The following is a 113192-nucleotide window of genomic DNA, read 5'->3' as shown; positions in this document are numbered from 1 at the left end:
AATGAAGCATTGTTAACTGTGGGCCAGCCTGTTGTGTGAATGAAGCACACTGGCCAATCAGATACCTTTGGAAAACCTGCAGGCAGCACATGAAGGCCTTTTCATTCTGTTACTCAGCAGCATCTGGCACTCAGAGGGAAATTCATATTATAGGAAAAAGAACTTTTTTTAGTCTGCCTCGATTTCTTTCAATTAGTTTCATGAACAATGCAGAATTCTAGAATTCTAAGAGAGAAAGAGAAAATATTCCCCCTATCTATTGTTCCTAAAGTCAGAAGTTTTACCTTCTAAACTTCTTCCAAGGATCATTTAAATATGTTCCAGAAACTAGAAACCTCCAAATATTTTAGCCTGTCTTTTTCAAAGGGGATTCCATTCCTCCATCACTCTAGTTTTTGTTTTCTAGCCTTTTGAGATATGGCCAGACAGTGCTGCAAGTATGGTTGGACTCCAGTTTTGCAAACCCCCTAGGAAAGAAACAGAAGAAATGGTGAATTGAAGACAGATAAAAGTGGAACTGATGACTTTGTTGGAATGAAGAGTCAGCAAGTAGACCAACTCTTCATTATTCCTTTCTGAACAAAGAGAGGAATTGAGATTGCCCATAAGTGGTCCACGGGAGTTGTTCCTTGCAAGGATGCTGCAAGAAAGCAATCCCCAACAGGTTTATAGCTCTGAGGAATTAAGGAATAATCATTTTTTTTCTCAACCTGCATTCAACACCTTCCAAAGGGTTAACATACAGTTGACTTAAAACTGTAATTGAGCCTGGCAATTATTATGGTCATAAGTTATGACAGATACAAAGTGGGTCACTACATGACTGAACTTGATTTGATGACTTTTTTGTGGATGACATTAAGTAAACACAGTGGTTGTTAAGCAAACCCATTGTTCGCTATGGACAGTTTTTCCCCCCAGAAACTAGAAATAAACACAGGTTTCTAGCAAAACTGTAATAAATTGTAGTTATGTGACCATGGAGCATTGCAGGATTCAAATATTTTATTAGTTTATCAAAATATAAATACAGAAATACAAAGAAAAATGAAGACAATGGGAAAATAAGGGAGGAAAAGGGGAAGAGAGAAAAGTGCAGGGTAAAGGAGAAAAAGAAAAGCATTGACTTCTGATTCCTTTTGATGCAGCAGAATAAGGTAGTAACCTTTTTTTTCCACCTTAAGCACAAAGTCCAGAAGTGGTTTCCAAGTAGAAACCGAAGTAATTATGTTTTTTTCTTTAATTAAAGCAGTCAATTTAGCCATCTCTGCTAAAATCTATCAACTTTTACAGCTATTTGTCCATTGTGGGAATCAAAGTATCTTTCCTTTTTTGTGCATAAAGTAATCTTGTTGCTGTCAACATATATAACATCAATTTTTTTCAAGTTTTTTATCTATTAATCCTAAAAGAAAATTCTTTAGTTTTATCTTTATATGTACTTTAAGAATCTTCTGAATTGAGATCAGAGGTGAAATCTACTTACCTCATAACTTCAATTGGTCACTAAGTAACTGATGATAAGTCAAGAACTATCTGTACTTCCTCTTCTAATCACTTTTGGAAATTGTTAACAGCTTTTCAGCTATTAGAAGCATTTAGATTCACAGGTTTTACAGCACTGGGAATAAAAGTGTTTCCCACAATTCTTGGTAAAATTTTTAAATACAAGTTTAAAAACATAAAAAAAATATTTTGGAATAAAGAGCAAAAGGATGGTTAGAGCTTTGATTTTGGAAAGTTACAAATGGTCCAATTGCATTTTAACTAAAGTTTTGGAATTAATTATAGTAATACTTTCCATGGAAAATGCTTTTGTTTTGAATTCTTTCAAAAAAACAGGATGAGACTTTGGAGGTTGGACACTAGAACGAACCAACAAGGAATTAAAGATTACAATTAAAGAAGAATTTGACTTGCTAATACAGAATGAAGGAAGATATTCTAACTTTAGAGATACTTTTGAACAATGGATCCAAAAATATAGAGCCAGTTTGGTATAGTGGATAAACTACTGGTCTAGTAACCAGGCAACTATGTTTTCCAGCCCCAGCTTAAACATTAAAGCTGGCTGGGTGACTTTGGGACAGTCACTGTCTCTCAGCCCAACCCACGGTGAGTTATTTATAAAAATAATAAAGGCAGGATAAAAAAATAAGAGTGCCTTCCTCTATAGAGAAACTATACCTAAAATAAGTTATGGAAGAAGGACAAGATAGACTGATCTGAAAGTGGATAAAATTACAGGCTACAAGAAAAAGTTGCTATATTGAACATACAAATGAAACCAGTTGATGTCTTAATAATTAAAAGGGGTATATAGGTAAACAAAAAGAGTGATAACATCCCTATATTGGATATAGAGGCTTCCAATTCTTGTTGGAAGAATTTTGTGAGAAGAGACAAAAATGAAAAGAAATCAAGCTCCAGGATTTGATCAAGGTTAAAATAGACATGTTATCACCTCTAGCAATCCTTAATTTGCTGTTCAGAACTGAACGACAAGGCTTTAAGGATCTGTTTACAGTCAAAACTGTGTTTTTTTTCTTTACTTTACTATATTTTTATTTTTTCTTTCTACTTTTCTTTCTATTTTTTCTATTTTTCTTTCTTTTTCTTCCTTTTTTACTTTGCATTAGTGGGTTTTTTTTATTGTAATACTTGATAAAATGGCTATAAAATGAGAATTTTTTTCAATGAAATAATAGTTATTTTTTTAAAGGTTTCAATTCCAATCTGCTTGATAACAGTACTTTAGAAGTTGTCTTTTGGTATGAATGTAAAATAACAACAACAACAACAACAACAGAGTTGGAAGGGACCTTGGATGTCTTCTAGTCCAACCCCCTGCCCAGGCAGGAAACCCTACACCATTTCAGACAAATGGTTATCCAACATTTAAAAATTTCCAGTATTGGAGCATTCACAACTTCTACAGGCAAGTTGTTCCACCGATTAATTGTTCTAAATGTCAGGAAATTTCTCTTTAGTTCTAAGTTGCTTCTTTCCTTGATTAGTTTCCACCCATTGCTTCTTGTTCTACCCTCACGTTAATACACACAATATACATAATAACACAGTTAATACACCACACAAGTACCCTCATTGATGCCTTTGAGAATTGGTGATTCTGGAAAGCTGCTGTATTCTGTGTTGCTTTTTTTTATTCATGTGGAAGTTTTCGTCTGCATAGCCCCAATTTCAGGCAATGGAATTATTAAAAGTTTTTCATTTTTTTCATTTATTTTATTTATTTATTTGTCAAACTCATATAAGATAACAGATATAAGTATAAACATGATTATGAATACAGGATAAGGATACGAATAAATGGAGACAGTAGAACAGGGATGGTAGGCACATTGGTGCGCTTATGCACGCCCCTTACAGACTTCTTAGGAATGGGGTGAGGTCAACAGTAGATCGTCTAAGGTTAAAGTTATGAGGGTTTGGGGAAGTAGTTCATTCCAGCCATTGACCACGCTGTTGCTGAAGTCGTATTTTCTGCAATCGAGTTTGGAGCAGTTTACCTTAAGTTTGTACCTATTGTGTGTATTATTACGGTTGAAGCTGAAATTTGCAATTTCATCCATTAAGTAGTAAGTAGTAATTTCATCCAGCAAGTAGGTGAGTCAAAAATTCATTATTGAGAACTGAAATTGTAGCATCTATTTAGGTGCTTTCTTTTCAGTTTTCTATACTGGATTGGAATGTATGAATATGGCACCATTGCTGCAAATGTTAATGAAATCCTCCATTATTTCAGTGTATACTCATTTCAACTGACTTCCCAAATTTGTTTAGAAATAACCACAGGTAGCATTGGCATTGTTACATTTAATTTAATGATGTGAAAATAGGAACATAGCCCATTTAAAAACCCGACTAGGATTGTTATGTTGCTAATGAAAGATACAATTGATTAACATCAAACAATGAATGTCTTTGAAGTTTCTTTCTAATGAATCACTTTTAGACAAAGAGCCATTATGTTTCTGATTAGTTTTCTGCTTTGCTTTCTTTCTGAGAGACAACATAAAAATGTTTTCCTTGGAAGAACCCAACAGACATCCTTACTGAGTTATGTTATAATGAAGTAGCCCATGCTATAGTGTTGGAAAATGTTGACAATATCTATGATTCACACATTCTGAGCCTCTGAGACAAATTAAAAGTTGGAATGCTATAAAGCTGCCTTATAGTACAGTGGCCTAATAACATTTGTCATGATATAACATTAATTTGATGCATAGCTCAAAATTGGGCAGAGAAGTACATTCCAAGAGCTGAGCTATGTACAAATAGCTTTTTCGATAATTTATATGCAGTACACTGAATTGTGCAAATCCAAGGGTTATTGTTCCAGAAGGTCCTATTATCCAATTACATGGTAGGCAGAAGATATGAATAACAGTTGGAAAACATTTAATTTTATCTCAACAGAGTATACAAATCTTCATATATCAGGAATGTTAAGGAAAAAGAAAAGACCATATGTCTTTTGTGGATCATAGTGAACCACATTTTTTGAATGCAGAAATTCTCAGCATAAGTTTAAATTATATTCAGGTGCTAATGAAAATTCTACAGAATCATGAAAGCAAATTCCCTTGTTCCATCCTATGCTCAGAAAAGAGGTGATATATTTGAGGAAAACTAAGCCTTTGCATTTAGATTATGAAAGAATATGAGGAATTGACTTGTATTAGATTTTTCTGGGTGGAGGAGATTCATTCCAGTGGCATGAGCTAGAGAGTCAGATGTATGCCATTGCTTCATTGATTGGTGTACATATACATTTAGAACCCTTAAAACGCAAATCAGGTTGGGAGTTTTCTAATAATAATAATCTCCGTTTATTGCAAGTTTTCTGTTGCCATATTTATTTAAACTCATATGCCCAGTGGTGTATGCAGGAACTTTTGTTAAAAATGAAGCTTTCATGCACACAATCAATATATATCCACAGCCAATGTATATCACAACAAAATTGGATTAGCCATTTTTAATTCCAAGAATAATCAGTTAAAATACATTGTTCCTTATAGTTTGATATAACACATATAGATTGCACATATGAAAAACAGCTCAGTTGGTATAATATAAACCAGCTTCAACTCCCAAAATTATGGGACTTGAAGTCCACACATCTTTAAGTTTCCAAGGCTGAAAAACATTGATGTAGATTATTATTCTGTTTCTAAAAGTCTTTGAATAAAATTTGAGAAATAGCACAGATTAGGGCCAAATATTGCCAAATAAAATAAGGAAAAAGTATTAGGAAGATGAGATAGAAATAGTATTGGTGGAGATGATGATTATGATTACCTTGTTTCAGGGGAAATGAAAATGGTGACTTTCACATCCTATCCACTATTTGAAATAGTGGATAGTAACTCTCAAACTATGAACTTTAAAAGAATAAAAATATCTTATGTGAATCACATAAACTGTCCAGGACAATAACTGATTTCAAACTTCTTTTACTTAAGGTGAACTCTAATAAAATCTACGCCACAACTTGTGACCAAATCCTTTTTAATTTTGTTCTAAAGCAATTTATTTGATTCTACTACACGATTGTATTAAATACATAATTTAATGTCAATCAGCACCATAGTACATCGGCAACTTTCACACTTCCTTTAATACATTTCTTTCACTTAATTCTCTAAGAATGAAATAGTTGTCAGAATTGCCAATCATCAGCAAAGCCAGACAGAAAAAATATTTTCATTAGTAAACACGTATCTATCTCTCATAGAATGTTTTTTTTCTCAGAAGTATTTCCTGACATAATTGCTTAAAATAAACATTTAAATTATTAGGATATGGTCAAAAGGAAAGAACTCAAGTTGTAGGCCAACACAATAACAAGGATTTCTAATGAGACAATACAGCTTAAATTTGATTGTTGCCACCAACAATCAAGTGAGGGAGTTATTGTTTTTTATTGTTTTAATATTGGGTTTTTTTTTCTTATAAGCAGTCTAGAATAGCTGAGAGTTAGTTAGATGACTATATATATATATTTAAATAAGTGTGTCTTGCAATCGATGGGAAAATTCTATGGGAAGATTGAAACTCACTGAAGCAGAATATTTTCCATAATGGAAAGCTGGAGAGAAGAAATAAAATATGACCTATTACTCTTCTCTTTTTATCCACTGTTATTAATGATCCAAACTACATTTTCAAAGGACAAAGAGAACTGAAGAGAACAAAAATATAACATCAGGAATGTAATGGCAGCATCGCAATCAATATACTGAAAAATTAGGATAATGCTAAATACTGCAACATCTTTACAAATAGAATAGAATAGAATAGATTTTTTTTATTGGCCAAGTGTGATTGGACACACAAGGAATTTCTCTTGGTGCATATGCTCTCAGTGTACATAAAAGAAAAGATATCTTCATCAAGGTACAACACTTACAACACTTAATGTTAGTCATAGGGTACAAATTTAACACTTAATGATACAACACATAATGATAGTCATAGGCTACAAATAAGCAATCAGGAAACAATATTAATATAAATCGTAAGGATACAAGCAACAAAGTTACAATCATAAGTGGAAGGAGATGGGTGATGGGAACAATGAGAAGATTAATAGTAGTGCAGATTTAGTAAATAGTTTGACAGTGTTGAGGGAATTATTTGTTTAGCAAATTGTGATAATTTGATACAAAAATGACTTAGAGATAGTGAATGGAGAGTAATCCTAATAATTATCAGGGATATGATAAGAATGTGAAATTCTATGAATAAAGTCCAGATTTCAGATTCCTTGTAATTAGAGATCATTACAGGTTTATAGCAGGGATGAAATGCTCCCGGTTCTCACCGGATCTCGTGATCCGGTAGCGATCTTGGCCGGTGGTTCGGCGATCCAATAGCGATGGCGAAGCCCGGGTGTCAAATGTAAAGGTCTGTGTGCGCATGTGATGCACGCGCGTGAGCGAAACAAATGTGTGCATGGGGCGTGTGCACTTTCGAACCAGTAAGGAAGGTAAGTAGATTTCACCCTTGGTTTATAGTCTCTTTTTAATAATTGCTGGTCTCCCAAATAAGTAAGTGAATAATGGTATTGGCAAATGGAGTGCTTTAAGCAGACAGCAGAGGCTGATTTTGATTCCCAGAGAACATCCTGATGCATTGTAGATACTTGAAATAACAAGGTACCTCCCCCTTCTCCTGCCTAGTCAGGCTACATGAGTTCACTGCCTAGCTTGCTAGGACCCTAATATCTCAAAGTGAAATTAAATTTGATGTTGGAGATTCTGATGAGTTGCTGTTTCACTAAAAGTAATCAAGAGTGAGAGGAGAATCTCTCCTCCCACAATTGCCCCTGGTAAATAACTGCAGTGTTAGTTCAGTTAGCCAGAGGGTAAGCCATTTGTTTCCTTTGACAGTTTGTATGTGAGAGAAACATACATACAGGATTAAATAATATTTCTCCATATGATTGCAGTCCAACTTGTCCTCAGGAATTGTTTAAAGGGAAGAAATATTAATGTAATGTATGTCAATATAACATCCATTGTTGCAGTTAATGAAAACTGTTTCAATCCAGACTGCACAGTTTTCCCCCCCTCAACTACTCCCAAGCTTGCCTGTGTATTAATTCACTATAGTGAATTACAAATTTGGGAATCATGCATTAACATTTTTGGGATCAAATTTTGAACGTTAATCAAGCATCATTTTAAGCAAAATCAGTAACAGACCCATTCATAACAATCTCAGGCAAGCTTGCATTGTTATTCAAAGAGATTTCCTATTTTCTATTCTCTAAAAATGCTATTATTGAAGATTTAAAATGTCTGTATATCTACCTATATCTATATTTACCATCTGCTCATTATCACACTGTATTGCTAGGTCTTTGCCAAGTTTATTAAAAAAACTACCAATGTAATTATATCTTGCCATAAACTGTATCAGGCTGCATGACCATTATGTGTGAGCATCTGGAGGCATAAGGAGGTAGTTGAACAGCAAATATTTTAATTTATATTTAAGTAATTTATATGTAAGTCAGTGCTGTAAAATATATGGAACATAAATATATTGGCATGTTAATATTTGTAGGACAATGGTTGTAGAAAAAAAAAATGAATATAGGGAAATAGCCCTCAATGCCAACTATCTATAGCCAATAAGACATTTTGCTTGGAAATAACAAATTATCTTTATTTAATCTGTTCAGTGAAAGCAACATGGAAAAACCTTAAAAGAAGAACAATTTTTTCATAGCTACCAACTCACCCATCAAGAAGCTCTCTTACTCTCTGAATTACCTAGAAATGCAAAAGTATATGGATATGCTAATAGATTTCAAACAAAATGCCTTATGTGGGTTTTATATATATATATATGAGAGAATTTGTTTCAAACATTTTTGTTTCCTCTTCAGCTGCTTCTGACATTGTGGTAATTGAAAAAAGACTATAATAAATCATTATTTCCCACCCCCACCCCAATAATATTCCAGGTTCATTGGAAAAAAAGCTAAAGGAACATGATGCTAAACATGTCAGGAACTGAAACACAAGAATGGCTTTTTTTAAACCATTTGTAAGAAACTATGTATGAACAGCTATGAACAGCTTCCTTTCCTTGCATTTTTCTCTCAATATTATGTGGGCAAATCTTTATATATGAAAATGAGACATTGTTTAATGAGGAGATTAGTCTGACATCTTTAAGTCAGATCAGCATATACTATTGTAGAATGCGTGGCTTCTTAAAGAAACCTGCATCATGAAAGATACTGCAAGTAATAGAGGACTACTGCAGAACACAAACACATACATAGCACAATGCTCTCTTACAAAAGCAGTACATTTCAAACCGTACAAGTATAATTTACAAGCTCATCAGTCTATTCCTATTCTGTACTAATACATGACAATTCCTTGTGACATGAGAAGGACAATTTATAAATCAAGCAGAAACATTTTAGATGACTTTTTCAACCAAACAAAGAAAGGAATTAAAACCTCATTTGCCGTGGACGTTTGCCTTTTTTAGGCTGACTCTTCAGTTCTTCTATCTCACCCCCCATCTTTTTAAACAAGAAGGTTGCTTTTACCTAGTAAGGATGAATTTTCTCCTGTCCATGATGATCTCTCTTAATTCCTGGAGCATCAGGAAAGCCCAAGGCTCTTGAAGGGGTTTCCTTCTTTTCTTTCTTTCTTTCTTTCTCTTTCTTTCTTTCTTTCTTTCTTTCTTTCTTTTTTCTTTCTTTCTTTTTTTACTATCCAGTCAATGTTAAGCAGGAAATTATTGCTAGATCATGATGACCAGGGAGAAATGAAAATTAATTCAAAATAGAAGAAAATGTGTTTAATTTTGCTGCTTCTTGCTCTTGCAATCTCTGTTTCCTTTTCTCATACAATTCCAGACAGTCTTTCAAAGTTCCAGTATGTGGAAGTGATTTTTGAATAATTGGGGGTGGAGGGGTGGGGTGGGGACAAAAAAAAAAGACCGCGGCAAAAATGACCTTCTGCTAATTGCTGGATTATCTAGTTCTTGTTAGATTGTATCAATTCAAGGATACTAAACTTAAAAAAAAACAGTCTCAACTACAAATTGGCAGAAAGTCTAAGGAAGCTGAGATTGTAAGATTTTCAGGTCCCTAATTTGCCTAACAGTTAAAAATCCCACATGGAAAACTATTGATGCATACACAATGTCATGATTGTAATCAATTATTTGAAATCAAATATGTGATGACATTTTAAAATTAATTTTCAATATAATACCATAGCAAATTCTTAGAGAAACACATTGTTATAACTAAAAGTCGTTGATCTTTGCTATCAAATGATGATGAGTATTCACAGTGAGGAGTTTGCATCAATGAAAAATGTTTCTGAGGTGATGTGTTATTTAATTGTGATGGCTCACCCACACATGCAAGTTACCATTTGATGGATTGTTAAGAAACACTAAGAAAAAATAAATAACAAAAAGCTGAGTGAGATGTATGCATGGGAACAGTAGATTTCTGGAAATTAGAAATTACATCTTCTGTTGTCCAAAATGTAAGTATTTGTTTATGTTATTTGCACTCTTTCTCTCATGTGTATTCATGCACATGTATTACATACAAAATGTGTTTCAAAGTAATATTCCAGGTTCATTGGAAAAAAAGCTAAAGGAACATGATGCTAAACATGTCAGGAACTGAAACACAAGAATGGCTTTTTTAAAACCATTTGTAAGAAACTATGTAGTTAAGAACAGCTTCCTTTCCTTGCATTTTTCTCTCAATATTATGTGGGCAAATCTTTATATATGAAAGTGAGACATTGTTTAATGAAGAGATTAGTCTGACATCTTTAAGTCAGATCAGCATATACTATTGTAGAATGCGTGGCTTCTTAAAGAAACCTGCATCATGAAAGATACTGCAAGTAATAGAGGACTACTGCAGAACACAAACACATACATAGCACAATGCTCTCTTACAAAAGCAGTACATTTCAGACCGTACAAGTATAATTTACAGGCTCATCAGTCTATTCCTATTCTGTACTAATACATGACAATTCCTTGTGACATGAGAAGGACAATTTATAAATCAAGCAGAAACATTTTAGATGACTTTTTCAACCAAACAAAGAAAGGAATTAAAACCTCATTTGCCGTGGACGTTTGCCTTTTTTAGGCTGACTCTTCAGTTCTTCTATCTCACCCCCCATCTTTTTAAACAAGAAGGTTGCTTTTACCTAGTAAGGATGAATTTTCTCCTGTCCATGATGATCTCTCTTAATTCCTGGAGCATCAGGAAAGCCCAAGGCTCTTGAAGGGGTTTCCTTTTTTTTCTTTTTTTTCTTTCTTTCTTTCTTTCTTTCTTTCTTTCTTTCTTTCTTTCTTTCTTTCTTTCTTTCTTTCTTTCTTTCTTTTTTTACTATCCAGTCAATGTTAAGCAGGAAATTATTGCTAGATCATGATGACCAGGGAGAAATGAAAATTAATTCAAAATAGAAGAAAATGTGTTTAATTTTGCTGCTTCTTGCTCTTGCAATCTCTGTTTCCTTTTCTCATACAATTCCAGACAGTCTTTCAAAGTTCCAGTATGTGGAAGTGATTTTTGAATAATTGCAGGATATAAATTCAAATAATAATAATAATAATAAAATAATAATTGCTGGATTATCTAGTTCTTGTTAGATTGTATCAATTCAAGGATACTAAACTTAAAAAAAAAACAGTCTCAACTACAAATTGGCAGAAAGTTTAAGGAAGCTGAGATTGTAAGATTTTCAGGTCCCTAATTTGCCTAACAGTTAAAAATCCCACATGGAAAACTATTGATGCATACACAACGTCATGATTGTAATCAATTATTTGAAATCAAATATGTGATGACATTTTAAAATTAATTTTCAATATAATACCATAGCAAATTCTTAGTGAAACACATTGTTATAACTAAAAGTCGTTGATCTTTGCTATCAAATGATGATGAGTATTCACAGTGAGGAGTTTGCATCAATGAAAAATGTTTCTGAGGTGATGTGTTATTTAATTGTGATGGCTCACCCACACATGCAAGTTACCATTTGATGGATTGTTAAGAAACACTAAGAAAAAATAAATAACAAAAAGCTGAGTGAGATGTATGCATGGGAACAGTAGATTTCTGGAAATTAAAAATTACATCTTCTGTTGTCCAAAATGTAAGTATTTGTTTATGTTATTTGCACTCTTTCTCTCATGTGTATTCATGCACATGTATTACATACAAAATGTGTTTCAAAGTAGTAGTCCTTGTAGGAAAACTCAAGAGTTCTGTATAATAATTTTTGAATGAGCTGTAGAACAGTATGAGAGAAAGTATTAAATTGTTGAAGCTACATAATATAACTTGCTTTACATATTTGTTTCATAATACCCTGATCTATTTCTTGCTTTGGGTGTTGGGGGGATATTAATTGCCCCATTTTCATCAGTGTCTACCACTGATATGAGACAAGGCTGGGATACAAAGAATGTTTCTTGCTAAAACCATGCTCAGATAAATTGGTATCCCTAGAAGCGGGATGTCCTGGTTCATCAAGAAATCTAAACTCAAGAAATTGGCCTAAATCAGTTAGCTTATTTGAGTCAGTCTGTGGGTCACATGACTATTTTACTCTGGGAAGCCAAGGTAATTCAGGAATAACCCATCCCCAGAAAGAAAGGCAGGTAGGTACAATTATTCCTGCTAACTATTTGGAATACCTTTCTTTATTGTAAATGGGGAATTCTGATGGGAGGCAATCAATGAAGCCAAGAAGATTGCTTTAGGTTATGAGCTAAAGTCTCACCCATAGTGGAAGGATGTGGAAATCTTGCTATAATGGGACTATTAAACCACTATATGAGAAATCACAAAAAAAATTGGCTCATAAAGTTTATAGCTTTTGTTTTCTATATACATATCCTCAGAATATTGGATATATAACAACTCTTAATAGAGAAAGCAATTATGGTATAATAAATATAACGGAGCTGGGAGGGGTTACTGCCTTGATAGGAATATAACAATGGAATGATACTTTTTTAAAAAGCAACTTCTAGAACAATATAACTGGAGAAGGAAATACACTGCATGCTAAAAATATTTATTCTTGCTCAGAAATCCAATAATTTGGCAATATCATAGAGACCATCAGAATTAATCTTGTATCTTCATTTCTTTCTTTCTTTCTCTCTCTCTCTCTCTCCCTCCCTCCCTCTCCTACTTCCACCTTAGCCATAAAAGTTGGGTGATTTTGGGTCAGTTTTTCTCCTCAGCCCAATTCACCTCACAAGGTTATTTTTGTGGGGAAAAAGGTAGAGGAAGGTATGCTGGATATGTTTACTGCCTTGAGTTATTTGTAAACAAGTAAGTAAGTGTTAACATCAGGTTTTGCCAGATTAACCATTAGAAAAATGAGCTGAACCTGAAAAATGCAAAATTCTTCATTTAAGAAACAAAGTCAAGTGCACAGGTACAGGGTAGTGGACACATGTTTCAGTAACTACAAAATAGTTCCAAGAAAGGATAATGCAATCTTAGACCATATCAAAAGTTCAAAATCATGAATTCATTCTGTGCTGTAAGATTCAGCAATGGATCATCCTTTTAGGCTTCATACTTTTCAGACTGACAGAAATTGGCCAGATAAGAACAGGGAGGATACTCATGATTAGAAACTAAGTCCTACTAAGAGAGATTGGAGGATTTAAAAATGTTTATCTTTCAAAAAGCTGAGGTTGATATGACTGCCCTCTTAACAACTCTAAGAAGATATCAGGGAGAAGCAGCCTAAGACCAAATTCCATTATTCAGAACTGCAGGACCCAAATTAACTAATTGCAAGAAGGCAGATTTTGATTGAATGTTAGGGGGAAAAATCCTAAATTAAGATATCTGATATCATTTAATTACCCAAAGGTGAGCTCCCTTTTGCTATATGGGTTTAAGTGAAGATAAAACAGCCATCAGTCATACGTGCTTTAATTTATATTCCTGCAAACTCAGGCCTTTTTAATGTACATCTTACTTTTGAACGCTTACAATGAGCAAGCCACCGTATTTGTGATGGGTGATGCCAGCTTAGGTAGAAATATATATTTTTGCCACAGTGACATAGTTTAGCTATCCTGTAATTTATGATTCTGCTTTGAACTCCATACTTTGAATTTCTATGCTTCTATTTCAATAGAAGCCTAAATCCAGTGGTGGGATTCAGCCAGTTTGCACCACTTCGGGAGAACCGGTTGTTATCTTTCTGAGCAGTTTGGCAAAATTTTGGAAGAAATCATTAGGGCAGAGAACCGGTTGTTAAATTACTTGAATCCCACCACTGCCTGAATCTAAATATACATCTCCATCCATGGAGAGTCTAGTATGCAGGGAGCAACAACTAGAAGTCTCAGAGTAGTAGTACAGTGTATGGAGTGTGGGTAACACAGTTAAGAAGGGAATTTGAGCATCAGCCATTTTGAATTGATATAAGCAGAATTAGCTGATACTTATGATTCTTTTATTCAAAGTTTATGGTTTCAGAAAGTTGAAGGCCCTGAATTTTCTGATTGTCCTTTGTTTCAGGTATTCATAAGAGTGATAGCTGAATTCAAGCTAGCTGGATGGGAAAGTCTCCTATCTCCAAATCTGTCATCTTACTTTCCTTGTTAATGGACTTTCATTTATTATGGATGAAGTTTAGGAGAATGTCTTCCATCTTCAATCAAAAAAGTTCTGGTAAGAATCTTTTAAGTGGCATTGATTAAATATGTGGAACAATCATTCAGATCATAAGAATAAATCACTTATCCTTATAAAACATTCTATAGTAATGATGTACTGAGATCTCACACACATTCGAAAGTCCGAAATGCTCAAATTCTAAAGCTCATTGCAGAACATCTAGGTTAAACTATTGCGTATCTACAGTTATCACAACAAGAAAACACATCTTTAGATATCATAAGGATATTGACACCCACAACAATCAAAGCTAGATGGATGAAATATGAGTAATCAATGAATTTTATGGGTCTATTTTGTTATTGCTGCAATTCTTATTTCTTATGGTATGGGCAATTGGGTGCTCAGAGACTCTGTGCAATCCCCACAGCAGTGTATTTGCAACTACCCAGCATTCCAAGTTGTATCACCAAAATTCAGTGGCAATGTGGCCAAATTTGGTGGAGGGGGGAGAGCTTGATTGTTTTAAAAAAAGACAAGAATGGAAATAGCTTTCCTCCCATTCCCATTTTGACTGCCCCTCCTCAACACACCCATTATGGCAAGATCATAGCATTACTAGATAGGCTCAAGGGGCTCTTTTGAAGGTCAGGAATCCAAACTTCAGTGCAAACCCTATCCTCCAAACATTGCCCACTTCTGGCATGGAACAACAGTGGAAAAAGACTTGGTTTAGGAAACAAATTGAAAAGCTTTATCCAAAAAATGGGCTCTTAATATACTACAGAGAATTCCAAGCTCAAATTTCCATTTGTAGTGTTTTGAGTTCAGACCTAACACCCAGCAATTTTATCTTGACTGCTTTGCCATAATGGAGAAGGGAAAGGCAAAATAAGGTCTTGTTTCCTAGTGAGGAAGATTCCGCTGACTATTGGCCCAATCCAATTTTAGGATTCATTTTCCTTTGATATTAAGTTGAAAGATACATGTGTTTACCAATGTTTCTGAACATAGAGAAAGAACAATATCCTGTGGCGTCATCTCCCTTGAGCCAGGAAAATACAACTGATAGCAAGGCCTGTCCTGTAAATTTCAACAGTCTAAAATGCAACCGGCTTGCTGTCAGACAGTCAAGTTCTAAGCTGATTAGGGATTTAAAAGTTAATACCAATCTAGAAATACAATCTGGAAATCTGTAATGATCTTTCATTACAGGAGGCATATTGTACTTGTTTTACACGGATCAGGAGGCCCAATGCTGTATTTTGCATCAAATGTAACATCTAGATGCTTTTCAAAAATAATACAGTGCTTTGTAATAGTCAAGATGGAACATGATCATAATATTAATAACCATCACCAACCTTGACTGACTTAGGAATGTGAACCAATTTAGGATCAAGAAGCACTTCTGAGGTTTTACATATTGCTCTTTATCCTAAAAGAAGTTGTAACTGTAGCAAATTCTTTTATACCCAAAGTGCACATCCACTACAGATCCATTGCATCTTCCATAATTCCCATTAGAGATTCCTCCCCACCTCCAAAAAAACAGCTTTCAGAAAAGATGCCACCAATGACTCCAAGGCACTTCACAGCAACTGATGACTTCATTCACTCAAACAGCACGCAGTGTAGCTAGTTAGCCAATGAGCTCTTCAGTATCTTCCCCCAAACCCTTGGAATAAGAATAACACAACAGTAAGGTAAACAACTTGCTGCCACTTTTTGATAATCAAGATCATTGCTTAGGGACCATCTCTTGCTGGTTATTTGAGGGACCATCTCTTGCTGGTTATATCCACCGGACCTGCAGGGATGCAAGGAATGTTGCGGGTCCCTAAGGAGGTACATCTGGTGGGACTAGAAGAAAGGCCTTATCCATGTGGCTCCCTCCCTTTGAAATATCATCCTTCAGAAATTAGACTGGCCCCCACTTTGGTACTCTTTTGTAAGACTTAGTTTTGCCAACAGGCATGGGCAACCAAGAGTGAGATGCAGAGGGGGGTTTCACATAATTTTACTACCGGTTCAGCCTTCTGCATATGCGCTTTGCTTGCGTACGCGGCTTGCAGCATGTGCGTGGCTTAGAAAATGTGGCTAAATAGGACGGCATAGCGTTGGGACGGGTAGTGGGTCCACCCACAGGTTGCCACTATCGGTTCGCGCGAAGCGTTCCAAACTGGCTGAATACCACCACTGGTGGGATGGAGCCAATCAAATGGCTTTTTTGACTCTGTATTGTCGCCAGGGGAGAGATGGTTATTGGTTTTTATTTTTTTCTATACTGTGTTTTTATTGCTTGTGAGTCGCTTAGAGTCACTGTGAGCAAATAGGTGGCTATATAAGTTCTCTAAATAAATAAATGAATAAATCTAGTTTTTTTTAAATTTGCATTTATATCCCGCCCTTCTCCGAAGACTCAGGGCGGCTTACACTATGTCAGGCAATAGTCTTTATCCATTTGTATACTATATACAAAGTTTCAGTAGCTACTTGTCTGCCTACTGATAGGGCAATCTCTAAACTAGTCCAGGGTTATGTTGCTACTGCTATATTCTATCTTCCCACCTGCTCCCATCAGTTTTCCATCTAGCAGGAATCAAAACTGCTTTTCAAAAGTACTGCCAGTTTTAGGGCCAATGATTCAGTAACCCTGTCATACTGAAATGTTCATTTGGATGTGCTAAGTAGTCTTTACCAGCAGCTGTCAGCTAACATTTGTTTCTTTTACTGTAAGTATAATGTTTTATAATTTTTTTCCTAGCGGTTAGCTGGCAATACAGTATGACTTTCGGTTTCACTGACAAAACTTTATATGATGATCAAAACATAACATTTTGGGGAGGATGGAGGAGAAGAACACGGACAAATCAGACAAATTGATTCTATTTTGCAGCTGCAAAGGAAGTGATAATGAAGCCTAAAGAGAAAGGTTTGCATAATGGAGAAATAAGACTATAGAAGCTGCACACCTCTAGAACAAAATCAAGATAAATTGATTGCTAGGGAGAATAAATCAAAGCTCAAGTTATATCGTATTGTGGCACAGGTGTTTTATTTTATTGTTTCACTGTTTTCATTGCTGTATGGTTGTTGTTTTGTTATTTATAGGTTTTATTGTTGTTTTATGAGCAGCCCAGAGTTGCTTGAAATAGGCAACCATATAAATCTTTAAATAAATAAATAATAAATAAATAAATCCTGACAGTGCAACAACAACAACAAAAAAACGTTGGATTCCACTAGGACCAAAATAATTAAAGCAGCAAGTTGCGAAAGTTAAAACAAGTGTCCATTCCAACTAAATGAGCAAGAGAATAAAACAAGCCAGGATGAAGTTCAGTGAACTCACTGCTCATAAATATTACATGATTGTATAGTCCAGCAAATTTTAATTAAGCACATGAAGAAAACGTATCTGAATCTTATGAAAAATATTAGCTAGTAGTCATTTTCTTTAATCAATAGTTAATGAAATATCTGTTTATTTACTCCATATGTTGATCAGACTTTGTTCAAGTTCAAGCTAACTTTCCAAATTAAGTGCTTTTACTGTAATGATGCTTTTAAACTCTTTTTCCACACTGGGCTGGATCCAGAAGTGTTTGCTGACAATGACATCAGTTGGTGTGACCTCATGTAAGATGTCATCTTGAGAACATGTATAAAACTGTGAAAGCTTAATTTCTACAAGAGACTCTACAACATGTCAGATATGTGGAAGCCATATTTCCATTTCACTTTTGTCACACAAAAATCTTGCAGTTAACAAAATGGCCTTTTACTGATATCTAAGGGTCTTCTGTTAAATATAGACACTTTTGAACCTAGTCAGGAAGCCTCATTTGTACTTAAAGCAGAGAAAGAACAAAATGATTACCTGATAAATTGTGCCATATGAAGTGTGAATCCTATATCATATGAACTCACCAAAGGAATATTAGAGGTAGATACTGGATATGGCCTTCCTCTTATAAAATTGTCATAAAAATGCATGGATTATGATTAGATAGAAGAAGAAAGGCTGATAAATAGACTATAAATTTGTGAAGGCAGATAGTTTATCTCTGAACATATTAGGTATTCTAAAATTCTGGGTGCTAATGATCCAAATAATTCATGGTATGGACAAAATGAAAACAGCAAAAGAACTACTATAATGGGCAAAAAATTGGAGAAGGTGACACCGTTAAAATGAATGAGAAAAAGAGGGCAATTTGTCAAGCTCAAAATAGCATACAACAATGTACTTGTCAGTTGTTTTCCTACAGGTCACCTCACCGTGAGCAATCAGGCAAGGTTAATGAGAGAGTGTGAAACACAACATTAAATAAAAACTGAGGTGCTTAAACAGTTGGAAAATATGCAAGACTATAGTGTAGTTTTGAGTACTCTTAGGAACATCAATTTACAATCTGATCTCCCAGGTCATTCATCAGGAAACATAAATGGTATGACAGTCTTAACAATTGTTTGCCATTTGCATTCTATACAGTAATTAGGTTTTCTTTGAACATACTCTTCAGGCAGCTGGGTTGAAAAATATGGTTGCTCAAAATGCATTCAATAGCGAATCAGTAAAACGATCTATGTGTGATAGGGAGAAAATGATGGTGAATCATCAGCCATAGATACACTCAGTCTCAGAGCATCTTTCTGTTCAGAGGAAAAAAAATAGTTCTATCCTCTCTTTGTCTCTGTAGCCCACAGACTCAGAGGTAAGGGCTACATTGCCGTTTCTTAAATCAATTTTTAAAATTTTATATATTCAAATCAAAGTAACCCAAATATGTTTCTCCAACACAATCTGTTTACAGAATTGGCTGTTCAGATATTTAGATGCAGAAACCAAAGGAACAATCCTCTTGTTTTCTACTTTTTAAGAAAGTATTTTTTTTCAAAAATGGGAAAAATGAAAACTTGGATAATATAGGTAGTCCTTGCTTAAAGACCTGTTTAGCAACTTGTTCGGGTTTTACCTTAATATTTATTTATTTATCAAATATATATAGTCACCATCTGGTACAGCATATATATATATATATATATATATATGTTTTCTGAGGTTTTCGCGGGTGTTTGTATGTAGATCTTTGGTTATTCGGGTTTTCTCCCGCGTAAAATTGGAAGTGTCTTGGCGACGTTTCGACGAAGTCTCATTCGTCATCTTCAGGCTTCAGCTTCGTGCTTCTGGGAGCAATGTGTGACTGCAGCTGTTTCTTCCTTTTTAACTGCTAGTGGGGGTTTGAACTGATTGGGTGGGAGCTTGGCTGTGCTCTGATTGGATGGGGGTTTTTTGTGCTCTGATTGGCTGGGGGTGTGTCCTGTTTGGGTGGGGGCTTGGTTGTGCTCAGATTAGTCTGAGTTGCAGGGGGATTTGAGCTGGTGAGCTGCACAGCTGTTGTCCGGCTTCGTGTTCGTGGTCATGCTACATCTTCGTAGTAGATGTCAGTCTGCTGCATGTATGGATTGGAGGGTTTTGAAATGGCTAATGTTGCAGCTGCGGTCTGGCTTCTGGTCCTTGGTCGTGCTTCCTGATCAGTGTGGGTTTGGGTCTGCTTTCTGGGTGGATGTGTGGTGGTGACATCCTGTGTGGACCTCGTGAGTGTGGGTCTGGTGTCATTCCTCGTGTTAGGGACTCGTTTGTCAATAAGGGCAGGTTTCCAAATGGCTGGTAGGCGGAGGTATCATCTCGTTTGTTCATGCTGTGTGGGCGTTTTCTATCTCGATGGCTTCTCTGATTATTCTGTTGTTAAAGTGTTCAGTTTTGGCGATAGTTCTGGTCTTTTAAAGTCAATATCGTGTCCTGTGGCTTTAAGGTGTTGGACCAGGAAGAAGTTGGTTCCTCTTTTGACTGAGTTCTTGTGTTCTTCAATGCGTGCACTTATTCTTCTGTTGGTTTGTCCAATGTATGTGGTGGGGCAGGCGGTGCATTCATATATATATATATATATATATATATATATATATATATATATATATATATATATATATATATATATATATATATATATATATATATATAGGTCTTTGGTTATTCGGGTTTTCTCCGTGTAAAATTGGAAGTGTCTTGGCGGCGTTTGGAGAAGTCTCATTCGTCATCTTCAGGCTTAAGGCTTCTAGATCACGAGCTGAAGACTCTGTTCAGAGGAGAAAACCCCACTCTAAGACCAGATATACACCCGTGAAAACCTCAGAAAACAAATATATATATATATATGTATATATATATATATATATATATATATATATATATATATATATATATATATATATATATATATATATATATATATATATATATATATATATATATGAGACTGTTTCCCCCCCACAGCTGTTTTATTATACGAAATTAATCTATTTATCACATATCTGTATCTATTTGACTATTTATCTTCTTATTTAATCTTATTTAATTTTTAACTATCTAATAATAATTTAAAACAGGGGTCTCCAACCTTGGCAACTTTAAGCCTGGTGGACTTCAACTCCCACAATTCTCTAGCCAGCAAAGCTGGCTGGGGGATTCTGGGAGTTGAAATCCACGTTGCCAAGATTGGAGACCCCTGATTTAAAGGATAGGGAATTTTCTAGCATTGTTCTTAAGAGGTATTTACTTGTATAATTAATCATATCTCAGAATTCAGAAGCCGGAGTCTTCCAGTCTCAGAATCCATCTGCCAGAAGATTTTAAGACTGGACTTGGTAGCTGAAACTCTTTTGATGTTGTCATAAAATACCAAGCAGGCAGCAGAGGCCAATAGCAGAAAGCTTCTGGGATCTTAGGGAAGAATAATTTATTAAAAGGAGAACTTCCATAGGAGGAACCACATGCAGTAACGAAGGTAATTATATTCGGTTTATTGTTTTTATGTGGGGTTTTATATTCTGTAAGCTGCCTTGAGTTACCATATGCAAATAGGTGGCAGTATAAATTCCCCAAGTAAATAAATAAATAAATAAATATTGGATTTGTTCCTGATTCAAAACTGCAAGCCCAGCTCATTATGAAGTCATAAGGTACCAGAGTGCCTCAGGAATTATACCGTATAATTTAAGCAATTTAAGTTATTCCCATTGTCTATGATTTCTGAAACAATAAATTTAGGCTACCATCCTTATTTGGAAAAATAGCCATGGTTATTCTTAAATACAATTCCAACAGGCTATTTCCTTTCAAAGTATGACGCATTATGCATGATGTAAAAAAAAAAAAGTAAGCTAAAGTAAGTTGGTACATGAAATAAAATATTGGTAAAAATAGATGAATGGAATTTGAATATGAGGGAGATTGCTGACATACAAAGGAGGGTGAATAACAAGAAACTCATCAGATTTAAGCCTGTAGTTCAGCTACCAGAAATGAGAGGTCAAAAGGAAACAATCCATCAATATTTTACATGTAAACCACCTAGAACTCCTTTGTGAGGGAGATGAGTGGTTTCTAAAGGAAAAGTTCTGTTAGTTTTTGTGGTGAATTACCCTATTTCTGCAAGGACCTATTGTCTAAGGAGCGCCCACATCTTCCACAATCCCTCTACATTTCCTTGGCCAGGATATAGCCTAGCAGGTGTGAGTAAGTGTGGTGTGCGTAATATTAAAGCAATTGTAATTAAAAGCATTTGTAGATTAACAGAGACTCTGTGTATGCCGTGCTCAGTGAGTGTAATAACCTAATAAAATTACTTTTATGTTTCTTTTCGGGTGCTCTACTTTCATTTCAATATTACAGATTAAGCAGATTTTTTTGATGTGCTTTTCTTGACATTTTCATGCCTTGCAACACAGGTACTAACCACTAACTGCATTTTGATCAGAATTTGTTTATCTGGAAATGTTTACAAATGATATTTTTTTCTTTAGTTTAGTTTAAATAGTTTAAAAATTACAAACTTTTTTTAAAGTAACCCCTTAAAAAGGATCAAAAAAATTCACCAAGCAAAGTCAATGGACTTTGTCCATTGTTACTTAACAACCAGGTTACTAACTTATCAACTGCAGCGATTCACTTAACAACTGAAAAGAAGGTTGTAAAATGGGGCAAAACTCACTTAACATATGTCTCACTTAACAACAGTGAGTTGTTGGGCTCAATTGTGGTCGTAAGTTGAGGACTACCTGTAATTCATTATATACTGACAGTGCAACAATTTTTTTTAAAAAAATCTGGAAAGTATTGCATGCATTACAGTGATTAAAAAAAATAGCCCATACCTATGCAATAGTGTAAATAGCAAATACACAATTCCATTTAACGTGAATTAATCTTGAGTTTTCTTTCTATCTCTCCCCTCCCAAATGAACATGCCTGAACAAGTTCTGGCAGAAGTATAAAATAAAAATAATAATGAACAACACTTTGCCAAACATTCCAGTGAGCTAGATTTACACCTATTATAATGTTTTCAGGCAGGTGCCTCTATCAATATCATAATGCCCATCATAGTATTAAGCTTCTTACTTCAGTTTTTTCATATATGGTAGAAAAGTTGTCTGAGATCCTGAAAGGCCATAAAATGATAAATGTTCAAACACTTTCAATAGATTCATGGCTAAATGGACCTGCTTAATTTGATTAAATCGATGTTTAATTAAGTCATTCATTCATGGCTTCGCATAATTTTAATTCTGGCCCCAAACAATTTTGCTAGCAGTACAGAATCAACTACTGTATTGTTTCCCTTATTATTATGACTTTCCATATTATGTCCGTATCAATCTACTGCATAGCTCTTTGTCATGGAATTGTAAGGTCTAAGAATCAGCAAATAATTAGATATTCCAGAGAAGCTAAAACGCCTAAAAACAGCATTTTTTGATTCTGTCCTATCTAGTGACCAAAATGATAAAGGTGTGTGTGTGTGAAAGAATAATAATAATAATAATAATAATAATAATAATAATAATAATAATAATAATAATAATTTGAATTTATATCCCGCCCTTCTCCGAAGACTCAGGGCGGCTTACAATGTGTTAAGCAATAGTCTTCATCCATTTGTATATTATATACAAAGTCAACTTATTGCCCCCAACAATCTGGGTCCTCATTTTACCTACCTTATAAAGGATGGAAGGCTGAGTCAACCTTGGAATCAATATTCACAACCATCAAAGTTTCTCAACTGAAAAATACAATCTTTGGACAAGTTGATTCATCAAAGAGTGATATTTAGGATATATTGGACACCCCAAAGAATGCATTTAAAAGAATTGGATTTTATATGCTGGAGGTATAAAGAATTTGAGGATTCATTGACCCATATGATATGATTATGTCACCATTGGTAACTTTTTGGGATAGTATATAAATGTATATAAACAGATTTATGGTACAATCTTTAAATGTTGAATGAGTTAATAAGTTAATAGCACTAGCAATAGTACTTAGACTTTCTAGCCCTCTTTAAGCAGTTTAAAAAGTCAGCATATTGCCTCCAACAACCTGGGTCCTCCTTTACCTACCTTGGAAGGATGGAAGACTGAGTCAACCTTGAGCCTGGTGAGATTCGAACTGCAGTCAGCAGAAGTAGCCCGCAGTACTGCATTCTAACCACTGCGCTACCTTGGCTCTAATATAATGTTAAACTATATGGACATTTGAATTTGACTTTCTACCAGGAATGGTAGAAACAATGGGGGTGGCTAAAATAATGAAATTGAGAAATTTAAAACTGGTATTATTCCAGATGTCAAAGAGTAGCTGTCAGAAATATGTGATCTCTTTGTTTTGGAAAAGACAACGTTTTCTCCTATTTATTACTAAATAGTATTTATTACTAGGGCAAAATTTTTGGTATTTTACAATAATATTTTATATGATCATTATTATATTAGTGTATTCATAAGTAAACCAGTAACTATTGGTAAATATAAAATAAATGGTAGATTTTTTCCCATTTCTTTTTCAGTTTGTATTATTAGTCTTTTGTTTAGACTCTATTTTTTTAAAAAAATTAACTATTTTGTGAATTATATATGCATAACATAAACAAACAATATGTACTAAGAGTCAAGGAATGTATGTATATATATGCATGAGATAATAGCTACAAAGTATTTCTTTACTATGTACTAATCAAAAGAGAACCCACACAAAACCTGACAGTATTCAATGTTTGTAGTACAACTGTTTTAATGGGAGGAACACTGCCAGTAATCTCAATGTTTGGGATTACCAGGTTTGCAAAGAAAATACAACTTGACAGTGTATACTGGAACAGTACTTACATTTAATTACAAGTGAGCCAGATATGTTGACAAGGAGAAAAAAATACATTAAAACCATTGTGTATGAATATTCATCACCAACATTTTGACTCTTTTAAGAATCCACATAACAGCATCATCTGCAATCTGTCTATTTATCAGAACATGCTATTTAAAATGTACGACTGAAACTAAAATGAAGAGGCAAAGTAAACACCAAACAGAAGCAGAATGGATATCAAGTTCATGGGAAGCCGGGAGTGGCAGTCCTTAAATGTAAGTACTACACTGAGTGTAGTGTTTGTTTTAAAATGTTGTTAAAGCCCTTGATTCCTAACTGAGGCAGTAATGATCTATTCTATCCATTCAAGACTTAGGCATCTTGCTATAAAGGCATACATGTCAGATGCTTCCTCTATAACTTTGGCTGTTGGCTTGCCTGCACCATGACCGGCTTTGGTGTCAACATGAATTAGTAACGGGTTGGTTTGTTTGGGGCTTCGACCTACAACATGTTGCAGAGAAGCTATGAACTTCAAGGAATGAAGAGGCACCACTCGGTCATCGTGATCAGCTGTAAGAAGTAGGACTGCAGGATATTGGACTCCATCACCTTCTGGTATTTTGATATTGTGAAGAGGAGAATATCTGCAAGAGAGATACATGCATTTGTACTTTGTGAACACTTATTGGCCTTCAATAGCCAGATAAGTAGCAATAGCACTTAAACACATACCACTTCACAGTGCTTTCCAGCCCTCTCAAAGCCGTTTTACAGAGTCAGCATATTGCCCCCAACAATTTGGGTCCTCCTTTTACCCACCTCGGAAGGACTGAAGGCTGAGTCAACATTGGACAAACAATACTGCCTTCTACTTCAAAAGATTATTGTTTTGTTAATTTATTATTTGATGATTTTCTTTTATTAGTTTTATTTTTTATATATGGTGTTTTTATATCCCTGTAAGCCGCTTTGAGTTGCCAAGTGTGAATAGGCAGCAATATACATTTTCTAAATAAATAAAATAAATAAATAAAAGTTCTAGGGAATGGGGGAGGAGCAGGAGAGCTGCAGCTTGAAAAACAATTGGATATGGCCATCTGTAATATGTAATACAGCACAATCCATGTCATGGAAACAGGCATCTGCTCCTGAAAAATTATTCCCACTGAATCCCATATTTCTATACCTGCATTATTTCAATATTCCAGCATGGATTTGAAGCATGAACAAAGCTAGAAAATTTACTTCCTTTGTAGGTAGCTTGGCAGAACAATAGCAATAGCACTTAGATTTATGTACCGCTTCACAGTGCTTTATAGGCCCTCTCTAAGCAGTTAACAGAGTCAGCATATTGCTCTCAACAATCTGGGCCCTCATTTTACTGACCTCAAGAAGGATGGAAGGCTGAGTCAGCCTTGAGCTGGTGAGAATCGAACTGCCGGCAATTGGCAGAATTAGTCTACAATACTGCATTCTAACCATTAAGCTACTCTGGTATGATCAACAAAGGTTAAAAATAGCAAATTCAGTGCTAGAGGTTATTAGGGTATAGATAAAAAAAAATCCAACTGCTGGCATCTTAACTCCTTGATACAATTCTCTATAAGATTTTCTTTCTGCTGTGGAATACTACATAGTTCTGGTCATCAAATCTTTAAAAAATATTATGCAGCTGAAGAAAATGCAATCAAATCAAACTATCAATATACTATTGGAACATCCAGGAAAATATAGAGCTTCTGAGTTCATAAGAGAAGTTTCTAAAATGGGAATACAGAAAACATAATTATGCAGTAAACGAGCATCTGCCAACCTGGCAACTTCCAGATATGTTAGAGGTGTTATTCCCAAATATGGCTTGCGGTTTGGGAAGATTAGGACACATGGTGGGGGAAGGCTGGTCTTGTACTTTATTAATTTGTGGAATACATCCACATTTAATTTATACTACTAAACCACATTAAAAAAAAATTTATATTACTCAGCTTTTGTGCAACAAAATAGAAAAATAAGCAGCATTTTATTATTGTTATTCAACAGTCTAGTAGAGTATACTGTATGTAAACAGGGAGATATTCTTTACTTACTTGAGCAGCCAATCAAATTGTTCTTTATAATCTGAGCAGCCAAAATCTGTAGTCCATGCATGACCAATGGTGAATTTGTGGAACTTTAGCATGTCCATCACTCCAACCTGAGCAATCACACAGGCAAATAGATCTGGGCGCTGGTTGGCACAGGCAGCTGAAAAAGTTGGAAAGATACTCACCTATTAGCATTGATGAATATCTATTATAGAATGGTTTCAGATACAGCGAATAAGAGCAAGTGTTTGAAAACTTGAGGTACCAAATGTTACTTCAACATCAAAGCAGAGGAAAGAACCAACCTAGAACTAAGAAGAAATTTCCTGAGAGAATAATTAATCAGTGGAACCATTTACCTCCAGAAGTTGTTGGTTCTCCAACACTGGAGGTTCTTAAGAAGAGATTGGACAACCATTTGTCTGAAATGGTGTAGGATTTCCTGTTTGAGCAAGGGATTGGACTAGAAGACCTCCAAGGTCTCTTCCAATTCCAGTTATTCTGTTAAACCACACACTCAAAAAATAAAAATAAAAATTGGGGACTCCTTCCCAAATCCCACTTTATGCATTATGCATCTACAACCCAATTTATACCATTATCCCACCTATTACAGATGTTTATTTTTCTAGAACACTGTAAGTGCAATTTCCAGCCTCAAATAAATAAATAAATAAATAAATCCACCTCTGGATCATCTATTAGCAAGGCAAAGAAGGGCAACATGGAGCAAAAATAGCAATTGGCAATTAAAAATGGACAGAAGTGAATGTTTACTAATCACCTAAATTGGAAATAAATATGAATTGTGTTTTCCCAGTAGAATATTTTTCAGCTTGATGTCCTCTAGATGTCCTGGGCTATAGAACTCATTATCCTTAGGCAGTCTCTGCCTGGAAAGATTAAGATTTCATAGTTTAACATAGCTAGAGAAAACCAGGTTTGAAAACCATCTTTTTATGTACTGAATACTTTGTGTAGATAGTCCTATCCAACACATTATGCATATAGCTTATATACAGACAGATGTGCTAATAGGCACTTTGCATATCTCTATGCTGTCTAAATGTAGAGCAAATTTTGTGAGTCTGTTAACAAATGCATTGGTGAATTTTTAAAAATGGACTTTTAAGGCCTCTCCTTTGCATATCCCCAAGTTGCTTTTGCATTCCACCCAAGATAATCAAATAACAGAAATATACAGCTTACCAACTAAGAGGCCTCCATTTGAACCCCCATTAATAGTCAGCTTTCTTGGAGATGTATATCCCTCTTGGGCAAGATACTCAGCTGCAGATTGGAAGTCATCAAAGCAGTTTTGTTTATTGGCCAAGATTCCACCTAAGAAGAGAGAAAAACCAATTAACTCCTTCAGAACTCATACAGACTTCGGATCCCAGCATAATGCAGTGAGGTACAAAAAGCACATTTTGGGATGACTTTTCAGCTCCATGAATATTTTAAATAATTTATGCAGTTGGGAATACAAAAGACAATAGAGATCTCTTTCAACAAAAGAATCAGAAGATGGTTCTGCCAATAACTTTAATGCTTTCAAAAGCTTTGAATAATGCATAAATATGCTGAAGACTGGAAAGTACAAAATAAAACTCCACTACTATTTTAGGTAATGTTCCTAGTAACGCATCCCATCTAAAAGCCTTACATGGAACAATATAACTATGAGTAGCCCTGAAAAAAGTTATCGGGATTTTTAATGGAAACTATAATCTTTCTTTTTTTCCATAGCATTTTAAAATACATAACTGTATGAAAAACAGATGAATGAGAAATTTTTAAAACAAGCATGAAACTTAGTATCAAACATATGGATCTTCATTATGAGACCAAGTATTTTTATTTTATTTATTTGTATCCTGCCTTTATTATTTTTACAAAGAACTCAAGGGGACGAACATATTTAACACATCTTCTGCCTCCTATTTCCCTCACAACCTGTGAGATTGGTCGGGCTGAGTGACTGGCCTCTAAGTCCCCCAGCTGGCTTTCATGGCTAAGGTGGGACTTGAATTCAGAGTCTCCCGCTTTCTAGCCCGATGCCTTAACCACTAGATTTCTATCTCAGCAATCAACTCAAAAGAACTAAAATGAACAAAATATAATGCAATCAAGTACTAATTAATTCAACTGTCCAGCAAGGAGGCCAATGTGACTTGTCTCTTAAGCCTAATCTTACAAATAGTGGTTCACATTCATTTATATCTGTGATACTGTGATAAGCCGTAGTGGCACAGTGGTTAGAATGCAGCATTGCAGGCTAATTCTGCCGATTGCCAGGAGTTCGATTCTCAACGTTGACTCAACCTTCCATCCTTCCAAAGTCAGTAAAATGAGGACCCAGATTGTTGGGGGTAATATGCTGACTCTGTAAACCATTTAGAGAAGGCTGTAAAGCACTGTGAAGTGGTATATAAAGTCTATGTGCTATTGCTACTGTGCTTCTGGTCACTTGCAGAGACTCCTGAATGACAATTAACATTCTACCTCCCATTTTGGAGTTGTGACTGCTGTGACACTTCAAACCCAGATGGGTACATTTCCAAGAGAGAAACTCTACTATTTTTCCATTCAGATCAAAATGACATGCACTAGGTTTGCTCTGTCAACCAAGATTAAATCAGGGGTGAGGATAGATGTATTACTGGTGCACTGATTGAATATATAGTGGACGGAAGGATCAGATCCTTTTTGTGAATGAAATCCATTCTATTTGCACAAGACTATTTGGGTTCAAGTCCTTGGGCATAACATTTAGAATTAAGTTGTATAAAGTTTCTTTTTAAGGTGCTACCATTTTTTGCTTGCACAAAACTTACTGATCATATAAAATCTGAGCGACCATAGAAAAAGATGACCCTTTTCAAATTCTTTAACCATTTCAGTGTATCCTTTAAAGCATTTCAAAACCTTGGTGAATGCAAAAAAATAACTGTAGAAGTATCCTTGCCATCATATAGGACTATATGAAACATTCAAAATTAAATGCAACCAAGGTTGAAAGGAACGTATAATACATATTGCTTTGAAAAAGCTATAGCAGAGAGAGGAGCCTAGATTATCTGGAGTGAACTCAAAAAAAGTGAATAAACAGGATTGGATCTGGCTAATATTTGAACAGAAGTTCATCTCAAATCCCAAAGTTGTACCAAGATTGGAAGGTCTAAGAAAATATCTTGGGAAAAGACAATTGCCAACCGCATTTATACTGATGCCAAAAAACCCCTCAACATGGTCATATCCATTGCCTTTGGCTCTGAATATACCATGGAAAACTAAAGCGAGTAGAAGAGAAATCCTGTCCTTCAGTAGTGCAACTGTTGTGTCTCGTCCAATCTCACCTCAGCCGGGGTCTTCTTATCTGCTTCCGAACACAGAGGAATGTTCTAGTATGCCTCCCGGCCCCAGCCCTGGCTCCATGCCCAGACAGGCTGAAGAGGAAGAAATACCTCCAGCCCCCAGCTCTGGCTCCATGCCCAGGCAAACGGAGCAACTAGACCCCTCCCCCTCCTCCACAGCATGTGAGCCTGAGGGAGGTCTATTACCAACAGCTGCCGACTGGAGTGACCCTCGCGTCAGAAGACTTGATAGGCGGAGGCAACAGAAGGAAGGGAGGGGCAGGCCTGGATAAGTGCTGAGTCATGGAGCCACACCCCATGGCCTATATAAAGGATCTGCTTTCTGGCATTCTCTGAGTCAGGCAAAGTCTAAACATATCTTGCTGAAGTCACTTTCTGGTCTCCTGCCTGCCCTGAGGACTTTGCTAGGACTTTGGCAGAGCTGCAGAGGCACACCTGATTCGGATTTCCCTGACCCGGCCGTCAGCGGAGGAGTGGGACACGACAGCAACTTTCTCTCTCTACTTACTTACTTACTTATTTATTGCATTTATATAGCTACGCATCTTACACCAAATGTCGGGCATCTCTCAATTAAGAATTAAAACAATGTAAAAATCATATTAAAACCATAAAACAAAAACAAACCTATCTTTCCATACAATCTAAGGCCCGCTGCACTAAAATATACAAACAGATCTCTAGTTACTACCAATATGCAGTCTGCAATGCCTATTATGCCAGGAAATGTGGAAATAAAGACCATTCAGGACAATGTGACCGTTATTAAAATGCACATTAAAGCTCTTCAGCTGATTTCCAGTTATTGCCAAATACTTCGTCTGGGGTATTAAAATGCTGCCATGAGTGCTTTATATTTCCTGAAATTACTGTGTTTCTTTTCCAAATTATTGGTAAACTCTTTAAATTATGGAACGGGGAATACTGAAAGTAATAAAATGTTAACATGAAAAGTAAGAAGGCAACATGAATATTTTTCAAGCATTCTTTGAAAGAGCTTTTGAAAAAAATGCGATTGAGAATAACAGAGATTTTAATAAATTTGTGACTGTGATGTTTTATGTTTTTTTTTTATTTGAATTTATATTCTCTGAAGACTCAGGGCGGCTTACACAATGTTAAGCAATAGTCTTCATCCATTTGTATATTATATACAAAGTTAACTTTTATTGCCCCCAACAATCTGGGTCCTCATTTTACCTACCTTATAAAGGATGGAAGGCTGAGTCAGCCTTGGGCCTGGTGGGACTTGAACCTGCAGTAATTGCAAGCAGCTGTGTTAATAACAGACAGACTTAGTCTGCTGAGCCACCAGAGGCCCTGGTTACATAATGTTCAGGGTTAAAAGGGTTCAGAGCATAAAAATGAGTAATGATTAGTAAGGCAAACAAATTAAAGCTGAAATCAAAATCTGCTTTCCACTGACCAACATTGTCTTTGCAATATGAAATCTTACCTTTGTGCCAGGTCTCGCCATATTCACCACCTCCCCTGATATTAGCCACAGCTAGAATACCGCCTAGGTGCCTTATAAAAATAAGTCTTGATACACTGCAAAATAATAAAAGCAATCTCAATTAATAGTTAAACACGTGTAAGTTATGGCCTTTGGAATCACCTGGAGCTAAAACACAGCAGTAGCAAGAGCATGGATTTTCCTGATGCATTACCACAAAGGAGAAAATATTTTACTGATACCATACATATTGCAGTGAAAAATCTGTCCATGGTTCATTCAGCAAAGCTAATTCACTGACCAAAAATTTACTTCAATTTTGCCTTTCATAGCACTGATCTAAAGTCAACGAAAGAAATAAAGTCAATGAAAAGTCCAAATTTTTCTAACTTTATATTTCAGGTATGGAAATACAGATAGTCCTTGACTTCTAATCACAATTGCAACCAGAACTATCATTGCTGAGCAAGGTGATCGTTAGGTTGTGCCTGACCTTTTTGCCATGGTTTTTAACAAATCATGTAGTTACTCAGCAGATGTGGCTTCCTTCACTGACTTTGCTATTTGGAAGCTTACTAGGAAGGTGACAGGTGAACATCATGTGACCCTGGGATGCTGCAACCATTGTAAACACATGTCAGCTGCCAAATTCGGGTCATGTGAAGGCAGGAATGCTTTAACAGTCATAAGAGGAACTAAATCATTTTTTTCAGTACTATTATAATGGTTGTTAAATGATTATGGAAATACTCTTGAACACGACAGAATCGCTAATGTTCTCCAACAGTATAAAAAGAAAAAGAATGATCCCACATTTCAGGAGAAGAAAGAACGATGTGAATATCTAAAGAACAAACTTTCTCACATAAAACAAAGAATTCAGGAATATGACAAAATTATCAACTAGAATACTTAGAATGACTCTAGTTTTACCAACAAGTTTTTTTTTACCATTTTAAAATATTTATTGCCATTATTGTAAATTTTTCTTGTAAAATTAGTAACTAAAATGTAGTATGTATATTGTGAACTAAGGAAAAGTTTTATCTACTGTAAGCTGGAAAAAGTTCTAAGAATGTAGTTAAACCATGTGCACTGTTGATGATCCTATTCTAAAAACAGATAAAATTAGTATCTTTTACTTTTTAAATTCAAAATATTTGTATTTCTGTCACTGATATTTTTTCCTAAATATGAATATATTGTAAACAGGTATGACTTCCTTAATTCCATGTATAGCTCAGTTACATGAAATGCAATTTTTTAGAGATCCATGTGTATTAAAAAGTGCTTTACATCCTATATGCCACTTAACTATTTATGTGTAATGACCTACTTGAAAGGACAGGGAACCAGAGTCTATCCATCTCCTCCTTTGTCAGGCAGGAACTTGGACTGGTAAAACAGTCTGTTATTAACACAGCTGCCTGCAATTACTGCAGGTTCTAGTCCCACCAGGCCCAAGGTTGACTCAGCCTTCCATCCTTTATAAGGTAGGTAAAATGAGGACCCAGATTGTTGGGGGCAATAAGTTGACTTTGTATATAATATACAAATGGATGAAGACTATTGCTTGACAAAGTGTAAGCCGCCCTGAGTCTTCGGAGAAGGGCGGGATATAAATGCAAATAAAACAAAAAATTAAAAAAAATTATAAGTCAATGGCTACCTGTAATTCATTTATGCAACTTTACTCTTGAAGTTAAATAAAATGCTAGATGCTAGAAAGGAGAATTATCTTGATATGTTCAATTTAGGAGAAAGCATCTATATATCTACCTACCTACTTACCTACTTGCTTATTCTGAGTTAATTCAATTGTATTAAAGGTCATTTCAGTACTACATAATTCATACTGTATCTTTGAAACAATGCTAGACAGGGAGAACTCATAATACTACTCCTGCAATATATATTATAATTTAATAGTCCTAAGGAATATTTAGACATTCTGACTTTGAATGTATTTAGATGTCCCAGCCTAGCAATCTAAATTCCATTTTTATATCTGTATAACCATTTTGAAGGCACATTTCCTGAGCACATGTGGACAAAAGCTATCTAGGACAACTTATTTTACAGTTTGGAATGCCACAAATGAAAGTTTAATTTTTTTAAAAAGAATCTCTCTCAGTTAATAAAAATAAATTAGACATATCAAGCATAAAAGGAATGCAGCTTTTAGAAAATGTACAAACAAACATCTTTGAAGTGAAAGTTAATGCAATCTTTCTGTGTGAGAATTCATCAGATTTTTAAAAAATCCTTCTCTTCTCCTTACCTTTTTGTCAACCTGGGTGTTTATATTAGCTGGTTTTGACAGTAGCACGTTTCATTGGTTTTATCTGTAAATGAAATCTATTAATGATTTTGGGAGCAATTTTAAGTGAATTGAATTGGGTAGGTGGGTGGGACCGTGAACTGTGAATGATCTGCCACTTCCAAAGCTTTGCTGACTTGGCATAACGGATTATTTATTTTTAGATGATTCTCCATTTCAAAGAAAGGACTGCGTTTGTATGTTTATAATTTGAAGCATTCTAATGGGGTCTTTTGGGATATCTGCATATAAATACCCCTGCAGCAAATCTGTTACCTCTGAATGTGGAGGGAAAGCTCACACTCTCTTAATGTTAGCGCATAAAGCAAGAGAACTGCTTTAACTGCTTAATTACAAAGATGTCAGAGTCATTAATCAAGCCTAAATACTATTAACCATGTTACAATTAGTGATCACAAGAGGAAAAAGGATAGGAAAAAAGCCTGCTGTCAAATGCTATTGAAAATTAATGGAGTCTAATGTTGAGAGAGTAAAAATAATATACTAGAAAAATACAAATCATCCTGGAAAACGTTCTATATTTTCCCCAAATAATATTATCTACATACCACTTTATACAGAAAGCTAGCTGCCATTCAGAGATGGTTTATATGTCAAATTATGTTATAGTACTGTATATAGTACTGTATCTACTTCTACCATTCCTACCTTAGACTTTTTATATATATGATCTATTTTAATTGACTATTATTTTATTCTAATTAGTTCTCTGTTCAATATTGGTTCTCTACAGAGCCAATATTCCTCTTATGCATGACTGAAGTAGAACAGAGTGCTTAGAGAAAGAACCGTCAAACAACAGGATATGTATACTGATGTGACATATTCTGTATGCTTTATATAATACATAATAAACTGACACAAAAAATATATCTTCCTGCTGAGCTCAGAGTTTGAAGGTTTGAAAGATCTGGAGCTTGAAGACTATAAAAGTGTTTTGAAGTCCACCTAGAACAAAAATCTTGTTCCTTGCTTCTGGGTGTATGACTCATTTATTTAGTGTTTACTGTCAGGCTGTATCTATATATTTCTGGTTGAGTGATTCGTACTGTATAAGAGACATAGAACAACAAGCAAAAAATGAGGACAGACATCATGTAGAAAGAAAACACATGGAATGCTGGTCGAGTATAAGTATTTTCCAGGTCATCTGCTCTGGAATTGTGTATATGGGGAACTTCCTTCCTTCCTTCCCTTCCTCCTCCCTACAATCTATATGGTTTATATCAAAGAAGTTCTGCTTTATAAAAGGAACAAAAATATAAGCAGACCACATAGTCTACAGTGGAATTAAGAAACTGTAAGACACTCTACAATTAGGAAGGATAAATTCTGTGTGGAGATGAAATGAGGGCATATTGTGGGAAAACATTTAGAATAGAATAGAATTTTATTGGCCAAGTGTGATTGGACACACAAGGAATTTGTCTTGGTGCATATGCTCTCAGTGTACATAAAAGAAAAGATACGTTCATCAAGGTACAACATTTACAACACAATTGATGATCAATATATCAATATAAATCATAAGGATTGCCAGCAACAAGTTATAGTCATACAGTCATAAGTGGAAAGAGATTGGTGATGGGAACTATGAAACGATTAATAGTAGTGCAGATTCAGTAAATAGTCTGACAGCGTTGAGGGAATTATTTGTTTAGCAGAGTGATGGCCTTCGGGAAAAAACTGTTCTTGTGTCTAGTTGTTCTGGTGTGCAGTGCTCTATAGCGTCGTTTTGAGGGTAGGAGTTGAAACAGTTTATGTCCAGGATGCGAGGGATCTGCAAATATTTTTGAATACCTTTTGCAGAAGATAACAGAATGGGTGTGATGCACGTCTCCCTCATCCCCCCCAAACAGATTTTTATTGGGTAAGAGGGAGACTTAAAAAGAAATGACAGTAAACAGAGCCTCTTAGGCCAGGAATGGAGGTACAACACAAAAGTGTTCAAAGGTCCCCTTAGCCACGGTTACTACCTGCTTTTTCAGCAGGAGCTGTGTGTCCAAGTATATCCTCAGATTGCACATCGAGTACATCTCAGGCAGTGTCACCTCATTTAGGAACAGAGGTGGAAAAACCTTGACATTAGAAGGCCTTGACATTAGAAGGCCCAAGCCCAAGCATACAAAGTCACTCAGTTATACTTAGACTCAGGCAGCTCGCTGAGGGGGAATACCACTGTGGAGGTGGGCATAGAGCGGGGTATAAACCCTAACCCCAAACTGTCAGACTGCCTCACAGAAAAGTTTCATTAGATGTTAAATAATAGGAGAGAAAGAAGCTCTTGGCCCATCAACACTGACTGGAACTAACCCTGGAAGAAAGAGGGAAGTCAGCCTAACACAGTGCTACCCACCCCGAATGCCCAAAGCCAGTCCAGAAGGATACCATGATCTAAGGCAGGGGGGTCAAACTCGATTTCATTGAGGGCCGCATCAGGGTTGTGTTTGACTTTGGGGGGGCCAGGGTAGACGTGGCCAGGATAGGCTTAACCAGCTCAACGTCACTTGTGTCAAGGGCACCTGTGGTGGCCCAAGCATGCTGGCAACGAAAATGGGCTCCTGAGCTCTGTTTTCAGCTGCGACAGCCTCCTGCAACCCTCTGCTAGTGAAAATAGATCTCAGGAGGGCCACTCGTGCCCCCCTTCCCAGCCATTTTTGCTGGCAGAGGCACTGGGGGCTGGTCCTTTGCTGGGCCAGAACTAAGCACCTCACGGGCTGGATCCACCCTTCAGGCCTTGAGTTTGACACCCATGATCTATGGTATCAAAAGCTGTTAAGAGATCAAGAAGAACAAGAAAGAATGTATTCATGTCATCCAAGAGTGTGATCAATGCCACCTAAATTAAATTGTAGCAAGATACAATGATCGTTTATCTATCAGTGATGCTCTATATCCCCATGTTTTGTCTCTGGAGAAGACTGCACTGCCTCTGAAGGGGTAGGTTCATGATTTGGGGTCATTCTAAAGTCATGGCTCCTACTTGATCAGCAGATGAAAGCCATAGCTGAGAAACCTTTGCTCAGCTTCAGCTGATACAACAGCTGCATTCTTATTTTCAGGTTTCGATAATTTTTTTCACAAACTCCCAACTTTCTACTTACCTGTAGCTTGGTGTGATAGATATGTTGAAGCCACCATAACCATAAAGGAAGGCAGGATGAGACCCATCCAATTTGATTCCTTTTTTGTGGATAATAAACATTGGTATCTTCGTACCATCTTTGCTTGGGTAAAAGACCTGACGCAAAAGGAAAGGGAAAATAAAACTCTAAATGATGAGAATACTTGGGAGTATTCTTGTAGTCATATTAGTCACAGATACTCTTTTACCTGAACAAAACAGAAGGGGGAAGGAAGAAACTTTTTCTGGCATACTTAATAATAATAATTTCCTTCCTAGACAAGAAGGAAATTTAATAGAACAGAAATTGAAATGTCTATATAAATTCTAGATCAGCACTGAAGAGAAGTTGCCAATTATGAATCCCAAAAAGGTGTTTTACATGCTGCTAATACATTTTGACAATACCATAATCCTAGAAGATAGGTGAAAATCTATGGCTCTCTAGATGTTACAGATTAAAAACACCAGCATATTTTAATATTGGTCATGTAAACTAAAACTGCTGGGAATTGTAGTTCAACAACATCTGAAAACACACAGCTATTCAGGCCTGGTCTACAATGAATTATGCACGCTATCCAGGCAATAATTTATTTTTTATAATTACATATGATTATAAATATGAAATATGTTGCCATAAAATGTGACAATGACCAATGAATTGATAGCATCTTAAAATGGAAACAAACAAATTCATGAAAAATCAGTTTATAAAGAGCTTGCTGACTTTATATTACCTCCTGAATCATTTAAATACTATTTGCTGGGAAATGTAATGGAAAAGATGATTTGGGGCCTTCCTGAAAGTATCTGATTGGCATTTTACTAGTATTGAGTACTGAACTTGACATCTCTTAGATGATGCAGCAAGGCTTTTGTAATATTTATAGATAATTTGGAAACAAAACAGTATTTACATCAAATGCATTCATGGAGATGAAAGAAGAAGTCCCAAGAACACAGAATCAATCAGTATAGAGAGATTGTTACTGTTAAGATGCCTAGAACCTCTATGATGGAATTGCTGACTCAATAATACATGTTAAAAAAATAACACAAGGTTTTGATACAGATATTCATAAAGCTAAGGCTTAATTAACAATTGATGTATAGAAAAAGAATAAAACAGAACCCTAAGGAAATTTATAACAGCAAGCATAAAGACAGTCAGAATGTTAAATGGTGTTTATGTTCGATAATGGCATAATCATTAATTAATAATTCTGGCTCTTCCTAAATCTTTTTTGTTATCTTGCCAGATGTTGAAACTGCAGAGAACAGGTTTATTTGCCATTTCTGATTTTGCTGCCATTTTAAATATTGGAACAGTCTAGTTTCAGATGGATTTTGTCTTTTCTTCCCAATCACCTCGTAGTCCCCTTTAAAAATAATTTTACATTGTAAGGCTTTTAGCAGAATTCCTGAATTTAGTCAAAATAGTAAAAAAGATGTCTATAAAGTTCAATAAAAGGAATTAATGAGTAGCATTTATTTCCAGTGCTACGATAAGATTTCTTCCCTAAATGAGGTAATTTCCAGATGTGAACTTCCAAGCCCTAGAACTGTCCTATGAATTCTGTTAACTGAAAATCATATATCATGAGTTTCAGATTGAGGAAAGCTGTCCTATATAATTCTTGGGCAAGAATTCTGGGCAGCATTCTGAAATGCAGAACTGGTTTACACAAATAACTTTCTGTAGGTATAATCTTCTATTTTACCCAGTGAAGAAGGTGCTCCACATTTCTGAGGCATTACTTTATGTAGACTTAGTATCTAGAACATAATCAGGACATATCTAGTGACATAGAGATCCCACATATGGAGAATTTCCCCCAAATAGACAATCCCCAGAAGTGTTGGGATTACCTCTTCTAGAATTCCCAGCCAGCATAGCCAATGGATAACCTGAGTAGGAATTCAAGGAATTGTAGCCCTAGTAATATGAGGGCAACCAGTTCAGTGAATTATGATTTAAAGCTTTGAAAATCATAGAATGTTTACCCTGATTTTTTTAAAATAAGTAAGAAAAAATATTTTCTAAAGAAAATGAAGGCACCTTCCGTGGAATAAGGCAACAAAATGAGGCAAGAGTTATTTTTGCAATTAGATGTTAATTCCACACATCCTGGCTAGGGAATTCTGTTGAGTTGAAGTCTGCAATGTCTTAAAATTACCATGGTTGAGAAACACTGTCCTAGGACCTCATGTGTCTTGATAGTAGGTCTCAGAAATCTCCAACAATTTTAAAATTATAACTTTTAATGTTATAAAATGGGATAAACCATTTAAAGCTTAAATAATGTTTTATATTACTATATGTCCTTAATAAATAATTACCTTTAAACAAATATGACCCTTTTAGCTTTGATCTTGGCTGTAAAATTACTTTCTGGAGTGTGGCCCCAGTAGAGTAGCCAAAGGTTCTCAGCTGGGAAAAAGTTACCCCTGGATAATGGGATCCTATTTTTTTTAAGCAATCTGTTAATTATTCTTCAATATTATAGCATTGTACATTTTAGAAAGTCACAAGTATCTAGGAGCAGATAAAGGTAAAGGTAAAGGTTCCCCTCGCACATATGTGCTGGTCGTTCCTGACTCTAGGGGGCTCTAGGTGCTCATCTCCGTTTCAAAGCCGAAGAGCCAGCGCTGTCCGAAGACGTCTCCGTGGTCATGTGGCCGGCATGACTAGACGCCAAAGGCGCACAGAACGCTATTTTTCTACTTGCATTTTTTATGTGCTTTCGAACGGCTAGGTTGGCAGAAGCTGGGACAAGTAACGGGAGCTCACCCCATTACGTGGCACTAGGGATTCAAATCGCTGAACTGCTGACCTTTCGATCGACAAGCTCAGAGTCTTAGCCAACTGAGCCACCGCATCCCTCTAGGAGCAGATAACGTATCTCAAATTGTAAGAAGAGAATGCTAACAAATCAAAATAATGAATTCTTCAAAAAACAGATACTGATTAATTTGACTTGAAGGAATTTTTTTTGAGGGAAAAATGGAAGTTCAGCATAAACCAATGCCTTTACATCTACTCTGTAAGACTCAGATGTAGATTGGATGCCAACTAATTTTTCTCTGAATCCCCATAGTGGTCCTGGGGCTGATTTATTTGAGTAAAAGAGAGGCTGGCTATGCTAATGATGACAGGCTTGTTAAACTTTCTTAGTAATATAATGAAGGGTCCTATCATAGATATGCCAACAAGGCTGTTATGAAAAATAGAAGACTCAGGATAAATAATCAAGGAAGCCCTTCAGAAAAGTTCATTTTTCTATTTCCCATTCATGGGACAAGAAGCAGTGTCATGCTGATCAAGGCCAAGTGCCAGAAACCAATCATTTAGAAAAATACCTCGTTAATGAATTTGGCAGCCTTGCGGCAAATAAGCTCACCAGGTGGCAGAAGGGGGGAAAAAAAGATAGAAATGAAAGAGCAAGGACAATTTTCAAAATAGTTCAAACAGAAATCCAGCAGCGAAGGTAAAGGATTAGTGAGCTTGTATTATTTTTCTTATTCTCCTTACTTGACCAAGCTGAAGAAATAGTTTTATTCACCCTGAAAAAATATTAAATGTAAAAAAAAGTTTGATATAAACAATTTTCAAGTCTACTTAAAATTTAATTCTACTTATATATGATAGAAAGTTGAAAGACTATTTCATATAAAATAAAGCAGTATTCTCTATCATTTAAGGTATTACTAAAGCAAAATTCTTTCATTAAGGTAGTTATTAGTGCTCCTAACAATTATTGAAATGACAGTCAATAGAGAAACTAAAGTTAGAGAGAAGAAATAAAACCAAAATAAGAGTCTTTGCAATATTAAAAAATTGACATAACTGGAGCATGTGGTCCCAATTTTTTTCTTCTTCTACTTCAATGTTTGCTCTATCTAAATGTTTTGACATACAGTCATCCTAGTAACAAATGATATTGCAGAATAAGTCTCCTTTGCCATTGATTATCAACAACTCCTGCATCCAAAAAAAGCTCATTTGTCCCAGGATTATCTCAGTGACAAAAGCTTTTTTTTTTCCTCCTGAGAATCATGTTTAGAAGTTCTTTTAGGTACTTATGTGCCTCATGGATTCCCATCTCCACTCTAAATACATCCAGTTCTTAAAATTTATTACACTGTAAACCGTTCAGAGTCAATTCAAACTGCAAGATGGGCGGCTTATAAATTTAATAAATAATTACCTTTAAACAAATATGACCCTTTTAGCTTTGATCTTGGCTGTAAAATTACTTTCTGGAGTGTGGCCCCAGTAGAGTAGCCAAAGGTTCTCAGCTGGGAAAAAGTTACCCTGGATAATGGGATCCTATTTTTTTAAGCAATCTGTTAATTATTCTTCAATATTATAGCATTGTACATTTTAGAAAGTCACAAGTATCTAGGAGCAGATAAAGGTAAAGGTAAGGTTCCCTCGCACATATGTGCTGGTCGCTCCTGACTCTAGGGGCTCTAGGTGCTCATCTCCGTTTCAAAGCAAGAGCCAGCGCTGTCCGAAGACGTCTCCGTGGTCATGTGGCCGGCATGACTAGACGCCAAAGGCGCACAGAACGCTATTTTCTACTTGCATTTTTATGTGCTTTCGAACGGCTAGGTTGGCAGAAGCTGGGACAAGTAACGGGAGCTCACCCCATTACGTGGCACTAGGGATTCAAATCGCTGAACTGCCGACCTTTCGATCAACAAGCTCAGAGTCTTAGCCAACTGAGCCACCGCATCCCTCTAGGAGCAGATAACGTATCTCAAATTGTAAGAAGAGAATGCTAACAAATCAAAATAATGAATTCTTCAAAAAACAGATACTGATTAATTTGACTTGAAGGAATTTTTTTTGAGGGAAAAATGGAAGTTCAGCATAAACCAATGCCTTTACATCTACTCTGTAAGACTCAGATGTAGATTGGATGCCAACTAATTTTTCTCTGAATCCCCATAGTGGTCCTGGGGCTGATTTATTTGAGTAAAAGAGAGGCTGGCTATGCTAATGATGACAGGCTTGTTAAACTTTCTTAGTAATATAATGAAGGGTCCTATCATAGATATGCCAACAAGGCTGTTATGAAAAATAGAAGACTCAGGATAAATAATCAAGGAAGCCCTTCAGAAAAGTTCATTTTTCTATTTCCCATTCATGGGACAAGAAGCAGTGTCATGCTGATCAAGGCCAAGTGCCAGAAGCCAATCATTTAGAAAAATACCTCGTTAATGAATTTGGCAGCCTGGCGGCAAATAAGCTCACCAGATGGCAGAAGGGGGGAAAAAAAGATAGAAATGAAAGAGCAAGGACAATTTTCAAAATAGTTCAAACAGAAATCCAGCAGCGAAGGTAAAGGATTAGTGAGCTTGTATTATTTTTCTTGTTCTCCTTACTTGACCAAGCTGAAGAAATAGTTTTATTCACCCTGAAAAAATATTAAATGTAAAAAAAAGTTTGATATAAACAATTTTCAAGTCTACTTAAAATTTAATTCTACTTATATATGATAGAAAGTTGAAAGACTATTTCATATAAAATAAAGCAGTATTCTCTATCATTTAAGGTATTACTAAAGCAAAATTCTTTCATTAAGGTAGTTATTAGTGCTCCTAACAATTATTGAAATGACAGTCAATAGAGAAACTAAAGTTAGAGAGAAGAAATAAAACCAAAATAAGAGTCTTTGCAATATTAAAAAATTGACATAACTGGAGCATGTGGTCCCAATTTTTTTCTTCTTCTACTTCAATGTTTGCTCTATCTAAATGTTTTGACATACAGTCATCCTAGTAACAAATGATATTGCAGAATAAGTCTCCTTTGCCATTGATTATCAACAACTCCTGCATCCAAAAAAAGCTCATTTGTCCCAGGATTATCTCAGTGACAAAAGCTTTTTTTTTTCCTCCTGAGAATCATGTTTAGAAGTTCTTTTAGGTACTTATGTGCCTCATGGATTCCCATCTCCACTCTAAATACATCCAGTTCTTAAATTTATTAGTTGAGTCTTATATAGCTTCAAATCCTAGTTTGGAATCAGATGAAATGGCAATAATGGACTGACTTCTGAACAGGTGTCATTTTTTATAACTGTATGCATTATTACACTGTAAACCGTTCAGAGTCAATTCAAACTGCAAGATGGGCGGCTTATAAATTTAATAAATAAATACAAATCAATCTATTGCAACTTTGGTAGGTGCACAGAAGGTGGGTGTGAGAGAAAGAACGTATTTCATTCACAGATGCTGTTTCACCCATAAAATGATCCCACTGATTCATACCTTCCTTTTAGAAGTCTCAACATACCAAAATAGAGTAAAATTCTATTGAAATGCATGTTCAGGTTCCTAAAATGAACTTCTGATAATATATTTGTAATCCTTGGGTCGCAATTGGTCCATCTTTAATTTCAAAACTATATGTGAAATCAGGTCAGACCTTGAGTCAGAGCTAACTATCCCTTGCCTGAAGGTCGAGAAAGAATAAAGAATCTCAGGGGGGGGAAAAGAAAGGAGCCCACTTTAGGCCCTAGGCCCACATACATTTTTTTGTACTTAGCACAAGGCTTTGTACTAGCAATGCTGAACTGTGTTTCAGATCAGTGATTAGATTTGTCATGCAATTTTAGAAACTCTGATATGCGCATGAAGCAATTAAGCTTTCCATAAATTTCTTTAAACCTGTCTTTCCTACTTTCAAAAACTAATGCATGTTTGGTTGCTCTTCCCTGAGAAGTGGTTTCTTGTCAGTCTATTTAGCAGATTTTAAAGTATCGGCTGCCAACAAGAACAATGGAACACTGTTTAAGACAATGGAGACCATCCATGACTGGTGATCGTTCATTTTGGTAATGGAAAAATGTTAATGTTGAGAATATTAAAGATGGATTACTTCTTTATGAATTTAAAGAACGACGAGATTGAGAAATGTGATTTGTTCTGAATATCTATGCCTTCTTTCTCCCAAAGATCCCACCAGTTTCATTTATATGGGTCCACATTTGCAGCAGTAGCAACCTAGTGCCTTAGGGATGCAAATAGCCCCTGTTTTTCTGGCTCCCCAATCTCTCTCTTACTGTACCAAATTCAGTGATGTGGTGGCTAAAAATGTGCTTTAAGCATTATAATTTCCTGCTTAAGAACTTTTCACTCAACCCCAGTCCATGTGGAAATAGTATATCCCAACACAGGCCATTACATAGGCACCATTGTGCCACTTCAGTAGTGACTGTATCATTTCTAGATTGCTTTTTTCAGCTGTGGCAGGTACATCTTCATCTCTCTGACCAATGCACTTTTTCCTCTATGGCCATTTTAGTTTGTCTTGAGGGAATGACATGATATCAGCTACATCAACATCACTGGAGAAAGCAATAGAAGAACACCTCACTAAATACAGTGATCCTCATCTATTATTCTCTGTAGCTAAGCCAAGATTACTACAGAAAGATTTTGAGTCACTTTAGTGGTTAAGGCACCAAGCTAGCAAGCAGAAGACCTTGAATTCAAGTCCTGGTTTAGGAAAGAAAGCCAGCTGAGTCAGTCACTCTCTCTCAGCTCAACCTACCTCACAGGGTTATTGCTTGGAAAATAGGAGGGGGAAGGTGTGTAGGATATGATTTTTACAAAAAATATCCTTTTTTTACAAAAAGATTTGTAAAAATAATAAAGATGGTAAATAAATATTTTTTAGAGAGGTCCTGTCTACTGTGCTGTTTAATGCTACCAAGACAGTTGGAAAAAAAGTAGACCAAACTGTACTACTATATAATTATGGTTTTATACGTGCTTTTCCGATGTTCTATTTCAGAGAACTGAGAATGGACGTCATTGTTCCTTTGAGTCAAAATGACCTCAGTGACTTTCAGTAAATTTTAAAGTAATTATTATTCAATATAATGCTGTTCTTTAAAAATTAGCAAGTTTTCTTTTAAATTGACACTGAATATCTTTTCAGTGCCTTGTACCTTTTCCATTTTCTATATTATAAACAATTTGCAGTCAAATCAATGGTTTATGGATTAGAACATCTATTATCATTCAAAACTCTCTGTTAATAAAAGCATCTGAATTCACATTTGGAAAGATGCCTTGAATTTTAGTGTTAGTATCTAACAGTATCATGGAAACTTTCCACTGGAAATATTTTTTTCGAGGTGAATATTTGTTAGAAAATTCTATTTGAACTATGGCTGATGTTTTGCACATATGAGGGGTATCTACAGTAAAATTAACATAATATTAATCTCATTTTGTCAGGTACAACTATAAACAAATAAAGCTTGTCTTGTTGCAAGGAGGAAAACTGTGCAAGAATAAGGCATTTTCCCTGTATTTCATGCAAATGTTCCATTAAGATTTGTTTTAAGGTATCAGTAGAAGCACCTTTGAATTACACAATAAACTAAGAGGGATATTTTTCAGTTCTGAAGACCACATTCCGTAACTGGCAAACCTCCAGGAAGAAGGAGTTCCAGACTGGAGGTTTAACTAATATATATAATATATTAACTAATATATAACTAACACACACACACACATATATATAAAATATATTATATTATATATATAATATATTACATACATATTGTTGTTGGTGTTAAAAGTTAAAAGGAAGAAACAGCTGCGATCACACATTGCTCCTAGAAGCATGAAGCTGTAAACACCAGCCTGAAGATGACGAATGAGACTTCGTCAAAATGTCGCCAAGACACTTCCAATTTTATGCAGGAGAATACCCGAATAACCAAAGACCTACATACAAACACCCGTGAAAACCTCAGAAAACACACACACACACACACACACACACACTTATATATATATATATTATACCTATCAAAGCTTTTAACTTCTTGCCTGCATAATGGGAGAGAAAGGGACATGAGATTTGATGTATCTCATTTATACTGTGCTGGGACATGGTAATATTTAATTTCACAGCCAACTGAAGAAGTTTATTTCTGTATAATCTAAAAATATAGTAAGTAAATGGCATGAAAGTGATTTTGAAGATATATGAATCCTTAATATGAGAAATTAAAATTACAGCAGAACCCACCCGTCGAGCTATAATTACAAGCATTAAAACAAAAGCAATGAATGAGAAAGTAATTTAAGAAACATTGGGTTGCCTCAATTGTTATCTCCCACACAATGCTTATTTCCTGTCCTCAGACCAACAATACTGGGAAATAAAAATAAAAATTATTTAATATTATTTAAATTTTGCTATCCAAAGATAAGGTGTAAAACTTCTTAAAAAGGCCAATTTTATTTACCAAGGCTAAATAGAAGATGAAAATGAGATTGAATTGCAGCTTTAAGAAATAAGTGAAGAACTGAGCTGAACCTAATTCAATTCTTTATATAAAAAAAGTTTCTTCCAAATATCTGTAGGGATATCTTTCAGAAGATATTGACTGCTTCAGAGAGATAGCCTAAACTCTCAGAAAATACCTGATGTGCTACATGAGACAGGTAACATTCTCTTCACTGAATAATCATGGATGAATGGGATGATTTATAAGAATCATCAAGGGAGAAAGCAGCAATAATGGGATTAAAGAAAATGTTTTGAAAAAGCAGCTGGCAGGATAAACAGTGGCATTCTCAAAAGAAAGCCATGTCAGTGCAATTATAATATTCTTCAGGATAAAGATACAAAAGGTCTCAGTCTCACCAAAATTGGAGGAAGATATTCAGCATACCACAGAGACATGGCAAATCGATGTTTGTCTATGCTTGTAAATGTTACAAAGTTTGCAGTCTGAGCGACTATTATTGAAGCTTGATGCTCTAAGATAAACCAGAGCATTTGACTTGTGTTTTAAGGAAGTAAGCTAAACAATGATTTGCTTATTTTTCAGCATTTCTTTTTATTTTCTCAAAAAATGAGCAAGAAGAAGGAACCCTTTGAATGACATTAATGGAGATAATCTTTAGTGAATGACAAAGCCAGTAATATTAAGTGTCATCACCAGAAGCTCACAGAATTACACTTTAGAAAATATGAGAAACGATAATCTTGATTAGTCTCTCTTTTAACAATATCATCTGAATCACCTGCTTGTTTCAGGTGATTAATACACCTGATTACTCAGGAAGTAATACACTTTAGTAAGAATCTTTAAAAAAAGCTTTTGGTGTATTTGTTGTTCTAAATGAGTAACAATAGCAAGATCAATAATAGCAGGGGAAGAGGTTTTAAAATGATTTATCCTGTAAGCCTGCCAATTATATTCATCTCTGAGTCATTCTAACTTTAGTTTACCAGCAGTTCTGCTAATATTTAATAATGGCTTTGAGTTTTCTTTCACTTCTGAAATGTACAGACATTCTGCTGTATTACAAATATGATAAGAAAGAAGTAAGATTGTGAAATGACAATCTAAACCAAACATGTGAAAATCAACAAGAAACCAAATGCTGGAATACTATAAATATGGTTTTTCGGCTTGTATATTTTGGACATCCTGACTTGTTTCCACTCACATTTTTATAGATTTTTCATAACATGGCATAACATACACACAAATACACACACACACACACACACACACATGTATATCTAGCAAAAATAATTCTCTGTTACAACTTTGAACTTTATTAAAGCACAAGAACAAATCTATTGCTTTTGATACCAAAAATAAATGAAGTGACAAAACTTGTAATTGCTTGGCCTGTAATGATATGATCACCTCTCCTTGTTGTCAGTACAACTGGTCAGAGACACCTGAAAGTAGGATCTGACAATTATAGGACATAACCAATAGCAAATGCCAGCTACTAATTATATCTGCAGATTTACATCTTGGCAAAAGAAGGCCCTAAAATTTATAGGAATTGTTACTAAAAGTTAGGGCTAATCTACATTTTTTTAACCAATTCCATTTTAAAATTGTAGTTTTTATGTTGTTGAATTGAACAAGATACTACTATGGAATGATTTGAATTAGTATAATTTTTGTTAACCTTTATACAAGAACATAAACATGTACTAAGGACAATTTCTTTTTCCTTTACTTACCTGCACAGTTTGATAAGCTGAAGGATCAAATCCTTTTACGCTAATTTCTCGGAAAACTCTTGGCTCTAATTCTTCTTTGGTCAGATCACAATGGTAAATAATACCTAAACATATAATTCAAAGATTCATTCGGTATGCCCTACACAAAAATGGACCCAAACATTTCAAATGAAATTACATGCGTTGACATGTTCACCATTAATGTATACACTTCCACTTACAGATGACCTCCTTTTGCACTGTAGCAATATCTTTTCTTACTTCCCTTAAAGACATAATGAGAAAACAATCCCTATTTCCAGGTAATTGTCTTTTAGACAGTCTAGAGCTAGACTCTCTCATTATTTATATCTGAATGTTCCCTTAGTCCCTCCAAATGATGGAGCTAATCTCTAATTTTTTTTGGACAGAACAAATAAAAAAACTAAATTTAATTATTATCATTGCACCACAATTACTGCATTTAAATTGAACAATTCAAGCTGATAACCTAAGAAAGCATTTTTACCTGGAGGGGTGGTGGTGGCATAGAAGGGATACAGTGAATTTTAGAATGGACCTGCCCTCATCATAAACTTACATTTTCTTAAAGAAATCCTATTGATTCAATGACGTTAGATAGCACAATATTTTTGTCTTTATACTGTAAAGAAAGATTGTTAATGATATTCCACATTATAAGCAAAACAGCTCCAACAGTATGTTTCCAAACAAAAATATTACATAATTAATTTATGTACAAATTAGGCAGTATAAAACATGCCAGAAATGGATTTCTTTTAAAAAATGCACCAGTTATCAGTAAGAGGAAGCAAAGCAAACTGAAATAAGATGACCATTGAGCAAATATGAAAAGCAAGATGTGGTGGTGTTTATCCAAGGTCTCATTGATCAATTGGAAAGTCAGTGAAAGAAAAACAGATGGAGGCAAAACACAGATGTAAACATCTATAGAAGTTTACATTTGTGTTGAAGTATAAAGTCCAGCTGCCTCCAGAACCTTTGGGACAACCATGACTTGGATGACAGAATCTTTACAGACTTTTAGCTACACAATTTGGGATGAACACCCTTTGAATGGTGTGGGGATAGGAATGGATTTCCAGTGGGGAAAAAAATAGCAGACTACAGGAACCAAGAGGACTACGCAGGTTACCCTGAGGACACAGATAAACCTCCAAGTGCTTCTACGACCTTCTAAAATGATGCAAATGACCAGCTGTCTGCACAGAATATAAATCCTTCCATTCCCCACTATTCTGTCAGAGCTGAAGAAGCTTCCTGGATGAGAAGCAAAAAGTCTTCAAAGTAAAAAACAAGAAAGTCCACTTGTCTCCAGAAAAAGTACCTTTGGGACAACCATGACCTGGATGACTGAGAATCTCTACAGACATCTATAGAAGTTGAATCTGCTAAATATTTTGTAATTTTTAAGTAGTAAATCATTGCTTCAAGGTTAAGCATTTGGGAGACTTTATTTTCTGTTATCAGTACTACTTTAAGTATGCATTACCCATACCATCTTCAAACAGGTGTTAAATTTAATGTCAATGTGAAAAAAAATGAGCGTATAGTCTGAACTCAATGGACATATAACAGCACTAATATTTTATAAATTTTAATACAGTCTTGCATTTTGCTTTTTAAAAAACTACTGAATGACCTGAGGGTTTAAGGAATTAAATGCCAGGTTTTTGTTTTCTGTTGCTCCTATCATATTTAGATGAATGGTTCTATAAGACACATAAGAAGTTACATTTTGTTTAATTTTGCATTAAAAATAACAGCAACAAAAATATTTATTTTCATTAATGTAAAATATCACTGCATAAGTAGCTAAATACAGCAAAAAGTGTCCTCACCTTTCTTAGGACATATATGGGAACAGTAGAATTTCCTTATGGTGAATTATGTCTACAGAGTTAGAACAAATCCAACTTCCTTTCTTCTGAGTATAAATTTTTGGATGTAATGTTTTGCTAACTGCCTTTTTGCTTTCTGTTGTATTTAGTTATTTTAAAACTACCCTGAAATATGAGTGGTAGGAGACAGAATGGCCAACTCACTATGGCCAACTTACTGCTGCCAACTTGGTGGGACCAACTTGCCAGGGCCACTTTGTTGCAAGACAACTTGCCCCAGGACAATTCAACAATTCAATTTAATTATTTAAAATCATTTTTAAAATATTTTAATTTTTGTTATTCATATTTCATTTTATCCTTCCTTTTTCATCCTTTTTTAAAATGATTCTATTCCACCATTTCTTCAACAAGAATAACTTATAGAACAACAAGTGTAACTCTTGTCCCGCATCGAGTTGTCCCATGGTGAGTTGGCCATGGCAAGTTGGCATGGCGAGCTGTCCTAGATCTGTAGGCTAAACCTCTCTAGAGTGTGAAAAATGTGGATTATCTTGCCCTCTTAACTTAGTTTCTTCCCCTTTGCTGCTATGAGCTTGAAAAAGCAAAATAGGAAAACTTGATAAATATGTTTTATGGTTTGTCCTGTTTTGAAATTTTATTTCAGGCTTGCAGTTGGACACCTACCTAGCTGAGGACAGAAGGGAGGGTACAAAATTTAAGAAGACAGTCACATGCTATGTTCCTATAGTACAATAAAAAAAATTTACCTTCTAGGTCAGAAAGAAGAAACAGAATTATTCTAACAGCACTTCCTTTCAGTTATTGAAATTCTGACATAAATTATATAGTTATATTATAGTTTATACAGTCCAAACAAAAGCAATTTTAATTCCAATTCAGCAATGAAGATATATGTTAATTTCCTCTCTGATAATCACAGAGACATAATAAGGCTTCAGATTGTTTAGCTTAATTGCCACAATTAGCAAAAATTGGTATGTTGTCTTTCAAGATATAATAAAGTCAGACTAAAGAACAGCATGGAGCTTTTCAGGGATCAGGAAAACCTCTTTATTTTCTTTCAGTACAAAGCTAATTCAGTATAAAATAATTGGACCAAGATAAAGCATATTCATAAAGTATATATATAGCACTTCAGAGGAAATGCATTACTCTTTTTTCTCATAATTTATAAAATAGTAGCTTCTGTAAAGTTTGTTCTTTTAGACATTACAGAAGACAAAAAGATCCCCTCCAATCAATAATGTTACATGATGGAGGCCACAAAATGCAGATTTTTTAAAAGAGCCTATGACATTTTAGGAGAATCTAAGGCTACACTTAAGGAAAGTAGATTTTGTTAATTATAGCTTCACGTTGATCTTTAACTATTAGGGCAAATAGCAATGTAAAAAAATTGGCAAGAAGGAATGAACAAGGAAGAAGGGTGACTGTGAATTATAAAAACAAGAACAATAATTATACCAGAGATTCTAAGACAGGAACCATGTTAGTTTATGGTAGCTAAAAATCAGGAGGAGGCTAGTAATACCTTTTCCAACAGCTGCATAGAGTTCCTAGACCTAGACTAAAATAAGATTTAAATTGGGAGGGAAAGATAGATTAGTTTTGTGGCTTTTGATGAATATGAAGATTTCTATGAATATGAGGAAATGTTTTGCAGCTAACAAAAGCTTAGGTCTTAATAAAATTGTTAAATCAGAAAAGGTGCTACCAGCTTCTTTCTGATTTTTAACCTTACTGGTAGGAGAATCTATTCTTGTTGAGGATGTGTTTCTCGTTATTGGACTATACACAATGGAGGTCACAACTCAAGTTCTCCCTTTGTTCCAGTCTGGGAGAACCAATCTGGTCTAATGGTTAAGGCACCAGACTAGAAGCCCAGCTGGATGATTTTCGGCCAGTTATTCTTTCTCAGCTCAGTCAGTCTCAGACCAGGTTTAAATTAACATGCTTTGGACGCATTATGTAAAGAAAGACCCAGTTCTCTGGAAAAGACTAATGCTGGAAAAAGTAGAGGGAAAGAGAGGAAAAGGATGACCAGAAGTAAGGCGAATAAATTTTATTTCAGGCTTGCAGTTGGACACCTACCTAGCTGAGGACAGAAGGAGGGTACAAAATTTAAGAAGACAGTCACATGCTATGTTCCTATAGTACAATAAAAAATTACCTTCTAGGTCAGAAAGAAGAAACAGAATTATTCTAACAGCACTTCCTTTCAGTTATTGAAATTCTGACATAAATTATATAGTTATATTATAGTTTATACAGTCCAAACAAAAGCAATTTTAATTCCAATTCAGCAATGAAGATATATGTTAATTTCTCTCTGATAATCACAGAGACATAATAAGGCTTCAGATTGTTTAGCTTAATTGCCACAATTAGCAAAAATTGGTATGTTGTCTTTCAAGATATAATAAAGTCAGACTAAAGAACAGCATGGAGCTTTTCAGGGATCAGGAAAACCTCTTTATTTTCTTTCAGTACAAAGCTAATTCAGTATAAAATAATTGGACCAAGATAAAGCATATTCATAAAGTATATATATAGCACTTCAGAGGAAATGCATTACTCTTTTTTCTCATAATTTATAAAATAGTAGCTTCTGTAAAGTTTGTTCTTTTAGACATTACAGAAGACAAAAAGATCCCCTCCAATCAATAATGTTACATGATGGTGGCCACAAAATGCAGATTTTTTAAAAGAGCCTATGACATTTTAGGAGAATCTAAGGCTACACTTAAGGAAACTAGATTTTGTTAATTATAGCTTCACATTGATCTTTAACCATGAGGGCAAATAGCAATGTAAAAAAATTGGCAAGAAGGAATGAACAAGGAAGAAGGGTGACTGTGAATTATAAAAACAAGAACAATAATTATACCAGAGATTCTAAGACAGGAACCATGTTAGTTTATGGTAGCTAAAAATCAGGATGAGGCTAGTAATACCTTTTCCAACAGCTGCATAGAGTTCCTAGACCTAGACTAAAATAGGATTTAAATTGGGAAGGAAAGATAGATTAGTTTTGTGGCTTTTGATGAATATGAAGATTTCTATGAATATGAGGAAATGTTTTGCAGCTAACAAAAGCTTAGGTCTTAATAAAATTGTTAAATCAGAAAAGATGCTACCAGCTTCTTTCTGATTTTTAACCTTACTGGTAGGAGAATCTATTCTTGTTGAGGATGTGTTTCTCGTTATTGGACTATACACAATGGAGGTCACAACTCAAGTTCTCCCTTTGTTCCAGTCTGGGAGAACCAATCTGGTCTAATGGTTAAGGCACCAGACTAGATGCCCAGCTGGATGATTTTCGGCCAGTCATTCTTTCTCAGCTCAGTCAGTCTCAGACCAGGTTTAAATTAACATGCTTTGGACACATTATGCAAAGAAAGACCCAGTTCTCTGGAAAAGACTAATGCTGGAAAAAGTAGAGGGAAAGAGAGGAAAAGGATGACCAGAAGTAAGGCGAATAAACTCTGTTTCAGAGGTGATGAGTGCACCGTTGGAAGAAATGGAAAAACAGATTAGGCACAGAGAATATCTGTGGTGTTGCTAGGATTTGAAAATGACTTGATAGCACATAATCAAGCAATCAATGAAGTTAATAATCCTCCCTTTCTATCAAGAAAACCAGACTGTAAAAAGAAGAATCTCTCAAGTAAAATCCTTCATAAATATAATTCAGTTTTTTAAAATGCAGGAGTAGAAGCATAAACCTTAATTCCCCAACAGAAAACATTCTGTAATAAGTTTCTTCTTAAAGTGCTGAAATGGAACAGTGCAACACTTAACCGTGGAGAAGGAGAGAAATTCTACATTTAAAATATTGCCAGCCCTACCATATTCAGCTAAATACAGTTTTCTGCCATCCCTTTCTGTCATTTATGCAGACAAGAAGGAAGGTAGAGCTGAAGGCTATCAACAGGAAACAAATTTATTGTCCAACTGCTACACAAAAACAGGCAGGGATGTAATTTTCTTGCTGTGAGTTCATCATAACTCGTTCAAAATAATAATTAATCTTTAATTAATAAGGAATTAATAAGGAATAAAGTAAGCTCACTCATGCTGCTGTAGTTTGTAGTTATTGGTAACTACTAGGCTTTGAAAAGCCAATTCATCATTTTCATAATGACAAAAAGACTATGTCATAAAAGCTAGATCCATATTATCTTTCTGCTTATTATGTAGCTAAGAACATGGTAATTGCCAGTCTATGCAAATTTACACTTGCTTCTCATGTAGAAGAAGTGGGGAAATACTAATTCACTTATTTCTACAGCACATTTTGTGTAGCAGATCAAGGGAAATGCTTCTCCATGACATGCTTTGTGTGAATATATATGTGTGTATGTGTATACACACACACACACACACACACACACACACACACACACATTGAAAGATCTATTTTTGAAAATTCTTTCCAAACATTGTAATGTTGCAAAATATAAAAACACTAATCACAGTAGTTTATAGGTGTGCTATTACTTTATAGTCATTCATACCTGTGCAAAGAAAACAAGCAATCTGCAAAAGAAGCCACACTTACCTGGTGATAAGAAGGAAGTAAATTGATAAAATATTTCGCTATCCTTCTTTTGTCCACTATATCCAACAATGCTGCCAACATCTAATGGAAGTGTCTTGAGATGGGCACCAGTTGCCAGGTCATGAAGCTGTAGGACATTCTTCACATCATGCAGGTAACACAAGACTAGGAAGTTGGATCTAACACATGCCACCCATTCTGTAAATATGAAGGAAAAACAGCTACTGTATTTTCAGTATTTGATTACAAGAAAATGTATTATTTTTTAAGAAAAATCTATGACTTTAATATCTTTCATAGAAAGAACTTAAGTTTCCTCTATGTGTCATTAGGAGCCTAAAAGATTATCAGATTCCTAAATATATTTCAGCTTTATGCCAGCAAGCACATTTAAGAATTTGCTTATTGTTTGCTTTCAAGCCAATATATGGAAAACCACAACAATACATGAGCACACAATAGATTTAAACTTAAAGTGAACCGCTCCAATCTTGATTGTAGAAAATATGACTTCAGTAACAGAGTTGTTAATGCCTGGAATGCACTACCTGACTCCGTGGTCTCATCCCAAAATCCCCAAAACTTTAACCAAAGACTGTCTACTGTTGACCTCACCCCATTCCTAAGAGGTCTGTAAGGGGCATGCATAAGAGCACAAACGTGCCTACCGTTCCTGTCCTAATGTTCCCTTTGATTGTATTCAACTTGTGTGGTATTTCATGCTTATACTTTTATTTATTTATTTATTTTTGTCACAACAATATACATAAGCATCACACAAAATGATTATATAGTATATAAACATATATATGAGGAAATATGAGTAAGTATAAGCATATATGTATAAGAAGTGGGAAATACTAATTCACTTATTTCTACAGCACATTTTGTGTAGCAGATCAAGGAAATGCTGCTTCTCCTGCATTCTTATACTTCTTGAAACAAGTGAGCAGGTTACTAAATATGCCCTTCTTTCCTTCTGTAACAAGATCATCTCAAAAATGACAACTGTCAGGAAGGAAGCCCCCTCCTTGATTAAATCAGAGAAGGCATGGAAGGGATGGCATTCTTGTGACAATTGGAATTGGTAGTTGGAAATTCAAAGAAGAGAAGAAAAGTCTTATGTCAATTTTTCTGTCATTTATGCAGACAAGAAGGAAGGTAGAGCTGAAGGCTATCAACAGGAAACAAATTTATTGTCCAACTGCTACACAAAAACAGGCAGAGATGTAATTTTCTTGCTGTGAGTTCATCATAACTCGTTCAAAATAATAATTAATTAATAAGGAATAAAGTAGGCTCACTCATCCTGCTGTAGTTTGTAGTTATTGGTAACTACTAGGCTTTGAAAAGCCAATTCATCATTTTCGTAATGACAAAAAGACTATGTCATAAAAGCTAGATCCATATTATCTTTCTGCTTATTATGTAGCTAAGATCATGGTAATTGCCAGTCTATGCAAATTTACACTTGCTTCTCATGTATAAGAAGTGGGGAAATACTAATTCACTTATTTCTACAGCACATTTTGTGTAGCAGATCAAGGGAAATGCTTCTCCATGACATGCTTTGTGTGAATATGTATGTGTGTATGTGTATACACACACACACATTGAAAGATCTATTTTTGAAAATTCTTTCCAAACATTGCAAAATATAAAAACACTAATCACAGTAGTTTATAGGTGTACTATTACTTTATAGTCATTCATACCTGTGCAAAGAAAACAAGCAATCTGCAAAAGAAGCCACACTTACCTGGTGATAAGAAGGAAGTAAATTGATAAAATATTTCGCTATCCTTCTTTTGTCCACTATATCCAACAATGCTGCCAACATCTAATGGAAGTGTCTTGAGATGGGCACCAGTTGCCAGGTCATGAAGTTGCAGGACATTCTTCACATCATGCAGGTAACACAAGACTAGGAAGTTGGATCTAACACATGCCACCCATTCTGTAAATATGAAGGAAAAACAGCTACTGTATTTTCAGTATTTGATTACAAGAAAATGTATTGTTTTTTAAGAAAAATCTATGACTTTAAAATCTTTCATAGAAAGAACTTAAGTTTCCTCTATGTGTCATTAGGAGCCTAAAAGATTATCAGATTCCTAAATATATTTCAGCTTTATGCCAGCAAGCACATTTAAGAATTTGCTTATTGTTTGCTTTCAAGCCAATATATGGAAAACCACAACAATACATGAGCACACAATAGATTTAAACTTAAAGTGAACCGCTCCAATCTTGATTGTAGAAAATATGACTTCAGTAACAGAGTTGTTAATGCCTGGAATGCACTACCTGACTCCGTGGTCTCATCCCAAAATCCCCAAAACTTTAACCAAAGACTGTCTACTGTTGACCTCACCCCATTCCTAAGAGGTCTGTAAGGGGCATGCATAAGAGCACAAATGTGCCTACCGTTCCTGTCCTAATGTTCCCTTTGGTTGTATTCAACTTGTGTGGTATTTCATGCTTATACTTTTATTTATTTTTGTCACAACAATATACATAAGCATCACACAAAATGATTATATAGTATATAAACATATATATGAGGAAATATGAGTAAGTATAAGCATATATGTATAAGAATAAAAAAAACAATAGGATAGGAACGGTAGGCACGTTTGTGCTCTTATGCACGCCCCTTATAGAATAGAATAGAATAGAATTTTATTGGCCAAGTGTGATTGGACACACAAGGAATTTGTCTTGGTGCATATGCTCTCAGTGTACATAAAAGAAAAGATACGTTCATCAAGGTACAACATTTACAACATAATTGATGATCAATATAGTCCTCTTAGGAATGGGGTGAGATCAATAGTAGAAAGTTTTTGGTTAAAGCTTTTGGGATTATGAGAAGAGACCACAGAGTCAGGTAATGTGTTCCAAGCACTGATAACTCTGCTACAGAAGTCATATTTTTTGCAATCTAGATTGAAGCGGTTAACATTAAGTTTAAATCTATTGGTTGCTCTTGTATTATTGTAATTGAAGCTGAAGTAGTCTTTAACAGGAAGGACATTACAATAGATGATTCTATGAGTTAAACTTAGGTCTTGTCGAAGGCGACGGAGTTCCAAGTTTTCTAAGCCTAGGATTTCAAGTCTGGTGGGATAAGGTATTTTGTTGTTTTCAGAGGAATGGAGAACTCTTCTTGTAAAATATTTCTGGACACGTTCAATTGTACTGATGTCAGAGATGTGGTGAGGGTTCCAAACAGGCGAGCTATATTCTAGAATTGGTCTAGCAAATGTTTTATATGCTCTGGTTAGTAGTGTAGTGTTTTTGGAAAAGAAGCTACGCAAGATTAGCTTTACAACTCTTAGAGTCTTTTTTGCTATATAGTTACAGTGGGCTTTGGCACTTAGATCATTTGACATGAAAACTCCAAGGTCTTTAACGGGATGGGGGTCATCTGTAAGGTAATGTCCATCAAGTATGTACTTAGTGTTTGGGTTCTTTTTCCAATATGTAATATATATATACATATATCTAAACCTAGGATTATATTGTTGTGTTTGACGAAATAAATAAAATTGGCCCTCTATGTTGTTTTTAACAAAACTATCCAATCAAGGCCCATCATGGGCTTCCAACCTGCTTCCCAATGTTAACCACAGATGAATTCTTCCTACCGGTAGCTGTTTTAATGGACAGAATTAAACAAAATAGCTGGGAAGGGAAATTAGAGAAGGAAATGCTGCTTCTCCTGCATTCTTATACTTCTTGAAACAAGTGAGCAGGTTACTAAATATGCCCTTCTTTCCTTCTGTAACAAGATCATTTCAAAAATGACAACTGTCAGGAAGGAAGCCCCCTCCTTGATTAAATCAGAGAAGGCATGGAAGGGATGGCATTCTTGTGACAATTGGAATTGGTAGTTGGAAATTCAAAGAAGAGAAGAAAAGTCTTATGTCAATTTTTCTATCGTCTATCTATCTATCTATCTATCTATCTATCTATCTATCTGATGGACCCATTCTTTGCAATTTAATTGCTTCCCTGTGTTATTTCTAATTTATTTATTTTTGTCACAACAATATACATAAGCATCACACAAAATGATTATATAGTATATAAACATATATATGAGGAAATATGAGTAAGTATAAGCATATATGTATAAGAATAAAAAAAACAATAGGATAGGAACGGTAGGCACGTTTGTGCTCTTATGCACGCCCCTTATAGAATAGAATAGAATAGAATTTTATTGGCCAAGTGTGATTGGACACACAAGGAATTTGTCTTGGTGCATATGCTCTCAGTGTACATAAAAGAAAAGATACGTTCATCAAGGTACAACATTTACAACATAATTGATGATCAATATAGTCCTCTTAGGAATGGGGTGAGATCAATAGTAGAAAGTTTTTGGTTAAAGCTTTTGGGATTATGAGAAGAGACCACAGAGTCAGGTAATGTGTTCCAAGCACTGATAACTCTGCTACAGAAGTCATATTTCTAGATTGAAGCAGTTAACATTAAGTTTAAATCTATTGGTTGCTCTTGTATTATTGTAATTGAAGCTGAAGCAGTCTTTAACAGGAAGGACATTACAATAGATGATTCTATGAGTTAAACTTAGGTCTTGTCGAAGGCGACGGAGTTCTAAATTTTCTAAACCTAGGATTATATTGTTGTGTTTGACGAAATAAATAAATAAAGTAAATAAATAAAAATAAATAAAATAAATAAAATTGGCCCTCTATGTTGTTTTTAACAAAACTATCCAATCAAGGCCCATCATGGGCTTCCAACCTGCTTCCCAATGTTAACCACAGATGAATTCTTCCTACCGGTAGCTGTTTTAATGGACAGAATTAAACAAAATAGCTGGGAAGGGAAATTAGAGAAGGAAATGCTGCTTCTCCTGCATTCTTATACTTCTTGAAACAAGTGAGCAGGTTACTAAATATGCCCTTCTTTCCTTCTGTAACAAGATCATCTCAAAAATGACAACTGTCAGGAAGGAAGCCCCCTCCTTGATTAAATCAGAGAAGGCATGGAAGGGATGGCATTCTTGTGACAATTGGAATTGGTAGTTGGAAATTCAAAGAAGAGAAGAAAAGTCTTATGTCAATTTTTCTGTCATCTATCTATCTATCTATCTGATGGACCCATTCTTTGCAATTTAATTGCTTCCCTGTGTTATTTCTTATTCCATTCTAATTGCTATCTTTCTGCCTTACTCTCCCTCCTCAATACTTTCCATTTTAAGTATTACAAATTTCCATGGCCTGATTCTTATCTTACTTTTATACACTTTGATTTTTATCCGGCAAACTCTACTGAGGTGATGAAAAGGGGGCATGCTTTAAAGAGCCCCAAATGTCTATCAAGCAGGGAATTTAGGCAACAGAAGTTATTTCGTTTATATCTATGAATAAAAACTGCCTTTTTGCTTATAAGGCACTCAATACTCCCAAGTAGCAGAAACTATTATAGCTATCAAAGGGACAAACTGCTCTACCTTGACTTTTTTTTTTAAAAAAAAAGTAAAAAATCAACAACTTACAAGCCAGCTTTAAAAGTAATGACATTTTGACCCTTGCTAACTGTTACTGTCTTGGGATTTTTGCCCTATAGACCAGGGGTGTCAAACTCGCGGCCAGCAGTCTGGATGTGTCATGCACTGGCCACTGCCACCCCCGGTTTAGCAAAGGGAGAAAAAGTGATACGTCACGTGATGATGTGGCACTGAGAGTTTGATACCCCTGCTATAGATTTTCGGTTTACTGTTACTGAAAGTCACAGAACTGAGTCACAAACGTATCTCAGCACTAAGTCTTTATAACTCAACTCAAGGATCGCTCTTGATTTCTGATATGATACCTGTTAAACAGCCAAGTAGTAGTATATGAAGAAGGGAGGTGGATTTAATAGCAAATCACCTTTACTACTGGATTGATTCATAGAAGTCATTTGGAAGGCACTTCCAAAACATCCTTATGTGGACAGAGATGGAGAATGAGATAGGAACTGTATCTCATAAAATCCAGGAAATCATAGATGCTAATAATAGAGAATGTATGTAATTCAGGGTTGAATTGTTGGGTATTTTTATGTTTTCTAAGCTTGGCGGTCTCCCTGTAGTCATTTTATTGCCAGGCTAAACAGCATCATTCTTGTGCATATTTTGTTATCTAGCCTGGCAGCAACGTTTTGCAGGAACAGAAAAAAGAAAAAAAGTCCACAAAACACCAAGAACCTAATCATACATATACTAATACCCGTGATGGAAAAGGGGACATATGATTGTAGCAAAATACAACATCTATCAGTGTCAGAGCACTTTGTTTTCAGTAAGAAAGTCCCATATTTAATAGCTGTGACTTTAGATTCAACGTGAAACTCTCCTATCTATCCTGCTTTGGAACCTTTTGGAACAACTTAGGATGTAATGTAGGGGGTTTAGTACAATCCTTTATGGTCAAATCACTTCTAAAGTTTATGTTGGATTAAAAATAGTAAATTTGAATTATAATATTATCAGGAATTTGCGTGTAAACCCATTTTTGTTACCAGAGCAATGAGTCACTTATGCTAAGTGATCATTTAACCTTTCTGTCATATATCTTAATTTTGTATAAAGCATTTCATTACTATGTCATTGTTATATTAGGCAGAATCAAAAATTCACTTGACTGCGAAGATTTTTACAGCAATGCATTATTAACTGCTTTCAGCTATAATTATATCTTCTCAAATCAGATTTTGTAAATGACTAAATGGGTTAAAGTATTGTGACACAATAGCAGGTTGTCCTTTCAGTATCAAGACAATTTCCTTATTAAGTAAGAGTTCTCAAACATGATCAAATGTTTATTATTACAATGATAAATTTTGAAGTTATATTATATTTTTAATGGGGCTAGTACATAGCTACAGTACATGTTTAACGTATGATTAAAAGTAATTGAATGGACGTTGTCCCATTGTATTTAGAAGAGTTAACTTCTAAGTTTAGAAATATCAATATGTATCATGATAAACACCTATCATCATGTTTAGAATATACTTATTCAAATAGATCTTCCCAAACTATTACATTGCAAGGATACATTTTAAAACCATCACATCCTTCAAACAGACTCACCTATTATTAAAAAAAAATGGAGAATACTATCATTGTGTATTACTCATTTGTGAGTCATACAGCAATCACAGCTTCATAAAAATGTAAGTGTATAATTTTATTTGCCTCTCAAAAGTTTCTTAAGTTCAGAGCTTTGCTTTAATTAATATGAATAATGTACAGCTCTCCACAGTTATAATAGTGCTATCTTCTCTTATCATGGATTATATTTTGTTGTTGCTGAAATATATAACTTAAATAATCTTACCTAGAACATCTTTTCCATGCTCAGGAATCAGCACTTTCCATTTGGATTCCTCAGGTTCAGTAAAATCAATGTTAATTAATCGATAGTTTGGAGCATGTCGGTTTGTCTTGAAGGTAAATATTGTTCCCTCATTGGTGACATACTCATATTCTGCATCAAAGTTGTCTATCAGTTTCACCCATTGCAAAAGACCTACATTAAGATAATAAAGAAATTTACTCTAAGAGATATATGCAAAGTTGGTAAATTACTGTATAAAATGTCTTTTACACCCCATATGAAGTTATTTACAAGTGCCATAACTGCAAGTTATTCCTGAGGAAAGTATAATTGAATTATCAAGATTTTATTGATTATGAAATCAGGATTCCATATTCCTAGCAGAATAATTGAACATACACTATTAATAATATCAGAGAATGTTGGTCAAGAGAAAAACATTCCATTGTTTCAAGTGACATGCCACTTTGGATAGGCAGGTTTTCTTTTCAATTCAATTTTTTTAAATGATTGTAGGAAGTCTTAAGTCTTACTCCTATTTAAATAGGGTAAGCCACATTATGATCTATACTTGTTACTCCCAAAATGAATATCAAATCACAGTTTGAAGAACTGTTTTGGGGTCTATCAGAGGCTTCAAATATTCTTAACGAATTTTATTTCTTCAATCCCACTTAAAACTTATTTGATTTCTTGAACTGTAATGTTGAGCAAAGTATTGAAATCTCTGAATGTTCTGATTAACACAAGTTCTCATACGGTAAAATATATTTACATTTGCTCAGATATCTATAAAATTATACTGCATCGTTCACCTATGTGGCAAATGTTACAATCAGCCAGATATAAGGTAAGGTTCCCCTTGTACATATGAGCTAGTCGTACCCAACTCTAGGGGGCGGTACTCATCTCCGTTTCTAAGCCGAAGAGCCAGCGCTGTCTGATGACAATTCGGTGGTCATGTGGCCAGCATGACTAAATACCAAAGGCACATGGAACCTTCCCACCAAGGTGGTCCCTATTTTTCTACTTGCATTTTTATATACTTTCAAACTGCTAGGTTGGCAGAAGCTGGGACAAGTAACAGGAGCTCACACTATTATGTGGCACTAGGGATTTGAAACACTGAACTGCTGACCTTTCTGATCGACAAGCTCAGCATCTTAGCCACTGAGCCACCGCTTCCCCTTAGCCAGATATACACAAGCCTAAACAAGCATGAAAGATAGAATAAGCCCAGCAAAACTCAACCATGTATCACGTAATATTCCACTGCAAATTAATAAATATAAGACATGTAAATTAGTACAAATACATGCAAATATGTCAAAGCACTCATCAGTTTAAAACTGTCAATCAGCCTTTTACAAAACTCATCAAGACATGCGTGAAAGCAAATTCCTTAATTGTTTCAAACTGCTTGGACAAGAAAGCCAATGTTTAAACTGGAGAATTATGATTGCACTCAGATGATCATCCAAAAAATGATGTTGTGAAGCAGAAATGAGTATTTGCTTGTTTATTATCTCTTTCATTCTTCTACACTCAAGAATCATTATTTTTACATTTACGTACATTACCAAACTCTTCTAGTGCAACCCATTATACAATTTCAATTTACACCAAGAAAATATGCAGTATTCGACTGTAGATAGATTTCCAACATGTCTAATATCAGTACATTTTATTTGCTTCTTTAGAATCTTACTAAACTTTGCTAATTGAAATAATTCATTGTCTCAAGCAATGGCTTTAGATGTCACCATTTCTATTGTCTCTTCCAGTGTTAAAGCCAACATAATTTAATGTAACTGAACAATGTAAGATTCAGAACATTTAAAAGTTCACTTAGTATACTGCTAAACTAGGGAAGTCATTCACACAAGATTTCAGTTTTGGTCGCCACAATGTAAAAAAGATGCTGAGACTCTAGAAAGAGTGCAGAGAAGAGCAACAAAGATGATTAGGGGACTGGAGGCTAAAACATATGAAGAACGGTTGCAGGAACTCGGTATGTCTAGTTTAATAAAAAGAAGGACTAGGGGAGACATGATAGCAGTGTTCCAATATCTCAGGGATTGCCACAAAGAAGAGGGAGTCGGGCTGTTCTCCAAAGCACCTGAGGGTAGAACAAGAAGCAATGGGTGGAAACTAATCAAGGAGAGAAGAATCTTAGAACTAAGGAGAAATTTCCTGACAGTTAGAACAATTAATAAGTGGAACGACTTGCCTGCAGAAGTTGTGAATGCTCCAATACTGGAAATTTTTAAGAAAATGTTGGATAACCATCTGTCTGAGATGGTGTAGGGTTTCCTGCCTGGGCAGGGGGTTGGACTAGAAGGCCTCCAAGGTCCCTTCCAACTCTGTTGTTGTTGTTATTGTTGTTATTGTTGTTAAGATGCCATGACTTGGACAGTCTTTACAGAGGACAAGTCGTGAAGCAATATGCCAATTGTTAAGGAACATATTTTACAGGATATCATCACTCTCCTATCCATATTTTCCACATCTTTTCTTTCCTGAAAAGATTAACCTCTGTTAACTTAAAATAATGGACTAGATGGGACAATCATTTGATCTGGTAAGGTTCTTTCTATATGGTTTTTGACTAGCTGGCCTCTATAGAAATTAAACCCTAGCCTAAATAAATTACTAGACTGATGAAGTAGAATGTCCTTATGTTAATAACCTGAAATATATCAACGGAACTACAGTATATTGTAATGATCAGGACATTCAATTACAACAACAGCAATATGGAAATAATGGATTGCACTATAATGGTAGAGCTATTTCAAAAGCATTCATACAGTGAAAATTGTTTGATAAAACTACTAGTCCAATCCCAGCTATGTTAAAATCTTGTGTTTCAATTTCAAAGGGGCCGGATAGCTCAGGCTGGTAAGGCCTGTTATTAAGAACACAAAGCCTGCAATTACTGCAGGTTCAAGCCTGGCCCAAGGTTGACTCAGCCTTCCATCCTTTATAAGGTAGGTAAAATGAGGACCCAGATTGTTGGGGGGGCAATAAGTTGACTTTGTAAAAATATATACAAATAGAATGAGACTATTGCCTTATACACTGTAAGCCGCCCTGAGTCTTCGGAGAAGGGCGGGGTATAAATGTAAACAAAAAAAAAAAAGTTTTGTTCCCAGTGTGCGCATGCGCAGAGCTGCCAGAAGACAGGAACAATTAAGGAAACAGGGTCAACTTGGGAGTAAGGCTTGGAAATGATTGGCCCCTCCCATAAGATATAAAAGAAGAGCGACCGGGACGTGAGCTTTTTCAGGAAGCAATTCGTTCATCTGATCGGTAAAAACTTTGGAAAAGTTTTGTTTGACTCTGTGCTAAGTTTGGCCTTGCCCTGCATGTGGCAATTAGTTCTCTGGCAGCATTCCAAGGGAGATAAGGTGGGTGTTTTTAAGCACATCCCTGAAAGACTGTTTGAAAAGCCTTTCGGACTGGGAATGACAATAATTCATAGCCGTATGAATAAAAGAGATTTGCCAGGACTAAGATTGTGCTGTATACTTTCAAAGGAAGCCTAGGTCAGAACAAGTTTATCATAATAGGTTCTACAGAGTTAAATATTTTTAACATTGTTTGTATTTGGGAAGATTAAGGAAATCTTCATATTCTTCTCCTTGTTCATCATATCCTATACCTGAACTCAGAAAGAAGTTCCAGCTTTGAACTGGTATGCTAAAAAATGCCAAGTGTGTTAGTGACCAATCACAGAAACACTGTGATATATACTGAATATACTGAAACACTGTATAGTAGAAATGTCAACATCCAATATCTTAGATTCTTACTTTCAAGAAGTTTGTACTTAGTTCTAGAAGATGAAATTAGATTGGTGCTCTGGTCATTACAGGAGGCTTATAGGAACTGATGGAAAACCTACAGACGTATTGGAAGCTACAGAAAACAAATCAGTAAAAAGTCTAACTAAGCTATGCCAGCAAATCTGGAAAATAACACAGTAGCAAACAGATTGGAAGAAATCAGTCTACATTCCAATACCAAAAAAAGAGGAGATTTAAGAGAGTGCAAATTATTGTCCAATAACCTTAATTTCATATGCCAGAAAAATAATGCTTAAGATCATCCAACACAGATTAGAGCCCTACATGGCAAAAAAGATGCGAGATGTTCAAGTTGGCTTTAGAAAAACTGAGGACCATGAGAGATTATTTCTGATACGCACTGCTAATTCAGAAAATCACAGAATATGAAAAAAGTTTCTCTGATTACAGAAAGGCTTGTGATTGTGATCACAACAAATTGTGGCATGTTCTTTAAAAATGCCTTATACATTGTAAGCCGCCCTGAGTCTTCGGAGAAGGGCGGGGTATAAATGTAAACAACAACAACAAAAAATGAAACATCTAACTGTGCTCATGAGAAGCCTATATGCAAATGAGGAAGCCATAATATAGGCAGAAAATGGAGAAACAGGCTGGCTCCAGGCTGGCAGAGCAGTAAGACAAAGCTATATAAGCTTTCCTTATTTATTCAATCTTTATATTGAATGTATATTGAGCAAATGGTGACCTAGTGGTGAACTAGGTCGCTAGTGGAACTAGTGGTGACCTTCTCCAAAGATCTTCCCCAAAGGAAATGGTGACCTAGTCATGAACTTGAATTTATATTGAATGTATATTGAGCAAATGGTGACTTAGTGGTGAACTAGGTCACTAGTGGAACTAGTGGTGACCTTCCCCAAACTGGTCAGCAAATGAGATTCATAGGATTTCCATCTTTTTAATATTCCTTAATGAAACTGTATCTTTTCCAAAGCTATCCTGCTAGCCACAGAATATAGAACATATAATAATAGGTTAGAAGGGACCTCAGAGATCTTCTATTGACCATGGCAGGAGATCCTATACCAGTGATGGCAAACCTTTTCAGCACCAAGTGCCCAAACCGGAACGCACATGCATGCACACGCACCAGAGCGCAGGAAACCTGAAGGCCAGCTGGCCGGCGTGTGCATGCCTGTTTTTGGGCCATTTTTGGCTGTTTTCCAGGCCATTTTCAGGCTGCTTTTTGGGCCATTTTTTGACCATTTCAAAAATGACTGAAAATGGCCCAGAAAACGGCTAAAAAATGGCCCGGAAAACAGCCTATTTTTTGGGCATTTTTTGGGCCATTTTCCAGCGCCCCGGCCCATGAAGACCAGCTGTCCAGAAACCAGAAGAGTTGCTGGCGACAATGCACGTGCCCACAGAGAGGGCTCTGCGTGCCATCTCTGGCACACGTGCCATAGGTTCGCCATCACCGTCCTATACCATTTGGGACTTTCATTGGGCTTGATGGGATGGATATACTTGATCACAGAAAGAATAAAAGAATAACAGAACAACAGAACAGAACAATAGAGTTGGAAGGACTCCGGAGGTCTCCCAATCCAACCTGCCATCCAAGCGGGAGAACCTATACCATTTCAGACAATTGGCTGACCAATCTCTTCTTAAAAACTTCCAGTTGTCTTAGAGTTTGCAGCAATCCAACCAGCACACAAGTAAATAATTCAGCAGGATTCATTTATAGAAGAAACCTATTTATATACAATAACATAAAACATGATGCATATATACAATACCCATGCAGCTCTTGCAACGTGGTAGCAAATAGAAGGAAAAGAAGCAGAAGCCAGAACTAGAAATCACAGAAGCAATATTGCAAGGACAAATGAACTCTTATAGATAGATAGATAGATAGATAGATAGATAGATAGATAGATAGATAGATAGATAGATAGATAGATAGAGATATATAGATAAGCTAACCACATCCAGGCTACGAACCATCTCCTATGGCTTACAACAGATCCTGTTTCTTAAGTTACCAAACAGTTCCCATTAGCTAACGTGTTGTTATGGCTATCCCAACTCATAATTTCTTATACACTGACAAAGTGATGGAGCACTCAGAACTTCTGAAGGCAAGCTATTCCGCTGGTTAATTGTTCTCACTGTCAGGAAATTTCTCCTTCGTTGTAAGTTGCTTCTCTATTTGAGTTAAGTAGGTAACCATAAGTGCTGCAACTCGGATTGTGTATTAGAATGTATAAACATTACACATTTCTGCTTCTGCTAAGCAAAAAGGAACACAGCGTGGAATCTTGGAGAAAGAGAAGGACAATCTTTCACAGAATCAAACAGAGAGAGCACATTATTAAACAGCAGAAATGGTTTCCCAGGTAACATTGAAATTTGCCAAAATACTGCTTCAATGTAGTGATAAAGAAACCAAGACACTATCAGTATGTCAATAGAAACTGAATAGAAATCCAAGAGACTGTCAGCAATCAAACAGAATGAGCATTCACTGGAAGGATAACAAGAAGGAAAACAGCTTGTATTGTATTACCCAACATACAACATGAACATCAAGGTGTAGAAATTGCCCATCTAGGAATAGCAACTATTGCTAAAAATATATCATAAAAACAGTAAAGACACAGCAATCAGATTTGTTCAGAGGAAGTAGAAAATGGCATTTACAGAATGCCTAAAATTAGTTCAACTGTTTGTGCAGCTATATTATTCCAAGCTGCCACTGATACAATCCTTTCACCTTGATATCCATTTTTAAAAACTTGAGCAGATGCTGTTTGATATATTTTACAGGCAGCAATATGGGCACCAATATGCCCCCAAACACTCCTTGTATTACCTGCCAGGCTTTCCACTTCAGGTGATATAATTTTTTGAAATAATGTCCTAAGAAAATCCTCTTTTCTTAAAATGATAGGTTTTTCAAAGGTATTTATTGCCATGGAAGACAATAGTCTTAGTAACATGCAATTACTTTGTAAAATATAAGTTATTAATTGATATAAATATAAAACATAGGTTATATACTGTAAGTTATTAATTTTGCTTTAAGAGCTTTCCTGATAATTAATAGGTATCCTGGCCATTCCGACACCATTTATTTTCAGTGGCTGCTTCAAGACGAACAGATCGTAGGCATAGCCGTAGGTAACTAGATTCTATACAGGAGCACTAAGAATTAGTTGGAACCTGATGAATAAACCATTATAGCTATTTTACATAATTAATGCACCAAATATTTTGATATTATCATTTTGTTGCATTTTAGTATCTAATGACTATAGGCATTCACAATTTCAGGACTAATATATTATATAGCTTAGACCACAGATGTCAAACTTGCGGTGTCATGTTGCCATCATGTGACATTTTGCAATGTTTTCCCCATTTGCAAAGTTGGGGGGGCGGGGCTGCGAAGGATGCATCCGGCCCACAGGCCGCCAGTTTGACACTCCTGGCTTAAGCCATATTCTAGTGTATATGCAACTGACAGATAGGATACCAATTTATAATTTTAACATAGCTTTTTTGTTATTTGGTATTACTCTATTCTAGAACTTTTAACTAGATACTGTATTCTTTGGGTATTTTTAATTGCACTGGTCTTTGACTATAATAAACATTTTGAGTGACTGCTGGAAGAGCTAATGGAAGTTCATCTAAACACCTTAAGAGGACCTATTTCTAACTTTTAAAATCAGACATAATAAATTAATTTGATTCTTTATTCAACTATTAAAAAAGATGGCTATGCTGTTCTGCTCCTTCCCCACAGTCCACCAAGCCATATGACTTCCTATTATGATTATACTTTTAATTTGAAAAACCCACAAGAAAAAAAGAAACACCCTACAAGCTTGCATGCACAACAGGCAAGACTAAGATTTTCAAAATCTTGAGAATAAAAGCTTATCACACCAGAGAGGGAAACGGTAAAGAGGACAAATAAATTAAAACTTGAGAGCCAGTTTTCCTAGCAAGCAATCAAGTGCATGACATATAGAAATGAACCTTATTTTTAGTCAGAATTTTAAAGCCCTATTTCAAAAACAGACAGCTTGAGAAATGACAAGAATATTAGGCTACATCCTCTTCCCACATGTTTCCCTTATGAAGTCCATTTGTTAAGGTTGGAACTGTACTCGGAATGAAAGCAAATTAATCTTCTAGAACCGCTAGTATGTAATTAAGACTCAGTGGTTATATATCACACATCATGCACAAACATCACACACTAACAGACTGTGGCTGTCTTTTCAATTTAGTCTGCAAGTGCACTTTTCGCCATGTGGTTTTATCAGTTCAATAAGGAATGTAACTAAGTTCACAAGATGAAATAGCAGAGTACAATGCAATAATAATTATGATGCCATTCTTCCATTATCTCCAGCCAGCATGCTGCCTGAAAAAGGAAGCTGTATTCCAACAGATATTTGAAGGTTATCGGGGGGGAAAGGCTATTTTGTATGTTACCACCATGAACAGAAGACAGGTAATTTCTATGAAGAGAAAGTAAATATATTTATATTTTAAATCCAGATTAAAATTCAATTTTGGAATCATAATGGAATCATATAAAATCATATATATAACAATCACGGTGCTGTAGTTCGCTGAAAGCAATATGACTATAGATGTGTGAATTTTCCTATACAGTTGTAGTCCATTAAGAACATTTTTTCCCCTTTCATATTCCCAGGCATCACATCAGTCTTGATTTTATGGGACCTGTATAACAAAGGAAACTCTCCACTGCTAGCCCATTTTCAAGAACATAGCTTACTACTGATTAAAAAAACAAAAAGAAATAAGAGATATACTGTTTCTTAATTTTTGAGCATAAAGGCTATACAGGCAGTCCTCAACAGTTCATTTAGTGACTGTTCAACATTACAACAGCACTGAAAAAAAGTGACTTATGACCATTTTTCACACTTATGACCATCGCAGCATCCCCACAGGCACGTGATTTACATTAGGATACTTGATAACTGGCTCACATTTATGACCATTGCAGTGTCCCAGAGTCACGTGATCTCGTTTTGTGACCTTCTGACAAAGTCAATTGGGAAACCAGATTCACTTAACAACCAGGTTACAAATTTAAGAACTGCAGTAGTTCGCTTAGCAAATGTGGCAAGAAAAGTCGTAAAACAGGACAAAACTCACTTAACAAATTTCTTACTTAGCAACCATAAATTTGAGGCTCAGTTGTGGTCCTAAGCTGAGGACCACCTGTACAGGAAACCCAATTTAATAGACTAGGAAGGAAGAGGTTAGATCTGAATGTCCATTCAACATGAATAGGATCTTTTGCATACAATACATAAGGTTGGCATTATGTATGAGTTAAACAGTAATGTTGTGACTCATCCTCCCTCCTCTTCTCAGCCGGGCCCCTCCCGTCTCCAACCGGGCCTTTTATCAGACTCTGAGTCTGATAATGAAGATGAACCGCCTGTCATGCCTCCAGCCCTGGCCCCATGCCCGGAGAGGAATCCAGGAGTGAAAGGAGTAGCCCAAGAAACCTCACTCATACAGCGTGTGTTCCTTTGGCTCAGCCTTCAGAGCAGGAAGCCAGCCAGGTGCTGGAATTACTCGGGCCTACTCCCTCTGACCCCTCCCTTTCCCAGACGCTGACAGCAGATCCAGCTGAAGACAATTCAGGGTGGGAGGACCCTCGCTTCCGGAGATCTGAGAGGCGACGCCAGCAGAAGGAAGGGTGGGGCAGGCCTGGATAAATGCTGAGTAATGGAGCCACACCCCACAGCCTATATAAAGGACCTGCTTTTGGCATTCCAACCTTGAGTCAAGCAAAGTCTTATCTAGTTTGCTGATATCGGACCCTATCGCTGAAATCACAACTTGGACTCCTGCCTGCCCTGATAAACCTTGAAGGAACTAGGCAAGCTGTAGAGTCTTCGTTGCCAAGTTTGTTACAGACTTCCTTGACTCGTTCGTCTGAGTGGGGGTGGGACACGACAGGTAAATGGACTTTGTCTATTACTTCCAATTTCTAGTACATCAAAGACGAAGATATGTTGTTGTTGTTAGTTACGAAGTCGTGTCCGACCTATCGCGACCCCATGGACAACGTTCCTCCAGGCCTTCCTGTCCTCTACCATCTTCTGGAGTCCATTTAAACTCATGCCTACTGCTTCATTGACTCCATCCAGCCACCTCGTTCTCTGTCGTCCCTTTCTTCTTTTGCCCTCAATCTTTCCTAGCATTAGGCTCTTCTCCAGTGAGTCCTTCCTTCTCATTAGGTGGCCAAAGTATTTCAGTTTCATCTTCAGGATCTGGCCTTCTAAAGAGCAGTCAGGGTTGATCTCCTCTAGGACTGACTTGTTTGTTCACCTTGCAGTCCAAGGGACTTGCAGGAGTCTTCTCCAGCACCAGAGTTCAAAGGTGCTCAGCCTTTCTTATGGTCCAACCTTCACAGCCATACATTGCAACTGGGAAAACCATAGCCTTGACTATACGCACTTTTGTTGGCAGGATGATGTCTCTGCTTTTTAGTACGCTGTCTAGATTTGCCATAGCTTTCCTCCCCAGGAGCAAGCGTCTTTTAATTTCTTGGCTGCAGTCCCCATCTGTGGTCATCTTGGAGCCCAGGAAAATAAAATCTGTCACTACCTCCATTTCTTCTCCATCTATCTGCCAGGAATTGAGAGGGCTGGATGCCACGGTTTTAGTTTTCTTAATGTTGAGTTTCAAGCCAACTTTTGCACTCTCCTCCTTCACCCGCATCAAGAGGCTCTTTAGTTCCACTTCGCTTTCTGCCATTAGAATGGTATCGCCTGCATATCTGAGGTTGTTGATATTTCTTCCAGCAATCTTAATTCCAATTTTTAATTCATCTAGCCCCGCCTTTCTCATAATGTGCTCTGCATATAAGTTAAATAGGTAGGGTGATACTATACAGCCTTGGTGGACTCCTTTCCCAATTTTGAACCAATCAGTGGTTCCGTGTCCGTGACGAAGATATAATCATGTTATTAAGATATTTTTCCAGTTATTGATATGTTCTGAATGCTGATTTGCAATATAATGGTTGCTATAGGTCAGTTACATTTATATTGATTCAATCATTGAAATCAAGCAAGCAACCAAGCAACTAAGCAAAGGTTTGGCAAATCTAAAAAGGAGTGATCTTACCTGTTATATTACTTGATTCCTTCTGTAGTTTACAGTACCACAATCTGTTCACCGGATCACATCCCTCCCTTATAGAAAGCAAAGCATATTGCCCGTCATCAGATACCTAAGCATTACCAAAATTAAAGCAATATCAATAAGAGAAAAAAAATACCACCAGAAAATCATCATCATCATCATCATCATCATCATCATCAACAAAAAGGTTTGGGAGCACTAGCTTGTTTCAGACATCACAAAAAGTCAAAACACAATACTTGTCTTTGATAACATTGTGTGTCAGAAGGTTGCAACGGTTACTGAAGCCCTGGGACAAATAAATGTCACTTGCAATGGGAATAGATATTAAAACTGGCAACATCCAATTTAATTTGCAGAAGAAGTCAGTGCCACATAAGACTCTATCTCTCTGAATAAAATCATGACTCAAAGTAGCATTCTACTGAGAGCTAGAAGAAGTATACTAAGACCATTGTTTCAGCTAATCTAGCATAATCGCTTGGTGGGGTCCACATGTGACATTAAGCCATAATGTGGTTTATTTGAATTTGTGTTGGTGTGCTCAACTGTTGTTTCTTCAGCAAATTAATCATGTGTAATACAGTATGTCATCCCAGTCCCTGTGTAGTCTTGGGGTCTCCAGAATTTCTTATCTGAACTTGGAACCTTCTGCAAGTAGTTTTAGAAGTGCTGAAAGCATCTAATATCCCCAATGTAAAGTTCATACTGAATATTAATTCTAAGCACACAATGCCTTCAGTTTATCAAAGCAAAATTGGCCTTTGAAAACATTTCACTTTTGTTCAAGAATTCCCGTAGCGTATTCTTCATTGTTCCCTGCTAGACTGGGGAAGAGTGGGTAACACTTTGCTTAGTGGGATTCCCAAAACACCCTCTTAATGTAATTCTACAATTATAATACAGGCGGAATGACAATTAAGTCTCTCTTTATCGCTACAACATCTTTTCATCAATTCATTTGAGAGCACGAAGGAATTTAAGAGTATCAAGAGAAAACATTGTTGACTCTATGCGGGAAAACCCATCTGCAGATATTTTTACGCAAGATAAACAAAGAATGGACATTATTGGCCCTTATGCATATATGCTTTCGCTGACACTTCCCTCCACCTCACTTGTTCGAATAGTGAGAAGCAATGGCATTTGTCCCACATTTTTTCATTCCCTTACTATGGGGTTGGGAAAACTTTCACATGGGATGAATTTTTGAGGTCCTCCCAAGGATGCATTGCCAAAACTTGCCTGCACATTACAGATAGTCCTTGACTTACAGCCTTTTCATTTAGTGACCATTCAAAGTTACAAAGGCACTGAAAAAAAGTGAGTTATGACCATATTTCACACATATGACCATTGCAGCATTCCCTTGGTCACATGAGCCATTCAGACGCTTGGCAACTGGGGTCATGTTTATGACAATTGTAGCATCCATGTGATCACCTTTTGCGGCCTTCTGACAAGCTAGGTCAATGAGAAAGCCAGATTCACATTACAACCATGTTTCTAATTTAAGAGCTGCAGTGATTCACTTAAGGATTGTGGCAAGATAGATTGTAAAATGGGGCAAAACTCACTTAAAAACTGTCTCGCTTAGCAACAGAAATTTAGGGCTCAATTGTGATCATAAATCGAGGACTACCTGTACCAATTTCCAGCTGCAGAGGTTTTTTTCTTTTTCTTTTATTAAAAAAAAAGAGTTAAAATAAAAATGGGCTGAAATTTTCAGCCTGCCTCACCAGTAATATCAGGTCATTATTTAGTCAGGACATAATCAGGACATTCAGTCCTCAGAGCCAAATTTTAAATGGAAAATAAAAGGCTCCCTATTTCTAACTTGGTACATATATTCTGCCAAAGTTATAAAATTCATAACCAGATACATTTTTAATGAAGTTCCTTTTTATTGTCATCAATGTACCTCTAGTGTTGCTTAAAAGTTTGTGAACCCCTTTGAATTTAGATCATTTCCCCCAGCAAATAAATAAATATATGTAATATTTATGACTCATTTGTTTAATGGGTTTTATTTATTTATTATGTAATACTTGTAACTCATTTGGGTTTTTAAAATTATTTATTTATTTATCTATCTATCTATCACATCATATTTAGAAGTGGCCCATCTCCCTCACAGAATGACTCTGGTGGGTTTATCTTTTAGGACTTGAGAGAGAAGATTATGCTTTAGAACATATTTATACAGAATTATTTAAAATTAAAGAAGGGTTTTCAAACTTTTAAGCACCACTGAATGCCAATAGGAAGCAAAGATAATTAGCAAATAGTTTTGCAAAATCTGTGATGATAAGGTACAGGCTCAAAAATGAACCTCAAGATATTCCATCATCAAAGTACAGCCCCATATATATTCTGAACTGTAGGTAGAGAGGATAGCAGCTGAGTGTTCTGTACATAAAAGGCTATGGGTTTAAATGAACAGGAACAATCAAAAGGCAAAATTATTCTATTGCTATGCAGGTTATTTTCACTGAAATGCCTCTGCTCCCCCTTCCAGGACAGATTCAAGTTTCCAAACTAGATCTATTCTAGAAAATAAGATTTTTTAAATTAAAAAAATTAATTAATTTTATTTTCTGAGGGAGAAAATAGGATACTGGGATTTTTCTATTGATTTTCCATCAAAATCCTAACTAGAACTAATCCTGCTTAGCATAGTTTTGAGATCAACCAAAGTCAGCTTAGTACTGTCCCATTTTCTTTGTCTGAGCTATTCCATAATAAGATCTAAAACAATTTTTTTATAAGTCTCTAGCCCTTTGTGTGGAGCCCTACCAAATATGATCCTGTTTAAGTAAAGAGGGCTTGCTAAAGATTCCAGCCCAAAGTGTAGATCGGATTTTTTTTTTGTCATAGCTATCGTTCCACGAAACCTCTTCCCCTCAGAAATATACATGACGCCTGATCTTCTGGCATTTTGGAAGACCATTCTTCTTTAGTGGACCTTAAGCCCAGAATGAGGATTTTGATCTTCTATTTAGTTTTTTTAATGTAATATTATGTTGGTTTCAGTCTCTCCACCCAGAGACTAAAGTAGGGTTTTAAGTAAAGTAGGATTTATTATAAATAAATACATGTTCCATATCTTGTTTTCCTCAAGTCTTAATTTTACCAATACTTGGTTTCCTTCCAAGGATTTTAGTTCACTGATCCTGATTGCTTCCTTTATCTGCTGTTACCCTGTCTAGCTTCCATGCCTTCTTTAGGCTGATTTCTCATCCATCCTGTTATCTCAACAGTGCTACAATTCAACTGGTCCAAGAACGCATGTGTGAGGTTTTACGTTCCAGCACAACTGTTCTATTTCCTCTTCTGGAAAATTGCCTGAGGAGATAACCAGTCTGTCTGTTTTTACTCTCCAGAATTCGAAACATTAATGAAAATCTAATGCATCACGTCTCCTGTTACTGTACAATCCATCCTTGAGATTTCAACCACTACTGTTGTTAAGTGCTTCATTACATTAGATCTATCTGGACTACTTTATTGAAAAGAAAGAGTCACCCAAACTATTCCTTCGTCCTTTATGATAAATGCTTCTAGATAAAGAAATAAGGCTTTTACAATAAAAACATTTAAGAAAAGGATACCCATTGAAAGTTGGATGCATTTCTTGAGTTACTTGAAGAGGGACCAGGGTAGAGGAAGAAATATTTATAGAGTAATCTAATCATTCCAATTTTATATATTATATTTGTCCAATAAGCTGAACTTCTCTGTAACAATAGCAAGTATAAGACAAGTCCATTTAAAATCACCATGGCATTTTGCTTAACTTGATTCCTACCATTTACTAGCGCCACCTTCTGGGAAATATCTCAAACTCATTTCTATTTTCAATCAAATATACTTGCTTCTAGCTAGAACAGATATAGATGAGGAAAAGATACTGAGGAGCAGAGATCAGTTAAAAGTGTAAAGCCAAGTTCAGCTGGGCTGATCTTCATGAACACATAACCTTAGGGTTGCCGATTGCACCATAAATAGTTTGACAAAGTCTTGTTCCAGGATGTTCTTTTCAACTTTCCAATCTAATCAGTCTTTTGTAATCCCAATACTGTAGTCCTCCATTCAAGTTCTGACTGGCTCTGCTCTGCTTAACTTCTGAAACCTAAACAAGACTGTTCTGGTGTTGCCAGCTGCTGAGCCAATAGCTGTTTAGGAATCTTTGCCCTTATTTATAAATTTTTAAAAAAGAGAAAGGCATTACAAAAGGTAATTGTTGGGCTATTTTATTCTTTCCTACAAAGAAATCAAGACAGTGAACGTGGCTAATTCCTAACCATAATTTCTTTTTATCCTGTAACAATCATGCGAGTTAGGCTAAACTAAGAGATGATGGTTAGCATCATGGAGCATGCTAAGCCAAAACGTGCCCCTGGCTGATACATGAGGGTCATTCATTGATGTTCATAACTGACTATGGCTTTAAAACTTTCGTTTTACATAGGAAAACATTACATTTCATGGGAATCTAAAAAGGCACAGATTGGAAGGAAGGAGAGATTACTGACAATGTATTTTTTTTTCACATGAGCCTGATTCCAAGACTGCCTGGGCAAGTCCCTACAGTTTTCTTGGCACGGTTTTCCAGAAGTGGTTTGCCACTGCCCCCTCATTAAGGCTAAGACAAAATGATTAGATCAAGATGGGATTAAAATTTACAGTTTCCAGGTTTCTGGCCTGATGCATTAAAAATTATATCAAACTGGCTTTGAAAGTAATTTTAGGTGATTCATTTTCTTAACTCTTTCCAAAGTTTATTAAATTCATAATATTTATCCATAGTTCTGTTTATTTCCACTTTTACATTTAGTATGTTATTGAACTTAACCAATAAAATAGGAGCTCTTGGGGCAATTTTTTTTTTACTTCAATTAATATGGGCATCCATTTCAATGTTTTTCCTCATCTGGTACACAGTATGCAAAGGTTTTCAAACATCCTAAGAGTGTATTTAACATCACACATCTTAGAATTAGCAACCATTCTTCCAATATTAGTAGTCAAAATCTGTCAGGAAGAGAACAAATAATCAGGTCTGACAGAACGACAAAGCAAGTGCCTTTAATTAACAGCTAAGGCTGCAAGCATAGAAACTACCTGCAGCTATATAATCAAAAGTTATTAATTCCTTCACATAAATATATACCTTTGCTGTGCAAGCTCCTGTTATTACATCAAATTTAATAAATTTAGCAAAATGAGACATCACTCCTCAATAATTTTTTCATTGATAATATTTTGGAGCTGAAGACCTAACCAGAAGACACTAAAAATATTCCCATTCTCTCAGGCAGTAAATCCCAGTGAATTTACTAAGTTACATTTGACTTAAAAATGCTTAAAACTATATTAAAACTATTAAAACTATGCTTGGAAGTACACATTTCTCAGCCAACAAAATTGCTCTGAATGCAATAAACCTCTGCATAGGCCCCCAAACATAATTTTGGTTATGGTTTAGAGATTTTCAAGGACCATAGGATAAGAGTTACATGTAATTAGGATAGTCCATTTGTCAATCACAGATTGACAAATGGACAGCAAAATTTCAACATGGCAGAATTACACAGAAGAGTTTTTAAATCTGTCAAGAATGTCTAAGAACATGTAGAACTATGTGTTCTATTGATGAGCATATAACATCGAATATTATACCACGATACTTAAAACTCTTCATATGTTCAGTCTCCTGTGCCTCTCATTCTACTCAGCTTTTTAAGGTTTTTTTTGGCCAAGCCATCACTTTAGTCTTTTGAAACTAACCGCTCATTCATCCCATAGCAGCTAACCTTTTCCTGACTGAGTGCCCAAAGCACATGCAAGCAAACCCCCAAAATGCAATGTGCATGCGGCCCCTGTGCATGTGCCCCGCCCTCCGCACACACACCCACATATGTGTCCTGCCCTCGTGCATGCACAGCAGAGACCCAAAGACCAGCATGCACAGCAGAGACCCAAAGACCAGCTGGCCAGCGGGAGGTGCGTGTGCATGCATGGGGGAGCTTAGCTGGGGTGACGGGGGAGCTTAGCTGGGGTTCACCACCACTGACCTATAGTATTGCACTAAACATCTGAGGAATCAGTTAAGGCCAGCAGGAATTCTTGCATCATCGGTGTATAGCAAGAATAAAAGGTTAATATGTACAATTTTGGGAGGGTGGAAATTACTCTGTAAATTAGTTTATGTATAGTTTAAATATGGAGGAAGCCAAAAGGTAATTCTGACTAACTCCCCTGTATTCAGAGAATTGATCTGTTGAGTTTTCTGAATTACATATTATCTTTTTGTGGTAATCTTTATCAATATTATTTTATGGTATTCAAACCCTCTACTCAGAATTGAACTCATGGACTGTTGAACTTCAAATGAATATCTATCTATCGATCGATCGATCATCGTATTACTTTTAAGAGCATCCAGGTTCTGGTGTTTGGCAATTGCAGGAAACATATATAGAAGCTATCAAAGTGGTCTATATACCATTGACATTCCATTCAGCTCTTAGAACAAGGAATTATTCACATAATATTTGACTAATATAAAAGAAACAAGAAACAGAGCCAATGTATTTGACGAACAACAGCTGGGTCTCTAAACACAGTTTATTATACTTTTTATCATCTACCAATATTCTAAGTGAATTGTTCAGAGACTACGGCATACCTCAACTCCACCCATCCATTTTGGCTCCTGAGGAAATTCAGCACATAAAACATCTTTTGACTGGTCGGTTCCCAGGACATGATAGTATAGTTTCTGGTGCAAATTAGTTGATGTTTCAGTGCCTAGGGGAAACAGCATATTTGATTACTTGTATGCAAGTTGTCGTTCAAAAACATCAATGATAGGAATTTGCAACTCCTACAGAGTAAAAGTTGTTTAACTTGAAAGGTAGCAAATTATGTAATTCAAATACCAGTCCTACTTGTCAAAAGATTTTATCTTGTCTACAGGGATAATTACATCACTACTTAAGTATAATATCTCTATATTATTTCTTTTATTTAAAAGTAAGATACCGTTTTTCTTTTACTTATTTATTTGATAGGGAAATGAAACATCATTTTGGCTGTAACTTAAAACCACATTGGTTTCAGGAAACCAAGATGTGTTAGCAAATATGGTCAGGCAGAATGAAAAACCATAGGAGTCAAGGAAGCTAAAGCACTGGAAGAGAAGACAGGGAGGGAGGAAGGCAGCCGGCAAGCAGGCTCTCTGAGTTACCCTTGAAGTTCAGAAACCTGACTTGAACTAGATACACTAGAAGTCCCCAAACCAGTTTCACCAGAAGACTATTTTTCCAGAGACTGTGTGTGAGAGGGAGGACGAGTGTGCAACCTAGATCCATACATGTGAGTTTACAGAAGTATTCATGCTCTTCTGAGAATCTAATGCCTGATGATCTGAGGTGGAGCTGAGGCAGTGAGGGTAGCACTGGGGAGCAGCTGCAGGTACATATGAAGCTTTGCTTGTTCGCCCACCGTTCACCTCCAGCTGTGAGGCCCGGTTCCTAATAGGCCACAGACTGGTACCAGTCCAGGCCCAGGGTCTGAGATACAGGACCCAGATGCTGAAGGTTAGAATAGAATAGAATTCTTTATTGGCCAAGTGTGATTGAACACACAAGGAATTTGTCTTTGGTGTATATGCTCTCAGTGTACGTAAGGAGAATAAAATACATTCATCAAGAATAAAAAGATATAACACTTAGTGATAGTCATGGTTACTAATAAGCTATCAAAGCAAACTAGGAAATAAATAAAAACAATATAAATTGAAAGATACAAGAAACATTGTATCACAGAGAGGGGCTCCTCAGGGTGCCATCGGCGCGACAGTGTCGTCTGGCGACACCCAGGGGAAGGGCCTTCTCTGTGGGGGCTCCCGCCCTCTGGAACGAACTCCCCCCAGGACTTCGTCAACTTCCGGACCTCCGAACCTTTCGCCGCGAGCTTAAAACCTATTTATTCATCTGCGCTGGACTGGGGTAGTGTTTTAATGGGTTTTAATGGGTTTTAATGGGTTTTTAGTTCCAAATTTTAATTCTGGCCAATTTTAATAAGTTTTTTAATTGTATTTTTTAATCTGTATTTATAGTATTGTATTTTTATTTGGCTGTGAACCGCCCTGAGTCCTTCGGGAGAAGGGCGGTATACAAATGTAAATAATAAAGAAATAAATAAATAAATAAACATGGTTATAATAATAAGTGGAAAGAGATAGATACTAGTAGGGAAGAGAAGAATAATAGTAATACAATCTTAGTAAATTATTTGACAGTGTTATGGGAATTAATTGTTAAGCAGAGTGATGGCATTTGGAAAAAAACTGTCCTTGTGTCTAGTTGTTTTGGGGTGCAGTGCTCTATAGCATCGTTTTGAGGGTAGAAGTTGAAACAATTTATATCCAGGATTGTTAATATTATTAATATAATATTAATATAGGATTGTTAAGATTGTTAATAAAAAGTTGTTGATAGGTTAAGCTAGTTTCCTATACAAACCTTTATTGCCTGTCACTCACCATCACTTTTGCCATCGCTTTTTGGGTAGGAATTGTAGAACATGCCTCTGCCATCATGCGTCCAAGCCATACAACTGAATTTTACCATTTCCAATGTGTCTGGAAGGTCTTCAGCACCATCCACCTTCATAAATTTAATTGTTACCCAGTCTGATCCACTGGAACTCAAGCCATATGCAAAATATTCACCATCTTCACTGAATGCAAAACCTGCAGGTTATTTACAAATCATATTAGTGATTAGAAACAGATCATTTGTTCTATTTCAATTTTTTGAAGTTGGTGTCTCTCCAGATGTGTTCGTAATAAAAGTCTCAGAATTCTTAATAATTATAGTTAAAAGCTACACTATTTCTTTCTTTTTTTTTTTTTTTAAAGTTTTATTTTCATTTTCCAACAACCTATTCAATATACAGTCTCTTATTCAACATTAATCATTAAATTTTCATTTGTTACTTATTCGGACCTGCCCAGCTACCACTTCCTTCCTTAACAAACCTTTCCTCCTCCCTTCTCTACTTTCTTCTACTTTCTTCATCCTTCCTCTCCTTCGCTTTTCTACATCCTCTCCTCTTCCCTACTCTTCTCTTCCACCCTTTCTAACCTCTCTTTCCCTTTCTTCTTCCTCTCCTTTCCCCTTTTCTACCTCTCTCTTCCTACCTACTTTCTTCCTTCACTCCTCCTCTCCTCTTCCATTCCTTCTGAAATGGCAGCTGAGCAGCCCCGCTTTCATTTCAAATTATTTCTATTTCTTAATTACATATCTTCAATCATTCCTTTACATTGATCCTTCATCTCCCCTCTCCCCTTCCCCTCCCCTCCCACCCCCGAGACTTCCCAGAACAAAGTACAGGGTATAAAATTAACAATCATAAATTAAAATACAACATAAGTCAAATCCATAGTCACTCCTCTCTAAGACCTTAACTCCCTTCCAAAACAGAAAAGTACATTCTTCTTCCAGTCCATTATATATCAGTCCATTCCACTCCTAAAATCTTCAGAATCTTCCAATTAAGTTAGTATTTCCAGTTCATCAATAAAATATCTTCATCAATTAAGACCAAATATATCTCCAATCTTCATCGATCAAGACCAAAACGATATTCCATCTTCCAGTATTCATCAGAAATTCTTCTATAATATACCTTTCTTCCTTAAACAGTATCCCAAATATAATTCATATTTCCAGCTTAAATTCTTAAATTTTTATCCAATCTCCAAAAGTAAACAATATTCTATCTTCTCATATCTTTAATATCACTTACATAAATCAAATAACATTGCTAATATTAATATTTCATACATCTGTCAGATAACATTATTAAAATTATAACTTATATCCAAAATATATCAATTATAACAAATTCTATTTAACCAGATACCAACATTACATCCATAAATTTTTCTATCCTCCAAGGGTTAAACAATATTCCATCTTCCCATTCCTTTATACCTCACATATATCAAATAGTGATATACCTAAAATATGTCAGTTATAAAAATTAAACCCTATATATATATATTAAAAAAAAAAAAGGATACCATCAAAATCACATCTTAAGCATTCTCCTTCCCCTTGTCTTCTATCTTACACATTTCCTTACACATTTTCAATCTCCAAAAATATCACTTACATTAAATCAAATAACATTGCAAATATTAATATTTCTTCAATTTACCTTACATCTATCAAATAACATTATTAAAATTATAACTTATATCCAAAATATATCAATTATAACAATTAAATTTATTTAACCAAATACCAACATTACATCCATAAATTTTTCTATCCTCCAAGGGTTAAACAATATTCCATCTTCCCATTCCTTTATACCTCACATATATCAAATAATGATATACCCAAAATAAGTCAGTTGTAAAATTAAACCCTATATATATATTAAAAAAAAAAATACCATCAAAATCACATCTTAAGCATTCTCCTTCCCTTGTCTTCTATCTTACACATTTCCTTACACATTTTCAATCTCCAAAATATCACTTACATAAATCAAATAACATTGCAAAATATTAATATTTCTTCAATTTACCTTACATCTATCAAATAACATTATTAAAATTATTTCTTTTATTTAAAAGTAAGATACCGTTTTTCTTTTACTTATTTATTTGATAGGGAAATGAAACATAATTTTGACTGTAACTTAAAACCACATTGGTTTCAGGAAACCAAGATGTGTTAGCAAATATGGTCAGGCAGAATGAAAAACCATAGGAGTCAAGGAAGCTAAAGCACTGGAAGAGAAGACAGGGAGGGAGGAAGGCAGCCGGCAAGCAGGCTCTCTGAGTTACCCTTGAAGTTCAGAAACCTGACTTGAACTAGATACACTAGAAGTCCCCAAACCAGTTTCACCAGAAGACTATTTTTCCAGAGACTGTGTGTGAGAGGGAGGACGAGTGTGCAACCTAGATCCATACATGTGAGTTTACAGAAGTATTCATGCTCTTCTGAGAATCTAATGCCTGATGATCTGGGGTGGAGCTGAGGCAGTGAGGGTAGCACTGGGGAGCAGCTGCAGGTACATATGAAGCTTTGCTTGTTCGCCCACCGTTCACCTCCAGCTGTGAGGCCCGGTTCCTAATAGGCCACAGACTGGTACCAGTCCAGGCCCAGGGTCTGAGATACAGGACCCAGATGCTGAAGGTTAGAATAGAATAGAATTCTTTATTGGCCAAGTGTGATTGAACACACAAGGAATTTGTCTTTGGTGTATATGCTCTCAGTGTACGTAAGGAGAATAAAATACATTCATCAAGAATAAAAAGATATAACACTTAGTGATAGTCATGGTTACTAATAAGCTATCAAAGTGAACTAGGAAATAAATAAAAACAATATAAATTGAAAGATACAAGAAACATGGTTATAATAATAAGTGGAAAGAGATAGATACTAGTAAGGAAGAGAAGAATAATAGTAATACAATCTTAGTAAATTATTTGACAGTGTTATGGGAATTAATTGTTAAGCAGAGTGATGGCATTTGGAAAAAAACTGTCCTTGTGTCTAGTTGTTTTGGGGTGCAGTGCTCTATAGCATTGTTTTGAGGGTAGAAGTTGAAACAATTTATATCCAGGATTGTTAATATTATTAATATAATATTAATATATTATAATATAATAATATAATATTAATATAGGATTGTTAAGATTGTTAATAAAAAGTTGTTGATAGGTTAAGCTAGTTTCCTATACAAACCTTTATTGCCTGTCACTCACCATCACTTTTGCCATCGCTTTTTGGGTAGGAATTGTAGAACATGCCTCTGCCATCATGCGTCCAAGCCATACAACTGAATTTTACCATTTCCAATGTGTCTGGAAGGTCTTCAGCACCATCCACCTTCATAAATTTAATTGTTACCCAGTCTGATCCACTGGAACTCAAGCCATATGCAAAATATTCACCATCTTCACTGAATGCAAAACCTGCAGGTTATTTACAAATCATATTGGTGATTAGAAACAGATCATTTGTTCTATTTCAATTTTTTGAAGTTGGTGTCTCTCCAGATGTGTTCGTAATAAAAGTCTCAGAATTCTTAATAATTATAGTTAAAAGCTACACTATTTCTTTACTACATAAGCAACAGATAAAACTTCTCAAACCTGGATGTTCTTTAGATGCATAGAAGTTAAATTTTTTAGAATGTGCATATACGCATGTGTTGTGATTTGTGACATCTTTATTCATAACTCAAAGGAGTCCTGTTATACTGACCTCGTAAAGCCACAGTGCCATCATCTGAAAGCTTATTAGGATCAAGAAATACTCTGCCATCAGTATCCAAAGAATCTTGCACATATAGTACTCGTTGGTTCTGAAGTCCAGAATTATAAAAGTGGAAATACCTAGAAGACATGTGTGATGTTGTTCTTAATTTTAAGTAAAGCCAAATCTAGATTCCAGCATTATCCCAGTAAATAATCATAAAAGCAAACACACCATAGGCATAACTATTACTGTATTGAGACTCAGTAAACATACATCAACTACAATCCTCAGCATTACCAGCAACAATTCTGTCTATGAATCAAATCAATTGCTTGCTGACATGTGCAACGTCTTGACATACCTTTTCCCTTTCTTGAAATGGCAACTATACTTGGGATAGTCATATAGTTCAGTCATTCGCTCTTTAAATAGCCCCCGGACACTGCATTGTTCAAGGAAGGGCACGGTTATTTTATTTTGGGCTTCTACAAATGCCTAAGGAAAAAGTAACACAATATATCCAATTAGACAAGCATATATGTTGATTTGAACAGCAAAAGAAAAGTTATGTGCTGATTGGACATAATATATAATTTTGAGGTGTATAATTTCACCTCAAAATTAGAATAAAACGCAACTCATTCATTATTTGAGGAAGACTGTATTTCACATTATCAAAAAGCAAAAATTTTCCACTAGGCATAAAGTCAAATAGTATCCAACATAAATTGCATTGTTAGCTTCATATTTTTTAAAATAAAAATCCAACTAAATTGCTCACCTAATTTTCTGGACACCGGAACAACTTATCCAGTTTTGTCATTATTTACAATGCTTTTTTTTCAGTGTAAAAATAAGGTGGCACTGTTTCTTGTTGTAAGATGAATAGACTTTTGCAAAAAAATAGACCATCATTTTTCACTGACAACTCCACATTTTGTTTTTTTTCAAGTGCCACACCATACAACTTTCCTAAACACCAAAGAACTCAATGAAAGGACTCCAAGCATATTTTTTGAAACTATATTTTTACATTTATATATTTACTTTATATTTTCTGGGTGTGCTGATCAACACGCCCAGAATGAGCAAACTAGTGTAAAGTGGTATTATTAACTTAATACACTGAAGTCAGCCCCGACTCAGAAAATACTGACACCGAACAGCCTGCTTTGGGAGTGCCAGACAGGTTTAGCTAAGGAAGTTGTGAGCATTCAAGCACCTAATTATGATATGACTAGCAGCCATCAGTAGCAGCTACACCTGCAATCAGAGGATGAAGAACGGGAGCTGAGTATCCACCCAGGTGTGAATGTTCCATGTGCTGCAATGAACAATGATGCAAGAGCATTCTTAGCCTTCACTGGGTTGTCTCTAGAGGTGGTCCTTACTTAACAGTTACTCTTTTGGCAATCTTTTGAACTTCCAATGGTGCTGAACAAGTGATAGCTACTTATACTGTTATTTATTAAGAGCTGTGGTGGCTCAGTGGTTAGAATGCTACTTCTGCTGCCTGCTGGCTGGCTGCAATTTGGCAGTTCAAATCTCACCAGGCTCAAGATTGATTCAGCCTTCCATCCTTCTGAGGTAGTAAAATGAGGAGCCAGGTTGCTGAGGGCAATATGCTGACTCTGTAAACCGCTTAGAGAGGGGCTGTAAAGCACTGTGAAGCAATATATAAATCTAAGTGCTATTGCTATATCCTTCATTATTTACATCAGCCACATTGCTCACCAGTGCCCCATTTGCAGTTATAACACTGCAGCATCCCACAGTTGTGATCTTTGCTGGTTCCTACAAATTAACTTTCTGGGAAGCCAGTAGGAGGTCACAAATGGTGTCTATGTGATATTTTCACTTAAGAACTTGTGACTATTTCACTTAACAAAAGCAAATGGAAATCTGGAATTTCTGTTGCTGAGTAGGGTGACGTCACGTGATGTCACACTTCATTTTTATTTATTAATAAATCTATATGCTACTTGTCTCATTGTTGGAGCGATAGTGAATACATCACTTAGCAATGGAAATTCCAGCCCCGATTGCAATAATGAAGTGAGGATTATGCGTACATTAAGAGTCACCACAAGTCTCACTTGTATCTTGACTCTATGCACTTGAAACTATAATCCTTTGGTATCCGAAACTCTGCAGTTCCGATCGTGGGCCAGCTGCCAATCTACCTATGGCACTTAGACCTTAGGAGTATAACCTGATTATACTTTCACCCACTGCATTTGATTTGGGTCACTTGAAAGGAACTGCATGCAAACTCTCCAGGTATTTGGGGCTTTCTCTGTATCATGTGTGCACTTGTACACACCCAACTTCCCACTACTGCTTGTATTTGTTTAATCTTACATAAAGCTTTTTGCAAACTACTTTCCTCTCTGCATACATTATGTCTAACCTGGAATAGGAGATAATACAAATATGAGTTCAAGTAGTTTTATTGTAACTTTTTAAAAAATTGAATGGTAACAGCTACAACGTACTTGATCTATGTTAAGCATATTTGTGTAAAGAAGATAAATTTAATCCACTTTAATTGCAAAGTAGAATGCAAAAAATTATTACTGCTTTTGTGAAAAGGTGTATAACTTGTAGAGCTTCATGCATCATCTCACCCAGGTGTTCTTTATAGAGAGAAAAACAGAAGACAGTGACAACAAAATCATGTATTAATTTTTGGACAGCCTATTTCATTTCAAAGTAAGTTTTGTTGCATTCAATGGAGTTTCCAGCAGAGTCCTATGAATATTTACTGAGAAGACTCACTGAGTTTAAAAGAGCCTAGTAACAAAAGAATTTGTGCTGGATGCTAGTTTAAAGGTGAAAATAGACCTGTATATGGGGGAAAAAACACTGCTTGGTGCTTCTTTAATGAAAAGCAGCCAACTGGGGAAGAAAAGACAAGTGTAAAATTGAAATCTTCCTTCTTTTGTTATTTCACCAAATACTAGAAAGAAAGAGAAAAGGAACCAAAACCAATAATATGCAATTTAGTGACTTCCATATATTTTGGATTCTATTTCTACCATTCCTTCCACTGATCATATTGATTGGGTTTTGTAGGAATCTCTCAAAACAATATACTATTTAGCTTGTTCTTCCCATTTCCTTATCAGTCTTCAGTAGTATGCACTTTCAATTACTGATAGGGGAAGTCTTTCATATAATAAATTGGAGATTTAATCAAGGAAACAAGCAATCTGAAATTAAGGAGAAACTTCCTAAAAATGAGAATAATTAACCAGTTAAAGAGATTGCCTTCAGAAGTTGTGGGTGCTTCATCACTGGAGGTTTTTAAGAAGAGATTAGTTAGCAACTTGTCTGAAATGGTATAGGGTCTCCTGCTTGAGCAGGTGGTTGGAGTAGAAGACCTCTATGATCCCTTCTAGCTCTATCCAGAATTGAATTGAATGTGGGGCCCAGTGCCTTTTACTATGCTACTGCTTTTCTTATTCCACAAGCTCAAAGCAATACAGCAATTGCTGTACAACTCTAATGAAAGTATAGAATTCCTTAGTCCAATAATTATGGGAACCAAGTATTGGCTTATCATTTAACTAGCAGCAATCTTTCAATTATTAGGGTTTTTTTTTAGTTTTTTTATACCTGAAATCAAAAGGACTAAACTACTGGCCCATTTATATTCATAATTGTGTATGGTGATTTGCAATGACTTTCCATAATTTTTCTCTTAGTCCTGCCTAGAAATGCCAGACTGAACCTCAACTTCTTCTCATGTATCTTTTTAAAAGGCTTTTGATATAGAACATTTACATAGCTTTATATAGAGGTTCCAGATGTCCAAAGTTATTGTTCACGCTTACTTTTGTTTGTTCACTGTCAGGATCTTCAAGCCAATTATAAGGATCACATATCTTGCAGCCATGATAGTCATCTACCTTTAGGTAAAAACAACAACAACAACAGCGATGGGTAAAAAAATACTGTACGGTTCTGTAACATTAGAACTTGTTATATGGATTTAAAAAGTTATTTTTTGGGAAAGTAGATAATGCAGGTAGAGAAGGTAAATAATTTTATCCACCTGTCTGATTGCAGAGCAATAGCTTCTTCCAAATAATTGTTTAATCAATTATTTATAACTTGAGCTCCAATAGTAAGGATTGAATGTAGCCATTTGTGATCCTTTCACAGAAGTTTGTGGATATAATGCCATTTGTCTCAACTATACACTGATAGGAAGAAAAGACCAACAGGATGGAGAGTGGACTAAAATCCTTCAAAAATATAGATCTATGTAGAGGACTTCTTTTTCCCCCTGCCTTTCAGCCACTATGTTCTCCATCCGACACTTTGACATCGGGACATGCTGACATACATATTATCAAAAGAAAGAATCATTTATTACTTTAATTGCATGATTTTATAATTTAAGTTTCTTAATCCTACTAATTTCTATGGTCAGGAAAATAACCAATTTTTCAAGGATCAACATCAGTTTACACACATAGAAACCAAAAAGCTACTAATGTTCTAATAATGTTGCATAAATTGTAGCAGGAATTCCATTTATATAACTTATTCTATGTAAAATTTCAAGACAGACTTTTCAATAAAAAGCTACAACTTCATTACAAGAAAGTACTCCAGACTCCGATACTAGTGTAGAGTAGATATAGTTTTTCCTAGTAGAAATAACCTCTCACCCCCTTTTTCATAATAAAGCATTTTTACTGTAAGATATTTTTTTATAATGGATCTGTAGTGCCACAGAGTTGCATACTTCTAAAGAAATGGAGAGGAAATACATGTTTCTCATTCACATTCCCTTTTTAATCAAGAAATGTAACAGTGCTAAAGCTGGCAAGTCGCTGAGACCAGATAGACCTCATGTTTTCTACAACCAAGAATTAAAGAAATCCATCACCAAATAAGGAAGGAGAAGGAAAGGTACGATTTAAACCCTTGCTTGGATATAAATACAGCTTAATCCCTAGACCCTGAAATAATAGTTGATCTCTGTTGGTGTCTGCAATAAAAGCAATTTATCTAAACCTTATTTTCACTATTTGCTGCTAGCTCCTGAGTGCAAGATCTGAATCCGCAGAGAAAGATTTATATCCATGCCTTGAGTACAGTATTCCAACAGCATGTTTACATTCAGATAAACACACTGGTTCCACACAGATATGACACTTTGATTGCAATCCTATTTATTCAACTAATCTAATCAAGACTGGATTGTATTTTGAGCTGGATATATTATACTGAAAATGTACATTATTTTCAACAGTGTAAAAATAGGCATGAAATTACAATTCCTCTAATGAAATGAGAAAACTTGATTTGAAAAAAAAAAGAAGTTTGGTGGAAGAAGAGAAAGAAGCTGTGGATGAGAATTTTTGCTCCAACACTGATTAAATGTATCGTATAAGATCTATCTATCTATCTATCTATCTATCTATCTATCTATCTATCTATCTAAACAGAATAGAATAGAATAGAATAGAATAGAATAGAATAGAATAGAATAGAATAGAATAGAAAATTTTATTGGCCAAGTAATTTGTCTCGGTGGATATGCTCTCAGCGTACATAAAAGAAAAGATAAGTTCATCAAGAATCATAAGGTACAACACTTAATGACAGTCATAGGGTACAAATAAGCAATCAGGAAACAAACAATATAGACAGAAACAACAAAAATGTAATTAAAAAGAGCAAGGAAAGGATGGCATTAAAATAGGAGAAGAAAATGTGGTACGATTTCTATGGAAATTAGAAGCTATTGTGGAAGCGAATAAAGAGGGCTATACAAAAAGAGTCTAGCAGACTGAACTGAATTAAAAATAAAACTGATGAAATGTTTTAGGATGAAACTTAAATGTGGGAAAACTGGAGGGACTATTTTAGAGATCTGTGTGAAAACAGTAGGGATATGTTGTGGATTTGACATTACATTGGATTGAAACTGTTCACAATGTAAGTGACCCAGAAAAAATTGAAAAGGAAGTCATAAACTCTATGACAATATGGCAACATATTTTTACTCAGCTATGGATATATTAAAATATAGATGTGGTTCATCTAGGAAGTGATTGTATGACTTGTCTACGATATGCCTGAAGACATCAGCTGTGCCGTACTGTACAGAGAAATGACGATCGCAGTCTTTCAAATGGAAAAGTGGCAAGAGAGTGTGCAAAAACTACAAGGTGTTAGATATATCTGGAAAATTATTGACAGATTCTGAATCAGAAGGGAATGAAATATGACAACAAACAAAATTTGTCAAGCTTAATGCCATCAGAGAGTGTCAGAGAAAAATTAGAATCCTTAACTAATGATTCAATATTGAACAGGAAGACAATCAAGGATGTGTGATTTTCCCTTTATTGCTTGGTCTATTTATGGATAAATGAATAAGGAATGCTTGCAATGATATTAGAAGTATGTTGCTTGGCGATATGAATTTACTTTTATTTTATGGTACTGTATTGGATGAAAATCCAAATCATTTGCACCAAGAGCTAGATAGGCAGTACGATGTAACAAGAATTATGAACTGGAACCTAATACACTAATGCAGTTACCTGTATTTCATAGGGAAAATGGCAAAAGACTAAAGCAAGATTTACCTGTACATTGCTGAAGAATGTTCAGAGAAATTTTAAATGATAAAATAAGTGACAATGGTAATATTGAGTTATATGTAGTTTGCTGCAACTAATGTTTGTCAAAACAGTAAATCTGCATGTGGAAAAATACATGCTTCTTTCTTATATGGAAATGAGAAATATTTGACTGGGGGAAACAAAATGTGTAAAATCTCTTGGAGTGGGCAGTCATAATAAAAATAAATAAATGAATAAAGACAAGCATAGTAAAATAGTGCATTGGAAATCAAGAAGTGATAGATCAAAATTTTAGAAATGTCTGAAACATCACATTGACATAAGTATTCAGACCCTTTGCAACAACACGTGAAATTTAGTCCAGGTGCCTCCCATTTCTCTTGATTGTTGCTGACATGTTTCTATATCTTGACTGGAGTCGACCTGTGATAAATTAAATTGATTGGACATGCTTTGGAAAGGTATACCTCTCTATAGAAGGCCTCATAGCTGACAATGCATATGGAGCAGATCAAAAGCCATGAGGTCAAAGGAACTGCCTACAGAACTCAGAGACAGGATTACTGCAAGGCACAGATCTGGAGAAGGCTACAATAACATTTATGCTGCACTGAAGGTTCCAAACAGCACAGTGGCCTCCATAATTCTCAAATGGTTTGGCGTAACCAGGACTCTTCCAAGAGCTGGTCACTTGGTCAAACTCAGCAATCAGCGGAGAAAGACTGAGAGAAGTAAGTAAGAACATGGTGGTCACTCTAACCCAGGGATCCTGTGTGGAGATGGGACAGAATTCCAGAAGGACAACCATCACTGCAGCCCTCCACCAATCTGGGCTTTATGGCCAGAGTGGCTAGACAGAAGTGCCTCTCCTCAGTGCAAAACACATGAAAGCCCACTTGGAGTTTGCAAAAAAGCAGCTGAAGGAGTCTCAGATTGTGAGAAAGAAAATACTCTAGTCTGATGAAATCAAGATTGAACAGTCTGGCCTCAATTCTAAATGTTATGTCTGGAGGAAACCAGGCACCGCTCATCACCTGCCCAATATCATCCCATCAGTGAAGCATGGTGGCAGCAGCATCATGCTGGGAGACTGGTCAGGGTTGAAGGAAAGCTGACTGGAGCAAAGTACAGAGATAGCCTCAATAAAAACCTGTTACACTGCGCTCAGGACCTCAGACTAGGCTGCAAGTTCACTTTCCAACATGACAACAATCCTAAGAATACAACCAAGACAACAAAGGAGTGGCTTAGGGAAACTCTGTGAATGTCCTAGTGTGGCCCAGCCAGAGTCCTGACTTGAATCCTATTGAATATCTCTGGAGGGATCTGAAAATGGTTGTCCACCGATGTCACCATCCAACCTGACAGAGCTTGAGACAATTTGCAAGGAAGAATGGCAGAACAATCCAGGTGGGCAAAGCCTGTCATGTCATACCCCAAAAGACTTGAGGCTATAATTGCTCCAGAGGTACTTCAACAAAGTACTAAGCGAAGGGTCTGAATGTCAATGTGATATTTCAGGTTTTTTTAAATAAAACTATAAACATTTCTAAAATTCTGTTTTCACTCTCATTATGGCATATCGAGTGTAGATTAACGAGAGAGAGAAATGAATTTTAACAACTGCAGAATCAGGCTGCAGCATAACAAAATTGAAAATAGTAAAAGGGGTACTTTCCGAATGCACTGTATATTGAATGGCCTGGTCATATGCAGTGAATAAATATCAAATTGAGAAACAAATATATGAAGAAAGAGTGAATGGATCAAAAAGACATCAGAGAAAATCATGGCTGGATGCTTTGATGAGATCCTGAAAAAGAGATTGGTGAGAAGTAATGTATGAAGCGTAAATGAACACAGAATACGTAAGGATTGCTTGCAACCACTGAAAGACCTGAAGTGGTTCCATGAAAGGAGATGATCTAATTTTAGCTTTGCTTCTTTGGTTTTCTTTTTTATCCCTTTATTTTATCCCTTTAATTTTTTTTTTGAAGAGCTTACAATTTTAACTCCTTTTCTGTGTTTCCCCATCACATTGTTTCCTTCAAAAGAAAATGGTACGATGAATACATATGCACGCAATAAATAGATACTATAAAATACAGTTTAATATGGTAGATAGCTGGCTGGCAGGTTAGCTGGCTTGCATTTACAGTTAGACTGTGTCAGTCACTTATATCCTTCTGAAGGACTGAATCTGCCATCCTTCATAGTAATCCCAAAAGAAGAAAAACAGGGTTAGCACATATTCAGCAATGGAATTCAGGTCTTTTTATCAAGATGATCTCTCAGCGAAAGTAATTGTTTGACCAGAGAATAATTACAAAGACTTGGAATTCATTTTCATGACATCAGTAGAACCACTGATGACATGCTTCAGATTGCTATCCTTTCTCTGCTTATTATTTCTTTATCAAAGATAACCTGCTAGTCTCTTGGTAATGGGAACAAAAGACTGCAGTCTTTCTACTCAATTCAGAGCAATTTTATTTGGAAAGGAAGCATATGTAGTTCAATGGAAAATATATTTACATTAGTCAGCACTGAATTGCAGACACAGAGCATATCTATAGGTAAAGATAAAGGTTCCCCTCGCACATATGTGCTAGTCGTTGCCGACTCTAGGGGGCGGTGCTCATCTCCGTTTCAAAGCCGTAGAGCCAGCGCTGTCCGAAGACGTCTCCGTGGTCATGTGGCCGGCATGACTTAACGCCAAAGGTGCACGGAACGCTGTTACCTTCCCACCAAAGGTGGTCCCTATTTTTTCTACTTGCATTTTTACGTGCTTTCGAAACTGCTAGGTTGGCAGAAGCTGGGACAAGTAATGGGAGCTAACCCCGTTACACGGCAGCACTAGGGATTCGAACCGCCGAGCTGCCGACCTTTCGATCGACAAGCTCAACGTCCTAGTCCCTGAGCCACCGCGTCCCCATATCTATACACAGACACAAACTCACATATACACAGGAAGAAAAGCATTACCAGAGATCCAACGTTGTTTATTAATTGATTTGTGAGGTTAATACTAACGTATTAACAAAAAAGCTACTCAAGATTTCTGCTCTCATCTTGAGAACCTATGATCACTACAGGTAGTCCTTGACTTACGACTATAATTAAGTCCAGAATTATGGTTGTAAGTCACGCTGGTCATTAAGTAGGTCATCACGTGACTGACCTCTTTTTACAAAATTTTTTGCAGAAAACAACAAGCAAATCACCATGGTCACTAGGCACATCCGCAGTCATTAAATGAATTCATTGTCCACAATGGGCAAGGGTTTTTTTCCCCCCCCAGAAACCAGATATAAATGCTAGGCCAAATTCTGGTTCTAACAGACTTCTTCAAACTTGCCTTACATGGTGCTTAATATGCCATCCCATTCTACATTTAGCACAATCATCCCCCTCTTCAAAAATACAATTGGCACTAGAGAAAAGGCACTAGAGAAACATGTAAAAGAGTCAGAACTTTCTCCCAGAAAATAAGCAAGGCAAATTAGATAAATTGGAAAGGGAGGTGCTGACGAGGATACATTCAAGAAACTAGTGACTTCCCTTATGATGTCAAACTTGCATATCTCTAAAATCATTGGGTATCAACAGCTATTTCAAATCATTTGTAAATGCTAAAGGAAGGCCTGATCATAGGCCTGATATTACATAGATCTGAATATTGTATAGATCTGAATTCAGGTGCTGACACATAGGATGGATGAATGAATGAATGAGAGGGTCAACTAAGACCAATAGTTGAAGTTTTGCCAATCATTAGTTAATAAAATGAAGATGTAAGATTGATTTTTAAAATATGAATAGATTTACTTCAGGGTCAGAGGGTATAAAAAGCAGAAGAAAAAAATTGCAGCTTCACAACATAGCAGAAAGAGGAAGCTCTAATTACTTTATCAGAATAGAGTTTATTTAATGTCTGGCATATGTATTCATGCAGAATTTCTTTTGACACATTACAGCTGTTAGGGATCTGCTCAGGAATACAGGCAGAAGAGCTGCTAAGGTGCAAAATGCTGCCCATTTTTCCCCATTCTCAAATTTAATTTTTTCAGCTTCGAATTAAGAATTCAGCCATGAAATCTACGTAGAAGTGCCCATAGGGATCAACCTTGAATACACCTGTTGTGAAGAGGAAATAAAAGATAGTGTAGATTTGTCTCTCTGCTGGAAAACAATGTCACCCATCTTCTCTTTCATGATGGCAAGTCATGATGTAGATAATTAACACGTTGCAGAAAAAGTACCTGAGGAACAGCCTCAAGCATATCAACCCACCTGCTATTAACAAGCCCATGGTTATAGTTGCCATCTGATTTGGCAGATAAATGTTTCTCTTCTTGAACAACAGGTTTTGTGTTAATTTTAGGCTTGGGTATGGCGAAGATGTGGCAACACTAAACTTCCAAGGTCAGGCACAGAATTCCCCTCCCCCCCATATAAGCGGCCACCAAGATACCATGAACGAGCAACCAGATCAAAGTAAGTGCTAGTGGGAATGTTTCTGCTTTCAGTGATTGGTGTGGCCAGGGAATGTAGGGATCCCACCAGCTGGATATCCCCGTCCCCCAAAACCCAGGATGTTAACAAACTCTCAGAGGATTGCACCACTGCTCTAGGTATTTATTCAAATGCACAACTGATCTAGGTGCTTGCTGAAGTGCACAGCTAGTCTAGGTGTTTGTCAAATGCAATTGTTCTTTTAAGATCTCAAGTGCCCAAATGCAGAGGGGAGGACCATTTTGAACTACAGGTAGCCCTCAACTTAAAACAGTTCACTTAGTGACCATTCAAAGTTACAACGGCTCTGAAAAAAAGTGACATATGATCCATTCTTCACACTTAGACCACTGCAGCATCCCTAAGGTCACGTGATTCACATTCGGACACCTGACAACTGACTCACATTTACGACGCTTGCGGTGTCCCAGGGTCATGCGATCCCCTTTTGCAACCTTCTGAAAAAGCAGGGTCAAGGGGGAAAACAGCTTTGCTTGACAACTGCACTAATTCACTTAACAAATGTTAAGCGATTCGCTTAACGAAAGTGGTAAAATGGGGTAATATTCCCTTAACAAATGTCTCACTTAGCAAACATATATTTTGGGCTCAATTGTGGTCGTAAATTGAGGACTACCTGTACAAATAGTCCTTCCGTAATGTGTCTTGAGAGACAGACAGACAGACAGACAGAGCCACGCGAAGGCGTTGAGAGATAGGAAGCCGGGAGCGGGACAGAGGCTCGTACAGGAGCAAAAAGAAAGGCAGCGGCGGGGCAGAGACGCCGGTACTCACGGAGGTCTCGTCGCGAAACACCTCGGGGTACTGGAAAACCTGCATGCTGGTGAGGGAAAAGCAGGAGAAGCCGACAAGCGCCTCGGCGGTGCGGATAGCAAAGGGGCGGGAAGAAGGAAGAGGTGGACCCAGGCAGATCAGGGCAGAGGAAAGCGCCGCGCTTCTTCAGCCGGAGACGGGCGTGCAAGCTCTCCACGAGCCGCTAGACCCTCCCATCCCCAACGAGGAGTTTCCACCTCCGGCAAAAGGCAAAAGGCAAGAGAAACGAGGCGAGCAGACTCAAGCCGCCGCATGGCTCCCCCTACAGCAAGCCACCGGAGCCAGGCTGGCCTCTTGTCTCCGCCTCGGCCGGGGAAGGATTTGCCAAGCCAAGAGCGAAGTGAGAGCCCCGCAAGCGGCCGAAAAGCGAAGGAAGCTGTTTGGACCGGTTGCACCGGGTGACGCCGTCGATGCGTGGTTTACATCGAGGCTGGGTTCGCATCATACCTGAGCCACCTGCCTAGTACTTTGAGCGTGTTACACAAGCCAGCCCTTGCAGTTTAAGCTTTGGTATGACTAGCGATGCCAGAAAATTGGGTTAGCAAAATAATCTGCCATTAACCTTGAAATCGGGCTTGGTTTCCACACTTGCAGGGGGAATGCTGCTTCAACCCCAAATTATTGTTGTTGTGGGTTGTTGTTTTTTGCCACTTCAGTCACAAGGACAGACAGGGTCGCTCATTTTTCGGATCGACTGAGTGTTGATTTAGTGTTTGGATCAAGAATTGACGGATTGGGCATAGTTTGGGACTGACAGAATGACTGGCCCAAAGTCACCCAACCGCCTTTCATGCCTAAAGAAGAACTGGAATTCACAGTCTCCTGGTGTCTAATCTGGTGCTAGAATAGATCAAATGGTGTTAGGTTATGTCAGCCTCAATATTTCTTCTTAAAAAGGAGGTTGGCCTGGTTCAGGATGTCATAATTGTATAAAGTGCCATTTTTTTACTATGTAGTACGGTATAGTGTATATTGATTTTATACCTATTTGGGGGCAATTTTAACTCTGTTTTGTTTTTTATTACATTTTTTATTGTGGTCAGGCGGCACCCTTTTAAAGGGTGCATTGTAAAACATTTGGGAGGTCGTTTGACCATACTTCTCACAGGGGAAAATAATAGATGTTCCCGTGCAATTCAACATTTAGCTATGCTGTGTAAACTCTACTGTGTTGCGAGGTCCTGTGGCCAGCAGCATTCAGTTATTGGTATCAGTTATTCCCACTTCAGTGATTTTCCCACTTCCTGAATAGGTGATTCCCGTCAGAGAGAGGAGAAGAGATTAGGAATTATTCCACAGTAGAGAATAAGTTTCACTTCTTTTTCCCTTCCCATTTAACATCAACAAAAAGATACAGTATTCTAGCTTTAATTCTGGACAGAATCTGCTTCCTCAGGAAGAATTAGTTCATAAGCTAGCGGTCCTTCTAGAGCAGTGTTTCTCAACTTTAGCAAATTTAAGATTTCAATTCCCAGAACTGCCTGGCCAGCAGGAAATTGAAGTGCACAAATCTTAAAGTTGAGAAACACTGTTTTATGTCCTTTTTGTTGAGCCTTTGCAGGTATAGCTAAGGTGATCCTCGGCCCAGGTCCATCTTGCATCAGAGGCTATCTTTCTTGGATTTGGGAAGCATTGCCTAATGTCACTCACACCTTGGATTAGTGTGAGCCTATCTCTCATTTCTATTAGAACTATGCTTTCTGTTGATGAAGATCACTCATAAACATCACCTAGCCCAGAATGCTATGGGCAGGTATGGGTACCAGTCAGTTTACCACTGCTAAAACCATTGTACTTGTTGGCTGCTGGTTTCCAAGTTTAATTCAAGAAACTGATTGTCTTTGAAAGCTGGTCATGGCTTAGGAGCAGGGCCGTCTTAATAGTATTATGGGCCCCGAGCAAAGCAGTGTACTGGGGCCCCTACGACAACTACTCAAGGAATAAAAATGTAAATGGTTGATAAAATTAAACATATATTTTGCATGTTAGTGTTAATTAAAAAATGCAGTAAAATGTAATAAATATGTTGCTGTATTTATACGATACAAGGTACATTGAAGGGTTAACATATACAGTAGTATGGGTCCCCTATGCTCATGGAGCCCATCAGGCCCATACGTTAAGACAGCCCTGCTTAAGAGGTGGGGATCTTCTCAACTTCCTTCTCCAACTGATTTTGGTCTATCAGTTAAGATCAGGAAGAGAAGACTTGCAGTGTCCTTTCTTTTATGGACCTGTAGGATCCCCTCCCAACCTCCCTGAGAATAGATTGCCCCTCACATATATGATTTTTTTGTAACTTTGCAGAAGACCTGACTGACGCCTGGGGTATTTTGCAAATGGTGGTATCTAATACAATTACTGTTCTCAATCAATATCTGATGTGCTGTATCCACAATGACTGCAGCAGTCTATAAACCTTACTAATAAATTAATTAAACCTCCAAAGGTTTATAATTGAGAATGTTGATGGGATGCCATCAATATTTTTTTTCAACATCAACTTGCTTGAATCAAAGCATGGCAGTGGAAAATATGAAAGTAAAATCCAGAACATTATCAGATTACCTACTGCTCTATGTGGCCAAAGTGATGAAAATTTTTCTTTGTTGAAATCTGAGTGTAACTGAGTCAACCAACAACTGCTTATGTAATTTATTTTTCTTTCACCGACCTATTCATTTGATGATGCCCAAGAGAGCTCCTGCCATAAATAACCTTACATTCATTATGCTACAGAAATCTTTTTAGTTTTCCATAACTGTGTGGGGCTGTAGCTGTATGTACAAACAAATCCATTTTATTTTGGTCTCCCTGTAACTTATTTTTCCTTTTTAAATAAAGCTGACAGTAAATACAACAATAGCGAACTGGCATTGTTTGGTAGGGAAGCAGGATGGATGGGTGGGTACTAAATGGATTTTTTTTTTTTTGCGTATGCACAAAGCAGAGGTCTGTTTTGCTATTGCTGAAACATATGGAAGAAGAGGTTTTGTTTCTTTCAGTTATTATAGGTTTTTAAAATTTTTTCCTAGGTGTACAATAGACTGAAATTAGAGTTAAATGCAGATGTAAACAGCATGTGGAATAATAGCCATACCTAATTTCTTCATAGCAGAAAAACAATAATATTGTAGTCCTGGGGTTGGTAATAAAAGTAATTATAATGACAGCAGTTTCCTGGGAGGCATTGTTGAACCTTGGGTCAAATTAAGCAAATTGTTATTTACTTCCTTTTCAGTACCCAGCAAAAGATTATACCAATTTACATTTGGAAGGAGGGGAAAGGAAACAACCACTTTTATCTTTTAACCACAGTTTAGTTATTTCAATTGGACCAGGGCCAGCCCAAGATATTTGCTGCCTCAGATGAAGGATAAGATTGTCCCTTCCTGAAATCCCACCCAAAAAAGCCAACCGAGATTGGCAGTTGAATCTAATTTTAACATTGGTCATGGGCCACTATCTTCAACCTCATTGGAGAATTGTGGATGAGCTGCCTAAGTTGATTGCTTCACCATGCCTAATGGTAGGACCGGCTCTGGATTAGATAGCGTATGGTTGGTATAGTCAACTTCTGCCTTAGGCTGATGCATTAGCATTGCTTTTCTCAACCTATCCGGCTTTTACCTACCAAACTGGAGTGGAACTTCTAAACAGGCACCTACTGGAATACAGAAATTTCCTTTGTTGTAAAGGAGTTAGGAAGCCATTACAAAAGAGTTGTAGCTAATATATGAAATCCAAGTTCTATTTATACTACATTCAATGTTCTTGGGGCTCCTTTTCTTGCCTACTCTATTTAAAAGTTTAGAAGTAACTCTCATCCCCCCCACCCCGTTACTTGTTTAATAATAGCCAGATCTAGAATTAGGTAGCTTTGTTTTTAACCATACTAGTTCCCATAGCATACTCTATTTAAAAAAAAAACCTGCAAAGATGTTTTGCATCAATATGATTGTGCAGCAGTCCAACTTTAAAGGTAAAGAATGATTTGAAACATATAGATGTGCTCACATAGATGTGCTTTTTATTTAAAAAGTTGTATCTTTTCTTGGGCTGACACAGTTGCTGCTACAGAATATCAGGAAGAAAAAAGTTGGGTCCAATAGCAATAGCACTTAGACCAGTGGTTCTCAACCTTTATAGTGCTGCGACCCCTTTAATACAATTCCCCACGATGTGGCGACCCCAACCATAAAATTATTTTTGTTTTTAATTTATCGCACCTGAAGCCGTATTGGCTAGCGATCTGAACTCCTTGCGATTGCCTTGAGGACGGAGGCATTAAAGGGGAGACTCCTCCCCTATTGAGTTTATTGCGCCTGAAGCCAGATTAGGCTAGCGATTGGGAGTGATTGCAGCTGGCTTGAGAGGGAGACATCAGTGCAAAGATTTCTCTCTTTTTTAATTCATCATGCCTGAAGCTGAATTCGGCTAGCAATTTGAAGAGCCTGCAGCTGGCTTGTGGAGTCAACCATTGGAGCGCGATTCTTTGACTCGCAAGTATACTTCCCATATTTCCGATGGTCTTAGGTGACCCCTGGCAATTCGACCCCCAACGGGGTCCTGACCCACAGGTTGAGAACCGCTGACTTAGACTTATATACTGCTTCACAGTGTTTTACAGCCCTCTCTAAGCATCAGCATATTGCCCCTAACAATTTGGGTCCTCATTTTAGCCACCTCAGAAGGATGGAAGGCTAAGTCAACCTTGACTTGGTGAGATTTGAACTGCCAAATTGCAGTCAGCTAACAGTCAGCAGAAGTAACCTGCAGTACTGCACTCTAACCACTGCGCCACTGTGGCTCGTTGAATCTTAGAAGATGCCAACAGGCATGATGTGCAACTCAACAAAAGAGGAACTTTTCCTCTTCATATTGGGATACAACACATAGTAATTCTGTTATCATGTTTCTTGTAACTTTTTCAATTAAATATATATGGGGACCAGGAGGAAAAATTTTTGTATCCTGTAAAAATATAATCATAGAATGTTACATGTTTCATTACAGTAGCTCTAAAAGAGAGCTGTCATTGGCATAATAACCCAAAATGGCAATTCATAATATTGTTTTGATTTGTAGCTTAGCATAGTCCCAGAATTTTAATGGAAACCATTACCTTATGACTTATGCACGATCTCAGCTAACACAATTAATTCAACCAAGATAAATTTTTATAGAATTTATTGGCCAAGTGTGATTGGACACACAAGGAATTTGTCTTGGTGCATATGCTCTCAGTGTACATAAAAGAAAAAATACGTTCATCAAGGTTTCATAAAGGAAACCATAGCTTAGCAGAACATATGAAGGCAATATTTCTCTTTCATCTGATTTTTTTTTTTTTGATATGGCACCAGGTAGAAATGTTCTTTTAAACATTTTCTCATTTCTTCATTTTATGCGGCTTTATTATTTCAGAAGATTGAAACCTGTGCTGCTCAAATGTATCAATAGATGGCAGCAAAATCACATTCATGTTTCATTTCACCAAAGGCAATCAAAGCATTTTCATTGCATGGAGTTTTCCAATCTTTTTTTTTTTTTTTGCATTTTGTATTTTTACTTTAGGATAATGTAGAATTGCATGCATTACCTAATATAATATAATTTTAATTTTATTAGGATTTAAAACCATCAGAGCACTTTTAATAAAACACAATATTGTATGTTTTTGGGACCCGCTGTGCAAAGAGCTATCTTTTTGCTTTTCACAACCATAGGGTTATGAGTTCCACACCCAAAAGAAAAAGGGAAAGGTAGGCCATCTATTTCCAGGACTGAAGTCCTATTCAGGGAAGCTCAAGAATAGACACTTTTAGACGGCAACATGATCCAGTGGATAATTTATTAGTATATCTGTCAAATTCATGTAGTATATCTTCCACCAGCTTAACAGTGCTTCCATTGATTCTTATTATTTCTTAACTGATGAATGTATTTATTTTTACATTGCATTTATACATTGCATAAAATGACATACATGGAGTCCCTTACCTTCTTTTATTGCCCTGCTAACACTCTTGTAAAAATAGGGTGATTCACCCAGTGAATCTGTGATTGGATAGGGACTTGATATTTATGTTTGTATGCATATGTGCATGGATGTATGTATTTATTAAATTTATATGCTGCCTAGCTCACTCTGTAAAGGAAGTCTGAACCACTTACAATTAAAATCATAACCATAAAATATTAAATATTGCAGGTACAGAAATAGTGTAACATTTGGTTAGTACATTACGCTGGTTCTATGATGTATTTGGTCTATCATTGTACTGGGGTACAAGCAAGCCAATATCTGACTGACATCAGACTGAAGGTAGGTGTATTAAGTTTTAAACAATTCTTTTCCCCGCATAATTCCTTTGCTAATTTTTTTAAAAATTACAGAAAGCTGAAATTGCCAAGCTGATCAACAGAATGATGCATCCTGTTTCTCCATTCCTCTTTTCCTTTCCTTATTTTGGCAATAAATATTAATGTTTATACAGAGTTTGCTTTCTGATTGTGAATCAATCTCTCAGCAGTCAAGGGGACTTCAGTGCTTGTGTAAATGTTTGTTTGTAGGGTTTTGATCAAGATCAGTACAGTAGTGGAATTCAATTTTTTTTACTACCGGTTCTGTGGGCGTGGCTTGGTGGGCGTGGCAGGGGAAGCATACTGTAAAATCTCCATTTCCTCCCCACTCCTGGGGGAAGGATATTGCAAAATCTCCATTCCCACCCTACTCTGGGGCCAGCCAGAGATGGTATTTGCCAGTTCTCTGAACTACTCAAAATTTCCACTACTAGTACTCCAGAACCTTTTCAGAACCTGCTGAATAGCACCCCTGGATCAGAACATCTTGATGATTGCTTTGTTTATTAGTCTTGTTTTAAATCTGTTTTTACCTCTTGCAAAGTTTTCAACATTTTATTTAAGCAGCTTAATGGTTGTTTACTGTATCAGGTGATCTGTCAAAAAGTCCAGTTTAGCTAAAGATAAATTACAATCTGGATCTTGTCAGATATAAACTACATAAAGAAAAGAATTTTCTTTCGTTATATGGGAATTTTTGTATAAATACGCAGTTTTGGGTTGGTATTGGAGCAGATGCAAATACTATACAATAGAACAAACAAGTGTGAACATGTTTTCAACTACAGCCTAGGTTTCTGGTTATTACTCATTCTTAACATCACTGATAACAATGAATTACACTGAGAAGTGCTATATAAATAGAAGCTATTCAAAAGGGATAATCTTTGCCCCCAACTCTGGTTGCAATATGTGTCATTAGCCAGTTTTAATTTGAATCATTTTACATTTGTGTGGACTGTGTGACATGACCGACACGACCGTTGTAGAGGCTGTGTTGTTCATTTTAACTGATAAAGCTTTGCCAGTTCAAAAAAAAAAAAGTATGGTTCAATTAGATGTTGGATGCAAAAACTGGACAACCACTAGACTGCAGCAAAGACTTACAGGTGAGTCCTATTTCTTTGTTGCCAGTCATCTATATTTGTTCAGCCTGCATCTGGTAGCCCTAGTAAGAATGCATAGTGAGAGTATGTATCTTGAACTCATTTTAATTTAAAGTGGCCATGGCTATTGCCATGAGATTTACTTCAAAGTAAACAAGAGTATTTTTATCTTTTACATTTGATAAACATCTCTCCAGTGTTTTTCCATTTCAGAAAAAAAAATCCCATATGGACAATCTTCCTCTCCCTTAATTTTAGCAATCTGACATCCTGTGCAATTCACAGGATATTTTTTTTAACCACATACAGGCTCCTTTTCTGCTTTCATGGAGCTATCTGGTTTATTCTGCTATGGTAAACATGACTAAATTTACAAAAAATGCCAGGATGCATTTTGTTTTAACCTTAGACTGTTGAATAAGTCCTAATGTGTTGGTTCAAACATTATATTAAGCCTTAAATCACACTTGATAAAACATGGCAAGCTAAGTCAAGGTAAGTACGGGTTCAGATTGGTTGAGTTAGCACTCTAACAAAGCAGTCAGAAGAATTTGGCATGGTGACTGAGTTACAACTGTAATGAACCTAATATGGTAGTTATGTCGGCCACCCTGTGGGAGGAGTGACTAAATGGAAGCCACAGAAATGTCCTCCATTTTGATTAGTGGCTTGATGGTTGTTGTTGTTTTTTGTTCTTGTCCCAGTATTCATTGCTTCCTAATGAGGTGTCACTCATATCTATCTCTGCCACCAGAGATGATGTGTGATTGACAACTACCCTGAAAAGAAATGCAGCCAGAGAAATTTTTAGTGGGATCAAGAAAAGTATAAATCAAATTCCTGCTCCTTGATACCAGAAACCAGGAACAACAACAACAACAACAACAACAACAACAACAACAACGTAATTTTTACTGTGTGCACAGTTGAACTTCTAGAAATCTAGCAGCTCTGGAAACAGGCAAGGAAAACCAGACATTTGGATCAGGCATCTGAAAAACCTTGAAACCCTCTAAGCAGCTGTGCGAGCCTTACAAAACCTACAATGGTTTCACAGGCCTAATATTAGCAGCAATAAGATCCACATGAGTAAAGGCCTGGCAGAAATCCAGAGATAAAAGAAGAAGCAATTAGATTTTGAAATTTCTTCCTGCTGCTTCAGTCTTGAGTGCTTCATCTAGATCATTTTACACCTCCTTGGATGCCTTGAAAGATTTGGGAGAAAATGGGACATTTTTTTCCCCATCAAGAGTTCACAACCTGATATTACAAAAAGTAAGAAAAAATCAAGAGCATTTGACTCTGACCACATACTTCTTATCTTTTGGCAAACAGTGGAAACATTCTAATAGGCTTGTTCTCTTCTACCTTTTCCCCACTAATCTACAAATCTTCTATCACATAGTAACCATGCAGACATAATAGGAAATTATTCCCTATGCGTCTCTCCCCAGTTTTTTGGACATTTGTTCTCTATTAAAGGTAGTCCTCACCTTATGACCACATCTGAGCCCAGAATTTATGTTGCCCAGTGACAAATTTGTTAAGTGAGTTTTGCTCCTTTTTACAACTTTTCTTGCAACATTTGTTAAATGAATCACTGCAGTTTTTAAATTAGTAACACGGGTAAATGAATCTGGCTTCCCCATTAACTTTGCTTGTCAAAAGTTCGCAAAAGGTGATCAAATGACTCCAGGTCACTGCCGTCATAAATATGAACCAGTTGTCAAGCATCCGAATGTAAATCATGTGCCCATGGGAATGCTGCAATGGTCATAAGTGTGAAAAATCATTTGTCACTTTTTTCAGTTCTATTGTAACTTTGGTCACTAAATGAACTGTTGTAAGCTGAGGACTACCTTAATTTACTGTTCATTGTTGACTCTGAGTCTGTTGAAGTTCACCAGCACATCCAGCTTTTGCTTAAGAGACACTCCCCTTACATTAATATCCTTTTCTTCAGGAGAGTGTTATCCAAGAGAATCTTCCATATCTTCAGCAGTGGTGGAGGAAAAATTTATTTCATCATAGATTCTCCTAAATCAGAATCATGCCTTGTTTTTGAAAGAGGGGACACAGTAGGAATTTTGAGAGCCATTATAAGTACTGAGAAACTATTGTTCTTAAAACAAAATGGCTGCCCATTGAACACAAGAAAGACTAAACAATTCACTTCCTGTTCTTTCCTTTTGCAGTACAGGTTGCTCTGTAGTTCTCTGGCTCATCAGCCTCTTATTCTGGGCAAGTAAACTAATAAAACATTGGGCTGCAGCTTTTCATTTTCTAATAATGTCACCAAGATGCATGTGGTCTCAGAAGCTTTCCAGTAAATAAAGAGGTCTCAGCTTCCTGTTGTATCTATTTCAGCTTTAAAATAAATTAAAAAGTCAGATGAGACAGGCCTGAAAGGCACCTGATCGCCTCTCTCTTAAACCTTTGCCCTTTATGAATGCAAAGGCTAAAAAAAGGCCCAAACCTTGATTTGTGTGACGCAAATATTCACCTAGGTAGCATGGTAGCAGCCAAGCATGTGTCAAGTGCTGTTTCATAATGTTTGCAATGGATGGTAATTTGCAAGTCTATCTCCCAAGAATGTCAAAGTTGGACATTTGCCAGGATGCAGCAATATGCCCTCAGTCATAACAGAGTAGAAGATCAAATCTGGTAAGATGCAACCTATAACAGTTTTTAAAAGTTTAAAGTTTGAAAGAATAAGAAGTTTTTCCTTTTCCAGACTTTAGGAAACATTTAAAGATGGCTTGTTCATCCCACTCATCCTAATTCCCACTAGATACTTGGATTATGCTGTTGCTCATCCTTATTTTTGACAATCAAAGCAGTATACACTGCAGCTATTTTCCTTCTGTTTCAAAATAGGGCTGAAGCAGTGGTGACATATAAAATTTGTTACTACCGGTTCTGTGGGCATGGTTTGGGGGTAATGTGACTGGGTGGGAGTGGCCAACTTTTTTTTTAACTTTTAAAAGCATTTTTTCTACAACCTCTTCGGCTGAAGAGGTTGTAAACAATGCTTTTAAAAGTCTCTGACGATCCCAGCTGAGCCGCACGATCATCAGAGGCTTTTTTTTACTTTTAAAAGCATTTTTTCCGCCGAAGAAAAAATGCTTTTAAAAGTAAAAAAAACAAACCTCTGATGATCATGCAGCTCAGCTGGGCATGTGAAGTGGGGCAGGGATTTTTGCTACCGGTTCTCCGAATCACCCACCGGCATCGCTACCAGATTGGGCGATCCGGTCTGAACTGGGAGCATTTCACCCCTGGGCTGAAGGCAAAGTTACTAGTTTATAATTGCTTGAATTTAAATCTGGACTCTCTTCACCCAGCTCATGGCACTCAGAGGCATTCCAATAATATCAAATTAAGATAGATAAAATGTTTAAGATAAAACGTTCCAAATATTAAACCTTACATGTTTACATGTTATTAAAATATAACAATTCTATTGAATGTTTTGTATTCTGCTAAAGAAAAACATACACAGAGATATGCAAAGTTCAAAGGAATGCTTTGGTTTGAGGATGCTTTGGAATGGCCTTATGAAATAATCTATTTTCACCCTATATTTCCAATTGCTATATTCATATTGCATCTGAAGTTTTTATTTTTCCAGTATGTGCATTAACCAGATCTCAGAACTATAATAAGTCAGAGAAGGCTTGGGGAGCCAAATCATGTGATTATTGTGCCTCCTTAGAGCAAAATGCCTCATCATAGCGAAGCTGAGATTGTTTGCACAGGCCTACATTGTAAAATAGAGATGAATGTATCAATTCTGATTTCTCTGCTTTTTATTTTCCAATATCCTCTATTAATATTCAGTATGCATCAGTTTAATCACTTTTAAAAGTTTGCCCCAAACCCCTTCATACTGACTTGAATGTTTTCCTCCAACATTATGTATTTTGTATACCACTTTGACTAAGGGTAGTGTACAATTTTTTTAATGTTTTTTTTTAAAATTTCAGGCAGGTTTCTCCTAATGTAATATCTTTGTACATGTCCAATAAACATGCAAAGAAGTACAGGTTTTGAAAGACAACTGTCATTTCAGTTTACATGTTTGTTTAAAAGTACAGAATTATTCCTTGAACAAATCTCCCTCTCTCATTAAAAAAAGCATTTACAGTATACAAATAGTCATCTACTTACAACAACAGTTAAGCCCAAAATTTTCATGGTTAAGCAAGGCAGTTATTAAGTGAGTTGTTCCCATTTTACAACCTTTTTTGTCATGGTTGTTAAAAAGTGAATTGCTGCAGTTATTAAGTGAATCATGCAGTCATTAAGCGAATTTGGCTTATCCCATTGACTTTGCTTGTCAGAAGCTCCCTAGGAAGTTTGCAAATGACAATTCCAGCGATGCTGCAACCATCATAAATGCATTCTGGTTGCCAAGCATTAGAAATTTGATCATATGATTGTGGGATGCTGCAACATTTATAAGTGTGACAACTGGTCATAAGCCACTTTTTTCAAAGTTGTAACTTTGAATGATCATTAAATGAATGGTTGTAAGTTGAGGACTATCTGTATAAAGTTTCTAATTCTTCAGTAGGAAATAATATGTTAAAAAAAATTACCGAGAAGTTAAGCATTAAGGGATGGAACAGATAGCAGGAGAAATACAGCAACCAAACCCACCGCTAATTGTGGCTTCCAACCACAAATGTGTTAAGTAAGAAGACAATGCACATTTGTCATGTTATGATATATGTGTGGTTTTCTTACCCATAAATGATATTCATGGAAGAAATTATCTTGTGTGATAGGGTACTGGAGAATACATTGGGTATAATTTGTTGACCAGAACACAGCAAATTTGCCTTTCTTGTTAAATATGTGGTTAGGATTCTCATAAATCAGTTTGCTATAATTTATGTATCAATTCACAACTTCTGGAGGCAAGTTGTTCTAACTGTCAGGAAATGCAATGTAATGATAAAGGTAAAGGTAAAGGTAAAGGTTCCCCTCGCACATATGTGCTAGTCGTTGCCGACTCTAGGGGACGGTGCTCATCTCCGTTTCAAAGCTGAAGACGTCTCCGTGGTCATGTGACCAGCATGACTCAACGCCAAAGGCGCACGGAACGCTGTTATCTTCCCACCAAAGGTGGTCCCTATTTTTTCTACTTGCATTTTTATGTGCTTTCGAAACTGCTAGGTTGGCAGAAGCTGGGACAAGTAACAGGAGCTCACCCCGTTACACAGCAGCACTAGGGATTCAAACTGCTGAGCTGCCGACCTTTCGATCGACAAGCTCAACGTCCTAGCCCCTGATTATCATTATATGTAATTATATAATATATTATTATATATATAATTATATATTATATACAGTATATAATAATTATATATTATATAATTATATATTATTATTAATATATAATATTAATAATAATTATATATAATAATTATTATATATTATTATATATAATTATATTATCATTATATGTAATGATAGGAATATCCTAAATAGTTTTAGTTGCCATTTTTTTCTTCATTGTTGTTGTTAGTTGTGAAGTTGTGTCCGACCCATCGTGACCTCATGGACAATGTTCCTCCAGGTCTTCCTGTCCTCTACCATCCTCTGGAGTCCATTTAAGCTCACACCTACTGCTTCAGTGACTCCATCCAGCCACCTCATTCTCTGTCGTCCCATTCTTCTTTTGCTCTCACTCTTTCTTCATACTTGGGTTTAACTGAAGAAAAATCTTAATATAATGGTAATAGATCACATTAGTTCCAGTTTGGACTCTTTGACTAAATAAAGCCTGTGAGTCAGCAGAAAGGAACTTTTATCTTTTTTTTCCCCCCCCAAGGAGACCCTCTTGCCGGGAAATGGACTACAAAGTTCTCTATTTTTTTAAAACTTCCCATTATGCATCAGTGGAACAATTGCCTCCTATTGTAAAGCAAGGTGCCGATTCCCAATCTTTCATCCAAATGATCAGTTAGAAGAGGAGGAAGCTGTCTTTTCATTCCATGTAAACTATTTGTATGGCTGCTCTGTCCTCTAAGTGCAGATGGTTTCCTCATTGTGTCCTTTGTTGGATACCTTTGGGAACACTTAAAACAAACAACTCCCTTTCTCTTCCCGTAGGACTGTACAAGGAATATTAATGGTTAGCTACCTGTGATAAGCCTTACGGTCTCATTTTACCTGACTTGAAAGGGTCATCAGTATCATCAGGCCCAATTAACCTGTCTTACTCTCACAAAACAGAGTGACCGGGAGTCTATACCTTATCAGGTAGCTCAGAAGACAGTTCCGATGCAGGAGGTTGATCAAAGTGCCCTCAAACAAACAGAAGGCACATCTGTATTTAATATATTGGGACTCCTTTCACAGAATTTTAGTCAGTATATGAGTAATCAATTTAGTCATCAATTTTAAAAAAATCAATACATGGCAACAAGAATTTACTTCTCTTCTTCTGAAGGGGTGGTGGTGGAGGAAAAATAATATTAGAGCTTCTTTTTTTAAAAAAAGAAATGTATCTGAATTATCTATTTTAATGCAGATAAATAAATATAAACAGTGATTCTGACTTTGCCATGTAATGAAACAGCTAATATTTTTAATGAATCAATATGCTCCTTTTTCAGCAACATAAGATTAACATGAAATGGCCATATGTTTATATTCACCATAAATACAGAGTTGCATTTATAGCTGTATTCAGCTCAGATTAAATTAACAACTTCCTGATCCAATCTATACAATTTTGTTTTCTTGCTTAAATCTTCATACATTACGTGAACCAGGCTCTGCTTGTGGGTTTAACAATATACTGAAACACTTTCTTAAAAAAAAAATTCTTTCCATAATACTTCCTTAACTGTACTTTCCTACACTTGCAGTGTCATAAAATGATTCACATAAATTGTCAAAGCATAACTACTGGTGCACAAAGCACAACTGTCAATGTTCATAGTTTTCCCACAAGCCACAGAAAGTCATGCTAAACTCCAACTATTTTTGAAATACGGGACCCACAAAGCAGAGTTTTCACCTTTTCTGCTTAAGATCCAGACAACAACTTTTTTGAAACTAGTAATTGCAGGTTAGGTAGCTAGCAAAACTGACCCCAACAGAAACTTCCAAAAGCCACTCATTTTTAATGCCTTGTGACTGCGTGTTCATATCTAGCAGCTGTTTTGCAAAACAGTACTGTGCATAAGGGCAAAATACTGTTGTCAGAATGCTAACAATTAAATTGGTCAGATGTATATTAATGAAAACTATGCAGTGAAGAAATGAAGTGAAAACTATATATACTCCTTCAGTAATGGGGCAGGGGGACCCATAGTAAACATAATAGAGGAACTGCAGTACAGGAGATCAAATGTTTTAAAAGGCTTCTGAAAAGTTTACATTACCACCTTATAACCGTAGTTCAGTTCCATGCTGAGGAGAATTTTTAGCTTTACTGCCTAGAAAAGTTTCATTGCCTTTTGAAAATGTTATCTTATGCACATAACGTATGTTAATAAATCATTATCTTCCTCCATCATCATGTACTTTTTTCTCATCCAGTGACAATTATACAGCTACTATTAAAAGTGACCCACTTTCTCTCATTGGCTTTGATCCAGAAATTAGTTGAATTATAGTGCTTGGAATGAGGCCAGTGTAAATGAATCCAGCTCAGATCTTTCAGTAGCAGTCCATAGTTTTTTACACACAGAGAATGGTTTGAAGCAGACTACAGCAACAATTGTGTAAGGTTGTTTAATCTTAATATTTCCTTGATATATCATCTTCTACGGTAGATGGCTTCAGAATAACGTAACAAATTATATGATAATTGGATAATGGAAGAGATTGTCTACCAGAATGTTACAGATCTCATAGGGCTTTAACCATAAATAGAACCTCACAACTTTGAACATCCAATTCCACCAAAGAATAGGCTAGAAATCATACCGGAAAAATTGTCCCTATGTCAGGAATGCCCAATGGTGCACTTCTAAATCTGTATCCCCAGCTAAGAGGAGTTACAAGAAAAACAAACTACAGAAAAGTTGGTTGTTTTGTAGGCTGGAGTTTAGGCCAATTCTTTAATGAACTGCAGTGCACCTAGTTTGACAAAACTCTGTTATTGGCATTAAGGAAAGAATTTTCTGGAAAACTCTCTTAACTTGTTTTTCACTATTGAGGCTTATCCTGTCTTTATAGCCTCATAACAAGCAGAACTCTAGCATGCAATATTTTTTTCAGGGATTATTCCTTGCATATTTCTTTTTACAATAAAGCTTTAAAGGCATAGAAGCATTCTTACTTCTCCCATTTCCACTTTTGCTAAAGCAAAGTGCTACTTTTTAAACTAGTATCTTTCACGGTTCCACCCTCTCCTCCACCCAAAAAATAATACTGAAAGTACATTTCAAGCTTGTCCCTACCGATGAGACACACCCCTTCACACTCCTGCGTATAGATCTTAATATTGATGAATTTCCACTTAGAAATATAACAACTTATTTTCATAATTTTAACAGTTGATAAATAGACAGGATATTGGCTAGATATTCCCAGAATGCGATGTTTCAATTTAGGTTATGTTTTTTGTTCTTCTGAATTACTGCATTTTATGTGACCTTAGCAAGGCTCAGTGACCTCATGCTAGACATATCAGGAGTTTTTATAAAGTAGCGGTGATGGATGTGTCTTCAGGACAAATTTTCCATTTTCCTACTAAAAATGGGGAGAGAAAAAAAAGGAAAACACTTTCCTTTTGCCCAAACAAGCTGGACAAAGTGTGAAAATATAGGCAGCAATAATTCTTTG

General features: G+C 36.2%; 1 protein-coding gene across 1 annotated transcript; it reads right to left on the bottom strand.

The window, feature by feature from the left end:
- Positions 1 to 24320: 24320 nt before the first annotated feature.
- PREP (prolyl endopeptidase) lies at positions 24321 to 97477 on the bottom strand. The gene is made up of 15 exons (XM_058174582.1): positions 96874 to 97477; positions 88792 to 88866; positions 85317 to 85450; positions 84962 to 85092; positions 84460 to 84669; positions 79354 to 79475; positions 72645 to 72750; positions 61639 to 61830; positions 56037 to 56234; positions 47831 to 47934; positions 36779 to 36915; positions 31334 to 31428; positions 27710 to 27841; positions 26504 to 26660; positions 24321 to 25060 (listed from the first exon to the last, which is right to left on the bottom strand). The coding sequence occupies exons 1-15, from the start codon at positions 96916 to 96918 to the stop codon at positions 24766 to 24768; spliced, it is 2133 nt and encodes a 710-aa protein (XP_058030565.1). The 5' UTR covers positions 96919 to 97477; the 3' UTR covers positions 24321 to 24765.
- Between the last annotated feature and the right edge of the window lie 15715 nt (positions 97478 to 113192).

This window comes from Ahaetulla prasina, chromosome 1 (assembly GCF_028640845.1).
Source record: "Ahaetulla prasina isolate Xishuangbanna chromosome 1, ASM2864084v1, whole genome shotgun sequence".
Lineage (NCBI taxonomy): Eukaryota > Metazoa > Chordata > Lepidosauria > Squamata > Colubridae > Ahaetulla > Ahaetulla prasina.
The sequence above is the reverse complement of the archived record's forward strand: the minus strand, read 5'-3'. Positions and strand labels throughout refer to the sequence as shown.

Bases quoted from the DNA above. Each gene is read 5' to 3' on its own strand.
- PREP (XM_058174582.1), bottom strand. From the start codon at position 96,918: ATGCAGGTTTTCCAGTACCCCGAGGTGTTTCGCGACGAGACCTCC. The intron at 85,451-88,791 runs GTAAGCGTGAAC...CTTTTTCCTTAG, and splicing joins CTGACAGTGAACAAACAAAA to GCATTTGTAGAAGCCCAAAA. The intron at 84,670-84,961 runs GTCAGTATAACA...AATAACCTGCAG, and splicing joins TGGCACTGTGGCTTTACGAG to GTTTTGCATTCAGTGAAGAT.